At 40.2% G+C, this 144,179-nt stretch overlaps 2 protein-coding genes across 2 annotated transcripts in view; one reads left to right on the forward strand and one right to left on the reverse strand.

Moving 5' to 3' along the window:
* The window catches only part of BFSP1 (beaded filament structural protein 1), a 17,755-nt gene extending 11,734 nt beyond the window's left edge, over positions 1-6,021 (forward strand). The window contains exons 6-8 of the mRNA XM_053973861.1: positions 1,780-2,000; positions 3,295-3,380; positions 4,692-6,021. Coding sequence (XP_053829836.1) covers positions 1,780-2,000; positions 3,295-3,380; positions 4,692-5,638 — 1,254 coding nt within the window. The 3' untranslated portion in view covers positions 5,639-6,021. The remainder of the gene's footprint in view (positions 1-1,779; positions 2,001-3,294; positions 3,381-4,691) is intronic.
* Positions 6,022-10,169: 4,148 nt separating this feature from the next.
* PCSK2 (proprotein convertase subtilisin/kexin type 2) lies at positions 10,170-108,117 on the reverse strand. Its single transcript, XM_053974002.1, has 12 exons — positions 107,730-108,117; positions 89,424-89,528; positions 58,429-58,542; positions 56,974-57,082; positions 54,948-54,985; positions 38,573-38,649; positions 32,897-32,985; positions 30,195-30,370; positions 19,613-19,828; positions 18,293-18,393; positions 15,504-15,731; positions 10,170-11,858 (listed from the first exon to the last, which is right to left on the reverse strand). Exons 1-12 carry the CDS (start codon positions 107,913-107,915, stop codon positions 11,372-11,374), a joined length of 1,926 nt encoding a protein of 641 aa, XP_053829977.1. The 5' UTR covers positions 107,916-108,117; the 3' UTR covers positions 10,170-11,371.
* Between the last annotated feature and the right edge of the window lie 36,062 nt (positions 108,118-144,179).

The raw sequence follows: 144,179 nt of genomic DNA on the forward strand, positions 1-144,179 counted from the left end.
TGGAAATTTGCTCCATGAAAACTGATGGGGAACCCTCAGGGCTCTGCCCAATCCTTTCTATCACTGCCACAGCCAATGCTGAGCTTGCTGTGGGAAGAACTGGACAGGTTTGGGGAGCAAACCTGAGAGGTACATTTGGCTTTCTGCCTTCATCCATGTCACTACTAAGCATTAAGCCAGCATCTCTCCTGTGCTTGGACACTACCAGCAGGACAAACCATATGCTTTTTGCCAAGCCTTGATTTGCAGAAAATGTCTGGCCAAGACTTTGACTAGTTGTCCTTGCCCATCTCCCAGCCAAACCTGCCCTAAATCAACCTTCTGTCTCCAGCCAGTGCCTTAAACCTGAGTGCAGTGCAGGGCTGAGGGTAGCAGGAGGTGGAGGAGCAGCTGAAGGCTGCAGTGGATAGAAACAAGATCTGAATAGCTGCCAATGGCATCTCTACCTCCATGCAGCTGAATATTTTTTAGTCGATGGGATGGAGAATGACCCCAAGTGCAGCTTCCTTTGTGCCTCGAGTTGTCCATCTCCAACTCTCCAGGTGAGAGGAATGAAATATTGACAAAAACATCTTTTGGTGGGATTTTCGACTCCTTTGGAGAGCCATAGCAGCAGGTCATAACTTCCTGAGCATAACTTCTTTCATTAGGGCCAGGACAGTGTATTTTCCTTGGTCTCTTTCTCACGTCTGATGCTCTGGTGGAAAGGACACATGCACTCTGGGATGGACAGGAATCAATATAGAGATGAAATAGTAAATCAATATAGAGAAAAAGGGGAGGAAATCAGCCTTCTGCTGGCAGATGGAGAGAGGCAGTCTTTGGGGAATTAATAGTGCTGCTTTCAAAATCAAATCTTCCCATCCCATTTAGAAATAGATTATTCATTCATACATTCTTGTGCCTTGAGATTAAAAGAATGAGATAGCTTTATGAGTGGAAGTCAGTAACATAGTTGCTTGTGATGGTGAAGGCTGGATCTGATGACTGAGCTGTCATCAAGTTTCTTTGCTTTCCTGTTTCTGGACCTGACAGCCATGTGCCTGAGAGGTCATGGACACCACCCCATGAGCACTGAACAGAAAAGAGCCCCAGTCTACTCATACACTACAACACAACCAAACCAATGACAAGGGACATCACTTCTATATTTAGGCTCTTAAAAGTCCTTTTTTAATCTTGCCTGAAGCATATAGAAATAAATCAATTATTGAAGAATTCATTAGTCACTTATTGCCCCATTAACTTTTTGTGAGTTCATCTCTTTGAAATGTGGGGGGAAAAATGTGACAAAATAACTATAATAAATAGCTAAAAATAGCAGAAGAAAGTGAGAGCAGATTTACAGGGTGAAATATCCCACCTGAAACTCAACCTTTATTTTTGGAAGGCGACTTTTGCCACCTCCTGGTTGATGTGCTCATTGGTTTTATCGATGAAGAAAAAGGCCGAAGAATTAAATTCAGAAGGAGAGTTCTTTGTTTAAAATGAGATTTTTGGTCTTATTTGTCCTGTCTGCAGACCACAAAGAAGGAGGAGTGGGTATTTCTTGAGCTCGTCTTCCCAGTTAAGGACTTTTACTGTCCTTGTGAGGCCCTGCCCACTGTGATAAGTTACTGTTTTTTGAATAACTGAACAAAGGTAGTGAAATTGCTCCTGTGTTTCAGCAGTGCAGCATCACATTGTAAATAAAGCATGACTTGCCTTTCATTATGCTTAAAATATGGGGATGGTGAATTTTTCAAAGCTTCTTCTTTCACCACCAATTTTGTTTACCAGACAACCATGCTGGAGCAAGCAATTAAAAACACCCAGGAGAGTTATGACGATGAAATTCAGCTTTACAATGAGCAGATTGAAAACCTTAGGAAGGGGATAGAGGAGGCTGAGAGGATCTTGGAGAAGTACACCACTGACTGCCGCCAGCTGGTGATCTACCAGCAGTCCCTGGAGAATGAGCTGGAACGGTACAAACGGATCATCGAGAATGAGGACAGCCGGTAAGGCTGGATTTCTGGGCACTCACAAAGGAACCTGTGATCTCTTTTATCGCCTTTGAAAAACGTATGTTTAAGGACATTTGATTCACCCAAAGCTATAGCACTTTCACGCCTTTCATTGGTAGATATCTAGGGATAGAAATATAAATAGGTGCAAAATCTGGTCAAACTTCTGCCAAGGAAAGGGTCAGAGCCATTTTGGGCTTTTCTGTCCATGCAGTCTCCTTTCCATACGCTGTCCTGGCATCGGTGTACAGAGGTCAGGAGCACACAAAAGCAATCTGAACATCCTCTCCTCAGACTGGGTCTTGGTGACACTTACTCGACACTACCAGCAGGTTGATTTTTGGAGGGTGCAGACAAAGCAAATGCCCTGTAAAGCAAAGCATTCTTCACAGCAAAGCCATTCCTCAGGCGTGGGGAGAAAGAGGAAAAATACAAGAAATTGGCAGGGATTTGGGTTGTGCTTAAACCTACAGAGGAGCACTGTCTCCCTCTAATGTCAACCATCAGCCACAGTGGAGAAAAGGATCTTTCACAGCAGCAGAGCCAGACCCCTGAGCACCCAGACTACTGCGCTGGGCTGTGCAGAAGATGCAGGGGAAGAACACTCACTAAATAGTCCACCTTATGTGTGGGGAATGGGAATTTAATTAATTTTCAGGGTCTTATTTTGGACACTGAGGTCTAGTTAGAAGTCTAGTCTAACTAGACTTCACAGAGTAATTCTCAATGCCAAAAATCACATTGACACGGGGTCTCTGGCAGGACAAAATATCTCAAATTACAGCAGAGCAGACTGGGGAGGCCAAAGATACAGTAACTGTTTTACAATGGGCTTGCCTCTCAATTTTAATTTTTAACCCTTAATACTACTGACTCCTCGAATGTTTTCCAAGGAAGACTGCTCTAAATTTCCTATTTTGCCAGCCAGCATGGTAAAAATGGATTTACAGTTCTTGCTGACCTCTGGTAGGCTTGGATTGACTGTTTGCCAATCTAAAAACTTCCCATCTTTTCAAAGTGCCGTGCTAAATGCAAAGCTGTTGCTGCATGTTGTAATTACTGGTGTACTTTACCATGTGTCCTGCTGGCAGAAACCAGCCTCATTCCTGTGAAGGTGCTGTGGCTGTCTTGATTTTCCCCAGACAAGAAACAGGTTCCTGCCATTCTTTTTGACTTTTCACCACAGAGAAATACATTTCTTTAACCTCTGTGCTTAATTTTGCACAATTTCACTTGCTTTCACTGAAATGGTGGGGAGAGAACTGATGGATGTGCATATTCTCCACAGGTTAAACTCTGCTATAGCAGGAACCCCAGTCACACTCTTCACACAGATTTACCGACCCGCCCAGCCTCAGGCTTCGAGGGGAAGAGGTAAACCTGTGATGTGTCTTTTTGTGTCTGTCAGGAGAAGCATCATTGTATTTTAAGCTGTTTGTCCATCTGTCTTTAATATGGCCACCAGTCATGACAGCCTGACTACAGGCTTGTAAATGCATAAATTTCAGCTTAGCTCAGCTGGCCTTGAGACAAGCTGTCAAAGGCCAAAGCCATAAGCAAAAGAGTTTCTTTGCTAAGTTCTACAGTTTACGACTTAGGCCAATCAAGAGTAAAATCAAAAAGGCACCTGAAATGGTGGAAAGAGCTGCAGGTTTTGTGTTGACTCATTCTGAGTCTGTTTGCACTTTAGTGATGTGAGAAGAGCACCAAGGCGTGTTGAGCGCCACAGGCCATTTCTGAGGCCTGTTTTCCTATGAATGATGTTTTCTCCATGTTGTATGTTGGCTTGTTAGAATTAAGATGCTTGTAAACCTGCTGACAGGGAAATGGCCAGGGCTAAATGAGCAAGACTGCTCTTAACAAAGGAGTTGGTGTGATAGGTTCTAACATATGACTTAAATCTGAGGCTCACTGGAGTTTTAATAATGACAAACTGCCTTGAGAATGGAGACAAACCATCGTATGAGAGATGTTTTTGAAATGCAGCTGTAATTTTTCTAACTACCATGTGGACTGAAGCAGTTTTATATTAAATGGCCTGAGGCATTTATATAATGCCTTAGGCCAGACCCTCAGCAGCTGTAAATAACTGCTGTCATGCAAAGTGGTGTTTTATACCTGCTGAGGATTTGGCCTGTCTCTAGACACACCACTGATTCCTCCTGCATGACGAGCATGGTATTTCATGTGTGTTACTGTACTGTGGCAGGGGACAAAACAGCTGCCTTGGAGAAAATATGTTAATATCTGTCTGTCCCCGTGTTCTTGTAATTACCAGTACCAACCCCTGTCTCCTCTGCTCTAGTTTCTCATGCCATGGAAATCAGTACCTTGCCTATGCTCCTGCTGCTGCTAAGCTGTCATGGGATCTGTGGCTACTGATTGCCCAGGAGATCAGAATCAGGGGGTTCTAAGAGCTCAGTGACAGTGTCTGAGTGATGCCATTGTAGATGGGTGGCTTCTCAGGTCTGTGACCGCCATCCACTGCTGCTCCCTCCTGACATGCCTCTCAACATCTGTTCATACTCCAGATTTTCATGTGTGGAGATGCCTAGCTTGGCTTTAGACCCCTGGGATACAAAGGCTCTCCACCTGCAGTAGTGAGGGCAAGAGGCAGCACTAACATTTGCAGTGACTGCATTCAAGCACTGTTTTTTGTTCCCTTTGCTTTGATTTTTTCTTTAGATATCACCCAGGCCATGCAAGACATTGCCAGTGTAAAGCCCAGGCAAAAAGGCCTGACAAAGAAAATTGCCAGGAAAAAGGAGCTGATGTCAAAAGACATAACCGACAGTCACTCGCCTGAAAGAATGTACGAAAGAACTCTGGAAGGTTTTGACCAAGATCAGATGGAGTTTAGGCATGAAGGCTCAGTCAGGTGTGAACCTGAGCAAGAAGGATCAGAATTTGATGAAAAAGAAATGGGCCCAGAGGACGTACCTGATGGAGCCCGGATAAGTAAAGCCTTTGATAAATTGTGTAATATTGTGAGGGAGAAAATAAGAGTCCACAAGAAACCAGAGGCTAAGTCTGAGGCCCATCCCAAAGGGCGTTATGTACTGGTGACAGGGGAGGAAGGCTATGAAGAACCGTGCATCTTGGCCCCCTCTATCCCTGCTGGGGGAGGGATCACAGTTTCCACTGGCAATGGGAAGGTGATGAATGGTGGTGATGTGGAGCCCATACCAGAGCTGCCAGAACCTGCTGAACCACCAGAAAAAGAGAAAGGGGAAATCTGTGAAAGGAGGGAAGAATTTGAACTCCCAGAGAAACAGAGAGAGGAGGGGAAAGAAGATGTGCTTGAATGGGGGAAAAAAGCAAGAGGAAAAATTGAGCAAATCACAAAGTACCCGGACATCTCGGAGCCTGAGACAGTTCCTTCCTCTGGTCTGATAAGCCCAACTGAGCCAGGACTCCTCCGAGAGACAGAATATGAGCGAGAAGATAAGCAGGGTCTTTTGTTCAGGGAAGCAGCCTTACCTGGCTCCATGAGCTATGAGAAGGTGGAGGTGGTGGAGTCCATTGAGAAGTTTTCAGATGACAGAATTCAGACATATGAAGAGACAGCAATGATTGTTGAGACAATGATAGAGAAGACAAGCAAGAAGAAACCAGGTGACAAAGGCTCTTAAGAAACACATACCCACATACCCTCTGATAGTCGACTTGTCTGGCATAGTTATTAAATGACCGTGTTTTTTTCCTGACCGAATGATACAGTAGTGAGATTTTTGCTGTTTGGTATGGCACAGATTGAAACCTTGATGGCAATTCTGTCTGATGTAGGCTCACCTTTGGTGCAACAACCATTAGTGCTCTCCAGGGCACATCCTATGCAACTGATTTTCATGATTAGGACACATGGGAAGAAATTATTATGACAGAGCTGCCTGGCTTTCCACAGTATCCGGGACAAATTTGCATATTCCTCTACTGCTCCTTTAACTGCTCTACGACCCCCCATCTTTGAGACAGCTGCAAATGTTAACTTGTGACATCCTGGTTCATTTAATAAAAGTTTTGCCCTCTACCAAAGATACTCACTGTGGGTTTATTTTGCCTATAACATTGACTCACACACCGTACTTGTAAACATCACCTGACTGGTGTGCAGGAGTTTTTCCAGGGAAAGGGCTGGATACCTCTTAAATAACCTGTTCCAGAGCTCTCTCTTTCAGAGTCTTTAAATAGCAATGAGCTTGGCAGACCTTTCTTTTTGGAAATAAAGACAAACTTCCTGTACTCAAGATAAGCTCTTACTGCAGATCTTCTCAGAATAAAATTCCCTGAAGGGACATCTCCCTTACAAAAGCTACTATTTGTCCTTCACCAACACAACTAATGTACTTATGAATGCCAACGAGCTTTTGTAAAGACTGCAGCCAAAGGTTGAGTATTTAGATATTTTCTTTTTAAGTATTTCCTTGGACTGTAGAGTTTCATACTGCCACAGGATCCTGTCTCACTCCTGTCACCTGCAGTCACATGGGGCTCCACAGGATTGTTGGAATAAGCAGTACCTTTCCACCTCCCCATGCCTGGGGAAGGAAAAAGCAACACTTGCAGCAACAACAGACTCTTGCAGCTCTCAGAAACTTTCAGCTCAAGAAAACAAACAAACAAACAAACAAACAAAAAAAAAAAACAAAAAAAACCACAAAAAATCAGGGAAAGCAAATATTTTGCTTGTATGTGTGTAAATAGTGGGCTCTACTTAAAAGTGCTCATGCTTTAGGCCTCAGCTTGACTCCAGGCACACAAATGATCCCACTAAAGCCCAAGACTTACTGAAGGGCAGCACTAGATTAGTCTCTACACATTTCTTGTTCAATCCGATGCCAGTTCTCTAAGTTTTCATTTCAGCTTCCACCATTGTTGTGCCTTTTCTTTCTGCCTGTTAACTCCTGTCAGCTGCAGCAAAACAAGGCTAAAAGCCATTTGAGCTGACAAGTCTGAGCTTCAGGAACTCCTCACAGCACCCAAGACTTTCCTTCAATAATATGTTGGGTTTGGTTATTTCATTCATGAGGTCCAGCACAGGTGTAGCATCTGATCTACTGTGATTGTTATGTCTGCTAAAGTGGCACCTTATTCTTTGAAACAGGGACAGGTGACTCTCACAGTCACAATTTTAGTCAGGACTTCTTGTCGATGCTGATTTATTGGAATGCTGTGGGAGTTTATTCCAGACATGGCTTACTAGAGCATGTTGCTTTTCAGTTTAATATATTAACAGTGTAAATAACTACAGAGAAGGAATTTATCAATGTGTATGCAAGCTGGGCTCTGGTGACCTGGGAGAAACTGCCCAGAATAATTGCTGCTGAAAGAGTTTGACTGCTGCAAGGTAAACAAAAAAAAAAAAAACCCAAAAAACCCAAAACTTACCTTCACTGCAGCAATAGGCAGGCTGTTTAATAATTTTGTCACAAAGCAGAGTATAAACAGGTTCAGGCAGTACCTAGAGGGAACTGGGTATTCTTCCCCCTCTCCCAGTCCATCTGATTTCACTGCAATACAGTGAACCCAACGTTCAGAATACAAAAAGCCCCATTCAATGGCAAAGAGGCAATGTCAGGACAGCCTGGGTGAGGTGTCCAGCGTGTGAATACCTCCACAACCTTAATCCTTTTTGTGCTGTGGTGCCACCACTGGCTGCTGACCCAGACCTGGTTTATGATGCCTGTAACCCTTGCTCAGCATCTCAGTGTGATGTAAGAACTGCCCCTAAAGCTGGTTTGATAGCACTTACTGCTGAAGGAAATCACATACTGCACTGCCTGGGCAGCAACCAGCAGAAGTCAAGGACTAAGAAGAGGTGAGGGGCTAAATTCTGCTACAGTCTGTTAAATTTCTGTATATTTGCATGAAAGTGATATAGAAAACCACTAGTAGTATCTGGTTAATAGTGACCATGCTGAAGTGTATAGTAAATCTTGTAATTTTAGGGGCTAACCTCTACATTAAATGCAGATTCTCAATGAAGTGAGAATCTAAATGCTAAAGTTTAATGGTGAAATAGTTGCAAGCATCTATTCAACAAGAGACTGGAATGAGACTCAGGTTTCAACAGGCACATTCTCACTTCTGAGGCAACCAGAACTAGATCAGGAGGTTCCCTGCCAGATTGTACTGCTGCAGACATGGTAGAGTATTACAAAATGAAATGTACTTTCTGCTGTGGGAACACAGGAGCTAAAAAGTACCCAAATTTTATGGGGGGGAGAAAGTAGAGATGAAAAGGGAAATAGGGGGTTTAATGTGAATCAAAGTGCTCTAAACAGCAGAGGAAAAAAAATCTGCTGTAGCATTTCCTTGGGACCAGAGCTGCTTATGAGCTGTAGTGCAAAACTGCCACTGTCTCTGTTTCTGAATATCCTCCTCCCAGTGCAGCTCAGCACCTGCACTGCTGCTGCCTTTGCAGAGCTGACCTTGGAGCCAATGGGTTTGAACCATGAAAATAATGCCATGTAAATTTAAAAAAGCTCCTTGGGAGCCTGTGGCATGAATCTTGTATGTGGCAGTTTCACAGTTAACATAAAGCACTTCATTCGTAATCTGCTGCTATCAACTCTTTATCTTCTCCATATCCAGTACATGCAGGATAAATATTTCTTTACCAGTGTAAAAAGCAGAGAAGTAGGAAGTCATCATACTGAGAGCAGCATTTTACCTCCTGTGTACCTTCAGATAAGCAATGATGATAGGACCTGCCAGTTTATAACAGCTCTTTATTTTACTGATATTATAAAACATCATCACATGGCTCACCTGTTTTGCATCATGAGCTTAATTTTCCCTTTTATTATAAATACTAACAAATTAACTTTCTTTTGCATCAGCAGTACCATAAAAAACTCAGTCTAACTGGACATATTTTTCAGTGATCCCCTGAAGCAAAAATCCCCAAGAATCTGAAGTAGATCTCTGTACTGTATATAAATGTAGTTATATATATATATAATTGTATCAAAATTCACCATTTCTGTATATCACTCATTATTGTGATTTTTCAATTACTAAATTATGTCAGCATTACAAAAATATGGACATCCATCTAGTTATTTTGCTGCTTTATAAGATATTTAATAATTGAACAGACAACTGCAAAATTACATGAATGCAATGGAAAATCATGTACATGTTAATTTAAGAATTCCACATGGACTTTTCTTATTCCAAAACTTTTCCAAATTTTAGAAGTCCAGTAAAACTTTCAGTAACCTCTTTCTTTGATCACATACACACAAAAAGTTACGATGTATGTGTATTATACCTTACATACCATATGTAATTCTAGACATATTTATATGCAAATATACGTAACGTACTCTGAATATATATATATTGTATGTTTTATATATATATACATATAAAACACACAGAGAGTGATACCACAGATGTGTATGTATTTAGTCATACAAGTGTGTGCATAAATATATATATATGGTAAATTTTTCTGATGGGACTGCTGCACGCAGTGAGAAACCTGTGAGTAGTGTGAGGCTGCTTGGCTTGGCTTTAGAGTGCAATTCACATGGACTTTGAGTAGGTTGAGCTGTTTATTTTTCTTTTGGAAAAGGAAAGAACAAGCCTCTTATGGAAAAAGAAAAGATGGATAGTCTCTTGAACTAACATTATTCTCATACATTCTTAAGTGAAACATGTCCACCATAGAACCTTTGGGTTATGTTTTTAATTTGTTAGATAAATATTTACTTACTGAATGTGTTTCTACTGCTATGCACCGGATCAACCAGGACAACTCTTATTAAAACATCTTAGATTCATACTCTGCATATTAAAAATACATAGTAAAATTCTGAAACTAGTCACTGCTAAAATGTAGATCTTGGATCCTGCAAAGATCTGAAATACCTGCTTAAAATTACCATTTGAGTAGGTCTATTGATGGGCTTTAGTGCAAGTGCCTAAATATTTGCAGAATCAAGACCCTTTATTTATCAAAGATTAAATTTGGGAACTCACACCTGAGAACATATAGTGGTTGCTTCCATCAGTAATTCCCACCAGGGAGAATGTTATGTTTTGCAGTAATAGCCAGAGCATACTCTTGAGGGTGAGAGAAATGGACTTTAACTCATGTCCAAAAAGTCAAGGTGGGACTGACTTTAAACAGAAAAAACAATGACTGCCAACAAATCTTCCCAAATATACTACATTTTATTTCTCAAGAAGGCCAACATTGCATTACACTTTAATAACTTCAGCATATTTTTCTCCTTAAATATATTTGTATAACATAATACCAGCAAATATATAGCTTTAAAAAAAATTAAATTAAAAATTGCTTTGGGACTGAAACTGTGTGCTTCAAATTTTCCCCACAGCAGTTTACTGGCAGCTGGGTTGCAAACCCCAGAAAACAGGTGTCTGTGGTTCGTAATGCTGACACAGCCTCATTTTACAGTGCTGGAGAACATCTCAGTAGAGAAACCAGCAGGTGCACACAAGCTGCCAGAAATCCTACAGCTCATCCCATGTGCTTGTTCTGCTGTGAGATGGTAAATTGATTTAAATTGCCAAAATTACAAAACAAAAAAACAACAACAGGAAAAGAATCCCCAAAACAACCAAACTAAAAAAGAACTCCAGCAAAACTGGGACTTGTGCTTCTAGAAGGCCCTGACCTGGTTTGCAAATCACTTCTCCCTGCCACCCAGCTTTGGCATCGTTTTGCCTTCCTTATTGCATATCTGTTGATCCATCCTGTAGCTGAAGTGTGTATGTAGTGTAACTGTACGATGCAATAAAACTCTCAAAAGAATTGGATTTCTGCAAATCAGATTGGTGAATTTTCCTTATCTCTGGATTATTTCTTTTTGTGGGGTCTAGTTGTACTTTGGTTGAACCCAATGGAGGAAGTCCCACTGAAGTCAGTGATGCAGAAGGAGCATGTTCAAAGACCTCTCCAGACAACCTCTTTGTGATTCCCTCTCTTGCAGTCATTTTTTAAAATGTGCTCAATTATCACCAACTTCCAGTGTTAAAATTCACTCTTTTTTTAATACAAACATTTACCACAGAAATATGAAGGGAAAAGCCATTAACTTCTTTGCAGGTTATTACCTATTTGTATGACACAAAAGAAAAATCATCATTTACAGTCACAAACTGTACATAGTATTTGGTGGGAGTATATTTTGTGGTTTAGAGATAAAAAATGGACTGCTTCAGTGGCAATTAAAGTAATTACTGACGAGATATAAGACTTTAAAATCAAGAAAGGGTGATAATTTGTCTACAGAGACAATCATTGTAATACGTCTAACACAGAAGTTTGGATAGTAGAACGGTGAGTAGAGGGGTGTGGGGAAGGAAAGACACCGTCATGCAACACAGCACTACTTCTTGCTCAGTATACTCTTCAGGCTTCTCTCCACTGCTTCATCTAACTCTTCCTCCAGCTCTTCCTTCTTGGACATGGCCAGTTTGGACTGATAATCTTTTACGATTTGGTCTATATACGGGGCACTCTGAGTCCCATGCAGCATCAGTGTCCACTCCTTCAGCACACCCCGCTGGGGCTGGCTGCCAACAAAGCCAATCTCCAGAGCCCAGGTGCCTCGGGGGTCTTCTCCCCAGGTGTGAGTCGTCATGAAAGGCCATTTGTCAAAACCCACCTTGGAGTCATCATCCCTGGGGCGCCGGCTCAGCAAAATGGACTTTGTTCCCATTGGTGAGGTCATGTTGATGTTGAGGTCTCCTCGCCGAGTGGAATTCACGGTTATAACTGCCTGCACGTGTTCGAGGTACCGCACAAAGTTCTCCTTCCCCTCACACGCATCGGTTGTCAGCGTGAGGAACAGTTTGCCACTTGGTGGTATCTTTCTGTGGGTCAAAAGATAATTAAGCAAATTAAAGCAGTACAATGTGGCTTATGCTAAAACTACTGGGTTTTGGTGCCTCACAGAAAAACACTGTATGATTTTCCTTATTAATACATGAAGAAATAGTTGCAAACTTAGCCAGAAAGCAAATATTCCCCTTTTAGAAAATTATACCAAAACCTTAATTTGAAAATAATCATGAAATGTACATCTACACAAAGAGAGAAATAATGCAATTTTAGAAGCACATACTGCTCTTTAAGGACTAACGTTAATGGTTCTCTTTACTTATCACTCCTATATTGGGTAATTGCATAATAATGTGCATACTCAGTAAAAGAACCATGAGTCATGCCAGTTTCCTTAAATGACAGCAGTAAATGGCTCTCTGGTGTTGGAGGAACCAATGGCACAGAATTTCAGTGCAGTCACATTAAAGCCTATGTCCTTGTTCTGCTTTGGAAACCAGCACAAGCGTGGGATGCCGGAGTTGGCTCATTTGAAAAATAAGTTTTTCACAAAGATTTCCATCCTTGAACAGCTCCTGTACATGAGTACATACACCAAGGAAAGAAGCTGCACGTGTTACTGAGTTACCAAAGTGCTGTCTGGCCCGGGAGCTGAGGCTGTAAAGTGCCTCTAAACCTGTTGGGGTCAGGATGCAACTTCAATTACCCACTGCCTCAGAAACTGGCTGGCAGAATACACAGAAAGTGTAAAAATGCTCTACATCTTCACTATCAGCGTTCTTTGAGCAGTGTGACATTTTCCTCTGTCTAAAAGAAATAATTGAAAGACAAGAATTACAGCAGTCATTACAAAAGGAACCAAGTCACAAAAGACTCCAGTCACCTTGTCATTATCTTGTCTTCCAGTGGCTTCTCCCTGACCTTAGTTGTGCAAATTGAGAATCTTTTGAAGTTCATTGGCTACACTGTGGTAATGAATACCTTATTTTCAAAAGAAATCAGTACCAGCTTTTTCCCTCTGCTAATGAAATACCGTGTTCTTTAGAGACCAGTGAAAGCATTTCACTCAAGCCTAGCTTCCAGGAATTCTTTTCTTCTTGAGATGAGCTCCAGGTATTACACTTGGTGCATCACTAAGTGGTTCAGGCCAGTCTCTGTTCCCCTTCCATAGAGTATTACCTTCTTGGAAGTACTTGCAGAGCAAAACATCATTTAGATTAAGATCCTCAAAGCATTTAAACACTTACTTTAAACTGAAAAACCTGTGATGTTCTGAGTATTATGGGGCAGAAGTTGGTATAACATAAATATTGCATAGCTGAAATATTTGAGCATCTAATATAATCCTCTTGAGATACTTATTTTACGTGGCAAAGCACAAGAAAAATGCACTACGTGCAGACAGAGGTGAAGGATTGTAATTTCACAGTTGCCATGTGCTTGCAGTTTCTCTGCATGGGAAGCCTCAATATGAATTCATGTTGTCTCACGGCCTTTTCACACAGTGGGCAAAGCTTTGTCAAACACTGCTTCATTTCCAGAGATGTGAAAAGTGTTTTATCTCCTTCAGTTAATGAGGAGGGACATTGCAGTGTGAATCTTTTCCTCGTGTCCAGACTAAAGCTCAAAGAAACAAGAGCAATGTGTTCCCACTACATCTGCTCTGCAGAAGGCTTGACAACTGCAAAAAGCTTTTCTCTCCACCTTCTCAAGTACCGCAAAGCAAAAGTTCTCTCAGCTCTCTAAAAACATGAGAAAAGGCTTCCTCTATTTCCCCCTTTCCTATTAACTAGGATCTAATAGTCTCTGCTTCACTAGACTAATTACTGTAGTCTAGCTGAATTTTCCTAAAGAAACAAAAAGAACAAGGCTTAGTGGAAAAAGCCTGACACCAAGGTGAAGAAGAGAAAGTGGATTTTCTGCAGCCTTACCATGTGTCACTACCCAACTTGTGTATATATATATATATATATATATATATAGTATGTCCATGGCATAGTAGCCAGTGGGAGACTATATACAGTATATCCACTTTTGTGTGGGTGGGAGATGAGCAGAAGGAGCTCCTGTGTGCTCCTGTTCCTCAGTTAATGGACTACATTGTCTTAAAACTTAAACCAGCCAGAAACCTTGTCAGGTAAAGCTCCTGTTGCTAACAAAAGTTTCTATTTTAAATTCTGATTGCTTTCATCACACGGTATATTATGTCTGTTAATTATTTCCTGGCCTTTTGCTTAATTGACAATGCTGCTCTGAAACGTACATCCATATCAACTACTCACCTTCATAACTCTATACCAAATACATATGTTATGTATACAAATATCTATACTTAAATAAAAATATAGATAATATATATAAATAAAATGTTGCTTCAGCAAACCAAACTGAAAGAATAACCCACTTATCCACAGCAGAAATGCAGAGTTTTCATTTTCAAGGAATCTCTGGAGATGCTGGGACTTAGCTAGCTTTTTTTTTTACAGTGCAATTCAAAAAAATGTACATGTTGCACTTCATAATGCTTATCATCTCCTGTCAGTGACATTTTCATTGGGGAACACAAATATTACAGCAGTGCTGTTAATATATAGATGTGTCAGGCAATTGACAGGGGGGCACCCTTACAGCCTACAGAAAGAAATGTTCTCTCCTCTTCTAGGATGATCCCCATTTCAGTAAATGGAGCTGCCCCAAGATAAATGAGATTATTGTGCATTTATTTATTAATAAACTAAAGATATCCTAAAACTAGCTTTGGTATTCTCATTTGTTTTTTACCTGTGAGTATGCATAGGACAGATAAATTAAAACTCAGAGCTCAGCCATAGAACTTTGAATCATGCAAATTCAATTTGCAAGGCTGGGGGAAAACTCACTCTTTCCCTGGTTGAGCTATGTGCTAGGGTGGCATCGTGGTTTGTTTTCTTTTTCCAACAGAATAATGTTGCCTTCAAAAATGGCACTGAAAAGTCAAATTTCAAATGGTATAGATATAATTTAGGCCATTATTCAGTTAGTATTTCAATTACTTAAATTAAACTAAAGCTGTTGTAGTCAATTAGCATTCATTCATTCATTTGTTGACTCATTCACTTTAGCAGGTAAAGGTAAATCAGAAAACATCCTGACTACTTACCCTGAAATTACCCTGAGAATTGAAGAGCTTAAAGCAAGCACAATTAAATGCTGTAGTGCTCAGCGCTGGTACCTGTAGATGATTGTTTCAGTCTTCGGGAGATAAAATTGTCTGCTGAAGAATCTCATAGTGAGATATCACCTAGCTGATAGGTATTTCATGTGGCAGAAGCTTATGTAATTTGCAGTGCCAGTCTTACAGATTTTCATTTAGGGCTAGGCTCTTTATTCACAGAAACTTGAGCACAAAAATACCTGTGAATGCCCAGGAGAAATGGTTGTTGCTATTAACACTACTGGCACCAGCATATGGGATGGACTATAGAATGTACTGCTCCAGCAAGCCAGGAACTGAAAGTTTCATCAAGCACTGCTGATAAAAAATGTTTTATCAACTTATTATTAGTAATGCTACAGTTTCTTAGGAAACAAAAAACTTCAGTAAGTTTCTTTAACTGTCTTTGCCAACATAATTGTATGCTTGCAGTCTCCCAGATGCCTGGAAGAAGCCAAACACATCCACTGGACTATTCACTTACTCAGGTTCCTGTATTGACCCTCCAACACAATGGAATCTCTCAGGAACAGTCTTCCAGTCTTTTGCCATCTTAACCATGGCTCCTGCATCTAGGACACCATAGCCAAACAAATGGTTGAACTCCAGCCCAACGCCGTTCCTACGCCACCTGTGAACCTCGTCATGAAGCTGGTTCCTCTTGGAGGTGAGCACTGTCAGATGCTGCATGTCTCTCCATGTCAGATGCAAGCTGTGGAAGTGCAACATGAGAAACAAACATTGCAGTATTTCCAAGCAGATGTTAAAGAAAAACTGTGCTTGAGTAAGGCTCTGGGTAACGTTTGCTTCTATGAATAACACTGAAATTGTAACTACACACATATCGATAACAAAGCTTCTACTGATCTCAGTGGGAACAAGAATAAGTTTGAAGTACTTTTAATACTTTTCCAAATATGTTCTCCAAAATTGTAAAACCACTTCTGATTAAAAATAGCTTCTTTTAACTAGACATTATAGATCCAACATGCAATTTTTGAACTACTAAAATGAGTAAGATATTATACCAGATCCAGAGAGAAATGCAAAAAATTCAAAGTTTATAAAAAAATTTCACCTAGCTTCCCTCTTAGATCTTGTCCCCTTTTTCTTGCCTGCTCCTCCTGCTTTTCCCATGGACCTTCCAAGATCCACCCTCAGAAGCCCTAATCTGATGAAACTGATGAGCTCTAATGATCCAGGTGTTAGCAATGTCAGGATGCTTTGGCTATGGATATATGGGCCGTGGGTGGCTGCAGCTTTGCAGTATAAGGTATGGCAGAGGCTTTTCACCCATGTTATATTAGCATGGATGGATGCAGTCAAGTAACATTTGCCTAGCTGCAATGGTTATTTTTCATCATCTTCTCTTGTCTTCCTAGATGTACAGTGATTATGATAAGAGGAAGGGCACTTATTATTCTAAAAAGCTTTAGAACTGACATTCTAATTCTACATAACTAAAGCTATTCCAGTAGTTTTATGATGAACTCTTTCAACATCACAATATATCTGATTCAAACCATCAGCCTAAAAGGATCTGCTTTTCAGCTTTCTGTGCCCCAAGTAATAAGCATGTGTGCGTGCTGAATGTACACCAGAATAGCCAATTACTGTCATTCCCCCAAGGTGACAGAAGGCAGCTGAAAAGAAGATATCACTTGCATCATTCTTATTGTGATCTTTTAAGAGCTTGCTACATATCTTAAAGCTGTACTTTCTATTTCATAGATTGGTCTGGTTTGAGAGACATGTCAATCCTATACTGTGTATGAGCTGACAGACATAATGCAGGCAAGAACAGGCTCCATGGGAGATTGTCAGCGACTCCTGGCAAGGTTCATCCAGGACAGTTCTGCACAATACAATTTAAAACAGCCAGAAGGATATGGGAGACACTGACAGTTCCTTCTCTCTCCTGCTGCCTTCTCAGCAACGTCTAGAAATTCTAGTGCAAGCGAGGGGTATTAAATCTAATTCCTATTCATGATAATGGCAGAGTAATTCCAGTCTTTATGTGTACCTCAAATGAGGAAGAATTTATAATAATTAGGTTCCAGTCCAGTTTAAACATTCAGTGGTCAGAAAATTCATTAAACATTTACATTTTTATGGCCATATTAATATTTTATATAGTGGCTGTCCCACTGAAAGAATTTGATAGTAGAAGGAATGATCATCCAAAGCTAAACATTTGGCATGTGTTTTACATGTATAAAACCTGAAAAATGAGATTTGGACCAAGTAATGTTCTGAGCATGACAGTCATTGCTCTGCTAATGTAAACTTGGCCTCCTCTCACAAATCTTCATTACTCTGCACTGTTGAAGGAAACTATGCACATAGTACTCACTTCATGCCATGGTTACAGCAACTGAAGCTCTGTAACTAAGCAAATGTTGCCTCAGTTCATGAAAAAAAATAACATGAAGTAAAAAGGTGGTATAAGTTATTGAAAGGAAAACTTTTCCTAATCAATAAAGAAGAAGATAATGCTTCCAAGATATAAAAAAGGTTCCAGTGTCAGGAATACCATGGAGAATGGTAAACAGACAATGGATATTTATTCCTTCATGTAACAGAGCAATTACACAGCACAGAAACAAGCTACCAGCAATGGGTTAAGAAAACAAAGAAAACATTCCACACCACCATTGCAAAAAAAAAAATAAATATTGAGGAACTGATTGTTACTGGATGATCTAGGTGCCAAATACAGATAATATGAAAAAGAATAGACAACTTTAAGGAAGATCAATCTGCCGTTGGCTATTAAACGGAAGAAACCCACTGCTGTCTCTACAAATCGTGGATTGACAAAGCTCTTGTTGAAAGACCACTCTTAATCCCCATTTCTTGTCCTCTTCCTAAGCTTCTGTCATTGCAGACAGTATCCTGGCACAAGATGAATTCCTGTCTCATATTACAGGGTCATTCCTATGTTTTTGTGGGCTGGGCATTTCACAGAGGACATGTGGAGAAATTACATAATCTCTTCCTCCAAACAGTGCTAGAGAGGTCTAATCCCCAGATGCAGAGGATGGGGAGGACACAGAGAGAGCCAGACAGCCAAAATACATCTGCCAATGCAACTTTGGCAAAGCTGTTGCTCCATCTGCAAGTCACCATGCACGCCACTGCTGTACGAGGCGGCTTTTGAGTGGGTTATTGCAGCCTTGTGCCACAGCCAGCCAACTGAAATGATGAACACCATTCAACAAACCACAGGCCCTCTCCTCTCCAGAGCTCATGAGGAATTTCTCAACAGCATACTTAGCCTCCAGGGCCAGGGCGAACACTCCGGCTGCTTCAGGGGCAGCTGCAGACGTGCCTGAATGACGCAGGGTGCAGTTGCCATACAAATCTGTTGTAGCCTGCAATGATATTAGATGTAATTAATGAAACCAGCTATCCCATTTTTGTTGCAGCTACAGACGCAGAAAAATACAGAAAGTGGAGTTTGTGCCCTTGCTCTTTACTTGTGTTCATGCTCATGATCTGTTCTGTTTTTTGGAAGAGTGTATCAATTTAAAATCACAGTGAGACACATTTAGAGCACAAATGAAAGAACAAGTCATCAAGTAGTAAACCAGTGGTCTTTTTCACTTAGAACCCATCTATTTCTTACAAACACAGTTTAATCAAAGGCCTTAAATTCCTTTCTGATTATCAAAAAGATTTGAAACTAGAATTGTTAACACTATTGAGCTTTTTAACATTTGTCCAACTCTGAGACCAGCAGCAGCACCAGGCTGCTGTCTTCTGTGCAGATTAGTTACTAGCAGAGACCAGAAGAAAACCTCAGAAATGCATTTTATGGCAATAATTACAAAGATGCCACAGATAATCTTGGCTGGTATCATCACAGAGCTGATTGAAGACAGAAACCAGTGCTCTGTCTGCTACTGCATGTGGGCATTTAGGATTGCGCAGTGTGTCTTGAGGGTTTGAGACAGGGCCATGGAAAATGTACAACAGCTTTTTGCAAAAACTAACCTTGAGTCAGCACACCTGCATTTTCCACTCTGTAAACTGAACTGAGTCCTGGCTAGTCTGAAGGTGCTGAAGAGCAGTGATCACTACAGTGGAAGAGAATCCCAAATACAATTGAACAGAACCTGCCTCTTTTCCAGCTGTAGGTATGGCCCTGCAGCAACAGCAGGCTCTGGTAATCTGAACCCCCATATGTCCTCTGTGAGTGACTAAATGTCATTCTGCTCTGTGCTGCTTGTACAGCAGAAGTCTGCCAGTACAAGTAAGTATGATCTCAAATGTTAACTTAGATTTTTACCGAGACCTCTTGTCACACTGTCCTCCAGAAAGAGGGCAACTGAACTTTGTAATCTGGTCTCTGACAAAGGAAAGCACCAACTTTCCTTTGAAGCTCTAAAAGATCATTGCTGTTCTCAGTAAAAATCCCACATCTTCTCAGCTGACAGTTTTGGCACCATCACATACTGCAAATTAGAAAATATTCATCTCAACAATGAACCATTTGCTGCTCCAAAGTGCACAGAGCTGCAATAGGTCATGCAGATAGACATACATCATGCACAAAGACAGCAACAGCAGCACAAGAGTATCAGGACTCACCACACCAGCCTCTGGATTTCTCTTCCTCCCATTACTAAAGGTGGAAGCTAAGGTTGAAGAGCAGCTTTCATCATACAGAGCTGTCCGTCCATCGTTTATGGCAGAATTGATGGAGATTGTCCACATGCTCGATGCATAACCATCACAGTTACAGTCATCATAGCTGCCTCCATCTCCAGAGGCCCAGACATAGATGCTGCCTTTTCCACCCCGGCCCTGTGAGAGGAGAAAATCGACCCTCTGGAGTTAAACAGCAAACAGGAAATAGCAGCCACTTTAAACTTCTGAAGTGCTCAGGCCCGAACAACAGGCCCGAGCCAAAGCTGACTTAGATGAATCCTGAAAATCATGTAATAGATACTGTCTAAGTTAGCCATTTAACAAAAGAACCTTGCATACAGACTGACCAAGCCGCTTTAACGTGAAACTGGCTGCTTTAGGAACTTTCACATGACCTTGTGTAACTATCTGCAAGACATGTTAATAAATGTATCATTTTAAGAAACCTTCCCAACTGACATCACTAGATGTTTATTTGCAGGAAACCCCTATCCCCACCATGGCCTGGGCTCTGGCCAAGCCCTGGTCCCTGTTGGCTGGGAAGTGCGTTACAAAAGCTGGAACACCCCATTTGTAGCAACTTTGGAGACCTCACTTAGGAGTGAACGCAATTCTAAGACCTCCCAGTTCCCTGGAAAGTTCTCCAAATTGTCACTGGATAGTTCTCCAAATTGTCACTGCAACAGACCCAGCGACTGCGGGTTCTGGATGATGGTCAAGTATTTAGGTAATTGGTGATGTATCTTTCTCAATCACTATTCTCTCTCTCTCACACAGTACTGACTGGGTGCATTATCTTGCTTGTTTTGTTTGTTGCTGAAGCCAAGTGCATAGTAAGCTTATTGTTTTATTAAATGTATTATTTTGCCTCTGTGTTGCCTTAGTATTAGTAGTAAAATAAGACCATTCTTTATTGGTGTCCATGTCCTTTAAATTGCCCCAATCAATTGGCAAAACAACTGTACATCTAATTGTAAAGCTGAGCATTTATAAAGGAGATATATGGTACAAACAAAATATATATGAAGCTTCAGCTGTGATACACAGACCCATGCAGGTTATTAAATCCAGGTAAATGGCAGCCAAAGCCAGTTCTGCAACCTTGTGTACACAAACCACTTCTATTTATCACCTGGTTTGCTTCACACCCTAAAGGCTCCTGTGGCACATGCTAAGACATTTTATGGATTCATGAGCATTTATGTCATGGTCTAAGTGCCATGAGGAAATTTGTTCTTTTAAAAGGGATATAGATCATCTCACAGGCTGGGTTTGTAAGATCCAGTTAGGTTCAGACAATGGCTAAAAAGCTCTACCATCACCTTTTTCTCTCAATACATTTCTTTTTCCAAAGGTATGATTGGCTCAGAGCTGTCTTTCTGACAAACCAGCTTCTACTTCTAAGGAGAAAATAAAGTTATGAGGCCATACAAATAATCTACAGAAAAATGGCCCAGCAATTATGCTGAGATGGACAGGAGTGACCCAAGCTGAAGGGCCACTATAAAGGCTTGCCATTAATTAAACAAAAGAAATCCATACCCTCTCCCCAACTTCCAGATAGGCAGGTAGTGGGAAGGAATCAACTCAGCTCCTTCTAATTCCATAATCAGAAAGAGGTAGGAGCTGCCTGAAAGAGAGTCAGACATGAGAACTTCAACTCTCAGGGAAAGATCTGTGCTGTGGAACTCAAAGCTCAGATCTCCAACTGATTCCAGCACAGCCACCATTTCTCTCTATGTTTAGTTCAAGTAATCCAACATTTACTTCCAAGAGCACCAGAAGTCTGCAAGGCTGGAATTTAACACACTGTTTAGATGCACTGAGAAAAAGACTAAAAAATTTCTTCTGGTTTTCTCATTGCCCAGCATGAAATGGAAGTACATGAATATACAAACTTAGTAACCTGCAGTGGCATTTTAATAGGGAACCTTTTCAGTCAGGATTTTAAATCAAATCTGAGTTCCCAGCAGTAGCTTCTATTTTTCATTGCACCCCACTGAACAGAGCAACCTTATTATTTCAAGCATGTTAGTGAGTTGCATTATAATCCACTGAATTGCACAGCAGGATTGCTGACACTGGTATATGTAACATCTCAGGACACAGATTTTCATAATAAAGATAATGACTATGAAAAAGCTCACTGAAATCCATCTAAGAACTTCCACAAGGGCCTGGTATCACTCACGTTTTAAGGGAGGAGGATACTGTTGCAAAAATATATACTTTTAAGAAGAAAATCATGCTAGCAATTTATTTTAAAAATAAAAATCAGTAGAACAAGACCAGTTGTGCCTTTTTTCTCTTTGACTTTTCCCATATCCCACCTTTTGCTTCTGACTGCCATTAGTTTACAGGGCCCAAACTTGGTCTTTGGACTGCCTTCAGAGGCTGCATCCCAATCTTGCCACCACCATGCCCATGTACACCACCACACCACTTTGCAACCCTCTACCTGCTTTGGACAGCCTCAGTCCCAAAAAAGCAGGTGTCTGTCCAACACAGAAAGCAGGTGGCTGATGGTGGCAGGAATAGGATGCATGTCATATATGGACCTGTTCTTAAAACAATCTCCTTTCTTGTCATTTGAAAGGGAGAGGAAACACTTCAAATTCACGTGAGAAATTCACTAAAGTGCTAACAGGAAGTTAACCTCTGCAGTGGCCAGCACAGAGAAAAAACTTAGCCCTGCTCAGCAGGACTGTTCCATGCTGCCAAGCATTTTACCCCATGGATGGGATTTGTAGCAGAATGGCAGAAAATGCATGTAACAGATTGTTGGTGTGAAGCAAGGGGAATTCACAGAGGAACTGAAACTCTGGGATGGATTTTATGCATGCAATTATTGTAATTTGAGAATGGCTTCAGAATATCACTTTCACAGGAGTCACATCCCTAAGTGGGTCTTAGTGTTAAAACCTACAACTCATCTCTTAATACTCTAATTTCAATTGCCTTTCCTTCCTAGCCAGGGCTGGGAAGACGAGCAAACACTGCTGGAATAAACTGACAGCAGCCCAACTGCATTTTTTGTAATGATGCTCAGGACTTGTTGCTCACATGTCCCACAGTCAGACCCCACAGTGGGACTGCCTGCACAGGCAAACTGTCTGGTGGCTGTTCTCAGCCATCGTGTCCTTTACCAGGTAGAAATATACAGCTTCAGGAGAAGCGAATTTTCAATTCTCTGGATAGTAGTAGTAATAAAACTGATCTAGTCCTGATCATGGCATGGCAGGGGGGTCAAGAATTAGATGGCTTTTAAAGTCCCCTCCTACTCAAAACAGTCTATGATTCTATGATAAGCCAGAAAAAAAAAATCCAGTTGCATTAACTAAACATCGTATTTAAAGCGAACTGAAAGCTCCTATTTGCATCTCAACCTTATGTGAACCTAAAAAACGTTACTAGTGTGACTCAAGCTGCTGTACATGTGGACCAAAAACGGGACTGAAGAAGGCAGCAGTATCATACACTGTAACCACCAGAGGGAGCCTGAAGGAAGAGTCAGGATGAACACTACACCAGCAAGGTTGTAAGATACATTTTAAAGAGTATCTTTGCTCCAAAATCCTGTAGAAACCTGCTCGTTTCCTCCAAAAGTGATGCATGGCCTGGCACTCGCCCTTCTGAGCCATCTGAAGATATATCTCACTTAGAGATCATTTAATGGATTATTTAATACCAGCCCAAGAGAGGCCCAGTTCTCAATTCAGGTAGAACCAGAATTAAATTTTGGGCAAGGCTATATGTTTAATAATTCACAGACAGTTCCTGTGAAGCTCTCTTTAAGAAAAGAGCAAGTTTTCTATTTGCAGTGTCCTTAGTGGGATACTGCACTATGAGGAAAAAATCCCTGAGAAATATTCTTACCCCTTTTTCTCATCTTCCACAAGTGCATAATCCCAAAGAAATATCTTTTGTGAACTACCTTGCAAAAGTGAGCTGGCAGAAGACTTCAGCCTTTCTCACTTTATGTAACTTCTGGCATGTCTTAAACTATGTTTTTACCCCTTGTTGTTTTCTTCATTCATTATGCCTGCTGGGCTAGTACCTGAGCCAGTGTTTCCTGAAGCTTTGATTGTTTGGTTGTTGCATAGCCACCTACTGCACAGTTGGCTATGCAGTACAAGCCAGCTGGAGGCATCCCTGAACTGCTGCCCATTTGTTGTACTGCCAGGGTTTTCTGGAGCCTGCCTGCATGTTCCTGCATCCCTGACATCCCTCACTCCCCTGGCTCCTCCAGCTGCCAGGATGATTTGCCTAGAGCAATCTGGTAGCCTGTGACTTCTTGGATCCCTTTGCTCCTTTCCTATACTGATGACTTGGGCACTGTTAAAAACCTCAAGCAAAATCTAGGCAGAAACGCATTTCTGACAGCCAGCCTAGCAATCTTGATTTAACCTCAGAGATACTTCAGAGAAAGTTTTAGCAGGAAACATATTTGGACTGCCAAAGTTCGCCACCACACAGGTTCAGGGGCACAGCTACCCTGTTTGAGCTGAATGCCTTTGCACTTCTCCTATATCCAGGTCCTTCCGAAAGCCTGGAGATGCTGAACTGGAACCCTGGAAAAGCCCAGCACAGCCACAAGCCATGCAGTTCAGCTCAGAAGAAACAGCAACAGGGTTATCCTCTCAAATTCGCCACTGATGAAGGTCCTGTCCCTTCCCTGCTGGCCTAACCTTCTGGTATTCAACAGTGCAAGAGGAGAGGCTGTTTTGGCAGGAGCAAGAACTCAGTTCAACACTTGGCTACTGTGCAGAGGACAACTATCACTTGGAACCACACTTCCAACATGCTTCTCCTTTTTGTGTCCCTTTCACATTTTGTTGTCTTTAATAACTGTCTGTCCAGTTTGTCCTAGCAGATTTCTGAAACTATTTGGGTCAAGTAATAACCACCAAACTCCAAGACTGCTGCATACAATACTCTCAAAAAACCTAAGGCATATAATTCATAAACCCTAATAAAAGGCTTTCTGTAACTTATTCTAGAGTTGATCACAGAAGAGTACTGAACTCACATACATCAACCCACAATTAATTTCATAATTGTTAATACCTCCTTTGGCTAAAAATATAATGTTTGAGCCATTTTTCTACACCTAAATTGCTGTTGAAATTGGATGGGCTGCTCTTAGCCAAGAGAAACGTATGTAAAATTATACTTTTGGTGAAGAGAGGCAGCATTAGGTTTCAGTGAGGGTCCAGTCTAGCAGGGCAATGAGGAGGGACTTGGAAAATGCTAAGGCAAAACCTTTTAATTAGCCATTTCTTTTTTGCTGGATGCTGGGCTGTGTTCCACAAGTGATAATACAACAATTCCACAGGCCTAATTCTAGCATTGATAATATTTGCAAAAAAAAAAAAAAAGAAAAAAAGAAAAAAAAATCAATCTCATCCTCTTCTCATTATCTCTGAGCTAGATTATCACTGAGAAAGACTCTACACACCCAATTCACTCTTTAGCAGGGACAATGTTGCTTTCCCTTCCCAACATTCCCAAATGGTGTGACGAACTCTGGCCTCATAGGTTCGTCTGTGCCCCTGGAAGCACTGTGCAAAGGTTCCCAGCTTGCAGTATCAGCTTTGCTGGGAAGCTAAACCATGTATCTGCTGAGCTGTGGCACAGAGATTAGGCAAAAAACACTCCTGGGGGCAGAGTGAGACAACAAAACCAGCATTTTCAGGCTACATTGTTGTCTTGCCTCCTTAGAAAACATCCCTGTCAGATGACCAGGGTTCAGAATTCCAAGCAGATATGCAGATATAACATGTGTGGGGTTTTAATAAGGTTGATTTTATCTCAGATGAATAAGACAAGGCATGGAATTATAATGCATATTTCAGACACAATGACAATACAAAAATAAAGGGCTCCCAAGTTAAAAAGAAGCTTGCTGGGCTTCCTCAAAATTTGAGTAATCAGATGGTTGCCATATCATAAATTTTCCTGTCCTCTCTTAGCTGTTGGACAATAAAATGATGTTAGAGACATCTAAGTGCATATACTTCATTAACATATTTTCAAAGAATAATAACACAATTTCCGTGCACTTGGAGAGAGGCAAATGAGAAATATTTCCTTTCGTTTTTTTACATTGTCCTTTCTTCTTTCATTGGTGAGCCCAATTACAAAGCCATGATGTGACTATGAATTCTTAATACTGCTCCCCTGGTAATTTGTACTTGGGCATTGTTTTCTTAGGTAGAACTACATTAGGGAAGCAATAATGTTTTCACCAGCACAAGCACGAATGGCTCATGTCTTATATATTCTGGCTGCGAAGGTGAAGTCTCAAGAAATTAATTCAGTCCATGAGCAACCACTCACAAACTCCTAATATAAAAGCCTACAACATAAAAATGCAATAGGTAGGAGACCAGTTTATTTGATGACTTCTTTTTGTTGCCTTAAATTCCAATAACTGAGGCTGGAAAGAACTGGACTCACGAAATGGCAAATAAGAAATGCTTACTGGACACTACACTAAAAACAGGATGTACCACAAAATATAAGTGGAATTAGATCTTGACCTAAGTTGCCTTTTCCTGTTTAAGATGACGGCTGATACAATTCTGGATGCAAGATACTAGAGAACAGAAGGTCTCTATTTAAGAGAGATGTGTTGTCACAGGATTTCCATCTATCATCTCTACCTCCCTCTCCAAGCCTTCTAGCCCCAAAGTGGGTAAGCACAGCTCAGACAAGGGATATGTAAATCACACAGCATTGCTTTGTCCACTCATACTAAGCATACAATGAATGCAAGGCCCCCTCATTAGGCAAGTACTGTATACACACCACTTTCAGCCCAATCTTTAAAGACTAGAAGTTTTTAAAAGCCCTTTCCAGCTACATCCCAAATAAGTATTTTCTAGCAGCTGAAAGTTGCATTAGGTAAGAGTGTTCACCTGTCAGGTCAGTACTGGTAATTGCCAAATATTTGTGGACCTTTGTTTGTATGAAACTCTTTTCAATCCCTATTCCCAAATTCTTGCTAATTCAACGGTGAGCTCCTTTATCCTTGCAGTGCAGCCACCACTACTCAGTGACCCAGTCACGCTGCTGACCACTGTCCCTGAACTAAAGCCATGAGATACCACAGTGAAGCCAGATCACATTAAAAAAATGAGTGGGATTGTGCCTTAGTAACAAAAAGGAGCTTGAGTAGCTTTCCCAATAACCTGATTACATGGGTTATGCTGACACCCAGTTCATGCACACACCACCCATTTTGTGCCTAGTCTTAGATCTACTGTCAGGAAGAGAGCCCATAAAGGAGTTGCCAGTGTGATGGCAGATTGTGGTGTCCTTAATTATGCTATTCAGTTCTGCCTCTATTTGTGCTGTTTACCTTCCAAGAGAACAGCACACCAAAATGAAGGTATGATTAAGGCAAAGGCAAGAGTGAGTTCAACACATGCCAAGAATGGATAATGGAAGAGGAAAGGTAGGAAAATAGAATCAGAGACTAGTTTGGGTTGGAAGGGACTTTTTAAAGGCCATCTAGTCCAACTCCACTCTGCAATCAGCAGGGACATCGTTAGCTAGAAGAATACATATCAGAAATAGAAGACATGTTGGCCTTAGTCCACCTCCTTATAGCTGACATAAAAATAGACATATAAACATGAAGTTTCACAGTTTCTGCAGTTTTTATCATATTGTCATTATCAGGTGACTAATACCCCCACATCTCAGTAGCTCTGGAAGGAGAAATTCCAAAGGACATGACAGTGGAATGGAGATTGTGTCCTCTTTGAGCTGGGCTCCCAAGTGTGGCGGCAGCAAGGCAAACATTACCTGTGCTTGTCAACTCAATTAAATGCATATTCTGCACAAGAATTCTATATCACTCCTACTTACTGATTTTTATTTTATTGCATTAGAAGCAAGGATATTAATCTTGCTCCATGCAAGAGCTCTTATATTGCCTTCTAGGACATTTGGAAGTATTGCTTTTAGTTTAAGAACACATATTTATTCTCAGCATGTTTCTTCCTCCCTGCCAATATTTCAGCTTCATCATTAATTCGTGAACCATAACTCTGGTGAGAATCAGCTCTAGGCTGATAAAAAGCATTCCTACATTTTTTTGTCTCTCAGTTTACAAAAGATACTTTTTAATAAGCCAGGAGGGTTACACTGAAAAATAATAATAAACTAGATTTACATTTTTACAGTCAATAGAGAATGTGATGCATATATTATAGACCTAAACTAGGTAAAAGGGTATTATATCAAAGGTTTGTTAGTCTTCCTTTACATGCAGCCAACTCTGTAGTGGGTTTTTCAGAGCACCATGGAGAATAGCCAGTATCCAACTTACAGCTTGAAATATCTCTAGAAAATCTGGTTCTCCAAAAAAAAACAGATCAGAACAAACTATACCCAAAAAAACTGTTCTATTAGGAAATGTAACAAGCAAAAGAAGGGTAGATAAAGCTATGATCACAACACAAAGAGAGTTATTTGGGGCAGAACTGTCCCATCTTCTATGCACATACTGCCAGGAGGTAGCTGGGATACTGCCACTACAAGGTTAAGTGTAATTGCCCCTGGACAACAATATTTTTTTTTTTTAGGTACATCCAGTATAGTTCCTCCTAATTCTGCGATGGCTGACAGAACTGGTTTACTAATGCAGGCTCTCCCCTTAATTTTATGTCTCCTGATAAGAGAGACATATGTCTCCTGATGAGAGCAATCCTTGCCAGAGCACAGCTGTCACTGTGCTCTCTCTTTCCTGAGCCTTCAACTCGAGTGATCTCAGGGCCCCTTCTGATCTTAATACTGCAAATTATTTCTTGAAGAGAATCAGAAACATTCCTGAAGGCAAGGTATTAAAAAAGTAATATGCCCAATGCTCTGAGTATGGGACTCCAACCAAGCAACAAAAGAGAAAAGAAAAATCCCTACTCTGATATTTAACATTCAAAGATAAGGTTAATTCCAGTGTAAGTGCACAAATTAAAGCGTAGGGCAATATGACAGCAAGTTAATTCAAAGGTATTTTATATTCCAAATTACAAAAAATCCCCATGATTATGATTTAAAATCTGCTTCTCTTGAAGGGTAAAATAACTCTAGTTCAGTTTTCATTCTTCCACCTTTTTTGCTACTTTTACACAAGTTCTCCATTGGACAAGGACAACATAGAAATTACATGGAAATTTTTCTGTGTTCAAAGTTTATACCTGCTACAACCAACATTAGTGGAAGAGAGATGAGGCACCTATAACACATCAAGGTGCTGGTAGAACTGTCACAACACCTAAGAAAGATTCTCCTCAAGACCAAAGTGTTTAAGGGGATCTTTATGGAAACACTAGATAAATGAAAATCACAAGATTGCGCAAGATCACAGCCTGTGTAAGGTGACTTCAGAGGGACTCTGGATTCATCAGAGGTTTGTACATTTTACACTACAAAACTGAGCAGACTCAGAAGGAATTTTTGACAAGTCTTCCAGTGTTATTGCAGTACATTGCCAATTTTATGGGTGGAAGCATGCAGATGACTATAATCCCTCTGTTACAGGCAAAACATCTGAGGCTCAGCATTTGCGAAAGCTTTAGATGCTCCACTACTTGTCACAGCGCTAGATTTAATTATCATGTCACAAAACATGGTAAACTGAATGTGCTGCTTACAGTGAGCTGGTGATGAAGAGTGGGAGAATGTGGCACAAGTAAAAGGAAGAAATAATTTGGATGGAAAAGTGAGTAATTGTGGAGCTCCCACAGAAAACCGTCCCAGATGTTCTGGGTAATTTCAGATCTTGTCAATACAGAAACCCATCTATAATCAGCCAAGGGGAGGAGGCTCATTCCCTACAGCACCAGGGGGCAGCCATGGTCGTCTTGGCTGCATGACACTAAAGAGGTGGAGACAAAGCCATGCAAGGTTGGTTTGTTTGGGCTAATTTATTTTATTTTTGAGTTGTGGCACACACATTTCCCCCAAACATCTTATAGCGTACAGGTTAAACAGATTACAGGACTATATTGAGTCTTTTACAAAGACCACAGACTGCTCCTAGAAGGAGCTGGGAACGTGGGAATAAACAAGGAGGCTCCTGGATGATATTAGTCCAGGGACATCTGAACCACTGCTGTTCAATCACAGCTATAATAATGACCATACATGAGTGACCCAAAAGAAACTCCAAATCCAAAACGATAATTAAATTGGTAACACACCAAAACAGAAAATGCAGTGTCAGTAGCTCAGCTGGCATGTTTCAACCTGGGGAATATTTACCGGTTCAGGCTCTTCCATTTTGACTGCAATGGCCTATGAAAAGCATCTGTAAGCTGACTAGAGAGAAACACAGTATGCTGAGACTATACTATAAAATCAATACCAAAATATTGCAGAGTGAACCTCAAAGGAACCTTGAAATAGGGTGAAAGTTTGATAATTTGTGCAAATGCATTGTGTTCCCAAGTCACTGGTTTCAGCACAAGCATGTACACACCTGCCCCAGAACCCAGATTATTGAAACTGTTACCTTATTCACACCATCTGCCATTGCTTGCAGTGTTAACTCTCTAGGTCCATCCACAGTCTTCCCATTATCAGTTGGTCCCCAGCTGGCACTATATATATCTATGACCTGAGGCATGTGACTGATGGAGGAAGCCTCAATAATGTCTGTCATAAACGGCTGGTCGAGCATGCGAATACCTGTAGTTTTAATCAACATAAGCATGAAATATGCATTACCCAGCACAAAATGTAATCTCAGCACCTGCAGAAGGCCCCCAGTTACAGGTATTTTAAGTCACTGGCAGTTTTACCCATTCAGTAATTCTGCACTTGACATCCCCATGTCACTGGGGTGTGCTTACCCATCAGGATACCAGTATTAAACACCCAGCCACCAAGGCAGCATGGCCCAGAAAGACAAAAAACTTTATTGTTAGCTTTCTAATTGCACCATAATTTCCATCTACTCTTTGAGAACACTTTAAAAATAACAGAATTCAGCAGTCTCAGAATTTCAGTGCTTAAACAATATAAATGGCATTTAAAATAAGATTTTGTAAGCTAGCAAAAACGAGCAAGGCCCCCACCCTCATCTAACTTATATTCAGTTTTGTGTTCACATGTCATTAGTTTTTCAAGTAATTTTTCTATTTATTTTGGTGCATCTCCAGAATTTAATCAGAGAAGGGAAACATGCTACACAGCAATTTCCTGGAAAAATATCATTCTGTCAACATGCAGATGCAATAGCAAAATACAGCCAGCATGTAGAGGAAAAAAGCAAACTAAAACCCACTTCCTTTAACCCATACTACAGTAGAAGTTAAAGAGTTTAAATGATAAAATCTTAGGACATGTCAGCTTCGTAAAACCTCAGAGTGTTGACTCTAAGCAAGCCAGAGTGCAAAACACAGCAGTGCAAGCCCTTACATCCATCGTGCCTCACACACAGGACAATTTCACTGTCAGCCCACCTGTCACTTGGCCTCTGGATGAGACCTGAGTGACCAGGGATTCATTCCAAGCTTAATTTGTACCCCTGAGTTGAAATTCAGCTTTTCCCAATGGTTTAGGACACAGACTGGGCAGAAATCAGTGCCAAACAGTGTGAAGGGCAGTAAGGATCCTGATTTAGAAGCCAGTGGCTTTACTATATTCAATAGAAAACTAATGTGTCAAATATAAGGCTGGAAAAAACATGGGATAAATTTCAAATAGAAATCAGACCAAAGCTGGATGTTCTTGATGGACTAACTCGAGCTAGAAATGATGAAGTCAAACTCAATGGGTGAGAAATTGCTTCCCATTCTTATAAAATGCAGATCTGCAATCAACTCCCCATTCATTCTGCAAACATGGACATTCTGCAAACCATGACAGCAGCAGACCCTCAACTTTCATGGACTTCCAGTGCCATGGACCACACAGTGCACATTGTCCTCAGGCAGGGTAGACTGAGGAGATTCCCCAAAATCTTGAGGGGATTTTACTACAAAGTGGACAAACACAGAAGATTATTTGTAGGCTGTTGGTCACCAGAAATATTGTCACACCTCTTGATTTTTAAGCAACCAGCTTGAAGTTGTAGAGTTATATGAATAATGTGGACATGGTCCAGACAAAATCCCATGCCTCAATTCAGATTCCTTGAAGAGTAACTCGAAAGAATGCAAATTTTGTGGAATGTCCCATTCCTGATGGAGATGTTACCCTTGCTGAAGAAAGGAGACATTTATTAGACCTGCCCAGCCAGTTACTAACTCTCACTGATATTTCTTGGATAAGAGCTTGGCAAACATGCCTTGTGCCCTTCTCTGGTGGAGATTCAGCTTTCAGTCATGTAGGTGCCAGGTGAAATGTGGCCTTCCTCACATTCTGCTGACACTACAGTGAAACAGGGGCCGGCCAAGCAGAGCAGAGCTGTCCATGAACACACACTGTGGACCATCTCCAAGAAGCAATGGGTACATCTGGTGTGGAACAGGGAAAGTAAAGTGAAATTCATAAGCATCTATGTCTGCCTGCTGTGCCTCAGTTCTCATCATGGAACTGTCTTAAAAGTGGGAAAACTGGATTTCTTCAGATTCAGCTAAACTGACACATGGTGTGCAGAGCCTAACTCACTCCAAGAACTGTATTCAGTATATATGTGCAGAGAAGAGCTCGTTAGAAGTAAAAATACCCAACACACCCAAGGTGTGGATGCTGGGTGCTAGGTACCACCTGTTTCATTCTCTGCATCTGTTCCTATCACTCTGCATCACTGTTAAAACAGAGGAAACCTACAACGACAGAGATATACAGTACTGCAGGTCCTGCCCTGTGAGAGCCTAAAGAGTAAGAGCAGCATGAGATTTGCCTTTTCAAATGGTTTTTAAGTGCAGCAGGAATTTACACTTTGCCTCCTGCAAAATGAGATTTCCCACAAACAATTCTATAGCTACACAGGGAAGAAGCACTGAAAATGAGCATCCAAACAGGAGCTGGTATATGATGGAGCACAGCTGCTCTTTTGCACTGTTCTTAAAGAGCCTTTATTTATAAGGCCCTTGATTGAAAAGGCAAAGCCATGGAGAAATTTCTCTCTCCAGCTACTGTGAAAAGTAATAAATACATGGTCCGACACCAATCTGCAGCCCTGTCCTGGGCAGCACCCTCTGTCTCTGCAGGAGGAGCTCTGCCTGAAGCACAGTGAGCTACTTACACCTTGGATTGCTACCATACCTGCCACTTTGGAGTTGTACGCAACTCCCACGCCGCAGATGTTGTTGTTGGCAGCAGCAGACACCTCTCCTGCACACCTTGTCCCGTGGCTGTGAAAAGGAAGGCAGAGAGACCAGATGAACCCCAGCTAATGCACGTGCTGAGCTGAGCTGGATCACTGCGAGCTTGTTTTGCCTCAGTCAGCTCCCAGTGCTGCAGAGGAAAACCATTCCATGGAAAACTGTTGAGTGCTGAATAGTGGCATGAGTTCATCCCTTGCTGAAGCAGGCAATATCCAGTTTCCCCTCTGCAGGATGAGTGATGCTTGCTCTGAGGTTAACATGTATCCCTGCACTGCATTTAACTGTAAAGTTACTCAGGCCTTTTCGTTTTACCTTGTGAGACAGGTTCTGCCTCATTAACAACTCTTAGCAGAAACAGCCCCTGACAGAACAGCGTAAATATAAGATCAATATTAATTCCTTTATTTTTGCGTCTTGACAGCGTGACACCCATTACTTTGAACCTTATGGAACAAAGCCTGGCTGCCTTTTTGCTGTCTGAACACATACAAAGAGCATATCCCTGCCCACAGAAGAAATGCTACGGGAAGAGGTGGGTGCAATACCAAGCTGGAGTAGCAGAAGGGAGCCACAATGGTCACTGCACTCCTCAGCAGCAGAGCTGCACATGGCTGGCCAGGCCCAAAGCTGTGGGACCTAAGGCACGTGCATCCTTCTCATCCAGTGCTTAATTCCCAAAAGAGCTGACAAGGTGCTCCAGCTCACAGAGCTATTGCCTTGTGCTCAAGTGGGAAAAGCCTCTGCTCTGATACAGGGGTCCAGGTTTGGGCTGACACATGGTATTTCAATAATACCTGGTGTCTGTGAAGTGCTTTACAGCTCTTAACAGAGACTCTTTAGCTGTACTGGCAGTTACTGGCACCACTGGCAGTGGCTCCTGCAGGAAGGGAGATTGCATTTTCCTTTCTCCTAATTCATCCTAGAACTTAAACTCAAGAGAAGAGAAATACAGACAACATAACCTAGTTTTTAAAAAATAGCACAGCAGCAGAGAAACTACTGAAACCTGTGCTGCTGTCAGGGTTGTTTTCAGTCTAAGATGTTGAATATATGACTCCATCCTACTGCTCACATCAATCCTCTCTGAGCATTGAAACTGGCACTGATCCTACAGCATGCTAAGGATTCATGCAATTCAAAATGCTGGATTATAAAGGTTATACTGGGTATCAGATGGACCATCCTGGGAGGCAGCAAAACTGGTTTAATCACCTTTTTTCATTCTCTTTCCCTTTAGGGGTGTCTGGCAAAGGTAAGTGTAACATTAATAAAAAGATAAGAAGCAAGACACACTTTTTCCTGCTCTGCTTGGGAGAATATATTTTTAGAGGCAGTTCCATAAAGAAAGATGACAGAAGATCTCATCTGCTTCCTTTTACAAAGAAGGCAGAGAAGACAGAAATACAGATTTCTTATTCAGCTGCTACAGAAATTGCTATCAACAATCAAACAACAAGATTTTCCCTCATGTTCTTGCTCAAGGAAGTGTGACAGAAACATAACATTCATTGGTATGTGCTAGCAATGCTAGGCATTCATTATCCAGTCACCTATGGGCCAACTACAAGGCACAGAAAAGAATAAATGGCTTTGTTGAAAATTTACTTCACTAATGCTGAGGTGCAAAATATCATTGATGCTGCCAGATTACAGCGAGAAAAACTGTATTAGGACCTTCCTGACAAAAAAGTTTTACCAGAAGGTCCCCTTCCTGTCCTGGCCTCTCCAGAGTAGTGGCCCACACAATGGAGACTGTAATCAAGCCTATTACAGCAGCTCAGAGTTTCAGTATTGTGCTGCTGACTAGAGAGAAAAAAAAAATCACTTATGAGTTAGTGGAAATGCATTTGGTTGAATTATTAATGGCAAATAGCAGACTTTTCCAACTCAGCCCTATTTGCTGCTCATGTATCATTGATAAACCCTTTGTGGTTTCCATGAAGTGACTCATGTCAGAAGAACAAATCACAGCCTTTCTCTATAGTGTTCGCCTCTTCCCTATTTCAATATTTAAAGTAAGAAGATAGAACACAAAAATATTTTCATCTGTGAACAAGCTACTTCAAAGGTAAACCATATAATAGCAAGTAGAGCAAGTCTTATGTAAACTTTATGTAAGTGAACATATTTTATGTGAACGTACATAAAAAAGTAAGGGGGAGAAGTGGATTTAGTTGAAAAACAGTTTTGCATACTGTATTTTAAAAAATACCTATACCGTTTGCTTTTCCATTTAGAAAAGAAAATCCTTTTCTTCTAAAAGAAAAGCAACACTGCAAAGCTATGAAAACGTCACTCTGCTTTGTCTTTGAAAACAACTCTGTTTTAAAGTCCATTGCCAATGGTCCTGTGTGTACCTCCCTACTGATGTGTTTTTGAAAGTGTCAGAGGTGGCACAGATTTTTATTGAGGCTCCTTTTCATGTACTTTGAAATGCTTCTGCAGACAGCAAAGCACAGGACCCATCTATCCTGTCTTCAGCTGTTTGCAGGGGAGGGCTATGCAGAGCTGCAGTCTCAATAGCTGGGACCATCTGCCTTTCTTGACCAGTTCAGCTGCTTGCATTGGGCAGCAATTAAACATGCAGAGCTCAGATGGACACTTTGTGGGGCAAATGCAATCCCCTTTTATTCACATGACATTGTCAGCCTCTAAGCATTTGAGTGTTCACAGAAGGGAAAGCATTCTCCTACTTTGGTTTGGATCCACAGCTAGCAAAAGATTCTTACATCTGAAGAACATAGGTTTCCAAAAGAGCAAATAAATCTTTCCCTGCTAACTCATTAGCTGAGTGAGAGAGTATACAGAATTCAAAGGCCATGGGAGTGGAGATAATTACTGGTTATTTAGATCAGGGCAGAAATTTGTAATCTCATTGCTCTGAGGTGGAGAGCCCAAGCTGTGCCTTCTGCATGCTCACAACATGAAATCAGAGGGTAGTATGAGGCCAAACAATCACTGATTCCTATGGCTACCTCTTCACTGCAGAATGTGGTACATGCCAAGGTACTGAATGTGGCTCAGAAGGAGAGGGTGTTCAAAATCAGTCAGTTCCCAAAATGGTTCTTAAAAAACACTGAGTTCTGTGGGGCTGCCTCTCATTTTGGGAACAGGGCTTGATTCAAGTTCTTTCACTGCTTCCACTGCTCCTCAGGCTCAAACACAGCTCTGTTCCACGTTGAACGAAGTGTACACTCTCCTGCTGGGTCCCCAAGCTGTGGATCTGAACACAGTGAAACAGTGAGTAGAGCAAGCATGAGAATAAACCCCTTGGCTGTCAAGCCATCTATGGGCCCCTGCACACAGCAGCAGCTGAACTGCCTGAAAGCAATTTCCTATCTGAGGCACCACCCTTCCCTTCCAAAAACCACCCTGCATGGTTTCATAGGCCAGTGGCTGTTAGATGGAAAGGCCAAAGTGATTCCAGCAGTCTTACAAAGCCCCAAGTGGAAGGGGAATTTGTGCTTGCAAGCAGAGCAGCTGTGATTAATGAAATACTCCATGCAAAAACCTCTCCTATTTATTCTTAAAGTCTAATGAACACATTCCACATGCAGCTGGCAGCTCACAAAAGCCCCTTGGTGATCAGTTCTCTGCTTCTTGTTCCACAAATCACTTGAATTGCTCACATAGAAACTTATTCTTTATGGAAAAAGGAATATTATGCTATCCCATTTCGAGTCTGATCCTTCTGCATGCATAAAATTCGATGGGAGATGCATCACTGGCTGTGCAAAACGGAGCCTTTATTTCAGGTTTCTCTCAATACATCTTCCATGTAATCATGCCCTATCCAGATGCACCTGTGTAGCTATAGGTAGGGACAGACAGACTGTCAGAGGCAGACAGCTGTTACCTACCAGTAACACTAATTCAAGAGTCAGAAACCATGGCAAGAGCTTATAGAGGAATATGTCAGCTCAATTAACAGAATAGCAAAGAAATACACAGAGAAAAACAGTCACAGCTATTCCTGGACAGCTGGATATGGTGTGTTGGTTTGCATCTTAACCTGCAGAAAACTAAGAATCTTGCATCTTAAAGCCTTCCTTATACTGTGAAGGCAGAAAAGGGATGCTCCACTGAATGTGTTGCTCCCATGATTTACCTTGCAAGACAGAAAATTCCCTGTCTTGCAAAGGAAATCTCAAGGTTCATCGTATCATAGAGTGGTTTGGGTTGGAAGGAACCTTAAAGATCATCGAGCTCCAATCTCCCTGCCACGGGCAGGGATGCCACCCACGAGATAAGGCTGCTCAGGGCCCCATCCAGCCTGGCCCTGAACATTTCCAGGGATGGAACATCCCAGTATGACTAAGGTTCACCGACAAATAATGTTATACTTCCTAAGTATCAATTTTATTTTTTTCTGAAAAGAAAGAACAGTAAAGGATCTCTGCAAAGTAATTTCTCCATTGTTTTCCCCCTCCTGTTGCCAACCTGAACTCACCATTCCCCCAAGAAACAGAGGAAAGTATTGCAGTTCTCTGACAACCTGAATCATGTTGTGCTCAATTATTACAGATTGGGTCACAAACAATCATGCTGCTCACCCTCAATTCTTCAGTGAAGTGCTTGAGGTTAGCCAGGGGCACCTGGGACCAGAGACAACAACCTCTGCCACATCTGGAATGCTTGAGGTCTATCTATTCAAAGAGACTTTGGGATGTAACTCTCCCTCCAGGGAGAGTTTACTTTGCAGAACAGGTAAGGACAGCAAATCGGGCTCCCCTATAAAATACTTGCTAGCAGCACAATCAGTGTTAAAGGGACTTGGCAGAACATACTTAATTTTATGAAGTTCCACACTGAAAACAACAAAAGCTACCATTACAAACTAAAGCTAAATTTAATTTTCTTCCTGTCCAGAGCTAAGTGGCATCTGTCTCCTAAAAAGATCCTTTGCATAAATAAAGCAAGAAAGTCAGCAGACCTTCACAAATTAGAGCCCTAGTCTTTCTGTGACTTTCCATTCACTAACTGGATTCTCCTTTAAAAGTGTCTACTTTAAAAGTATACTACTTTAAAAGTGTCAGATGTCCTTTCCCAAAATGAAGCAGAAATCTCATTGAGATCTTGCTTTGTTTGAAAAATTGGAGGACTACAAAGAAGGACATCACAGCTCCTAACTCTGTTTAATCTATTCCAGGAGGCCCGTGTCTGAGGTGGAAGCACAGCTACTTCTTTGTTGTGTCAGTCTGACAGAACTACAATTGATTTCTTTCAAAATAAAAACAAAAACCCCCATCCAAAACTAGGAGACCATCCAGACATCCTAAGTTAGAGATGAAAACCACATCAAATAGGCCTGAAATATTTTTTGATAAGCACTCAGTCTGAGCTCTGAAATCTTTGAAAAGTTTTCAATGAAAAGGTATGCGGCCATCACTTATCCAAACAATCTAAAAATATACTTTTCTGGAGCAGCAATTTCATTTATAAACTATAAACCTAAAAAAATGACGTTGTAAGTAACTTCTAATTTTCAAGCAGCAGTGAGATTGCAGTGTCTGTTCTGTGATGATTGAATTTAGCAGAAAACAGACATTTCACAAAGATGTGGAATTTCTTACACAAACCAAAGTGAAGGGCAGGCTGCCCAAAATCCATTTACCTGTTAAACCAGTCATCCGTATAGCGGGGATAGGGGTAGGGATCATTGCTGCTGAAGTCGTAGCTGGCTTTGGCATTCTACAAAACACAAGGAACACAGAAAATCAGCTGAAGAACAGACATGAAGTGAAACACAAATTGAATGAGAAGCTGAGAATCAATAGCAAACTTTGCCCTCTTAATTCTGCGAGATGTATCTGGACAGAAACCACTCCCATAGTGCTGTGCCATTTCCCATTTTCCACACCAGCAAGCCTGAGGAACAATGCTTTCTGGCATGCAAAGCCTCCTGTAGACCAGTGTGGTCAATTGTGAGGTGGTGTGAGAGCTCAAGTTACTACTAGGCATCAACATCAACACTTATAAGAGTATTCAGCTCTTAAACTACTTGGCATGGCAAAGCAAAGCTTAAATCCCATTTTCCAAATGGTGGTGGAAGCGACAAGACACATGGGTCTTCCACCAAAGAAGTGTTTTTGAAAACCTCATATGTGATACTACAACAGTCAGATTTCTAAAAGCATTTCAATGCCCAAGAATGTAAATTTCTCAAAATACAACTGTGAAAACTGCATTAATGGCCAGCACATATGCCTGAAAATCTCTTTGCAAATTTTCACATTCCTTTAATTGTCTGAACAGCTTTGCAAATGTGGTTTTCAGTCTTTCCAAAATGTCATCCCATGTCTCTGCTTTCTATATAAATCTAATTCATTCCTGATTTGTCCTATCAGCAGTTAAGGACACTCAGCAACTTTCTGATCTGAAGCAAATAGAAAGTTTCAGAAAGTCAAGTGCCATCTTCTTTTTTCTCTCTTAATGAAAAAATAAAGGGTGACTCAAAATTAGGCTTTTAAAAATATTTAGCAGTTTCCTCTCAAGTGTATGTTCATTGAGTTTATGTTCTAATAATCATCATACTCAAGGAACAGAATTATGTTAATTCTTAATTAATGTGTACTTGTATTCCTTTTAAGATTTGGCTGAGCATGCTATTGAAGATAATTTGAGACTTGTGCATGAATAGCTATGCTCCTAAAAACATTCCCTTTCATCTGATTCTCAGTTCCTGAGATACAGGAATAGAAAGTCCATTGGTAGCACACAAGTTTTGGATTCAAACCCTTAAACTCCCAAAAAACTTGTTCCAGGATGAAATGAGGACAACACTGCCCTTGATACTTAGAGGGCAAAACTAAGTGTCTTTCAAGTTATTGTACAGTGGGGTTTTTTGGGTGGTCACTTCAAAGCCTGGTTGCTTATATTCAGAACAGACAGTAAATATTTTGCAGCATTTGAATGGAGCAGAGATTTTCAGAGTAGCTCTCAAATGGCTTGTTGCTGTCTTCCAGCTCAGAGATTAATTCCTTTTTGAGATCCTTACAGACCTCTCCATATCTCCATGCCCTGATTTTCAGCCTGAAGGTGCCTTCCAATCATGTCAGCTATAGCCACAAGTTCTCAGTGCTTCTAAGTCTTTGTGCCCAGGTGTCTGATTAATTTGCTTCATTCAATTACCCCAACTGCTTATACAGCACTTTGAATGGCATAGGTTTGCATGAGCTAAGAGTAAACAGAACATCACTTTCCAGGAAAAAAGGGGAATTTGACATTTGTCTATAATTCATGAGTAGTACAGAGAAGGTGGACAAGGAGTTATTTTTTACTACTTCTCATAATTCAAGCAATTGAAATTAATGAGGGGGAGACTTAAAAGTAGCAGAAAACAAGTACTTTTCCACAGAACATATAATGAGTTACAAAATTCACTGTCATGTAGATACCACACAGACATATTGCCAACTTCATATTCACTCAGAACTTCTGCTTCCACCCTAAAATTATTGCACAAATGAAAATTTAAACTCAGTCATGCGTCAACTGTGTTTTATTTTCCCATCTAGAAGAAATGCAGTCCCACTTACAGACCCTAAGCTCAAAGGAGGTCTGGTGAGGCTGACTTTTCAGGACATCATCAAATATGCAAGCACCTTGTACTTGCTATCAACCACTCTCGACTCCAGAATTCCCCTGTGCAAAAATTAAGGCTGGAAAGCCCCTCCAGCTGTGCTGCTGTACCACTCGTGTTCATAGCAGTGACAGACAAAGGGATTCCAGCCTGAATGATTCAGACACCCTACAGCAAAGTGCAGCCCTGCTGTAGGCCCCAGGTAAGGCAGCTTATGGAAAGATGCCTTTAGGCAGGCTATAAACCAACTTGTCCAGCCACATCCTTTAGCTCTCATTTGTTTCATTTCACATCATAGCACTCATAGGAAAAAGATAACTAATGGAGTGGGAACCATCCACAAAGGGCAAAATCAAGAAGTAGTCTTGGAAAGAAAACAACTGCTAACTGAGCAATTTATCTTCATTAGGGTCTTTTCTCAAAGACAGTGAGTTTCAACATTGTGAAGGAGTATTTCACCCACACTATGGAAGCAGTGAAATGGGTAATGGAACAGCAGAGAGAAGTACAAATGGACTGCTTCAAGTTCCTAATTTAAAGATTAAATCCACAAATACCTTAGCCTCAGTTTTTGTTAATTTTTTTTTAAGCTAAAGTAAGAAATTAAACAATTTCAGAATTGCACCACAAAGGGAACTGCTTGAGTGGACAGCTTAAATATTTCATTTTGTGTTTTGCGAAGTGAGTATTAAAATCTGTGTTTTGCCATTGTCCTCCATAGGCTGGAGTCCCCAGCAGGCAGCAAGAGGGAGTTTATTGGTAATATGGAGAATTAATCAGCATAGGAACCTGTGAGGCTGCAATCAAAACCAGTGCAGATGAGGGTCCACAATAGCACGCTGAAATGGAAACACTTTGCTTTTCCACTCAGGTGATTCAGTTTTCTTGCCAAACTAGTCTACTAGCCTTCTCTTAGACTTGAAGTATTTAACACTTGATTTTCAATATCTAAGGTAGTTGCCTGGTTTTTAACATCAGGGAGAACTTGAGCCTCCAACCTCAGGTCTGGCCTTAGACCAGCCATTGGCACTGGGTGTTACAATGAGGTGAATCTAATCCCTCATGTTCAATCAAAACCAGCTCATTGCTGCAGAGTGATGTGATGTTTATCAGTCACTATCTATATACAACTACTCACAAATAACATCCATTATGTAACAAAAATGCTACTACAGAGAGGAAGGGTATTGCTCTTTAAGGAATATCTCTGTTTTTGCTTTCTAGACTCTACACCAAATAAAATACTAACAGAAGAGTATCAGATCCCAGGATGAGACCCTTTCAATAATTTATTAAGTAATGGCTTGTATACCATGACACAAATAGATTACTTTTGCCTCTGTATAAAATTCTGCTTTCCATAAAAATAACCTTAGACTAGAATTTCCCAAAGAATTGCCTTGTACCTTTTAAAACACATGCAGTAAAATCGTCTGTAGAAAAAATTCATTATGCAAAATATGACACTAACAATAAATCAGTTGTCCCATGAATTGTTCAGCACTGTAATAAAATTATGTACCTTGAATAATGCAGTAAGCCCATAAATTTTTGTCTGACTTCACAAGCTTCTGCAGCGTAATTCACATACACTTCCCTTTTTCTCTGTAAGTCAAGAAATATGCCAATGCTCACATGCTAGTGCAGGAGACAATTAAAGCCACATCCCACTGGTCACAGGCTGATTCTATTCGTGACATTAAAGTCCTGTACTAGATCTGAGGCAGAAAGATACCTTTTTTTTTTTTTTTTTTTTTTTTTTTTTTTTGATTTCTTTACTGATCCAAAGAGCAAGCAAAGCCATGAATTCAACATAAAGCATCTCAGGAAAACTGCATTAAAATAATTCTGAACATCATGTGGTGGCAAAATGAAATTTAGTTTTGTACATATGGGCTTAAATAAATAGAATATGCCCACCAGAAGGTTAAAAAGGAGGCAACATGTTTAACCTAGGAGAGGTGCTGCAAGGCTTAAAGGTCATTAACAAAAAGCAGAGGCACTGCTGCTAAGTCAGCCATTGTACAATAAGCCCTCTCCTCTCTGCCATGGGAAGCACACTTTTATTTTGGTTTGGTTTGTGGGGATTTTAAAATGGAAATGAAAAAAACCCTGTAACTTTTTTAATACCTCTGCCTCTATATGAACTAATGTACATGTCCTATATTTCTATCCAGCAAATTCAGAGCTGGTTTGAAGCCTATGTAAACCAAGAATATATCCACAAAGTAATGGGTTTTGTTCAAAGATATTAACCTTAAAGAGCAAATTCACAAGTGGTGAAATCTGCCATGTCTCTCCAGAAACTGCAGCCTTTTACCCAGTTCTTACAGGTACATCACAAAAATAAAAATACTGAGCCAGACAACGCCAGCCAGATCTTGAATAATAAATAAGAAAGCAGCACACTTCTCTGCTTTTCTTCTTTTCAAAACAGCCACAGAATAATAAATCAGAACATCATTTGAAATTGATGGAGCTGTGTCCTTGGTCCAGAATAGAACCTGAGGTGCCTGTAAGCCCTCCTGGTATTCCAGTTCCAGGTATTCAGTACAGACTCTATTTGGCCACAGAATGAGCAAGTAAAGAGCTCACCACAGTAGTGATTTCATTTTGTAGTTATTACTGAAAAAATCCTCCCATTTCCTCAACAATCACCAAGGATTAGGCCAAAGGAATTACTGGGATTAGGCCAAAGGAAAAACTAGTGGAATTACAGTCAAAAGAAGATAAATTGACTGCAAACAACAAGTTCTTATTGCTTAATTTGCAAGAGTAAAAATTGTTGAGCTTACAAGATGTAAGAATTGTAATAATCCAGCTGCAGAGTTTATAGGAAGACAGGTGGGCTGTCCCCCACTTCTTATCTAACAATTTACTTAGCAAAGCTGAAAGTTTTTCACTTCTTAGGTTTAAAAGCAAACAAACAAAAAGGCAGTTGAAAAAAACAAGGAGTCTCATTTTAACATTTGCATTTATCTTCATTAAGGTAGCATTATTTTTAAAGTTACAATTATGAAGAAAAATACCTTTGCTGAGGTCATATTACATTGTATTCTTTTTCTATATTGAACAGATTTCTTTGTCAAGTAACTGATGATCCTCTCTACATATCACTTAGCACTACAATGTCACACAATCACTTATTTTACTTTTACCACAGTAATGGCTTTCCAATTTCCCCAGCAGACAAAATGAGAAAACCAGCATTAGTTACACTGCTGGCTGATGCTCTCCAGCATATGAGCATCTTAAAAAAAAAGGGGTGGAGTAAACACACTTTTAATTTCCCACAGGGTAAAGCACATGGGCAGCACAGCAGTGCTGTATATCACCCAGGTAGAGCTAAGCACAGATATTTCCCAGCTCCAAAGAACCCAGAGAAATCAGAAATTAATTCTTAGGTACCAAGATTGTCAGGTGTTTTCCCAGTGAACAAAATGAAAGTCCAAATGTATCCAGCTAAATGCCATCTAACCCCATGGCTGTTTGCTAATGCTTAGCTCAGAGGTATATAGTCAAACAGGACCAAAAAAATGGGAATCACAAACACTCAGAGAAAATGTTATGTTGGGCAGAATTTTTAAGAAGTAGGGAATTCTTTTTTGCAATCAGTTTTTAAAAATAAAACCAGCTTATTGAAATACCCCCAATTATTCTCCCCTGTATCTTTACCTGACATAGGAAAAAAAAAGAAATTGAGGCAGACAAGGGACTTTATTATAAAGAAGCAGCCAAATGAATTTCTGTTTATAATAAAGACACTGCTTCATGATTCACCTCTTGGCATTCTTAGCCTGCTCCACAATTTTCAAGCTGATGGGGAAAAAACCTGAAGTACATCACCAGTTGTTAATTGCTCAGAGGCAGAAATCTGAAGGCAAAAGCGAGTTAACCTACAAAACTGAAACCTATTTCTGCTCAGCCAAACATTCCTTAATTTTCAGAGGAGGTGCACAAGAACCTTTAGGCTGTACCTACAACACATCAAGGACTTATGTTCATAGGGAGGCATAAGGCTAAGGCAATAAAATCAGTAAAATAAAAATAAATTAGGCAACTGGTTGCTGTTAAAGATTTTCAGGGCAAGTAGCAAATTTAAAGCCTTGGGTTATAGCGTGAATTCCTTGATTTCTTTAATTCAGGGGGAAATGAAAAGGGGGGGAAGGGCATATAAGTTGTTAGAGACATATGAGTCCTTGGATTATTTTATTATAATAGGAAATACAGATTGTGCAATGACTTCTACAAAAAAAAAAAAAAACTCTGAACACACTTTTCATCTAGTTTTAGCATTCCATTTTATTAAAAACCTGGTCCACCTTCCCCTTCCAGTGGTAGTTTTCCCCTTCAGATACTTTGATTATGCATTACTTTGACCTAAACTAATGGTCAAGTTGAAAAAAGTTGAAGTTGAAAAACTAATAGAGGTATAAAGCTGGCAGCAGAGAAATGAGGTCCAAGTCCATTTTTCTTAGTTAGGTCCCTGTAAGAAACAGCTGACAGACCTGTCACTACATCAAATATGTGCTTGCTGGGCACTGAGCTGCAGTAAAGGTTGTGTTTGCAATGTTTTGATGGCAGCCAGCACTTAGAGCCTCCTGGAGGGATAAGCAGGAAGGGAAGGGGAGCTAAACCATCTCGCTCCTGCCAATGAGCCCAACATCTAGCAAAACCTGCCATGGGCTCTTCTCATCAAACATAGCAAGATCCAGATCACACCCAGCACCAAGGTCTCTTAAGCAGCATGTGGGGGATTAGGGAGATTTTTTTTTTTCCATCACTGTAGGAAAACCTATAGCTCAGAAGTCCTTCAAGAGCAGTCATTTAGCATGACATGGTCTCACTCATGCTGGGAGAGCCAACCCTTCCCTGCTGTGGCGTGTGATCGGCAGGCACCGGCACCCACACTGCAGAGTCCAGAAAAGCTGACAGTTATCAGCAATGCTCACACCAAAGGGCAGCAATACTGGACTTGTGGTTGCAATGGCACTCTGGCAGGTTTTTAAAGATGACCACTTCTAGAGGCTACACCAACCTCTTGTTACAGAACAGCCAAACTGGAGCTTTGCAAAGAGGGAAATCAAAGTGGCTTAGGTGGTTTGGGGGGTGACCTACAACAGAGAGACCTGGTCCATGTGGGTTATGGAGAGGGGAGGACAGGGAAAGCTAGTCTGGTGATGCAGAGGAACTGAAAGTGAAAGCAGACAAGACAGAAGACTGGTTGGGTATTTTCCTTCTCATGAAAGGCTTCTCAGCTGACAAGAGAACTGTTAACAACCACACAGCTGGTGTTTTACCTAAATTGCATGAATATGGAAGATGAATGAACACATAGGATGAAGCAAAAGGAGGTGAAAATTTCAGAGAAGAGACTCAAAAACATAATGCAAACCATTACCTGCATTTCTTCTGTCACACAAAGCAAACAAAGCTTGATTAACAATCTGTAGTGTTAAAAGGTCTTGGAGACGTATTGTGTGTTATTTCAGTTGTAAGCTGACCTCATTAACATCCCAGGAGAGAATTACAATGTGACTAACACTGTTAAGACATGCTGGGTTCTCAGGAATTTTAATGCACCAATTTAGATTTTCTGGCATTAATTAAAGTTTGCATTGCTTATTCCATATGGAATAATCTAAATCCAAAATTACAGAGAGAAAAGGTGGAATCTTCAGAATGTGCTCATGCAAATCCACACACACTAAACTTTTCAAGTATTTAAGATTTTAAATAGTACATGATAATTCCAAGTTCTTCTGTTAAAGATTAGTCTATTTGATCATAGCTAATATATTCACATTAATTTACTGGATGTTAAAATTTAAGAAGTGTCCTAGACATCATTAGATGACTGACAGAAAGATTCTCAACTACACCTGTCAGACATGGTATCATGGTTGACTAATCCTGCAAATGAGTTAAGTGCCACTGAATTAAAGTGATTTAGTTTCTCACAAGAAGAAATTCTAAAAAACATCTGCTAGCATTGAAATTATGAAGTCCTTGAACACAGCACAGTCTTCATCCTCACCTTTGTACATATTTAGAGATTCACCTCATTTAACAAAAGTCAGAACACGATTTGCCTGAAAAACATTTCCAACAATTCCCAATCTGCATCAGTGCTCACAGGTAAGGACAGCACAGGGAACGTGTGACTGAGGTATCCACTGCCATATACATTTAAGTTTCACCAAAAACCAGCTCTACAGTACTGGAAGTAGCCAAAGTTTCCTCAAATACAAGCTCCTGTTCCACAGGAAAACATGCTATCCCAGGCAGTCATGCTTCCACAGCCCTTGGTATCATTATTTGCTCTGCTGAACTCTATGCCTCTTACTGTTATGCTTAAAAAATAAAGGCAATGCACAGTAGAACAAACTGCTATTTATATGATCTGTCAAATTGCTGATTTTAGCACAAAAACTACCACTGACTTCAATGTGGCCAGCATTTTATTAGACATTGTGCACTGCTATTCTGTACCCTGGAAAGAGATGCTCATTATGCATATTGCTTCTATTGGGAAAGAAACAGAAATTATGAACATTATACTTCAATCAAAGCAATCTGAAATAAGGCAGGTGTCTAAAAACATCTTAACTACCGACATAGCTGCCAAGAAGTAAAATATTAACATGAAGAACATAAATGCATACAAATAAAATCAGACAATGCAAAGCAAACACCCGTGCCAAGATGAAGTGCCAGGATGGAAAAGATTGAATTAATTTCAAATTAACCAAATTAATTTACAGGTACAGTGAAGGAGAGGTATTTAAAGCATTGGCGAACATCTGTATCTTTATTTACTGTATCTAGGCCATTTTGATTTCAAAAAGAAAGGGCACTACTTGTGAATTCCAGGTCTCCTACACTCTTTTACTTTGCAAGACTACCTTATCCAGAGGGCTTGGCCAAAGCTCTCCTTTTAAAATCAGTTGAGAGCCCAGTAGTTTAAAGTGGATTTGTGACTTTCCTTGCCAGAATCACCACTGGGCCCAAAAAACTCTCCCTAAACCCCATCAAATTTTGATGAAGCTTTGTGAGGGAACAGTGTTCCACATGCACCATCTACTTCAGACTTCCCTGGTGATACCTTGGTAACCAAAAGTAACTACAGCATGAATTTTAATTACGTTGCATCTAAATGTTGGTGGATATTCAGGGATTTCCACACTGGTTAGGGTCTTAAAAAATATCAGCAGCTAAATAACTATTCTTTGAGAAACAGAAAATATTTTTCCTTTTAAAAAATTAAATTTTCCTTTTAAAAAATTAAATAAAAAATTAAAATTTTTCCTTTTAAATGGAAAAAATCTTTAAAAATTGATTAGGCCATTTTCAACGGAAAATGTATTACTTTCATTTTGAGGAGAGGAAACCTCTTTTTTTCAACTTGTTGAACTTGATTTTAAAATTACGTGGTGTTCACTGCCTCCAGGGGACCATGTCTCTGGCCCTCTTCCACCAAGTGCACCAAGCACCAGAGTGGGATTTTATTGCTGCTGTTTTAATTCAGCATATTCTGGATGTCAAATATTTAAAATTAGGTTGAACTGATCAAAAAAAAAAAAAAAATTTCACTTTCATTTCCCCATGGACACTTTAATTTTATAAAAAGGCTTACTTGGCGAAACCCTAGAGAGAGGCACAAGCCAATTCCAAAAGCATCAGCCAGAACTGATGCAGAAATGTCATCTGCTCTTTCATCCTTGTGCATTTCTCATTTCAACAATCTTAATTTACTTTCCACAGATGATGCCTTAAGTGAAAATTTATACTAGTGCTTTATGATTAAAGTGATTAGCCACCTTGCACTTTCTCAGTGTGCAACTGATTAAGTGCATTGATTATAGAGAAAAATAAACGCTGCAGACAATGAGTGCTTGTTAGCTTGCACAGTATCTTCAGCATCATCTCACATTGCTTGCACACCAGGCATGCATTTAACTTGAAAATTATCCCTTTCAGGTGGTTCTAATATAGAATAAAGCTGGAAACTTTTTGCAGCATATATTGGTCTGAAAATAACATTGGGCAAATGCAACTACAATATGCGAGTACCTTTTGATTCCTAAGGAACAGTGTTTTGAGGCTCTTTTATAGCCAGCATAAATCAGTGCATCCCCCTGGAGAGGCCAACATCAGTGGCATGGTGCCAACTCCAGCTGCATGGATGGTACTAATCACTAAGCCCCAGGTCTTGTCAAGCATTCAGGGTCCAGATCTCTTAAAATGGGCTCAGCAAAGCCATTCACATAACAATCTTCAGTGGAAGAAATCCAGCTTTCAGCTGTAAACATAGCTCTGTGACACAAATCATCCCTCGTTAAGGCAATCACACCTCCCTCACAAGTCACAGCCTCTTTTGCAGAAAAAGCCTCTTTCTGTGTCCTCTGGCCACATGAAATAATCCAGAGGAGAAAGAGCCTTTACATTCTTTCTGCTGTTCCATCTTTTTGATTGAGTTGAAAGCTAGAGATTATGATTACAGAAACTTTTTACCTTTCATTAAATAGGAAGACCCTGACATCTCCTTTGCACAGGCTTCTCTCCCCCATTGGCAGTGCTCGTGTTAAGCAGCAATAAGGTACAGAGCAGAGGAACTGTAAAGTCATCTTATTTAGACTTCAATACACGAGCAGCAGTGACATGTTCCTTTAATAGCAGTGACTGCTGGGAGCAGGGAAAGACTGTTTGTAGGAGCCCATTATGTTTTCCAAGATTTGAAGCATTTTCTGTATGTGACTAATTCAGGACACCCCTCCAGGTACACTGAGAACCTTGTATGCCTGGCTGATATGATCAGAGGAGGCATCATCTCTTTTTTAGCCTTTATTATGTTCTGAGGAATAAAACCAAAACAGATTGCACAGAACATAAAAATGAGCCCAGAAGCTGATCCTGCACAGAGTAACAGAAAAAATAGCCACATCTGAAAGAGAATTTAATTCTTTTCCCAGTAACTTCTAATTTTTTTCCAGTGAAACTTTATTGTCATGCATGTCCTGAGTAATCATATTCTAAATTCTAAAATAAGCCCCTGAGCTGCCAGAAGCCACCTGAGCAGCATGAACAGCCCAACAGAAAGCTACCAGTTTTGACTGCTAAGGCATCAGTCACCCTCACATTTTAACACTTGATCCATCCTGGCAAAAGAGAGGCTTCATTCTGTCGCAGCAATTTCTTGAAGCAGATTGTGGCAGAAATTTCATTAACAGCCTTCATCCATCAGTGTTCTAATTGAATTTTCAGTGCTAGCAGAAGGATGCATTGTGAATTTATCCCAGGGTTTGCTTGATAATTTTTAGGTTTTATGCTAGTGTTTATTTTAGAAAACCTATTAGCAAGAACCCAACTCCAAAGCAACACCAAAAAACCCAAAAGAAAACAACCAAGCCCAAATCTAATTAGTGATGTGCTGAAAGAAGTTTATTCTCTTCTTTATTTTTTATAATAAATGCTTTTTTAGCATTACTATTAAAAATAGATGCTAGCAATGACAGTCAGCACATAGAGTTTTCCCATAAAATACCTTTAATGTATCAGAAGCAAAGGTTTATTGAAATGAAGTGTCTAGTGCATATGCTGCATAACCCCTTGAAATACAGTAGGAAATGCAGTCTAACTATCTCAGAGTCTTTTGAAAATCATGCCATGGGAATCAGATCTCATAAAGCTGCCTGAATCATTCCCTGACACTGGGCCAGTAGGAACCTTACTGTCCTATGGTTTGTGTTTGCGACTCCTGAGGATTCCCTGGGTTCATATTAAGAGACACTGGGAGCTTTTCAATGTCTTCAGAGTGTTTCCAACAAATTTTGCCCTGAGAAGGGATAACATTTTTCTCCCCACCAGTAATATGTGGACTCTACTGGATTCATGAAAAAAATTAGCTGGGATTTCAGGGTGGGGGGGTGGTGGGTCACCAAGGCCAAAGCAGTGTGGATCAATAATTGTCAGTGGAGCTTTGTCAGCTCTACAAAATCCCACAACTAGGCCCCAGAGATTTTTAGTGGAGATACTGATGGTGTGTAATGGCAAATCATTGTAATCAGGCTCATGGCTGCCAGAACAGTTTGCTGGTCCTTTTTGTGGTGTGCAGGGAGGCCAAATCATACTCAGAAATTCATGGTAATGAAGGAAAAACAGACTTTTTAAAAATAAGAAGATCCTTCCTGTTGCTATGCTTTGCTGCACATATTGCAGTGTGAAATTTATTGCCTGTACTATTTCTTATTCCTTTTGTGGCTGTAAAGATTATTCAATGGTGTTTTTGTTCCTCTAGCAAACAATGGCAAATGCAGCTCAGAACAGAAGTGGAACATTTCCCTGCTTCGCTGCTTATGTGATAAGATAATTATTCCAAAAATATGCTCCCACTCTCAGCAAGGCAGGGGGAGCCATTATGGTATTGGCTGGAGACAAGTTATCAGAAGTGATGAGAGAGACTGCTTTGTGTTTGGAGGTGCTGACAAAGCGGGGAGAGAAGATAGGTAAGGCCATCTGCTGTTCACATCTGAATGAGAAATGGTAGATGACAGAAAACTTTGACTAACCCTGAGGTAAATCCAAAAAAATCTTCCCTCATTCCTTACATAGGGCCTTTCCTATGTACAGTTTGAGTGACAGCTGGCAAGGACCTTGGAAGACAAGGCTGCACCATAAGGACTCGTAATACAGAGAAGAAAAGAGAGGAGGTTTGGGGAAGGCCAGCAATGAACCACTGCTCAGGTTGATGCTTGTTTGTACATGTTATATCTGTGCAATTCTACAGAGTTCAACATCTTTTCAATTGCTGTCTGTTACTAAGAATTGCTGCTTGATTCTCATTCTACGTGTTTCAATACTTGGTGAAAATGTTACCTACTCACATAGTCACCTCCAGTTTTCCTACAGTGTTAGTCTTGTTCTCTTTCTCTCGCTGGGTTTTTTGAAACAAGCTTTCAGCTTCAGGCAGAATTCAGACACTGAAACCAGCAATTTTTCACTCCTGGCTCCAGTCTCTTGGTGGGATCCTGATTTTTCTAACCACTGCTAATCAGGGACAAACCCACTTCTAGGAGATGATCAGCTCCCCAGTGCTCTAAGTGGGATAATGCTGCTACACTGACTACACTGACCTTCACCAGCAGACAGTGGCCAAGGATAAAATACCACAATAAAAAACTGGTACCAGAGAGAGGTCAGCTTATGTTTCTGTTTGTGGCACAAGAAATCCCTATTTGCTTAGTTTTTTCTTTAAAATAGTTTGCTATGTCCATCCCCAACAGTTGCGTTTCCCCCCTTTTATTAGACATATCTCAGATGCAGCCCCTGTAACTTGACATTTCTTTCTCACTCAGATGCTGTATCTTGGAGAAATCAGTCCTGAAAATTGCTGGGTTTATATGTACATTATGATTTGAAAGCAAACCGTGGTGTAGATTAGGCCCCAGCTTTTTAATTATCAGTTTATAATGAAGGGCTCTCTTTGCACTGAAAAAAATAATTTCCTGAAGGTTTCCAAGGTTCCCTGCAGGGTTTCCAAGGCTTGGAAGAAAATGTAGATCATTTGACAATGAGTCTCTCTGCATTCACAGTGTAGAATGGAAAATTCCAGCTTTGCCATAACTCCCTGGTCCCAGAAAAGCAAGGAGCTCTACTGCAGCAAGCCAGGAGGCAATGCTGGGAGAGCAGTCCACCCACACCGTGAGCAGACACGTCTTTCCATGTATATAAAGAGCATTAAGACCAGAAATGGATGATTCAAGCAGTAAATCTTAAAAAACTACAAAGAAAAATATGGGTGGAAGTGCACTCCATGTGATAGGTAGAAGTTCAACAGTCTTAAGAGAAAATACAAAGTTTTCTTCTTCAGAAAGATCTTTCTCTTCTCTGACCCTGCATTTCATCTAAGTGCTAACCTCCATTAAACTATTCAAGCAAGAAGACCAGAAAGTCAAAATCATAAAAGCCAAATTAAAATGAGGAACCAAGGCCAAGGTTTTACACTTGAAAATGCTTCAACTGCCAAACCTACCACCTTTGAGAGACTTTCCAATTGCTCCCAATTTTCCAAGTAAGATGTACAGACACTGCCAGGGTATGCAGGCTTTAATACAATTGAGAAGCTTTTTATTTCCTAAAAATAAACAACAGAACTTCAGAGAAAGCTGCCCCAAAGTGCAGATATAGTGAAACACCAAGAATGTGGTACAGGAGTTATACAAAGATGACTATAATTGCTATGCCAGCTTAAGAAACTCATTTCATTGCATTTTTACATCTAAACTGATATTTTCTTCAGTGGAATTTAAGTCCCTCATCTTTAGTTCATGCCCAAATTACTACCTACTGGGAAAAAGGCCCCCATGGCCTCTGAGAGACAGCAGAGGCTGCCAGAGCAGGAACTCCTGGGACTCAAGGAAGCCCGTGCAGCCTTGCAGGGAGAGGCAAAGTACAGGTGAACCAAGCCCTGCACTCACTCTGCTGTGGCTGGGCAAGGGAGGTGATGGCAGGTTTTAGCAGCAGGAGAAGGAATCAAGCTTGTCTTTAACCAGCCACCTCTCAGACACAATGCTGTGACAGCCTAGGACCACAAACCTCATGTGAAAAGTCCTATTTTTGAATTTCAGTATTAAAGCCTGGAGATCTTATCTCCTTCAAGATCTTTCTGCTGCTCCTTTAATGACCGTCTTACCAACCAGCCATTTGCTTCTGCATTTTGTATTAGCCAGCTAATCTTCTCTTTTCCCTCCACAGCCTGATCACTGCTACGTTACAGAACCCCTCCTCACTTGGACAAAGTCACTCCTGCACAAATCTTTTCAGATTCCTGTTTCAAAGTCAGTCTCCTCACAAGTCTTCCGTGACTGCTATTAAATGTTTGATGACCCCCTGTCCAGACAGCTTTTCTTTCAAATTCTCATCCCAGTATCTCTTAACTCTCAGACTTCTCTCCAGCTCCATTATTTCAGGATTTCTACCATCATGTCTGTGCATTGCCCTTCTCTGCATCATTTTCCACAATATTCACTATTGCCACTCTAAACCAAATCTATTTCTGCTGAACCTGACAAATATTTATCCATCAAACACAAAATATTTTGGACTTAAAAGAGAAAACAGTGTATTACAGCATAATCTAGTTTTGATGGGGCATGGGCATGATCCTAAATTCACTGTTAACAACAGAACTATTATATGAGGTATATTGTACAGACTTTTTGCTTGTATATTTGAAACATGATTTTTAGAAACAGAATATTCCCACTTTGTCCACACTTGCTGCTGAAAAGTGAATGTAGAGCATGTGCTTTGCCCACATCACTTGCTAGAACATACACAGAGCACAATTTCTGCAAAGAAAAAGGGCTGCCTTTTAAAAAATTATTTATTTCTATCAATTTATGGGAACATCCTACTGAGTTATTTCTCTTGGGAGAGAATTCTGCAGTCAGGGCACAGGGTTTAATTAGCTGTATTAAGCCAGTTCATAAGGAGTGAAACTGGCTAATCTGCATTCTGTGGTCAGCTGTTTCCCAAATGCCTTCTCCAAAGCCTTCTATATCCACTTATTATCTACCAAATGTGCTTTGCTACTTGCAACACAAATAGGTTTTCATCCTGTGTGTGTTACTATGTTCCAAACTGCCTGTATGAAAAAATAACTGTCTTCCTCATTTTCAAGTTGTTCTATCCAAGTGGCTGACATTTTTTTTTTTTCCAAAATCTCCAACTGACCTCATTCCTCCTTTCATTTAATTGCAATTGCAAACTAAACCACATTGCTCAGCTGAAGCAGCCTGGGCTTCCCTCAGGAAGGGACCTGAAGATAGGAGTGGTAGTGCCAATGGAGGGTTGGAGGGAGACAAAGAGTTAAGAAATGCACTCTAGTCCAAAGGTCTGAATCCTGAGGTAGATTTGAGGAACAATCAATTTGCATAGCATGTGCTGAGAATACACAATCTGCCCTGCACATGCTGTGAAGCACTGGGTCAAAACACCTGTTATAAAGGAATTAAACTGTTCCTGGAGGTTTCAAAGGCTAATACATGCCCTGCCACAGCCCACAGCTCCATGGCCCTCCAAGTGATAGGGGCATTCTTCATCTTAATAGCAGGACTTAGAGAAAATTCACAGGTTACTTATTTCTGTCCTAAATCCAATATTGCAAGCTGCAGCTTATTTAACGTGACACAAGACTGTCTTTCCTCCACAAAGAGCCTTGTCACATTTCCACTCCTTGCACAGGCAGCCCCATTTTCAGTCTGCTTCATTCAATGGGAAATGCATGATCACTAGGATCAGGAGTCCAGCTGTACTGCTGTTCTACTCCCTGTTTAAAATTTTGTAGCAGAGGGACTATAGTAATAAGAAAATTCACATCTTACAGAAAAGGTCAGCATGAACTTACGTAGTTTGATGCAAGATCTGGATGCAGATAATCAATTCCTGCAATAAGACAATGACAGAACAGAAAAGTTAAGAGCTTCAAAAAAAGATTTTCTAATGATCACAGAACAAGATTACTTTACAACCACAGGAAAATAATCATGGTGAATAATGCAGCTGATTGAAGTCAGATTCCAGTTTTTAAACGTGGACTTTTCAATAACTTATGTCAAAATCCAGATGCCATTTGGAAAAGTGAGCTGAATGACAAAATTTATTGTCTTGTAGACTAGATCACATTTATTTATAAGGTTTAAATCACAATTTATCTTTGTATGAGTTTTGTCATCTCAAGGCATACCAAATCTAACAAGATTAGTAAGCACTGGACCAGTGCAGGACAGAAAACTGAGTATTTTTAACCACTGTAAACTAAGTAGGAAATTACCTAGAGTAGACTTGGGGTGATCACTAAGGCAAACATTTCAGATTATATGCATGAAAGAGAACTTTTAATATGGGATTAAACCATTTTAGCAAATATCTGTGTATAGGCTCCACATTTTGGTAGCATGCTAAAGATTCTAACAGCGTGTAATATACTCATTCTATTGCATGTCATCTTTCTATACATAGCAAATGTACAAATCCCAGTGGATGGTGTAACAGAGGTGGCAGATCTACACTCAGCTGGGAAAAGATGACCTATTGCATAGCCAGTTAAAACATACAAAGCAATGGCCACCAATCTCATGCTACATTTTCATCATCACCACTCTATCCTGTTTTTCCAACCACCTCCCCATCACATGCTCTATTTTATTTGCAAGAAGAATGCCATATCATCATAGTTTTTCTGATGGAAAGATTACTTCTCATTCTGTAGGGTCCTTAGCATTAGGTTTACCTTAGGAGACCCTTGTTACTCATCCAAATGGTAGATGGACAATAAAAATCTCTACGAAGAATCCTGTTATTCAGGGCATCTTTTTTAGAGTTACTAGAAAGGCAAATTGCTCCCTTCTCTGAAAGCTGTATCTGATGGACCATCAGTTTTATTGACGCAAAGCTCAAATAATTTGCCATCGTTCCCATCACAGTCATGCCTTGCTAATCTGAAAGCCAAGTCCTGCCTCTGTGAGATCAGTGAAATTATTACACAGGAGGTCATCTCTCAGATGAGACTGATCTTTCATCAATACATAAATCAGGTTGCTCAAGTCCTTATCCAACCTGGCCTTGAACACTGCCACAACCTCCCTAGGCAACCTGTTAGAGTATCTCACCACCCTCAGAGCAAGGAATTTCTTCCTAATATCCAGGTGTCTGAGTCTACTTTCTTACTCCATAGGAGTAAGCAGGTGAGCAACAGAAATAAATAAGGACAGATCCTGGCTGACTCTAGAAAACATATGTGGATACAGACATTTTATTTATTTTTTATTTTATTCATCCCCATTAAAGGAAAACATTCAAAAATTTTTCCAAAGAGTGTCGAGAGACTGCATGGAATTCCTGTACTTCAGCAAGAGCCCATACGTAGAAGAGCTGTAACTTCAACTGTACCTTTTATCTTCATCTTTCCTGAACTTAGTCTGAAACTAGCAATATATCTAATATGCAGATCTTCATTGACATTCAGCATGAAACTGTTTAATTATTTCAGCTATCAAGGATGACTTTGAAAATAATGTAATCCAAAAAACATTTTCTTAGGTTTTTTTTTTTGCACAGCAATTTCCTCCTCCAGTCAGTGCCTACAGAAGTCAAGGGGAGTTTCTCCTTAGGTTTAATGGCCATTACAGTGTGCCCTGGAAGACATCTGAGTGATAACTGCAAACTCTTTTTAATGCTTGGATATCCATTCTTCAGTAACCCTTTCTTTGTATCATATTTTCCCTGGAGATCTCAAAGTATTTATGGAGGCTGGTAGTCTCACCACTACAAGCAATTGATTGTTACTTTTTAATCTTTTTTTTTTTTAACTTCAATTACATGAAAAAAAAGTCTGCTTAAAAGTATTAAATTAGTACTCAGTCTTCACTTACCATCATCCATAATTCCTATGGTTACTCCCTTCCCTGTGTATCCCAGCTCCCATGCTTCAGCTACATTAAGGTCAAGTCCAGGAGTCCCATCTGCTTGACCAGTGTTAATCTAATACATCAGTGAAAAAAAAAAAATAGCTTTTTTAAACTTGACTGACATATTTCCACAGCCACTGTTTTTTCCTTTATGTGTCTGCATGCATCTTTGGCACAGAAAATATATTCCATATGTTTTTGGAGTATGCATCTGTCCATAATCATATCTACTTCAATAATGCAGCTGTAATAAGCAAGCAAACAAATAAACAAACAGAAAAAACTCAACACTGGCAAAATTCAATCTTTTGTGGTTTATAAGATTTGGTTAAACACCGAATCTTTTGGACCCCGAAAAAGGACTTTTCCACTTAACATGTCAGTCAGTGGGTTAATCCAGGAAAAAAGTTAGAATAACTGATTTTACAGAGGACTTTTTTATGGGCAGGAAATAGTTTTTCTTGAAAGCAGGGATCTATTGTATAGCTTCCAAAATTTTTGTTATTTTTATCACTGCAACATTTTGATTAACTACCAGAAAATAAGTTAATTAATCCTCATTTTAGTTTATTGATTCATCAAGGATAAAATCCATTCATGCTAATGTGCCTCCAATTCATTTGAAAACTTTTGCCTCAGCAGAAAAAAAAACTGCAGCCACATTGGATGGATTCATGAAACATAAGAAATGGATTAAGAGGAAGAAACATTACTCTTAAGCAAAAATACCCTTCTTAAGTTAACAAGGCAGTACTGCACTTACTGAGTATTTCATCATAAATATGTTGCAACAATAAAACTGACTAGAATTACTTTATAAATTTTTAAATTAAAAAATAATTTCACTTCAAAGTAAAAATATAACTTTTCTTTCATGACTAAAGACTTCTCACTCTAAAAATATGACACAGAAAAACTGAAACAATTAAGCAAAATATGAATTTCCTTTGACATTAGCTTAAGCCAAAATTCATCAGTTTTCAGCTGTTCTTTTTTTGACAAATTACATTCAAATTTCCATAAGAAAAGAAAAGCTTTAACTTTTGCTAGCAAATACATTATACTTTTTTTTATTATAATTCCATAACAATATTTTACCTGGCAACAGCTCAAAGACATGATTCATATGCAGTTCTAGGGGCCACATCAGCACATCAGCAATGCCCACAGGACATCAATACAGTTCACTTTCAAGCCTTCTAAGGATCTTTCCATTGACTGAAATGAAATTTATCTCTTGAAATGTGCTGGATCTTCCCAATATAAAAGGGGTACAATTAAAACCAACACAACAGAGCCTTGGATCCATTCCCAAGTCCTGCATTTGGAAAGAACTGTTGGAAAACACTGCAACTGCACAGAACGGCTTGAATGACAGTTATTTAGTTATGATTACTGTGATTTTCTCTCAGAACTTACCAGGTACCACTGCTTTGTAAATAAAGGATCATTCATGTTGATGTCAATGTCATTGATGTCTCTATAGCCTCTCTTCCTTCTGATGAAGCCCTCCTGTTGCACAGCTTTCCTCACCTGGAAGGGTTAATTTTTACATCTTTACCTCAGCATTCTTGACACACATAAAAAGCTTTTTTTAGATTTGTTTTCATGAGTGATAAGGGTTATGAAAACACACTTTTTGTGTTTGTGTCATTCATTTGCAATTTCTAAACCAGGGACTGATGCCAGTCAGAATTTACAAAGAGCTAGAAAGATCCAGGACTACTGCAACAGCTGTGAGGGGAAGAGACTCCCCCAGAGCATCATATCTGGAGAAAAAACTCAGCTTGAGCATGTTTTAGACACCAAACAATCAGCATAAGAGTGAGCCCCTCTCCAGGCATCATTATCATGAGTCCTCTTGCCACAGTTTTTGGGTTTTTTTGGGTTTTTTTTTTTTTTTTTTTTATTTTATTTTTCTTTTTTATTTTTTTGTTGCCACCAAAATAGAAGCTAAAATTATTTAACAAATCCCAAATATGACACAGCTTCAAGCTGTAGACATTTGACAAGATGAGGAAGCAGGTCTCAACCACACTTCTACCTTTTCAGATTTTTCTCCAGGGCATTATTAGATCATTAGATAACCTTTCCTGCCTGACAGGGAGGAACAATCTGATTATTTATGCCTCAACATTATACATGAGGTGAAGGATTCCTAGAGGGGCTGTACACGTGCTGGCAGCCTTGCCATTTTATTTTCGTCCAAGAAATCTATCAAAAATAATCCCTCCAACTCCCCTTTTTACAGCAGTACAGGACACTGCCAAAGAAATTTTCTGGGAGAAAAAAATATGGTGTTGTAAGCTTTCATCATACTTCTGAGGCTCTCAAAAATGTCTTGTAAAGTGATCTACTTTCATGGATTATCCTTGCAATAAATAAGTGACAAATAAATATACTGGCAAGAAAAAATATATGGCAAAAAAGCCACTAAACTGACCACACTGGCTGAAATATAGGATATGAAAATACAGGTTATAAAACACAAGTCATCACAGATTTTCAGAAATTCTTTTCTTTATGCACCGCAAATCCACAAGACATTTAAGGAAGCGCTGTAGAATATAAGAAAAGTTAAACATGCAAACATCTTTGGAGGCAGGAGCTCCAAAGGTCAGACCATAACCACCTTATTTGTACCCATGTAAAAGAGCCTTCCCAAAGGAGACCACCCAGTGGCTGTAACTGGAGTTGTAATATGTACTGACATATTCACAGACCTTGCAAAAGATGCTGTCAACTTTGGCATACTCACTTTGCACTCTTTAGCCTAACACATGGAAACAAGATAGCATGAACAGTACTAACATTTAATTGTTAAAAAAAAAAAAAGGGAAAAAAAAGAAAAAATCTAACCTTCCTGATCAAAGAGGAATGCGTAAAACCATTAAATACATGTTTAGGTGCAGCTAGAAGGCAGTAAGACCCCCTAACTTTTACTTAGGTGTGCTCTTGAAAAGAATCCATGGTTATTAAATAAATCTAATAACTCAGAGAACAACTTCTTCATGTGTGACTTTGGCATTTCAGATTAAAAATGCATACATATGAGTTACACTGCTGTGTCATAGCAACTTTATATATATAGTGTCAGTCAAAATCCACACAGGAGAAATTCATCCAAAGGTTCAATCAGACCTTAGGACAGCTGAATCATTCTTGGAGGCATCTTTCTGTCTCTGTTAATTAAAGCATGAGCATAAAAGACAGTGCTCAGTGAGGTGTCTGTGACAGAGATGAAACTGGGATCTAACTGATGGGGGCTAAAAGCTGCTTTCATCACAGCTCTACTGTTTCACTATAACCCCAAAACCCTAATACCAATTCACAGAGAGCAGGATGGGGCACAGCATGGCCTGAAAAGGCAGTGTCAAATGTTTCTAACAATATACTTGTATGAATTTTACCTCCTTAACTAAGGGCACCAAGTTGCAAAATAAATTGATGCTTCCATTTATATGTGTGCTCCCAATACTTGTGCAGGTTCATTAAAAGTGGAACAGATTGAAAGTAAAGAAAAAACCTAATACGAAATAACCTGGTAAGAGGACAGTGACTAAGCAGGAGCCATGCCAGGTGCACTTTGTGGCACCAGGTCGCTGTACACAGTAAAGAAAGGTATGAGCACAGTGTTTGACAGCTCTAAGACAAAGCTCAGTGATGCCATGGAGACAGAGCAACACCTGTCACTCTGCCTCCCCCCTCCCAGCCTCACCCCTGCCTCTCTGCTTGCCACTGCAAACCCCAAGCTGTCACCAGAGAACATAATTGGGAACAGAAGACAAGCTTCATGCAGAGGGATGCCAGAGAAAAAGATTTCTGTGCTCCCACATAAGCTTGCTGGCTCTGCAGGACCTGCCTGCATTAAGGCACAGAATTAGGATTAAGTAGAAAAGGATTTCTACTAATTAAAAAGCAATGCTGGGGAGCCCTGGCTTGTCTTTTAAGACAACGGAGAGGAAGAGAGGGAGCAATTTGCAGAAATAGCACAGGCTGTTTTCCCTCTTCAGTATCATCTGCTTTGTCTGATTTGTTCCATCTTCACAATACAACATAGTGTATTTTTTGGACACATAGTGTATTTTTTAGCTGTACACTAGAGGTACAGCCATTTAGGAAACCATCCCAGAAGCTCATCATCAGACAAGTAAAATATATAAATTATTATCTCCTGAGACAAGGAAATACACCCCTCAAAGAGGCATAATCTTCACTGAACTGAAACTACTCTGCAGGCTGTTTTCTGAATGTTTCACCTGGAGAAAGGGCATACAGGATGTCACCATCCACAGACAGAACAGTCTCAGAAATTCTGGGACCTCTTTTTCACCATAAAAATGAAGGGTGTTTCCTCATATGTGCAAATGACAGTAAGTCATACAATTGAATCAGGAAAAGATCAGGCATTTTTGTGAAAAAGAGTTGAAATTTTTGGAAAAGCTCTTGGTAGCTTTTTCCATGAGCTGCAAATTGCCTTAGTCAGCTGCCTTGCAGTGTGATCTTAACCAGCACAAGGTAAGAATTTGCCTTTTTCCTCACAAAGATGCGTTTAGAAAGCAATGAGCCCAAGAACAGGTAACATCCATACATTCCAGAAAAAAAGATCCCCAAAGAACAAACTTGGAAAATGATAATGCAAATCCAGTGATCTGGGTGAAAAACTGCTCATGTAGGGCTGCACACAGCTGACTCAGCAAAATCCTCATCTTCTTCTTCTTCTTCCCATGTACCAACTGGGTACCTACAGTAGAAAAATGCTTTTTTTTTTCCCCAAGAAGGAAATCTCTGCTTTCATATCTAGTCTAGATCAGGAGAAGAACTGCATCTGATTCTAATTCTGATAGAAGAGTAGGCCTCCCCAGCAATACAAAGGCATTAAGCACATCAAGGTTTCAAAAACACATGCAAGAGAGAACACGTCTGCGTGTCCAACAGTAGAAAAGTACTGGAAATATTCTCATCTCGTAACATCCATAATCCCATCTGCTTCTGTGACAATCAGTCCTGGAACCCAGCCCTCAATCCCACACACAATGCAACCTCACACCAGCTTTTAGATCCTTGTTTCTCTAACTGAAGCAGGAAAAGCAGCATTAATAGGATTCTGGTTTTTGATAACAGTCACTAAATTATTCAAGCCTGGGAAGTATGATATTTATTAGACCCTAGTGAAACAACAAGATTTTCTTACAAAAATAGCATGAATCTTACCATCTCAAAATTAGGCTTATTTCTCTACAATAACAGCCTTTTGCTTATTTATTTCTTAAGTAATTTCTTCCTTTCTCATTAGGATACAAATTTAAGTACAGATCAGAACCTGAGCATCTACTTTATTAGCATAGAGCTAAATTATGAAAAAGTTACTAGCTGTGTTGCAAGCAGAATGAAGGTCATGTATCAAAGGTAGCCCATGGATGGCTTTCTTTACAAGGAAAAAAAGGTTTCAACTATTGATTTTTACTGTACTTGTACTTCTGCATGGTGCACACAGTCACTTGGATGATAATAAGCCAGCAGGATACTGGATGCAAAACCAATTAACAAAATAATCAATTGACTGCAGTACTGCTCTGGAAGGGCCAGGAACTGCAGCACTTTACTGTGCTCTCTGCTCCCATGAATGCCAAGACAATCAGCTCCTCATTTTAAAGGAACAGGGTTAATTGCACCAATGAGATCCTGCAGTTAAATGACTCTGTTATATTGAGCATAAGTGACAGATTTGCTAAATTATACCAGTGGGTGTACGAAAGTGGAACAGTACCCACAACTTGAACCTCAAATACCAAGAACTTCAAAACAGGAGAATTTGAATAAAATTCCAGAAGAAGAAGGCAGTCCCAACTGATGACTTCAAATAGGCATGTTAGGGGATTTAAAAACCAACAAGCACACAGCAGCGAGTTGATCAATCAAAGGAAGTAATGGTTCTTTTTTTCTCTAAAGCCTCAAGGTTAATACAGATCCGTTCCTGAAGGTGAAGTAAGAAAAGGAAACTGATATCCTGTATTTTTGAAGAAGGCAGGCTGGTGGTTGGACTCAGGCCCTATAAACTGTACTCAAGATCAACATCCCTTGAAGGTGGTTTGGGACAGCGTGCCCAGATGTACAAAGACATCACCAAACAAACCACCTACAGATAGTGGAATGCTGCACTGACTGCTGGCAGCATTAATTTCTCATATCCAAAGAAACGTGGTGGCAACAAAAGAGAGAGACAGAAAAGTTCAATTGAGCCAGTGATCTGCTCACGCAACCTGGTGGAAAACATACCAGATTAAAAATTTTTGTTTAACTTTAGTCAAGAGGTTTTGTTTGCCTTTGCCTGAGGAAAAAGAATTTTAAGTTTCTTTCCAGGGCATTGTTCCTCTAGGTGAGGTCTGATGAACTTAACCTCTCAACAGACTGGGAATAGCCCAAAAGATAAAGGGCCACCAGTGGCCACCTATGAACATCTACCCCAGACTCTACCTCTGGCAGAGTTGGAGATATCTCCTCTAGAAAAGACTGGTAAGCAAATCAAGGAATGAAGATTTGTTTAACATCAAAGCAAAGAAATCCGGATCCAATAGGAGACCAAGTATTAAGAACTACTACACAACTTTAGACCAATGAACACTAACCCATTTTTTTTTCTATGAGTTTTGACTGTATAAAAGATCTGAAAAATCTAATAAATGCCATGTGTCATGGAATGATTCCCTCTGCACACCCAGGCTATGTGTGGATGAGATGATTTCTGTGATACATCTTAGCCAGATGATAAAGTAATGCCTTGACTCTCTAATATTAGAAATGTTGTTAGAGGGTTTTTGTTTTCCCCACAGTTTTGGTGACAAACCCTTTAGAAAGTTATGAGAATGGGACAGCATGTACATACAGGAGCTTTTAGGGGCATTATCCATAAATGACATCCTCCTGCTGCTAAAGCCAGTACAGAGTTATTGAGTGTATATTTTTCACCTCTGATTTCTAAGTTTACTTAGATAAAGACATTTAATTTTACTATCCACTCCATCTGTATAATGAGATATATATATATTAGAGAAATACAATGTCAGAGAGGACTACCCATCTCACATTCTACATTTTTGTTAAAGCCAGAAATTAACTCATTTTTGTGTGACTTTCCACTAAAATAAAAGTAATAGCATTGAGCTCCTCAATAGCAAAAAGAAAGTACAGATCTACTTGAACTGCAACAAGTCAGATGAATAAAGCAAAACTAAATCACTTTTAAATGGCGATGGGGACAACTCATTTCTATAAATGAAGTGAAAACCAGGGGTGGAGAGGCTGCTAAACACCTGTTCAGACAGTATATTGGGTATGAATGGTCTGGTTTTGGTAGCAGTGGGGCTGCAGGGGTGGCTTCTGTGAGAAGCTGCTAGAAGCTTCCACCATGGCTGGCAGAGATGAGCTCTGGCAGCTCCAAAGACAGACTTGCCACTGGCAAGCCTGGGACAATCAGAAATGGTGGTAAATGCATTTAAGAAGAAAGAAAAATAAAGTTATTGAGCAGTTGTAATTGCCAGAGAAGAGTGGGGTGAGAGCATGTGGGAGGAACAACTCTGCAAACACCAAGGTCAGTGCAGAAGGCAGGAGGTGCCCCAGGCACCAGAGCTGGAATTCCTCTGCAGCCTGTGGTGAGACCATGGTGAGGCAGCTGTGCCCTGCAGCCCATGGGATCCATGGGGGTGCAGAGATCCACCTGCAGCCCACGGAGGAGCTGTGGATACCTGAGAAGGGGCTGTGACCCTGTGGGAGGCCCATGGAGAGAGCAGCCCATGCTAGAGCAGCCTGTCCTTCAAGGGCTGCACCCCATGCAAGAGTGACCCCACGCTGCAGCGGTTTGGGGAGGACTCTTCCCATGGGATGCACTCAGGCTGGAGTTTGTGGAGAACTGTCTCCTGTGGGAAGATCCCCACAGTGGCACAGGGAAACAACTCCTCCCTGAGCAACCAAAGAAAGCACAGGTGAGAACTGACCATAACCCCATTGCCTGTCTCCTTGCACTCTGGAGTAGGAGGTGGAGCTGGGAAGGAGGGAGGGGTGGGGGGAAGGTGTTCTTAAGTGTTCATTTTACTTTTCATAATCCCACTCTGATTTTGTCAGTGTAATAAATTCAATTCATATCTCTCCCTACAGCCTGTATTGCTGTAATTGATGTTTGATGAGTGATCTCTCCCTGTCCATATCTCAACACATGAACTCTCCTTTGTTACATTTTCTCTTCCCTGTCTAGCTCTGGAGAGGAGTGAGAGGCTCTGGCGGGTGCCTGGCATCTGACCAGGGTCAACCCATTACACACAGCAATGCAGAAAATTGATGCCTTTTGTTGTGACAGAGTTGGATCCATCTGCTCGATTTCAAAGTTTCTGAGCCTGTTTTGTGGCCCAGAAAGCACAAGCAGGGATATCAGGGGGCTTGTGAGTGTCACTGACCATCCAATTCTTACAAATAAAATGAGAACTGCTCCTCTCAAGCAAACTAATGACTTTCAAAGGCTCTCGTGGATCTCTCCATACCTAGCAACAACACACTGTTGCTAAATGTAGGTGTTTCTGGATGATTATTCATAACAACTTCTCCAAGTGTCTCCCCAGCTGTATCCTGGGGAGTGTTTTGTACAGGGACTTATCCTATAGCACAGATGTAGCAACTGTTACAGCATAAATCCTGTGTTAGAGCACAAATCCTTAGAAATTTGGAAGTTTATCAACAGATCTTTCCCCACCACTTCTAAGCAAAGGACACATGAAGAAATTTTTTTTTTCAATTTCAAATACTTCATTAAAGGAAAATTGCATTTCATTCCATAAAATACTTGTATCACTCTTTATGCATTTTTAATTTTTTTTTCATAATGATAAGCACAGACAACATGAGAATTACTTTGATTTATAGGAAAAGTAATGTTCCCTGTAAAATAGTTATTTTTCATTGTTTTTAGCCATCCCTCTACCTTGCTTTTACTTTTTTGTTACTAGATGAAACAATGCCAGTGGATAACAAGGACCTCCTGGGTATTTTTATTATCACACTTGGATGTTCGGGGCCAGTTCTAGTTTTACCCTGCCTGTAACCAGCCCCATTTGCCATCCCAAGTATGTCTAAGCTTACACAAACCACCAGCAGATACTAAAATGTCTGGACACTCATGCTGTCCCCCCAGTCCCCCTTGGCATGTCTCCTCATTTTTATTTGACTCCAGCTTATATTCCTTGAATTTTTCCTCCATCCCTCTAAACGTGGTATTGCAATGTGTCACACTTGTGGGTGAACAAAATAGGAACAAAACACTGTACAATAAACTCTAACAAAAGACTTACAGATTGCATTCTGTATTAAAACCTGGCATAGCTGGGACTGCTCATTAACTTCTCTGTAAAAATCACAGAAAATCCTAACAGTAGAGGTACAGCAGTTTAGGAAAGCAACGCCACAAGTTCATCATCAATCAGACAATAGTAAAATATGAAGCTGAACAGCCTGAGTTCAAAGGTTTCACACAGGCAGATAACCTTTCCTGATGAAAACACAACTTAAAGGACTCCAGTTTCAACCAAGTTCATATGTTTTTTAAAAAATACACAAAAACTACCATCCTTCTGCCTTTTTTTGTTATCTTTTGTTTTCCTGATATTAGTTCAGCTCTTGGTAAATAAGGAGCTTTTGAAAATAAAAGAAGGGGAAAGGAAATCAATATTTTTGTCCATTTAGCAGGCCTCTCACAGTTCAGTGACATTCAGGATGCAGAGAGTAAAGAGACAAGGAATCAATGTGTAAGAGGAGACTGCAGATCATATTCAACCTGCTCAGCTAAGCAATCAATAGCTCCTCCAGCTTCTACTTTGAAATGCAAGTGAGCTGGTCAAGCTGCAATGTAAAATCAATGCTGAGTATGGATGGTCTACAATGGAAAATGCCAATTTGGTAAAACAGAAATTTTCATGGGATCATGCCCTCTTTGACAAGACTTTTTTTGCCCTGGAGTGGAATTTATTAAGGGAAAACACTGAGACAGAGGAAAAAGCCTTGCATATCTTGATATTCTGTGCCCTGCCTCAAGAACAAGCAAACTGGTTCACATCTCTACTTTCTCTTCAGTTGGGCAGGATTGGCATATCAAGATCTACACTATCACAGGTGCTGGCTATTCTCAGAAAGCTGTTTCCAATTTTTTTCCCACTGCTTAGATGAGCCAGCATGAGAGCAAGAGCATTTCTGAAATCTTAAGAAGTTTCCAAAGGAATGAAAAACTTCTTATTCTACATAATACCAAAAAAAGACAAAGTAAATTATACTTTTTTCCATGTCTTCTTGCAAGATAGCAGGATAGTCACTTCAGTTACAAAATCAAAGATCTCTAAAAGAAAGAAATTCCCTGGAGTTGGGCTATAACTATACATTAGTCTTTCCAGTAGATATGCAGAGACTGCAAACCACAGGGACACTTTATCAGCAGCTTATGGGTAAATTTTGCACTTTGCTATCTCACCAGAGTTACATGGGTCAAAGAAACAATCAGCCTTTCCGAATCTATCAGAATATTCACCCCTCAGCCTGGGTATAAACAGTATGCCTGGTGACAGAAAAGAAAATTGGGCCTTGTGTATATAGGTCATTATCAACTGCAGATCCTACCTAGCTGTAAAATTAGGAAAACTGTGACTTGCAGAAACTTTATCTTATATTCCTTTGCCAAGTACTGCAGATATGATTTTCTTAAACCATTATGCTTGGAAAAAACCAAACCTGCCTTCTTCTTCTTCTTCCTCAACAGCAAAAGCCTTTTCGTAGAGTGATTTTTACTTATTACAAAGAACATCATCAATCTTTGAGGTAATAACCAGAGTAGGTCTAAGTTATATTTGCACCCTCTCTTTGGTATAAAAAGGGTTTTAGTTTAAATGGGAATCAGGCCCAGATCACATTTAAGATTGCAAACCTTTTGGCTATGTCTGTGCAAAGAAGAGAGATGCTCATATGATGCTGAATCTTCAAATATAATTATTCTCTCTGTCATCTCTTGTAACTTTGGACCATTTCTTATACCCCAGCAATGGACTTCCCTCCTACTCCACAACTCACTGGTCCTATAAAGAGATATGTACTACACAATCCACCTTTATATAACCTCTTTTTTAGTGATTCCCTTAGTACAGTAGCTGCTTCCATACAAGCAATGAATATCTGATACATCCCAAGAAAACAGGAGTGCTCATAGGCTAAAGATTTCTCTAACTCTGCTGATTTTAAGTTAACTTATTTCACAAAACAAGTCTTCAGATATGTGGGGACTGTGAGAAAATAGCACTTGGAGAAAAATCTCCTGAATTTAGTTTTTATGGCAAGACTCAACTAAAAGGTAAAGTTATTTTTTTTGTTGAAATGTCACCTTGACTCACCCTAACACAGAAGAGACTTCTTGTAAATGTGTGAATATTTGTGCTAATGCCCAGACACATTTGGAGTCATGAAGCACCACTTGTAGCAGCTTCACCTCTAACTTCATGTATTTCCTTTGTGAAGATGCAAATTTGCTTTATAGGCATTGTTTCAAAGTATTCCATATGGACAGATTAGAAGGGCTTTGCAATACACCTCTGGAGGTAAAGTTTAGGGAAACTGAGTCAGCAGGATGAAGGCTTAAACTAAGTCTGCAGCATGTGCTGAAAATACACCCCCTGGTCTCCAGAGCGATTCTGCAATTAAAAGCCAGCTTCTGACCTTTGCTATAGCTCATCATACTTCCACTTCATTCTCCACAGTCTCCTTCCCACTCAAATTTCATCTAAATAGCTCATCACTCACCTTGGACCATCTGCTTGGAAAGTTATAATATGCATTTTCTCTCACAGAATTACTGGCATACATTACCCTTGCGTTACAGGAAATCCTCCCTAATGCCCCACTCATTGAAGAGCTGCCTGTTGCTCTGTCCTTTATGCCATTTGTTTTGCTCTTCATCTGTACTCCACTTCTAAACCGCTTCTGAGTCAAAAACCCAGTCATGGTAACCATAGCAGGACCTGTAGGGGACTTCCCTTGTGCCTGGAGCTTGGAGGAAAAGTTTACTTCAGCTTCCTCTGTTCCTTCTGGGCAGTTGGGCCCCACTGGATCCGAGGTAGCAAAATTGTTTCCAGAATCTCAGCTGAAGAGCTGCTTCCAGAATAAAAATGGGATCACAGTCCTGGGAGGGAAGGCAGGCAGACTAGTGTCAGTGATGCTGTCCTACATGCAGTGCATGAACTAAGCTGAAAATCAATCTGACCTGAATTAATTTAAGGAAGTCTGACTAAAAAGAATTATTTAAAACTAGCCTTGGGTCCTCAAACCTGGAGTCAGGAGGTAACTGAAGTAAAAGTTGGCTCCACCATGTAGAATCCAGGCTTCTCAAAACTGGTTTCAGAAAGCACACCAAGTACCTTCTAATTGTGTTTTCCTGGCTGGAACCCTCAGAGTTCCCTGAAGAATGTAATTATTCTCTTTTGTAACTTCTTCTGCACACTGTCACTGCTCAATACAAGTTTTCCTTTCCCTGCTTTTCCTGCTCTATGAGCAAACGATGCAGTTTGAAGCTGAGAAGAACTGTTTTGGCTACCATGAAAGGAAGCACCTCTGCACAGACAGAAGGGCACCACAGACAGCCACACACCCCTCCTCTAGCAGCTCCTGGGGTCCCTGCCCTGATTCAGGTCTTCACTGCACCATGCTGACAGGTTGCTAGGAGGGATTACAGCCCACTGCTGTCAACACCTCCCAGCCAGGTGGTAATGACAACTGCAGAAGATCCATTTAGCTTTAATAAAGAACAAAGGTTATTTTTACAAAGCTGCCTGCCTGGAGTGATACAGCAACAATTGCCAAAAAGCTTATTCTAGTATTTAAAACCTGTAAGCTTAAACTTCAATGTTCACATGAGTGGTAGTGATATACTGGTGAGCCTTTCCTGACCATCTGTAACACCTTCAGAGCTCTGCTGCTACTGCAGTGGAAACGAGATAAAAAACTGCAAACCACTGATTTTCCTAAAGTGCTGTCTAGTGGATAGTACATGGGCTGCACAATGTCTTCTCTGAGGAAATTTCATAACAAGAAGCCAGACACAAAACAGAAGCCAGTCAGTCTTTCGACAAAGGGAAAACTGCAATTAGGCTGCTGCTGACATTCACATATCTGCTCATGCAACCAAAAGCAGAGCAGTTGCTCACAGATACTTAATTACCATAATACACATGACAGAAAAGACATGGGAGCTTGCTCCCATCCCTGCCTTTCCCAGCCAAGTAGGAAGCTCCTGATGGTTTATATTGATTGAGCTGTGCAGGTTGCAATTGCACTGTTTCAGTGCCTAGATTCAGAGGTTTATGGATCCCCATCACCAACCACATTAATTAAATCAGCAGAGGTTTATGTATCACTGCTGTACAGCACTGGGTTAGTAGAGTACTGCTGCCAGGGACAGGCCATCAGCCACACAGAAACCATCAAAACAGAATCATTTCTAGAGAACAATTTCTGTAATAAGAGGAAAGGCGGGGGAAATGACAAGTAAGGGATTGGCTTGCAAAAAGGAAAGAAACAGCCAGAGACCTACTGTTCTGGCCTTTATCCAAACTACTTTTTGTTTTGATACTTTCAGAGGATCGTGCTTGACCCTTGCACATAAGAACCATGTCTTTTAATTGTCAAATGTTCTCTTTCAATTCCAGCTGATGCCTCAGATTTTAGCGTTTATATTGTTCAGATTCTGTACTGCTTTAGTGTGTGGATCTGGGTTTCATATTATGGGATGGTAAGCTCTCTTCACAGAGGAGGCAGACAAAACAATTCCTTCTCTAGCTGGGGACCAAGGACAACCAATCCAGATCTCAGGCCCAAGAGCATAAACAACGTGGACTGAAGAGAGAAAAACAAGAAGGATGGGACTTCATGGGCTAAAGCTGTAATTAGACAATTTGCTCCAATACGCAAATGGAGCAGAACTTATAAAAGTGTGAGACCCCATGACCAGTCATACATTTTGTGACCATTTTTGGGTTCATCTTGGGTGTAGCCCTGGCCAGGCTCTTGTACTGCCCAAGGTGCATCCATTGAGGCCTTTAATAAATACCTACTTTATTCTTCAGCTCCATCTAGTCTCTGTTCTAGGTCAGCCTTCACAAGGCATCACAGCCTTGCAGCCTGCAGAGCGCAGTTGCAGGGCTTGCTGGTGCCCAGCACCGAGGCAGGGATATCCACATCTGGGCACTTTTCCCACCTCATCCCAGAATCTGGCTGCCATCAACTGGCAGAACAGTGCTGTTCTGCACTTGAACTCCTGAACTGTCCAGTGCTCAGCTTGAGCAGCATATGGAACCCATATGCCCCCAGCAAAAGCCTACAGTTCTTTTCTTGACAAGAGAGGCATCAGATGATGAGTGACTTGGCAAAGGGATCACATCCCATAGGAAACTGTAGGCAGGAGAGCCAACACAGTGCAGTGGAGACACACACAACTGGCCCAAGCATAACAGAGCCCACAGAGAAGGAAAAAAACCTGTGAAACTGTGACAAGCATTAATATGCTCAGAGTTCATCCCAGAGGAAACTCTCCTCAGTGACAACACAGAGATAGGGCAGCACAAGGCATCCCCATCCCTGGAAGAGTTCAAGGCCAGGCTGGATGGGGCTTTGAGCAACTTGATCTTCTGGAAGGTGTTCCTGCCCGGCAAGGGGGTTGGAACTAGATGGTCTTTAAGGTCTCTTCCAACCCAAACCATTCTTTGATACTAGAACACAGAAACGTGGTCTGAATATTCTTCATGGGTCTTCTCAACACCCGCTTCAGCAGAGAAGCCTTCTACATCCTTGCCCATGTTTTCCAGCAGCCTGTCCCACAGACTGCTGGCCAAGCCTCTCTCTAAAGCACATCTGCAGAATTAATTTTTTTTTCAAAAATCTTAGAGGCAAAGGCGTTTCTGCCTTGATTTCAAGGGATCAGGTCATCCCTTGGCTTGGAGTTGTCACAAGCCCCTCTATTTATCCACTGCCTAAAGCAATGAAAAATGGTTCCTGAAGAATACAAAACTCATTATTAATTGCAGTTGCATGTGCACCAGCAGGGATTTTGCTACCAGAATATTTCCTAGTTCCCACTGGGTCAGAGCAGAGGCTGGTTTAAATGAAGTGATAAAATTATCATCCTGCTGAAAATTCTATAAACCATTGTTGCTTTTTTTGGCCAGGAATGAGGAAATATCTTTTCAGTTCAGTTATTAGCATAAAATAATTAGACTTTAGGGTATATTTTGCTCCCAGTGCACATACATAACTTGCATTAATATTAATAGGGAATTCTCTATTCACGCTCATTAAAAGGAGCCCATACCTCAAAGGACTGAGAAAAGCAAAAGCATATTTAGGGTTTAGTCTATCACCAAAGATTTCCACAGACTGCTGTAAACTGCTGTCTTCATTGTATACTTCTTTCTCTTCCTGGTCTATTTCCAATGAGACAAATGTTTAGCAGATCATGGAAGAAAATAATTTGCTCAGGATTCCCACTGCAGGCAATCAAAAATGTGTATGCAAATTCCATGGAAATTACTCTGTTCAGACTTTGAGACCAAATTCATGTTATGGCTTCCACAGAATAAAAATTTAACAGAAAAGCTTCCCTCATGAAAATGTATTTCTTTCATATGAGAAGGGATGAATCTCTGATTAATACTAACAGTGCCTGCTGCACACCCATTTAGGGGCTCTTCATACTTCCAAAAAGCCAGAATTAATTTGTGTTATGGCAAGCACTCAAGATATATCTTCCCAGAGCAACAAAAAAGAGATTTGGGAAAATAAACTACTGCAGCAAAAGGATTCACTTCATGGCAACTTGAAGAGATGCCTAGACTGGCACCAGGATAGAAAGTCCCACGTGTCTTGGGCCTGAAGAAGTATAAAACATCCAGTGCTAAATGACAGAATCATAGACATGGCAAGTTGTCACCAATGCAATGACATCAGAGATGACGTCCTTTGTTCTGGTCCTTTCCTTTAAGGGCAAGGTGAGCTGTACCTAAAAATGACCATCACCAAAGAAAAATGATAAACAACAAAGCAATGCCAACACTACAGCAGAATTATATAAGGGATGAAACTGCCAAGGTCTTGGTTCAAAATATCATTTTATGAGATTGAGGATAATAGTAGTGTTCTCCTAAACAGGGAAACCTGAAGAAAAGACCAGGAAAAAAAAACCTCTGCGGTCCATGAAAAGGCCTGAAAATTTCCTTTATCTCTTCTGGGTAGGGCCCCTCATCTTTCTTCACTTTTGTTTCAGGGAAGGTCAACCCAGTTATTATTGTTAGCCTCTCACCCCATTTCACCATGGACTGAAGTGCAAATAAAATCTGGGTAATGTTTTAGCTTAGAAATAACTTTTTTTTTTTTTTAATGCAATCATATTCCCTATCCCAACACCAGCTGCCACTGCAACAACAACAGCAACAAAATAGTGAGAATGGTGTCAGAGGAACAAAGAGTCAGGATGGAGGAGGCAGGAATACTTAAACTCTTAAACTCGGGAACACCACAGCAAAAAATAATCAGGTGAACCTCTACAGCGGAACAATAGTGTACATTAGGTATTAGCTTCTTGGCAAAGATTCAGTTCTCCAGCAGTGCAAAGACCCAGGTTCTATCTCCTCTTGTTCAAGGGTAAATACACTCTATTCATTTCTGTGAGATTACTTCAGATTTTCACTACTGCAAACCGGAGAAACGTCTGCCTCTTGTTTTGAACACCATTCCTCTAAGGAAAAACTGTTCAAAGCCTCCCTGCGCTTGAACTCAAACTTCACAGGTCCCAACAGGTGATGAAAACTGTCCAGGGCAATTTTTCTTCCTTTTCTATTAATTCCCAAAGCAGGCAACATTTAGAGAGGCTGAAAGCACAAGCTCATACCTTACATGAACATGTAACTGAGGTCATGCCTTGGCCAAGAATGAAGGAAGCAGATGGTTATTGTGTTTGGTTTTTTTCTTGAGATCTCATGAAAACACAGTCCTTGAAAGCTATTTTATTGCTCTCATCTGAAGTCCTTATATAAAATAGGACTGAAAAGGAAAAAAAAAAACCACCTTATCTGTTGTTAACCTTCACAAGAAAAAAAAAATAAAGGCAGAACTGAAAAAAGTTCTCTCCTATTCTCCCCTCATATGTTTCCTCTCAGTTTAACTCAGGACTTGGCAAAAAAAATCCCATATAAATCTCAAGCAAATTATTCATCATGTCTTTCATCAAAATCATTAGCTCCCCTAGTCAGTCTGGGCAGGCAGCTGCTGTTTTAATCAAGCAAAACATATTAAAAGAGGTTTCAAATCACCTCACAAAGGGAACAAAAACTATTTATCAGTTCATTTTCCATCTCCATCAGAGTGTAATGCACTCACAAACAACAGAACCTGTGCCTGGAGGCAGTGCTGCAGTGTGGGATCAGACCTAAGATTCCTGGTCCTGAAGATGCTCCTGGCAGTTGGGGCAGGAAGATTGCAAGGAGCTAAATAACACCTTCCTACCTGCTGAGATCCAGGAGACCTCCAACTTCCATAAGCAAATATTATAACAAAACCCTGTAACACCTATGTAACTCTAATTGCTGAGAAATCACTGATACATCTATCTGACAAACCATCTCCTCCCCAACCAATCATTACAAGTTTGGGGTCAGTAGTATAGTCTAATGCAGGTCTAAGGTAGCAAAAAGGCACACAGTTCCCCAAATTTCTGCTGCTTTTCACCTGAAAATACAAAGGCAAGGGGCTGTTGGATTTTACCTTCTGGGAAACACTGCACGTGTATATTTCAGATATATGAAGTAAAACACATTCAGTCAATTTGTGCATAGCTTATGCAAAAAGCAAGTTGTTCACTGGACAGCATAGAATGAAAATAGTAAATTAAAAAGTGCTATTTGGGTTAAAGTCTCCTGAGCATGAAGTCAGCTCTGATCTCTATTAACGCTGGAGAGGTTTTCTCCATCTGCTGCTGCTTTTACCCAGGATAAAAGGGAAAAGCTGGAATGAGCCATGGAGAAGCAAGGACAGGAACAGAGGCAGGACCACTAGTACTGGAATATAACTAGGGATAAATTACTCCAAACAACTGTGTTGTTATTTTATGCTTAGATAGCCCCTAGCACGGTAATTCCTTCTGCACCTCCACATCATGCATGTGGAAGCACTAGACAACTAATTACAGTTTAAGGTTACTTGTCATCTGTGTGAGTCTTTTGGGCTTCAGAGGATCTGCTCTAATCTCTTTGGTTTCATTTTTCTCCCACTGTTCTCATCTCAGTTTTCTTAGTGCCCAGGTGTTGTAAAGACTACAAATGGCTGTAATCCAACTCCTATTTTTTTTGTTGTTGTTGGTGGTGGTTTTTTTTCTTCCAGACAGTAGATTGGGCATCTCAGATCTACTCCTACTTTCCTCTGCTTTGCTGTATGACCTTTTGGAAAATTTAAGGTCCTCTTCCTCCTGCATTTATTTCCAGCATTTGTGAAATACACATAATCCATATTTGAAATGTGCTTTGAAACCTGTACTTAAATATTATTTCATTAAATACTATAAAAGACCACAAATTATTTCAGATGGACAGATCATTTCAGTGGGAGAACTGCAAGTATTAAATCACCAAAGCAGCTCTTTTCTCACTTTTGTCTATTTGTAGGCAGACAGAAAGTATTTGGGAAGATTCATTTGACTTTCTGGCTCCCACTGAATTATTCATTGTTTGCAAGTCAAGTAGGTAATTCACCTTGCATACACTTCTCAAGTGCAGTGCTAATATGAAAACCACACTGAGTTGATTTTTCTGACAAACATTTTCATGTAAACAGCTGTCCTTAAAGAAATACATCCTCTCTCTATGCAAAAATGTTCAGTATTCTACGATGAATGGCAGGATACCAATAGATGTTAGATGGATTCAGACTCCTAAAAGCAATGCTCTTTTTCATACCTTTCCATCTCAATCTGGAATTTGCATTTCTTTCATACATTTAAACTTTCTTCCAAACCTTGCTGGCACATGAAACTGAAAACACTTCATCATTAAAATCCAAATTCCACTGAGATAGCATATGGCAACTCTGAAATGAAACAAAAAAAAATTTCTCCCTATGGGAACTTGCTCGCTCCATACAAAGTCTTCATCCTTAGGGATAACAACCCAAACCAAATCATTTATATCCCCTTTTTCAGGTTTTTCACCAGCTTTCTTCCAGGAACTAAAAAAAAAAAAAAATACTAGTTGTATCTCATCTTCTCAAGGTAAGTGGTGGGCTTTTCAGTTTGCAGTGAATTACAGACCATGAGTAAAGTGCTTTCTCCTTTGAGGGACTGAACCACTCAGCTTGCATCATCTCCTCAGAACGGGAAAGTCTGCTCTGACTGAATGAAATCTCAGCTTCCTTAGATGTTTCCAGAAAAGGCAGAGTGAGCTGAGCTCCCCTGGATTTGTTTGTGAGAAGCTCTAGTCCCTCACAGTGGCACTGCTGCCTCTAAGTTTGTTCTTAGCCATCCAGAACCAATGAAGAAGACAAGTGAAGTAAGCAGCGAGCTACCCAGGAGAAGGCTGGCTGGAACAGTCCTGGCTGATCATCAGATGCTTCTTTTGGAGGTTGTCTTCCACTAGCTATTCTTCCTTGAAACATGCATGAAACATAATTTTCACATTCTAGAAACTGAACTCAGACCGACAGAAGTCTGGGATTAGGATGTTCATTTGGAAAGAATAATGGAACTGAAGAAAACAGTCAAAAATGACCATGAAACAAATTCTGGAAAGTTCCAACCAGAAACTCTGAGACAAAATGAAACTTTTTTTTTTTTTTTTTTTTGCTAAATAAAATAATTTGGTGTTATAAAATATTTTTTTTTCTTGATAAAGTATTTCAATTATGAAAATGTAGATTCTACTTCCTTGTGAGTCACTATCAACAATATGAGTTGAAGTCTTAAAGATATTTTTTTCTTTGGGAAAGAGTAATTATAGCTAGTTGACTGTCCAATGGAAAAATTTTCATAGGTCTTTCTTATAACATGCCCTGCACAAGTTGGGGAAGGGCCCTTGAAAATTATGAGATACATAAATGGTTAGAGCTGGAAACAGGGAAATAAGTTTAACATGGATACTTCCCTTCCTGTTTTCAGAAAATAAACAGTCCAATAGGAATCAAGGGAATTATTCCAAGAAAAGCTCATGTTCCAAAAGAAATAAAACAGATTCCAATGAATGTTTTCCCAGGAGAGCATTCCAGCTCAGAAGTGAAAATAGAACAAGCACTGCATAATTATATTAGTATAACCTGGCCTAAGATATCCAGCATTTTTGTCCAAATTCTGCCAGTGATACTTGCTGGCCCAAGGGAACAGGTCCAGGAGATAAGTGAAGGTTTTACAACACAAGTTCAGCTTGTTTTGAGTTGGAAACAAAGAGCAGCTAAAATGGTGCTTACAAGGTTTATAGAAGGTATCTCATTTTTTTAAGTCACTCTGCAGTCACTGACTACACTGTGGTTTTTCCAAAGCATGAAGTAGCTACAACCAACAGCTCCTCAAACTCCTTGTTTTGCTGGGAGAAAATGTCTCCAGACATAATAGCCCTGACTTTGGTGGAACCACAGGGAGGACAAAAGCAATCCACTCTGCAGGGCAAGGCTGGCTGAGTGCCAGGGAAAGCTACAGCCAAACACAGATGATGAGCTCTGCACTGAGTTTATCATATTTGCTGGATGACAAAGCCAAGTTAGATAGGAACAAATGTAATCAATCCCTCAGCCTCAGACTCCAAGACAAAACACAGGGCATCTCCTCACTCCAGTGGCTTATTTTATTTTTCAGGTGCTTGATAGGGACACATCCAATGTATTTGTGCCTCCTCCAAAGAAAAAGAATAGGGGTGTGAAGAGCTGGCAAGGAAGAAGAGAACCAGGTATTAATGCTGACCGTAGCACTGCAGTGTTACATAACCTAGAGCCTGGCAGTAATCAGCTCAGTGACATTGCTGTGAGACCAGGAGCATAATAATAATTAGATCTGGCTATTCTGGTTCTCCTGTGAAGACTTCATGTCTGCAAAGCTCATGGATCCCCTACCATATATTCCTCTGTATGGAAGTATAATGCTCAGAATCAAGTCAGATAAAGACCCTGAAGACAGATGATTTACATTGATGACACATTAAATCTTTACCCATAATAAGGGTGTATTTCTTTTCAGCACTCAGCTTGCAATGTAAAACACAAAGCTGTATTTTCACAGAAATGTCGTCATTCAGATATCACTCCTTATAAGCAAATATTGTAATATTTAACAGAGTACATTTATAATGGTATGGAATTGATATTTTACAAACAGCTAGGGAAAATATGTACCATAGGGATGTTTAATATTTCTTAGTCTTTCCATGGTGTTTTGTTCTACCCAGGCATGTTCTCTCCCTCAGTATGGAAGTTCCCAAGGCCAAGAAGCATTTATTCAACTTCACCAACCCATAACATACGTATTAGCATTTTAATTATTATTGGCTATTTTGAGCTCTTAGAGGCTGAAAAAGCAGTAGTCCAATGCAGCATCAAATAACTACTGCAGCAGACGACTCAGAAATAATTTAGATCTAAACCTTTCATTTATTTCCATTGTATCTCCAAATACTGCAATCAACTTTCAGTGACCTTTGTAAAACCCCTTTTTGTATTCATGGAGCACGTCATGCATAGAGCAATAAAGGAGGTTAAATAGCATGAGTGGATGCACTACATAATACATTTATTGTGTGATACAGTAGCATATGCCATTAAAGATATTCTTTTAACTTAAGTCTCTTAGGAGAAAGGGGGTAGAGTTTTCAAAGTCACAGCCCTGTGACACAAGCCCTGGTACACCATGCTTAGATAAAACCCAAAAAGCAACACCAAAAAATATTCCAGTCTTATGTTGTTATTGATTTAACTGCACACCCTCAGCTGCACCATCTTTTATTTACTGCCAATGTCATATACATTAAATGGTTCTGGTCACATAAGTGTACACACAAGAAACCCCATCAACTGTTTTAACATTTGATTTTGACATTGATTTTCTGACATAAATAAAGAAAATAAATAAACTTACAATTCTACTTCATTCTAGACCTATCATCTCACAGTCTGAGTACCATATACTATCAGATACAATATTTTAATAATTCTATAATCTTCCCAAGTTGTATGTTAAACAATATAATGAAAATCTTTTGAAAGGCAGTTTTCCAGCCTCTGTATTTTGTATTAGGCTTAGAGATTTGCCCAAAAGAAAATAGAACCCAAAATGTTTGGTTGCATTGTTCCTGAGGAAGATTTCTTAGCATACAATTTACATTGTACAGGAGAAAAGAAAGTAGAGCTGAATAGACACACTTCCTAAACTGGAAGTGAAGCCAACCTTGAAGACAGAGTTGCACATGGCAGTCTGAATTCTGTCACAGCTCTAATGTTGGTAACGTGGTCATTTTTGAACCCCCACATATTTTGCACTCATCAAGTACCAACAGTATGCCTATGGATTCCTGGATCCATTGAATGCTGAGATACTCACAACCTTCAGTGACTGCTAGCTCAGCATATCAATGCACTGCATTCCTTTTTCAAAACCAAACCAAACTTGTCCTAAACCAAAGCAAAATTCTGCATCACAGTGGGTTCCATGTTAATGCAAAGCCACTGGCTCACTCTGTCCATTCTTCTCTATGTCCTACTAAGAAGACCCTAAGCCATACAGCCTCACCACTGCCACTGCTTGCACTGTAATATTTAACAGACCTCTCTGAAGATCCTAGGCTGGAAATTGCACAGACAAACAACAAAAGCAACGCCTGCTCTACGAAACAGAGACTCTGCATCAGGCAGGAAACAAGAGGGAAACAGGAAAAGGCAGAGGGAGACAGGGGAGCGACACTGCAGTCAGGAGAAAAGACAACAACAATAAAGCAGAAACTTAACTAATGCAAATTCAGCAATTTACAGGCAGCAGAACAGAGGCTGAATGTGGCCAGCTATCACAACAAGTTTTTGTAAAAGTACTGAACTTCCTCATGGTTATAAGTGGTTTTGAGAAATAAAGCTCATTCTATTGCCTCACACCAAGTATCCTGTTCAGCAATACGAAAATGATGCAATACGTGACATGAAGCAGCTTCAAGGGGTCACCTGAACCATCCCAGAGCCCAGAGAGAAATTAGCCACATCCAGCTCAGCCATGGTCACTGTCTAACCTTGTCTTAAAACCACCAACCATGCAGACTCCTCAGATCCTGGTAGCACCAGGACTACAGTACATCACTGCTTTTATTTTTGGAAAATTCTACATTAATCTGCACAGTGCTGCCTTTGCCCATCAGTCTATTACCCTACATTACATTCATTTATATTTTTTTCTAATAGAAACACTTCTGGCTTACCCTGTAACCTCAGTGATACAGTATTTTCATAAAAGATACTCTATGTTTGAGTTTGATATCATTTTGATAGTCTGTTATTTTATTGTGTGCAGCTAATGGTGCTTTTTCACATAACATAGATATAAAAGGTTTTCAACATTCTTTAATGTTGATGTTGATCAATTGGTTTCTTTTCTCTCTGTCCTTCTAGTTACAAATAGAAATAATAGATCAGTTAAGGTTAGCTTTTACATTGTGCTGGACATAATTTTCTCCAGTAGCAAACCATTTGAAATATTCCATACTCAATGGCATTGTAATATTTTACTTTAGAATTGTATTGCACATCACAAATACAATATATATATGCAGTCCAAAGATGAGCCAGTGATGCCACACAAAATCTGAGGAATTTAAACTTAGAAACTGCAAAATTCTTCAGCACCTGCTCAACACCCTCACACTGCAGTGAAGAGGACTTCCCTATTATTCTGAGTGACAGCTTAAGTATCTGAATAACTCTAAGCCTCATCTTTTTTTATTATCAGAGAGTCCTTTTTCTGAAGACAGAAACTCATCATATAATAATTGTGATACCTGAATTAAAGAGCAGATAGGTGCTTTACAGCTGGAGCCCTCACTGGTCACCTACACAAAACAGAGCTGGACAGGGCTTTCCATGAGCAGTTAAATCCAGCAACCCTCGCTGGGCAGGAAGAGAGTCTACAAAGGCCAGGGACAACAAAAATAGATTTCAGATTCAGTTTTCAACAGGCAGTCCCAGGGAATTCAGCAATCACTGTCTGCAGTGACAACAACCACGCTATGTACGTAGTACAGTCACAAACCAAACTTGATGCCTCACTGAATTTCTGATACATTTCTTATGACATTATCACAGAAACAATTTAATGACCTAAAGACTAGCTTATCCCCTGCATTCTGGAGGCAGAGGAGTACCCCCTTACTTATATAAGCATTGCAAGAAGGGCAGAGTAATGGGAAAACCTTTTTCTTCACTTAACAGACACTTAAATCTCCTCTTTGCAGCCCTGATGATTTCTTGTTTGGAATGACACACTTCATACACCATATTTCCTGCAATTACTTATCTGTACTCTGCTGCCTGTATGACCCTTTCTCTTTCCATGTCTGAAGTGCAGGTTGAATTCTACCTTCCCAGAAACTGACTCTGAGCATTTTTTTATAACACTGTGTTGTAATCTCTGCTGCTTCTTTTTCCTTGTGTTCTCAGATAATAAACCCGTATATTTCAATAACCACCCACCAACATCTGCAAAGGGTCCAATTACCATAAAAGAAAAATGCCCATTTAAGCATTAAATTTTCTCAGCAATAAGACATACACAAGATCAATTACCAGATGACATACAGGTGACTCAAATTCCCTCAAAAAAATTGTCTTATTTTCTTACAATGCTGGCCAGCTGGCTTAATTATGAATTAGAAACACACAATCTTCAAAAACAGCCCTGAGCTGTGTGGGAAAGCAAAATAAATGCAGTGCAAGATGGTCTCAACCTAAAAAAAAGGTAACAGTACCAGAAGAGGCCTCCCTCTGTGAAGTGGTACAAATTCTTGGAAACCCTTCCTCAAACACACTGGATAAAGCATAACACAACTTACAGCAGAAATGATAACCCAGGGATCCATTCATGGAAGTCACTGCCTGTTTTCTGCACAACATGCTTCATTTCATCAGGATGGCAGAGACAAAACTTTCTTCAGTACTTGTGTGCAGTGCAGCTTCAATGAATACTGTGTAGGTTTGAGGGTGGTTTGGGGGCTTTTCAGCATTGGAAAGAAGACATTTCCTCCCATGAGTCTTTCTTGGCTGTTCAATATTTATTACAGATACTTAAGCAGAGCTTTTACTACCTAACATTCCATGTCATATCAAAAAGATAACAATAATGCAGGTGTAATGCTACCCTGTAGTCTCATAAAATTATGGCAGCTCCAAACTTCTCCTGAACATAATCCTACCAGAATGCCAGCCCCACAACAACAGATATCACAGCAAAATGCTAAATAGATTTTACTGGGAAGTCTGTCAACCTCTACCATCTGCAGCATGTATTTACATAAAAGAGACAAAAACAGGAAGGGCTTTTTGTCCTGCCATTCTCCCATCCCTCTGTCCTAACACACACACACTCCTCCCTGCAGGGCAGAGAACTGGATGATGAACCTGAAGCCTCCATCTAAGATTTGAGAGGGCATGGCAAGTCTTGGGCATTACATTAATTTATATCATGTTTAGCTCCACAGAAATCAAAAGTTTTGTATGAATCTGGGATCGCTGCTGTGGTGAAGTGCACAAAAACAGTTTTTTCCCTCTATCCAGAGTGTCAACAGCAGGATTACAACAGGGAACTGGTCAAGTGATGGCTCTTTCTTCTCCTGCTGCCCTGTTGCTTTCAGGAGCAAAGCAGCTTTCTTCTCAGATGAAGGAAGTATCTTGGGATGCCTTCCAAGCTTTTTTTTTTTTTTTTTTAACCAGGGAATCAAACTGGTCAGGAATCTGAGAGATCCAGATGTGGGGCACAGAGCAGGAGGAAAAATGCCAAGAATTGCCATTTAAAAAAAAAACCCAATTGTTAATTGCTCTTGTTGCTTTGCTCCAGGGACAGAATGTTATTTGCCTCCAGTAACAGAAGGCTGGAGAAACAAGTTACATCTCCACAGCAAATACAAAGGTCTGAACAAAGGAAAGCTCTAATGGCTCCTAGTCCTTGTGTCCCCAGATCACTGCACTCCACACTGGCTGGAGAACTACAGAGAACTGAGGAAAACTGGGTTTTTCCTGATCTTATCAGGAAGATTTTAATTTCTGCAAAGGGGAAGATCTGTGCTGACACCTGAGAGAGTAAGACAAAATGTTCCACCTTTAGCCCAGCTCAAACCTGCCACTAATGTGCTGGAAAAGGCCCTGATGATTGACTTACACTGCACTGCCATTGCTAAGGGCTGCTGTGCTGCTTCTTCCCAAGCTGCCATCCATCCCCTCTTTCTCCCTGTCAAAGAGGAGCCATGGATGAAATATTAAGCTCTGGCAGCACTGCACAACCCCTGCCTGGGTGGGGCAGAGGGCACTTCTGCATTCACAGATTGCAAGGGTCCAATCACAAATAAGCCAGACACATTAAGGGGGTATGTAAAGGATCTCAGGTGAGGAAAGAGAGGAAAGATTTTGATTTATTCAATTAAAAGCTTAAATCCTCTGCATTTACAACCCCCTTCTTCTTCTTGTCCCATGAGACAAGCAGTTTGGGAGTACTGCTAACCATGGGCACCTGGTTAACTACTCCTGGAAGAAGCTCTGCATCCACCCTCCTCAGATTCCTGGATCAGCACAGCCAAGTCTCCCATTCTAATCCCTTTCTGAAATGTAACAGCTGCCATCACTGGGATGTTTCTTTCCAAAGAAATCATTATCTAAGTGCCAAACTCACTCTCAGTGGAAGGTTTTCATCTAACCTTTCCTCCCTCCATACATACATATTTATTCCACCAACAGCAACACAGATCCACTAGCATAGAGATATCAGTAATAGGACTCAGCTCTTCTCTGTATATTATAGCTTCTTTCCTGAGCAGGATTAATCTTGGCAGCTGTCTGACAAAAGAGACTGTGTGGGAGGAAAATGGTTTTATCTAAAACTTGGAAAAAAACAAAATAATCTTCGAGAGAAAAAATTATGTTTCAATCTTTCTCCCTCAGTGCAAGATTATTTACAAGCAGAAAATAACCACCACCAGCAAAAAATACAGAAGTATTGATCAAAAGGTAACAAAATAAATAAAAGGAAAGAAAAAAATTCCATGGTAATGTGGCCACATTTAAAAATGTTTACATAATAATACAGCTGAGACAACAGCTGTATTTATAATATAGGAGAGCAGAAGGTAAGTCAGCTTTGAAGATAACATTGAAACTGTATTGGGTGTGAATGGTCTGGTTTTGGTAGCAGTGGGGCTGCAGGGGTGGCTTCTGTGAGAAGCTGCTAGAAGCTTCCACCATGGCTGGCAGAGATGAGCTCTGGCAGCTCCAAAGACAGACTTGCCACTGGCAAGCCTGGGACAATCAGAAATGGTGGTGATGCATTTAAGAAGAAAGAAAAAAGAAAGTTATTGAGCAGTTGTAATTGCCAGAGAAGAGTGGGGTGAGAGCATGTGGGAGGAACAACTCTGCAAACACCAAGGTCAGTGCAGAAGGCAAGAGGTGCCCCAGGCACCAGAGCTGGGATTCCTCTGCAGCCTGTGGTGAGACCATGGTGAGGCAGCTGTGCCCTGCAGCCCATGGGATCCATGGGGATGCAGAGATCCACCTGCAGCCCACGGAGGAGCTGTGGCTGCCTGAGAAGGGGCTGTGACCCTGTGGGAGGCCCATGGAGAGAGGAGCCCAGGCTAGAGCAGCCTGTCCTTCAAGGGCTGCACCCCAGGCAAGAGTGACCCCACGCTGCAGCGGTTTGGGGAGGACTCTTCCCATGGGATGCACTCAGGCTGGAGTTTGTGGAGAACTGTCTCCTGTGGGAAGGTCCCCACAGTGGCACAGGGAAACAACTCCTCCCTGAGCAACCAAAGAAAGCACAGGTGAGAACTGACCATAACCCCATTGCCTGTCTCCTCGCACTGCTGGAGTAGGAGGTGGAGCTGGGAAGGAGGGAGGGGTGGGGGGAAGGTGTTCTTAAGGGTTCATTTTACTTTTCATAATCCCACTCTGATTTTGTCAGTGTAATAAATTCAATTCATATCTCTCCCTACAGCCTGTATTGCTGTAATTGATGTTTGATGGGTGATCTCTCCCAGTCCATATCTCAACACATGAACTCTCTTTTGTTATATTTTCTATTCCCTGTCCCACTGGGAAGGAGAGTGACAGAGTGAATTAGCACACACCTGGCATCCAGCCAGCATCAGCCCACTACAGAAATAAATCCCATGGTGTTTTTTTTTTTTTTTTTTTTCCCTTTAGCTATGGTGGAGCAGGAGAGGACTCCATTTCCCATCCTGCCTCTTCTGTACTAACAAACAAGGCAATATGAGTATCTCTGTATTTCTGACTCACTTTTCCAGGGCAATCCACACTTATAAAACATACCACTGGCCCTCACTATTAAAAGCAAAGTTTGCTCTTAGAGAAGCTGTATTTCCCCTTACTCACAGAGAAGACTCTCTAAAGCTCCCCTTGCTCTGAGGCTGTGTTGTGACCCACACTTAGATGTTGATGTCAGTGTGGGTACCTTGTTTCCAGTCTCTCTGGCCAGCACATGCTCCTCCACGTCCCACTCAGCTCATGGACTCCTCCACACCCAATTCACTCAACCTTCTCACTGACCCTGGGCTTTTGTTCCAGCCTGTCCCACTTATTCTCTCTTCACATTCACACTGATGCCTGGTCCCATACTACTCTGGCTCCTCACAGCTTTATTCCACCCAGGGCCCTTATCCTTGCTGTCACCTCCTCCCAGCTGTCTGCACCCATGGGTCAGGGCAAGGGCTACCTTCCTGTCTGCAGCTCCAGGGAAAATCCAGCAGCCCCTTAAATGAAGTCTTCCAAGGACAAAAAAGCCTAATGGCTGACCTTTTGGTCTGAGATATTTCTGCTAAAGGAATAAACAGATAAAGGCACAAGAAAATGCAATTTCCCATGGAGGTGGCTGCTATGTCTTAGTTCATTTAGAATTCCAGCTTAAAGATGTAAAAATTGTGAAGGGAATCCCCTCCCTGCAATTCATTTGGCATCAAAGGTATATAAGCTAAAATAACAAAGTAGAAATGCACCTGGAAACCACAGAAATTTGCAACTGATGCTAAAGAGTCAAAGCAAACCTCTCCTGGAAGGTTCTCCATACCTCAGATAATGTAATTTAAATAACAAAACAGCCTCCATTTGAAGCAGTTCAGTTCACTGTGGAATTTGCCCCCTTGACAATAAGGATCCCTGACAGGACAGTACTGACAGCAAAAGCCACATGCACCTGCACTTTTTTCTTGAACAGTTCAATAGGACAACACACTATGTGACAACACTACATGTACCTTCATCCACTGCCAGGACTGCTCCAGGCTTCAGCAATATGAATCTATTAAATAATGTTAAAACCATTGTATTTGAGATGGTTCTTCAAAACAAAAGACTAATTCTTGCTGGATTTCTAGAAATTTAATAACATTCCATTCCCATCCCCTTGACTGCAGTGATGTTTATCACATAACTGCTGTAATGTTTTTAGCATAGCTCCAAATTATTTTGGTTCAAACATACAGTAAACTTTACAAAAGAAAGCATTTTTGAGCATTTTAAAAGACATGCAGACCATGGAAATGATGCAGTAACCTGTTTGCACAGTGCTGTGACATCTGTCTTAGACTCCTGAAAAGCTGACATGGGATCCTCAAGGGACTCCCTTGATTAAAAAACACTAATTAATTGAGTGAACATCTGTGCTGTTTTTCAGCTAGTAACTAAAATTAGCTGGGCATTGTAACATCCTTAAAAGTGAAAAGTATACACAATAAGTGCAACCCACTTTCTCACATTTAGGTAGGGCCAAGCAACTTTTGCAGCAGCATCTACCGTAACAGTCCCTGAGAGATTTTTATAGCCTTGTGGTGGAAGTTTTCTTCCTGGCTAGCCTGAAGGCAGGAACATTTTATTCTTGGCTTCACACATTAACATATTAACCATGACAGTGCTGACATTTGTTGCTAAATAAAATTGATTGTAAATGGTCTAGAAACCTGCCATTACATTTAGAAATTACTTTTAGAGTTTGAAATGAAGTACTGTCAACTCATGTTTATACACAAATTTGACAGGAATTTTTATGGCTTCACATAGAAAAGAAACTTCACATAGAAAAGAAGAAAGGAAATAAGACTAATTATTTTAATTGCTCTCAAACTGTATTACATAAAGCAACTGACCTATATAGTATCATAAGAGCTCAAGGACTATTCAACAGGACAGGCTAGATGAGAAAATGTCATGTTACACATGGAAATGAAACATTGCTTCATCCCCCTTCCATTTTCCAGTGCAAACCACGAAGTCAGAGTTCACCCAGGCTCATCCCTTCCCTCACATGAGAGATATTCTTAGTTATTTAAACACGGGTTTATTCCCTGAAATCAAAGGAGGGAGCCACTGGTACGCAGTAGCATGATGAGGTGGAGATTATCAGGAAAAATGAGACTTCACTGCATGTGGCAGAAGCCAGCTGGGAGTATAGAAACTGCAAGTATCAGATGCCTACAAAAGGGACCATCTCTAAACAAGAAGGGAGATTCACTTAAGCTGTTCTTAATAGCAGTGCAGACACTTAGTCTAGAGATATCAGTGCAAGAGCCAGCCTGGAATTAGTACAGGAGTGCTCAGACATGTAATGTTAGGCTGCAGTGAGAATTGGTGGTTTCATACAAATACTACAGGTATTTGTAAAATATTCAGAGACTTACAGAAATATTTCTTTCCAAAGAGCATATGGAATGACTCTGCACAGTGATTGTACCCAGCCACTACTTTTCAATGTTCTGACTTAATTGCGTGCTTTTTCTCTTAAATTTTCTCTTAAGCGACTTTACAAGATTGGGTGGTTCAGAGACAGGAAACATCTCAGGACATTTGCTTTAGTATCCACTAATTGTAGTATTTCCCCAGTGATTTACTCTCTGATCCCTGCTTAGTAAACAAAACAATGGAAACCTGTGAATTTCTGTTCAAGGCAGGTTGGACATGTCTCTGCCTCGTAACCCCTCACCTGTATCTGGTTTCTCTTTAGAGAAGGGGACAGGAAGAGGTACCCTAGAGCACCCAACTATCAGCATCTTAGGACAGAGCACTGGGGCAGGCAGCACCTGGAACCTCTGTGGTTCCCTCACATGGCTCTCAACTACAGAAGTGACCAGCCATGGGCATCCTAGTTGGACCTGGGCCTGGAATCATTTGAAATTTCTGCAGAAGGAGGAAAATTAAGCTGAGAATTCATCAGACCTTGCTTGCTCTTGTGTCACAACAACAATTATGATCTTATTTAACCTATTTTCCTCTTCTTCCTACTCAAGTGTTTCATTGTCACAGGCGTTCCAATAACACAAATCTGGCAATCACATTCTGTCTCAAATAAAATTGTTTCCCCCTCCTCACAGTGCAGTGAATTGAAACCTTAATGAAGGATTAAAAAATAATCTATTTGCTGTCATGATATCATTCCTTAGGCTGACCTACTTTCTTTGGGCAGTAAATATACTTTTTGTGCTACCTGGTCCAACTTCAGCCCAGTATTAAACTGGAGCAAAAACTCTGCATATAAGTTAAAAGAATTTGTCAGTGCCAGTGCCAGCTCATAGCTTTCCACAAAAGGGGCCTTTTTCTCCTGTCTGAGAGGTTTATGCTTCTGAAAACTGAGCACACCATTTGTAGACTGCAATCAAGAGCCCCTAAAAGAACTACTCAAGTTTGACAGCTCACACTCCCCTAGTAACTGGTGGTTATACTATTCCGTGAGAAGGAATCTCTGGTGATTGCTGAGAAAGTGCCACTATTCATACCACAGTGTATTCAGAGCTGAGTAACCCATGGGTAGCAGGATTCATGGAGGGGACAACCAGGAGAGGTACCTCAGACAGCTTCTCTCCACATTGCAGAGTGCACAGAGATGTCCCGGAGACTACGGCATCACTGAGTCTTACAGGAGAGAGGACACATCTCAGAGAATGTATGACTACTTCTAACAGTGAAATAAAGCTAAGAGCTGAGGCTATTTGGGAAGTGTGTGCTTACAGAAGCCACCAAGCTTGAAACAAGCACTGGGGAAAAAAACCCCATAATCATAGCCACAGATTTGATCATCATAAAAAATGGTCTGTGTCTCAAAGGAAACATGACAGTGCACATAACGATGGAACACTTACCCTGGAGTCCTTTTCCAGACGAAGCTTGTGTTGAAGGCTGCGTCTTCTCCTGGCTTTAGCAAGGCCATTGTGATAAAAAAAGTATCCAGATTCTAAAAAAGGGAGCTGAGGAAGAAGAGAGGGAAAAAAAAAAAAAAAACCATCATGGAACTATTGGCTGTTAATAAGGATGAGAAGAAAAGTTTTACCTGTGAAGTGATTCAGGAATCTACAAGACTTGTGAAGAGTTATACCAAAGAGCCCAAATCACTCTTGAGAATGCCACTCCTAAGTTATTTTTGAGAAGGGCACCCAGCAGCATTAAAGTTGTTTGCTACAGGTTTATAGTGCATAACTTCACTTGGATGCACTTGGTACTCTTTCCACCATACATTTAAGGTCAACAGTGCCAATATTTCTGACAGGCACCCCAAATCACAAGAGGAAGCATTCCCTATTTCCTGAAAAAGCCAGAATAAAAGACCAAAATTAATTGCAAAAGATTTGAAACTCCAGAGGTCATCCCATAAATGCTTTGCTGAGCTGTTGTAACATACCCAAACAGACACCATAAGATGGAAGGCAGAAAGCAAAGAGATTTCCACTTTCAGAAAAATACAACACTTGGAGTTCCTTCTGAGCACCCCGAAATGCAACATACAAAGCATATTAAGAAAACAGACAGCTCAGTGTTCAGATGGGAACAGCTTTCTGCACCTTTAATGTCCAAGACATTTAAGGAGCAAGCAAACACCTCTGGAGGGTTTTCCATTGCATTTCCATTGCATTTCCATGCATTTCTCTCCTCAGGACTGGCAGAGAGCAACTGGAAGGCTCGTATACATTTAGCTTTTAGAAGGCTAAGAGACATAGTGTTAGGAGAGCATCATCCCACTTCCAGCACTTGATTAGGAAGCTCCACTTGAATCTCAAATGATCAGTTCTTTCCCTGTTTGAACTTAATAGGGACATTCCAGTTGAAGATTTAAATCTAAGCAAGTAACTGCACATTTTTAAACTAAGCTAGTCCTTGTAAAAGTTGTAAAAAATGGTTGGGAAGTTACACATTAATGCTATGAATACTTCAACTTCAAAGGTTTGACTACCCTGCATGTAAAATACCTTTTTAAAAGAGATATTCTAGAACAGCTATGACAGCCTGTTCCTCTCCTTTTTATTATCTATACTGCATGATAACATAAACATCTTAGCAGGAGTTCAAAGTTCTTTACTGAAATACCAAGGCTGATGTCTAGATAGGAAAAATGTTGAGAAGACCTGGGCTGAATGCAGGTAGCAGCATCATGAATAAAATAAAACAGATTCTGTTCCTTTATACACATATATACAGTGCGTAAATATAAATTACCTTCTACGAAATTACCTCCTGTTTCAGTCAATCTGTCACTATATCTGGTACATTTCCACAAACATAATTTACTATACATAGAAAGCAGTGTGGGAATAGAAGATTGTGAATTCTGAAGGTTTAAAATCTGGTAATTCCAAAAATGAGTATGCAAGTTTGGGTTTTCTTTTTCTTCAAACTTCTTTATGTTAATCGAAACATCTACTATCAATGAAATTAAAGCATTTCGTTTTCATGTTAAAATTCCATTCTGTATGACATATAAATGTGAAGTAACTTAAAAAAAAAAAACAAACAAAAAAACCCCAAAGCATTCTGTTCAGATAAAAAGACCTCTTTTAAAGTGTTTATAAAAGGTTAAGGAGATTTCATCAAAATCATTATGGTTCCCTGGAGCTGATCTGCATGGCTGACTGGAAAGCTTTTCTGGGCGAATAATCAGAATATTTAGCTTCAGCTCCATACACCTGTGAAAAATACAACAGCTGAGGTAGAAGGAGCAAGACTATGAAAGCTCACAGTAAAAGCCAACAAAGTCCCCTGCACTTTGTATATATCCTCAGAGTCAGAACTCTGAAAGTTCAAATTCTGTCTGGGTTTAGGTAATAGTTTTAAAAAGCAAATTTACATTTAAACTTGTATCTGACATCTTTACCAACTGGGTGATCAGGTATTTACATAATCCAGAGTTTGGCAATAGATCTGGCTCTCCAGGAAAGGGCCCTTCCCCCACACTGAATATATTACTCTATGCCTCAAAAACATGCAGGGGAAAAACACCTAAATAGGCAGATTAGTTACAGCTTGAAATCCACCCTGGTGTGATATCCATTACCATCCTTTGCTGTCTGTGGCCCAATTAGCCTTCTAACTCTCTCCATGAAATCAAGCTACTTTTCTTCCTTTTATTTCAGTATCAACCATTAAAATCAAATCCAGTCAAATATTGATCTTAATGTTCTTCCATTAAGGATTAGTCTAAGCAATTTTGAAGATATCTGGAAATATGTAAAAGATATTTGCTGTTTGTCTCCATATAAGGTTAGTTTCTAATACCTCTTAGCATCAAGCAATATTGCATATAGTAATCTTTTAAAGCTGGTATTCAAGTTTGACCATAAGCCATTACAATTAGTACAACAGTGACCAGATTTATGGACAAAGTCGTAAGATTGACTAAGATTATTCCACTCTTTCCACAGTTATCCCAGTAATCTTTGAGGAACTCGGATATTTTATGATTCACATGGCTTTTCACACCAGATCAATTAAACCCAGAGGGGGACACCTAGGAAGGCAGCTCAGTGAGGCAAGATTATGTGATCCAGCACTGTGAATTGTGAATAATTAATAGCAGAAACCAAGTAATTTTCAGGAAGAATCTAAACCCTGCAGTAAATCCTTGAAATCAATGAACATACATTTGGGAGAAATCAGACACCATGGAAAGGGCCTAAAATGTCAAGATTTGAAGAGGATTTTGCACTGAGATCTGTGAATACCACAAGAAATGACTGAAACTTCCAATTGTGAGGGACTTCTGCTACCAGCCAGTAACTTCTTGGCCACAACCAATGGAGGACACAGGTAGCTCACAGCAGGATTTACATTCCCACTATCAGCTACTCTTTTGATGTGGAACTACAGCTCCAGCTACAGCAAAAGAGCAAATAGTGAAATGAATAGTGCAAATAATGAAGTGAAATGAAAACAGATCTCTTGTACATAAAGACTCCGAAGTGTCATCAGCAGTATCTGCTCTGTAATGTTGTAGCTGTAAAGCTGGAATTGTTAGGGAGTAAAATTCCTCTTCTGGCAGCAGCAGGCTCAGCATGTACCATGGAACAATAATGCACTCAGCCTGGTGTCTCAGGTTTTTTTTGTAAGACAAAAGAAAAGCTTCCTGACCTAAAAAAAAATTAGCAATTAAGTAAGATAACTAATTACTGGAAAGCACTTTAACATTCAAGTGAGGAGGATTATTTAGAATTAGAAATAGGCCTAGTTATTGCCTTGATGTATAAATATTGTCCATTACAAGGCACGACTGCCAGAATCTCAGGAATTACAAGCACTTCATTACTTGCAATATTTGTGTAAAAGCACTGGTGGAAAATGCATACAAGCAAAACCAGAATCACAAATACAAAACAGCAAGTAGAGCAAAACATTTTATATCCACCTGCCTCCTTCTTTTCTTCATATTTGCAGCCTCCTTGTGGTTATTAATAACACTTTCTGAAGCAAAAATGAAATGTGTTTAACCATCTTCCTGAAGGACATGGAGCAGAAAATAACTTTCAAAACTTCTGTGATCAACTAAATGCAGGAAAGAAAACCTCTTTCAGTGGAAGAGGCTTAACTGAAGGCAAAAGAGACTTGATGATCTTAGGGTCTTTTCCAACCTTAACAATCCATGATTCTATGACAATGGCTAAGATGTACCATTTGGCATAGAAAGAAGCAGGAAAAGTTTCATATTGTCCACAGTTTTAGCACCAATATTCTGAGATACCTTAGCTGTTCTCATGTTACTGCTGAACCACAGAGGTTGAGGTGCAATTATTACTGAAATAAAAATTAGTAAGTTAAATTCATGGTTCTCAACCTTCCTGCACTCTCCTCCTTACAGTCCTTCCCCAGAAAGAAAAGGGAGTGACTCCGTGCTGCCCTAGATGCCACTGCTGGAAGAAGGGCTGTAAACACACAGCTACACTTCTCCCCTGCCAGGCCCAAGCATTGCTCCTGAGAGATGCCATTCCCTGGTACTAAAAGGGAGAAAAAGACAGTCCACTGCTGAGCCCTCAACTGCTCTGAGAAGGAAAAATCAGGTATAAAGTAGCCTGTTCCTCAGAGACACCTGATCTAGGATGGGGCAGCACACAGAGATAGCTCCCCAGAGTCCACGGCTCCCATCCCATCTTGTCTACTTGACAGAGAAAATCAAACTGCCCTTCTTCCTTGGTCTTGCCTTGAACAATAAGCACAGTGACACCAGTTGCAGTTTTGCCTGTCACAAAGCAAAGGAAATCAATATCAGCTGCAAAGCAGGGCAGAAGTTTAAAGAAAAGCCACAGGAAGACTAAAATCAGATACTGTTCCTCATTCTAAAACTGCAGGAAGTGAGACCACCTTGGGCAGAGCTAATACAGCAAACAAGCATCAGCATCTCCTGACCAGAAAAACCCATCTAGCAAAGGTATTATGAAGCAGCAATAAATTCTTAAGAAAATTCCCAAGTTGAATTAAGCTGCCAGTGGCATCAATACTTTATCTGGCTCTCAGGGAGAGGTCCAGCATTCACACCCTGTCACTAGTTTTAAGAGGTAATATAGAATACAAAAATAAAGATGAACATTGGTTCCAGGGCTTATCTTTAATACCAAATTTTACTGGCTCCTTGTCTTTAACATTGCATTTTACTGGCTCACTACATACATTATGGTGCCCACAAAAAGCTTAAGAACAACCTGGATTGCCCCATCTTGTTTTAATGGGAACTATCTCTGCCCAGCCTTCCCATACTGCCTGTCACACTGTTTCACACAATGCAGAATCCCTGCAGCACTCTGCTGACTTATGTGCATCATTTCCAATGATTTCTCCCCAGTACTGTAATATTCTAAAACCAGTTTACTTTAATCTTTTGTTAGGATTCCTCTCCCAAGTTACTAATGGGGACAACAGTCTGCAACAGCTTTATTTTGAGCAAAATCATTTGTAAATACAAGAAGGGCAATTTATAGCAAGTTACCACCTTCTTTGGTCACCAAAATCAGTATAAATTAATCTGTCAGTGAATGGGATTCACAGAAAGCACTCATTCAGCCAGGCTGACAAAGACCCTCCCCAGAGCTCCTTGCCTGCCTTAGTATGACTATGTGCCCATGGATGTGAGAGTTCAAACAAACACTGGTTCTAAAGGGGAAAAAAATATACCCATCCCCCAAATAATATTTTTTTTTCCCTTTTTTAAAAGAAGTATAACACAACACATCTCTCCCCACAGAGTCCAAGCACTGCCCAAGCATCATTTCTGACTTTGAAAGGAACCATAAATTGGCACAGATGAGCTCTTTCATCCCATTACTGCTCAGTAATTACACCAACAGAAAATATGACCTAAATCCAGTATAAATAAATTGATTTGGAGCCTTCACGGGCCCCACAGGCCTCACACCTTCAGTTACCATTGTAAGTGAAGCACAACAAAGTACCTCACAGCAGAAATTGGAAACAATTTTGAAACCTTTTCATCTCGTTTTCACCAAATGCACTGAGGACACTTATAAATATTCAATATTAATTCTTAAACTCTCTTGCTCTGATTTTCCCCCACCCCAATTAGCATTAGAAATCATTTTACCTTTAAATACACAGATAGGAGCCAAGTCTGAAGTCAAAAGCACTCACTCACTTTAGGGATGAGGGCCATGTAAGAGAGGAGCCAGCCAGAAACACAGGCGGCCTCAGGCACCGAAATGACACAGAACAAAGCACGAACACCAAAGGATGAATTCAAACATTGGTAGAGAAATGTGAAATAGCACAGAGGAGTAAAGCTGCACCAGAGATCACCCAACACGAAATCCAGTCTACTGTGTCCCCACGGCCTCAGGCAAGGATTTCACACTTGCTCATTAGAGTGCTATAATTACGCTGAAGGCTCAAAATAAGGATCTCAAGTGGAGCCAGGGTTCTGCACAAGCTCCAAACAGCCCCAAGGACTGGCACAGTCAGGCCCAGGTCTGAGTGCTATGATTCAGTCTTCCTGGCTCAGTTCTCTTTGTACCTGTGTCCTGTAGCCAGCTGCCTCCACCACAGTCTAATCTGCTTCTCTTGGCAAATCTGGCAGGTGGAGGTGTTATAGCCACAGCTTCAACACTCCCAAAAGGCACATTTTGTATGAAAACACCATCAGATCATCCTTGCAAAATAATTCAGTAACACAAAGTGAAAATTTCTCTTACAAATTAATTCATAAATTAGACATTTTCATGTGTTTTCAGCTCTGTTTCTTATAAATATCCAACTGTCTCTTAAAGGATTCAGCAACTGGTGGTGGGAGTAAGAAGGGACCAAGTCGAAGTAGAGAGATACAAAGGCCAATGGAAATATTGTAACACACATGACAAGGCCATCTGTTATTTAGAATAGTGGGTATCCTGTAAGAACACAGCAACCCTGCTCAAAAAGTTATATTACATCTTCTCAAGCCAGCAGAAGTCATTTCCAATGGCTTCTCAAAGATTTCCTCACCTCCACAGCAAAACATCTTCTCTAGAAACAGTGTAAAGTCAAAAGTGATGTCCAAAACCTTTGTAGAATATATCCCTTTGGATTTCATTTTATCCAAAAGGATAAAACAAAGCTTTTTCCCTAGTCCCTCTTGCATGCAGCAAGAACAAGGTTAAACAGTCTCCTCAATGGCTGGACATGAGGTGTTTAATAAAAACCTGGAAGTAAATGAAAGAAACTTAACCGGTTGTGGACTGAGATTACCCTTACATGTCCAATCTGTCCATGTGCAATTCAACTGAATGCCCTGCACAATTCATAGCAAAAGAGGCCCTTTCAAAGCATGATTCATCTCACTTATCTGAGGTGGCCATGTTAAAATACAAGCAGAGCTGAGCCCCAGGTGCTCTTTCACTCTGAAGTCTGTAAGAGAGGCACTGCTGCTCAGGTAGATCAATTCTGATCTTAAATGGCTCCTCTCATTTTCTCATCAGTTTTGTTGTTAGACTACCCCACCCAGAGCTTCCAAGCACTTACAAAACACTGTTCCATTGGTTTGGTTACAAGTTTGTGATATTTGGAATTTGACCTGCAATTGAATGAATCACACAGGTGTAAGGTTTTACTGTATCTGTATCACTGTTAGGTTTGGCACTGAAGAGCTCCATCCTGCAAGCACATAAAGTCATACAAGTCATCAGCGACAATACTCTGGATTTGCTGATAGTTTTATCACTGAATTGGAGAAGTCATTTGATGCTTTAAAAATGGTTATTCTAGTTTATGGCAATGGATCTGTGCAGTTTAGAGAGTTTTATCTGTTACTCCCCAGTAACTGTAAACATCATTATCAATTCTACCACATGCCCTGTGGAAAGCAGAATACTTCCCAGATTTCAAGGAGAATGTTGCTTATACACTAGCCCTCAAATTGGACTGAGTTAATCCAGATTGTCATTACCTGGAGTAGGTGATTATTATTGTTTGGCTGACAGGCTGAAGTGAAGGCTGAGCAATCATCATTATGTCCTCTTACATAAATGGGGTGGCTGTGGATGTGTGTGCAAGAAGTGCACCTCAGTCAAGCCCTGGGCACCAGAAAAAATTCTGAAGTTCAGCACTAAAAAAGTCACTGGGAGCATCTACCAACTGTGTTGTCATTTTTAGCAGCAACAAACGACCACTGGGAAAAGGAGACAACCTCTCCAATCATTCAGCTACACAACTCCATAACAACCACACAAACAACAGATAAACATGCACATCATTTAGAATAATTAAGTAAATATGATTTCATGAGAAGGTGAATCAATTACATTTTCTTAAAGCAGGTATGTGTAACACATTTTTTTTTTTTTTACACAAACTGGGAGAATTTTACCATTCCATTAAAACAAAACAAAAATGCCTCCATCCCCTAAAACCAAAACAATAACAAAGAAACACAACAAAATAAAATAAATAAACACACACACCCAAACCTAAACAAACAAAACTGAGAAAAGACCACAAACAGAAATCAGACTCCAGACATTCTTTAGAGACAACTGGTCAGTACTTGACCCAGTTAATTAACCATAACTCATTTAGTCTGAGTCAGTCATGCTGCAAGAATAAAGGGAGGAAAGGGATGGTAATCCAGAAGTGGCTTTGTCAGTTTTACATTTTATTAACAAAGGTGAATAAAATTTTGGCTGCAAGTCTCCTGCTTGCAGCCTTGGAGCTCCTCAGGGTATCCTGTCACTTTCTTGATGTTCTGCTGTGTTTTCAAAGCCTCTCTCAAGATGTTAATATTCTGTATAAGTTTTCACACCTCAAACGACCTTCTCTCCAAGATCATTCAACCCATGACCATTTCTTTTCCTATTTCCCTCTCTGCTCTTGCTTCACATGATAGCAACTCTGCTCTAGAACAGAGCCAGAACTAAATTTCCAAAGACATGAGTTTCAGTATCTTCTTACATTAGGAGAATCTTGAGCAATTAGAGCTGTATCATTCTTGTTTCAGTTGCCTCCCATGTAAAATGCCATACTCCTATGAGTACTAGTTTAGTTATTTTATTTATTGATAGGATTTATTTAATTAATGTTTGCACAGCATTATAGACTTTGATATGAAACTCTTAACTGTAAAATGCCAAGTGCCATTGCAAACATATATTAATGGGTATATCTACACATGTAATAAATATTACATATGTAGTGAGAAATTACATGTGAGAAATCAGGCACCTCTTTAACAACAAATATTTGTTAAATGTTGTAATATATTTAAGCAATATAAGATGGAAATCTCTTCTTCCTATCAGTATATCTTCCTTAGAGAAAACTCATAAGAAACACATTGATTCAGTTAGAGTCTGCAAATTTAAATGGCCATGGTATGCTTCTGAGCTAGATCAATATTGCTGACAGCAATTAGCACTGCTTACAAAAGGCCACTTTGCCTCACTACTGATTTACAGCCCATCTCTCCTTTTAAGCACGCAGCCAAACAGGTTGACTGCTATTGTCACACAGGAGCCTGGTGTCACATCAGCTTCAGGAACACAGAACATAAAAGCCATGAGCTAAAGTTTGCTGTTTAAAAAGCAACATTCAGATGCAGCGTGCCCCAGACACAAAATACCAGTTCTTAAACCTCACCGACAGGGAGATCCTGGTTTTCAGTAAGGCACTTGGGCATTCTTTTTAAGTCTAGGTTAACATAAGAAAGTGGCTATATAAAAATGTCTGCAAGTGCTTAGCTCATGCAGCATCTAAAAGCCGAGTCAGGATCTCAAGCTTGAATGAGGTAGAGTGATAAGAGCAACTCAGAGCGAAATTAGTTGGCTACTGACAAGAGTTACTCAAGAAGGCACAGAAGATGTGAATTACTCTAATGCAAAGATGGTAGCTCTTACTGACACTTTAAGATCTGACCTCTCTTGCAATTCTAAACCTTTACTCTTTCCTTTTTACTCCGTGTCTGTTTAATGCTAGGCTGCCAAGCAAGAGCTGATAGACAGAAAGTGCTTCACAGAGAGGTTTCGGATATTATACCAACCACACTGAAAAAGTCTTCCAGTTGCCAGAGAAGCAGTCAGTTCCTGCAGAAAAATATGTGCTTTATGGGAGAGAAGCCCATGGGTAACAATTAGAAACAAAACTGCAACGTTAAAGGACAGAAGGACAGAAGGGTCACATTGTTTCTCTTTTTTTTTTTTTTTTTTTAAACATAAGGTAGTATGCTTGAGAAAAGCAGGGGAAGGAAGCTTCAAGAAAAACATTTTCAGCAGAGCCAAGGAAAATAAAACATTTTGGAACACTGCTGTTTTCCTTATTTTTGTAACATTTCTTGATTCTGCTAGGAGGAAGTCACAAACACTACCCTCACTACCACAAGATCAGGTCAGAGGCAAATCCTTGACTCGTGCCACCACAACCTGGAGAGAGCTCCTGTTGACTCTTGACAAAACAGCATAATGGTCACTTCACAACAAGGAGCAGCTGCTCTGAGTGGGGTCAAGAGCTCTGTGGTAGACAGAAGAAAAAGGATGACTTAAACCTAGCAATAATGATGAGGAAGGAAAGCAAAAACGAACACCCAACACCACCTCTTACCCTTCCTCCCACAGTCTCCCCCACTGACCTTTCAGGCATCTGTGAAATAAGTCTTCTATTGCTAATTAATAAATGATGGAAGTCTATTGCTGGCAGAATTTGTTTTCAGTCCAGCACGTGCTTATATGTTATCTTGCTCCAATGAGATTAGTCAAGCAAGGAAAATGTAGGAAAGGAAAATTTTAATTAATCACTCAGCATTTCAGCCTTCAGAGCCTGAAAAACTGGTTTCTCTAGCAAGATATAGTATATTTAACATGAATAATATATGTTCAGTTAGAAGGGGGGAAAAGGGATTTTACAGAATCACACTGAGTGTTTTAATCTTCATCAAAAGAAAGAAAAATATCCACTTGCTTTTCTGTTGTGGTTCTATTCTGAACTATATCTTAATCGCAGGAGAAATTGAGTGGTTTTACAGTAAAGAGATGAAAAGTACATTTGCCTATGAAGTTTGGGGGTTTAAATGGCAATATAAAAAATTAAAGATGGAAATGCTGTCAAAATGATGATGCCATAACCCACAACCATCATTCCATCAATGTTAGCAGCCAATTCTTCCAAATCTGCAAATGTGTTCCAGTTCTGATTTTTGATACTTCACCCAAACTCTGAACTGAGAGTTCCACTTTATAACTGGCTCTAAGTAACTTCTAAACAGCTAAGTTCAGTTGAAACACTGTTCTAAAATTAATCAATACAGGGAGGCATAAAGTCCCCATGGGACTGATGGGAATCCAACAGTCATGGTTATAGCTAATTCACCATATTTGGCTGCAGCTAAAAGCCTTAAAAAGAAGCTTTTGCTGCCTTTGGTGTTGCACAGTAGGTGACAGAGACAGTACTCACCCACAGAGCAGATTTCAGAATCACACTCCTCCGTTTCACTGGCTTTTCATAAAGAATGAGTAGGTAGAAAGAAGGATCCTTTGTCATCAGGAAAGGGAAGGCTGTATTCCACCTCTTTTACTACCCATACATGGAAGAGATTTACCTCTTTGGCTCTAGTTTTGTATCCAAAAATCATCTGAAACAGCAAATTTCTCTACTTAATAATAATAATAATAATAATATTTAAATATATATTTGCTGGGTTTCAGGCTTTCACAGATTGGTTCTTTGGAGAAAGCTGCTCTGACATATTATCATCTTATTCATCTGGTAAGCAAATAATCTAGTTCAGTCATGAGTATCTGGGATACATGTGCCAACTGGTTTGATGTAAACACTGAGGTCACTATTACTATTTGCTTTCTGTGGACAAAGTAGTTAAGAATGTAACATTTCCACAGAAGTTTTGTTTGAGAAGGTAGGTAATACAGGACAATGTCCCAGTTCACTCCTTGTGAAAGAGCTATTACTACCCAATTTATTTATTTATAATCACAGTGTATAAATGGAGAGAGTGGCCAAGCTCATAATTTCTTTTTTAAGTCCAAGCTCCTGCTACTTGCTGAACACAGCCAGCACAGCTGAGTTTCACTGCTGAGCTACTGTCATAAATCTATGACCAAATTGTATTTCACACTGCATGATAAACTGTGTGTCATGGCCACTCAGAATTTCACACAGTACACACCGAATTCAGCTCTCTCTGGGATGCTGCTTTCTGTCACAAAACATGGCCTGAGCCTGCTGAGCTGAAATTAAATCTCCATTTCAGTAGCATAGGGTTTGCTTTTTCAATGAACTTATGAGAGTTAAATGCAGAGTTTGATTTACAAGAGCAACACACTAGACTTTGACAAATACTTCAGCAGTTCAGCTTCCTCCTGCCAGAGGCCATGGATGGATGAAGTGTTGGGCTGCTCACTGCAATATTTATAGCCACCATGCAGCAGCATCCTGTAGAGACCTGACCCATTTAATTATCTAAAAAAGTTGAAAGGAAAAAAAAAAAAAAGAAGAACAAGGTTTCTGGCAGGACAAAGGTAAATTTTACATCTATTAACAGCACTGAATTTGCTACTACGGCTCACACAGAAACTACCCATCCATTCTGTGGACTGGAACGGCACAAAAGGGTTTCCCAGCTATAATATTTTAATAAGAACTGGCAGAATTTATCATTCATTTTCACAACTTGGCTTGATTTCCAGCTCACAGAATATTGTGTGAGCATGGACATTTCTCAGAACTTACTAATGGAAACTACCTACCAGATAAATTCTACCTATGTTTTGGCAACTACTTTTCAACTGCTTTATTACAAGCATTTGAAACTTGAGTTGTATGTGTCAATTTTAATCAAACAGCTCCATCGATGGATGAGGTTAAGGGTCATATGCAAACTTTATTTAGCTACACTAAGCAGTAACTATTACCAGCATAACAATTCCAGGGAGTCTAGAAGCTCTTATGTTGTTGTTGGTTTTGCTTGGTTTTGTTTGTTTGTTTGTTTTTTGAAATCAACATGGTCTTACTGTTAAAAGTTTCAGTGGAAATTAAATGTCTGCTAGTATTGTTCTGACTTGGAATGAGTTAAACATGTCGGTTCTCCTACACTGACAGTAACAGCACTGCAATTGGGTTTGTTTCCCCACTTTAACCACATCAGTATAGTTACAGCAGTAAGAGTTTTCCTAAGAATTGGTAGGGTCTTAAATCTTGTCACCTGGCATGTTTTGTGAAGAGGATAGAAGGCTAGCTTTCACCTTCACACAACAGTTGGATTTTCAAAAAGATAAAAAAAATTCAAACACCTCTGTCATTTTCTGAAGAAGACAAGCAGCAAACTCAGTCTCTGAGGCCATTTGCCTTCTAATAAACAAATGCCAAGGATGCCACAGAATCTCAGAAGGAAAAAGCATTTCAAGCTGGGAGTGAATTGATCATTTCTTTTGGTCTAGGACTTCAATCTGGATTTGAGCTCCCAAACTACAAACAAATTGCCCTCCCTCATTTGCAGTACCCTAAACCATCTGGGTCTGGTTAGGCATGACAACGGGATCTGTCCATCTGGCCTGATGCAAAAAAAAAAACCCCCCCAAAAAAAAAGAACAGTTATCCCCTTGCTGCACAGCTCTGCAGAGGGAGGTCAGGGGACAGATTCAATTCTGGGTGTGTTTACAGCTGCAGATGTCCATATTGCCTCTCAGTAATGGCCCTCAGGCTGCTAGCAGCATCTGAAAAGCCTACCTAGAGGAATGAGAGTTTCAAGCAGGACCACAGACAGAGCTACAGCATGTGGGATCCCAAAGGTCAAAAACACAGAGGCAATTCGTGTATCTGTATGTTGTAGAGCCCAGGAATAGTCTGAAAGTGTCATCTTCAAGAAAGCTACCTGGGCAGAAGGAAGGAGACCCCAGACTGACAGGCACTCTGGGCTAGACGGCAGGAGATAGACCAGTACACAGCTTGTTCTGGTGTGCTGGCATCACAGCATTCAGAGAATGCTGTCAGCATTCAGAGAATGCTGTCCACTTCTTACACGTTTTCTCCTTGACACTGGCAAAACTAAATATAATGTAAATGAAAACCAATAATTGCACGTTCCGCATTGGGCTGCAGCATCCAAAATAAAAAGTGAAAAAAACTGCACTTGTGATGCAGTTCCTGGGTCTATACTACATGTTCTGTTTTGCAAATGGGTCCAAACAATATAGCATAAATAAAATTATAAATGCAGGCAGCTTTATAAACAGCCAGAATTCCATAAATCTCTGTTTACTGAGCTGTAGTTCAGGAAACAAAACAAAAATCTGTAAAGGTTAGGTTTAATATGCACGTTTTGCCAAGAAATAACTACACCACATATTCAAAACAGAAATGAAGCAATTACAGTGGGGATCTACAGTAGGGGAGACTAACCTTATTGTTTTACACTCAAACAAGTGTAAAATTTGACAAGGTAATTATTTTATAGCTCAAACAGAACACTCACCACCAGCAAACAGACTCAGACTATTAAGGATGTGGGACTGTTAGAGTTAGGAATGTGCTTGAGCCTGTGGTTTACAGACCTTCTTGATAATTTACATCTTTCATGTGCATAATTGATTACATTTAAGTAACAGGAATTTTTTTGTTTGTTAGTTTGTTCCAGGTTAGCTAGTATTTGCTCCTAGAGCTGTTTATGCATCCAAAGCAAAACACAAAGTATTAAAAAAAAAAAAAAAAAGCAAACAAACACCTATTTTCCAGATTTAGAGGTTGATCTGCAAAGGAGGGCATTTTAAGGTTTTAGTATGTGCATCCCAGGATGAAATGTTCAGGATCCCTGACAGAAGCCCCAGCTCTTGAGGCTGTGAATTCTTATTCTGCCTCTTGGTCTGCCTTCTACACCACATCAACTCCCACCTCACAGGCTCCTTACCTAAATGCAGGCAAGTGGGTTGCTGCAGTAAGAAATATAGCTTCTTTATCTTTTAAGTTTTGCTTTTGATAAGTCTGTATTGATGCAATGTAAAGAAAAAAAAAAAAAAAAACAAAAAACAAGAAAACCTGAATGCTTGCAGTGTTTCATCAAATTACTGGTTGGTTCCACAAAGCCTGGTCCTCAACCAGCAGCCTCCTAAGCAAAAAAACAGGAAGCAAGGAAGTCACAGCTGTGAGAGGTAAGACTGAGTTTTGCAAGATTTAGAGGGATAAGGGATCAGGTGATACAAGGCAAAAATAGACCAGCTTTAGACAACATAGACATAAAATTCTCCATGTTTTCAAATCCATGTTTGGTTCTTATTTTAAAATCTGGGGCCACTGAATGCTAACTGATTAAAACCCTTCACCTCATTGCTACTAGAAGCAAAATATTTAGCCTTTTAGTTATGGTGGCATTTTGTGGACTGTCTCAGTCTCACTGTTGTTGATGAAATGGAAAGAGATGCCTAAACTCTGCTCTCCAAATAGAAGACCTTTCCAAATGCATCTTCCAACTCTCCTTGTTAGAAATTAATTGAAAATTGCAAGGCAAGGTCAGAAAGCAGCTTCTTTTCAGCCTGCATTAAGAAATGTATTCTGGTGACAACCGTGCCAAGAGGCAAATAAATCAAATGGGGGGAAAAAACCCAATCACAACCAAAAACTTATTCTTTTTGCAGTGCTTACAATATTAGGGGGACATTCTCACAACTCCTGAATGCTCAAAGATGGTAAGACTAACCAGTTTAAGAAAAAAGTATGTTTTATCACAGCATCTGTTTCACCAGGAATACATAGAATCAATTTTAGCAGGTAAAAATGGACTGAAAAATTGCAAATATTAAAAATAAAAATCAAAGAGCACAATCAGCATTACAAAGATGTCTGTATTCAGGATTAATTCAGGGAAGATTAAAGAAAAACTGACTACTCTTTTTGACACGTTAGGATCCTAGACCTAAACAAAAGCACCTGTTTATGTAAGCACCAAGCCCTTCTTAATCAATTCATCAAGCACTGAATTTAAAGTACACATTTAGCCTACCTGACATCTGGTAGTGGTTTCAGAATGATGGTGGGAAGCATGGCCAAAGAATCAATTAGAAAGTGCATCATGCAGTCCATAACATTAATCTCGAAGGCAATGCTTTCTCATGCATTTCTACAGAAATCTGCTGTTAAGTAAACGTAATATGCACTTGCTCAGAGATTGCTTGTTATTGGGAAAAAAAAAATAAATGTGCACTAAAAATACATAATTTAAAAAAACAGCTCCCATAAAGTCATGTTAAAAGAGATCTGTGATACCCTAAAGGCATAAAAGGAATCTTTCTCATATGCATCTTAAATTCACACACAATAAAAAAGGAGGAATCTGCTCTTGTGTTCCTACGCTGCACTGAAATAAAGGTGATTATTTTCAGACCATGGCTCTTCTCCAATATGGGCAAAGTTAACTGGATTTGTTTTAAGTGAATAACTCAATTTATCACCCAAACAGCATGTGTCATTGAAGTAGCTAAAAGACCTCTTCTCTTTGTGATGTAATTTGGGAGTGGGGGATGTGCTGATATTTTTTGAATATTTCATTAGACAGCATATCTACACATAGTAGTTTCCCTCGAGAGCTTCCCACTAACAGCTCTGTGCTTCTCTACACGGCCACATTCAACTTCCTGCACTGTCGATATCGCCATGAAAGCTGAGTCTGCAGACTGTAGGCTGCTAGACAAGCCTGACGATAGCAAAACAGAGAGGAGACTCTTCAGCAGTACTGAAGAGCCACTGGCACAAATGGCACATGCTTCTATTGGCGGCCAATTATCACCACCCAAACCCCGTTAAGAATAGAGATTGCTATCAACCTCTCGCTGATTATCCAACACACCCAGTAAAGCGTCAAACCCTACCAACTTTTCCTCTTCCCTAAAATTACTGCCTTGCAGAAAGCAAAGTGCTATTTCCTATTACAGCTGGGGAGGAGGAGGGGGGGCAAGCGTACTGGCTTTTCAGGGATTGGGATAGTATAACCCAGAAAAGTTCAGGCAGTGCGTGCTGAGTACAGGACCCACTGCCCCACGCCATGAGCGCACACACATCACACCATGGCTCTGCTGGGCTTCATTCCTAGAGACACCCGTGTCCACAGCCTCCCCCATAGCCTGGAAAGCAGGTACTCTCTCTCCTCTTGCACACCTGAGGGACTTCCCTCCAGCTCTCTCCTCAGGTGAACTACAAGGCTGATTTCCATGAAGAAGCTGTATGTCTCCTAATGGGGCCGAGGCATCCTGGGGAGAAGCTTGGTAGAGGGGAGAGGATTTGAACAGTCCAGAAGCTGCATTTCTCCATCCTACAAAATCCTCTCACAGGATCATTTGAAAGCATCTAGCAAAAGTCATGAGAAATTGATCTATGCAGGAACGTCCCCTTCTATCCTCATAAGGCCTTATCAGTCAGATAACCCCAGGAGAGGAGGAAGGGAGCACAATCAGGAGGAGACTAGAAGAGGAAAACTGTTGACCAAAACGCTGTATCTAAGTCTCATATAACAAAACCTAATGCACACAATGAATCCTTTCCCAAATGTATCAGCAGCTATCTGTCACTATCACGACAAGGCTGTGTGCCTAAAACAAAAGCATCTTATCAGAGCAGGAATTAGCTGTGGTCACAGCAACAATGATCTTGTCCTCATTTCTCTAACAAGCTCCCACTGGAGTTGAAATGAGGCAACCTGAGGGAGGGAGTCTCACTTGATATGCTTTTTTTAATTTTTTATTTTTAAATCGAGGTTTAAAGCCATTTCACGCATTCAAGTTCAGGGTGCTATTATCATTAATTTCCTTGGATATGGGACCAGGCTATCATTGCATAACTGCCAGGAAAAGAAAAAAATAATCAAACAAGCAGCAGCAACACTCACAGCCTGCTTTCCTTTCGCACCCCTCTAAGCAAGTGTGCCAGGAACTGTATTGACCAGGGCACTCTATTAACCTCTCCCTGTTTTCACCCCAGGTCTTACTGTACTCTAAAATATTTAGAGGTCTAATTATTACTTGAATGGGAGAGATTTCTAGCAGAGGGGGACACTCTAGGAGCCAGGAGGGGACCCACTACTCTGGCTACGCTTGATTTCCTAGGACCCCAGGAGCGAAAACAGCCTCCAATGGCATTTGAAGTTTCCCAACTTACATTTATTAGTGAAAAGCATTCATTGCTTATCATGGGGTCATCTATTTCTCTAGGAGAATAATAGGGGTATTAAGAAGCCCACCAAAATAAAAAATTGAGTGTCAAAACCCCGATGAAATCTTCTATTCAAATTGTGTGCAGGCTTCTCCATGGAGATGAGTCTCTCCTTTTCCCGTAGGTGCTCCGAGCCGTTCCAGGTGCGCTCGGGAAGCCCTAGGCGGCAGCCCCAGCCCCGCAGGGTGGGAGCTCCTCCACGGCAGGATGTTTACATAGTAAGTCAAAAGGCACCGAGTTACCATGTGGGAAACTCCGCTCTCCCTCCAAGACAACCACCCTGCCGGGCCAATGCCGAGGAGCACTTGCAATTGCTCTTGGCACCGCTATTCCTCAGAGCCCCCGGAGAAGCGGGGATTAACGCGGGCACAGCGGGACGCGCTCCGCCCCGTCCCTTCCCGCAGGTGAGCGGCGGCCAGAACCGCGCCGGGGCCACCCCCGCGCCGCCGGCACGACACCTGAGCCCAACGCCAAGGGCACCGCGGAGCTCCGACCCCGCGCGGGGGGCTTACCTTCCGCACGCCACCGAAGCCGTGCTCCGCCGCTACCCGCTCGGCCTCCGCCTGGCCCCCGTCGTGCAGCTCCACCAAGAAATGGTTGGTGTAGACGGCTCCGCGGGCCGGGGCTCCGAGGAAGTGCAGGAGAAAGAGGAGGAGGAGGAGGAGGGAGCCCCGAAGCAGCGGCGGCCCCGGCGGCATGGCCCCGCGCTGCGCGCCCGCGGAGGCAGCCCGCCGGGCGGGCGGGCGAGAGGGGAAGCGCCCAAAAGATGGGAGGGGAGGAGGGCGAAAAAAAAAATTAAAACAAATGAGAGCGGCAGAGGCAAGAGGAGAGCAGCGCGGAGAGCACCGGCCGGGCGGTGCGGATGCGTGTTCCACGGCGGCCGAGGGGCAGCACCAGCCGAGCGGGGAGGGGGGGGACGAGCCGCGCTGCCAATCATGGGGGGGGGAGGATCGCCTCGGCCCCCCTTCCCTCCCTCCTTCCCTCCCAGCTCGCGGCTCCCGGAACGCTCCGCACGCCTCCCCAGCACCCCACCCACGCTTCACTCCCACCTTCCACAGTCCTGCCCCTGCAAAGCCGCACCCCCCGATTGCACCCGCGCAGCGCGCAGCAGCCCCCTCCCAGCGCCAGCCGAGCCGAGCCCAGAGCCCTCCGGCTGTCCCTGCTCAGGGGGAAGGTCGCCGAGGGGAGGCAGACACTCCGATGCTGGAGCCTATACGCGGGTGCCTGTAGGGACTGGAGAACGAAAGACTTTGGCAAGACCCTCACCACCGGGACTGGCACCCAGCTTCTCTCTTCGACCCGGCGAACACAAAATATCTGGAGTTCCCCCCAAACCTCCCGTTCTAGCCAGGACCCTGCACCAGCTGCTCACGGGGCCGTCAGCAACCTGTCCTTTATCCCTCTTTTTACAAAAGCAAAGGGACAGGGAGGTGGTCAAGCAGCGATAGCGCAGAGCCAGAGGAAAACCTCAGGCCCAGGGCTCCTCACTGACTCCCAGTCTATACTGCCAGGGTGCTCAGGAACACAAAGGTGTCCAGGCTCCCTGAGCAATCCCCAAACAGTTTGCAGGGGATGACTGGCAGGAAAGTACCTGGGCCTTCCCTGTGCTGAGAGAGCCAAGGATGGAGAATGTTTCGTGCACAGGTGGGATTGCAGAGGTAGCAGCACATAAAAAGAATGGGAGCTCACTTCTGTAAGTAATCTGCCATCTGCTACGATTGGAAAGGAACAGTACAGATTATGCAAGTTTATGGCAAAGTATAGTTTAGCTTTTTTCTCGCAGATACATCTGTGAATTTGTCATACCAAAGGTTAATCCTTTGATGGATCCCTGAATGATCTCCTGGGAAAGACTTGGGACACAGAAAGCACAATCTTCTTTAAAACAAACAAAATTATAGATTTACTGTAATCTGCCCTGCAAATGGTCAAATGGAGTACAGATGTTAAATAAATCAGGGAAAACAAAGGAAAACATCAAAAATCACAAACAAGGCTCTTCTTCCATTATCCTAAAGTGCTTTAGAATACAACAGAAGAGCTGACTGCATCATTGTGAATCCAAATGAGCATTGGTTTGTCATGACAAATTATTGATTTCCTTCCTCTGGATAAAAGAAATCCCTATTCAAACAGAAAGGAAATGGCAACTTGAAGCCTAATCCAAAGCCCAGTTACACCAACAGAAGTGTTGTAAATGAATGACTGATGTTGGAAAAAAATCAAGCATGAAGGAAAGGTAAACCATGAGAAATGGCACAGTAGAGAAGGAAAACAACTTTGCAGTCTCATTAAGAGATTAGTATTAGTGTTGGTAGAATTCATCTTTTTGATGCTTGTTCTAAGAAGAGGCAGTTATTAAGAACAACTTTATGTATTATTTCTTTAAACCAAGTTGATTGTTTTCATCAATAGTCAGCAACACCTCTCCTTGCAAAATCTTTCCAGTATTAAAGCATTTCCAGGTAACTTGGGGCCTGTGAGCTCCTGGATCTGTTACACCTACTGATGACTGCTTGACAGCTAGTGGAGGCCCTGCTGGTTTCCATCCACAGCTGTTCCTTGGTATCAGAAACAAAAGGAAGATAAAAGTAGGGGAAAGGCATTTTCTCTAATTTAAATTCCTGTATATAGTTTTTTCTTTTCCCAGAGGTCTTCCCTGGGTTGACACACCTCTTTTTATTTTGGTGCCAGTCCATAGAAAGAGGAGCACCAATACCAAAGGCGATGGAGCAGCCCTCCTGGCTCCCTCTAACCAGCAAGGCAAGACCCTGCACGCATTCAGAAATGAGGATCATAGCACAGGTCTGGGTGAGGGGTGTGACTGGATCATTCTCTGTGCATAATCTGACAGCCCCAACTGCCACCTCCCAGTACTGCTCTGCAAGCTGGTGCCATTAAAGGGACATTGCCAACAAGGGAGCATCCACTGTCTACACCTTGTAGACCTTATAATAACAAGCTTTGATGACTTTGTCTGTGTGATGTTAAAAAATAATTTAAAAAATTTAAAGGATTAATTTAGGAAAGGCTGGTTTAAAAAGTAAAATCTAAACACCAAGAAGAGAAAACTCCACCAAAAGCAGCAATTTAAAGAAAAATAATCGTGTTGATGACTACAGAAGTTTAAGACTAGACAGGACCACTGGGATTTCTAACCTAGTACTTTATGTTAACTGTAGGGCTTACTGGCATTAATTTTTGCATCTGGTCTGTAGTCCTTTTTTTCCTTAACATACAAACATTGAATTAATAATCAAGACTGATCTATTACAGCCACTGGGGAAATGTCTCAATGACTGCTTACAGTCATTTCTAAAAAGTTATATCTCTGCCTCTCTTTAAAATGCTGATCAGTCCTACACTGACTTCTAGGTTTTGTTCTTATTATGAATTTTTTCATGGAACTGCTGAACTATTATTTTCTCCAGATGAGTTTTAAGACTGTGATGATAAAGACATAGAGTTAACACTTCCTTGAATGTCTTCCTTGAATATTTTCCATCCCTTCAACTATTCCCATAAATCTTTTTACTCCTTGAATTATGAACTGTAGCTGCATTAGATATTTTTTTTCAGCAGAGGTCAGGTCAGTGTTAAATGGATGTTACATCACAATTCTATTCTTACTGGGTACCCAGTCTTTCACCAGCTGAGGATTTCATTCAGCCTCCATGCTGCCGAGTCTCCCTGATGTGCAGCAATGCTGATGCTGACTCTCAGTTCTCTCATCTCCCAGAGCCTTCTTCAGGACAGGTTATTGTATCCTGCATGGCCAACAATCTTTGTACCTAGATATTTATGACTCTACTTGGTCAAAATAGACATAATTTACCTGCCTGGAGCTTTCCAAACAATCACTCAGCACTAATCTCTTTTATACTTTATGGCTTTCTTCTTTAACCTACTCACTTTATTAGTAACGAGTTTATATTGATATGCTGGATTAGCAAGATTTTACAGAGATAATTTCTTGGCCCCAGTCCTTTGGAACATCTGCAGAATCAAATCAACTCCAGCAATGATTCCCAGTTTGTAATTATACTTAAGAACCTAGCATTTAATCAGTTTTTAGTCTGTGTCATAAAGGCCATTTTGATTTTTGTATCCTATTTATTTACTGACATGTCACACAATATTAAGGGTTTCCCATACACAAGCAATGTCACAGATACAATGGATCAAAAAAAACCTACAATTTTTTTCAATTTCATCAGGTAGTCCAGTATAAGAGACTAAGTTTCCCCCATAAATTCTGGCTAGTCTAACAGAAGGCAAATAAACAACAATACTAGCTTTACCAGTGAAAACTACAACAGTGCTTAAAAAAAAGATATAAAATTAGTTTAAAAATCCCAGTTCCAAATGGATTTCTGACTACATTTTTAAACAACCATTAAATGACTACAATTATTTTACAACATGTAATTGGCTTTCACTGTGAGGTCAATGAAGTACTAACTTTAAAGGAGATATTTCTTTCCCTGGGGGCTGCACAGGATGGTGCCATGCCAAGAGACCAGTATGTCAGAGGAAGTTGCAAGAACTCATTTCCTTGCTGTGGAAGTAAACAGAATCCTGAGTCCAAGATTTACATTGCTTTCATCTTTAATCATTCATCCCAGCAGATGCATGAGCAGTAGTGTGCTGAAGAGCTGGAAGCAGAACATTGCAATAATTAAATTTCATGTTACAAGAGAACAAAACACACAAGCACCCTTTGGCACAACTCCGAGTCTCCCTTAAACCTATCTTTCTGAAGCTGTGAAGTGAGCATATATGCTTTAAGTGGGCTCTGGAGCAGGCTCAAAGACAGTACCTACATTTAGAGGAACAGAAATGGGATTAAAAAGGCTTGAGAAGAAATTTCCAAGGAAAGAAATTGGATGCATAATTTAAAAGGCCACAGTTGAAAGAAAGTGAAGCAGTGTCATTTGACAATTTTATTTAGGACAAGGAATAAACAGACCTATATGAATAAAAGCAAGAACTAGAAAATATAGAATAATATAAAGCTTATATTGTTTGTGTACCAAGAATACAGGACAGCATGCATAATGAATGTACAGAATGGAAAGAATAGAGTGAAATGCTATGAGGAAATGCCATAGAAATTGAGATGAAAAATCCCCTGCTGAGTTGGCCCACTACAGCTACAGGATCAAAGTCACTCCAGGATTCTAGAAGCTCTCTAACAGTGTGTCTGTCCATTAGCATTGCTGTTGATCATCTTATGACAGCTCATAAAAGCAAATTTTGATTGGTTTGTTTTGATAATGAGCAGCATAGGTATGAGCAAAGCAGAAACCATGGTAAATGAGTTCAGAGAGCACAGCTATGATCCACTTTGGGCTGATCTGGTAATCAGCCATGACTGTCTCAAAGAGGATTTTCATAAAACACATCTAGGCCATTTTAGTACAGTGATGGAAAGATGGATGGATGAGTTACCACAGCAAAGCCAAGCATGATGAAGCCAAGCAGCAGCAGTGTTTCTGTGTGGGGGTTCTAGATTAAAGAGCTTGGCATACATTTATCTTAGATGACTTCAAGATCATTTTCCCTACTTAAAAATACTTCCCTGACCATTTTCATTGTTTTATACTGTCGGTGTTGAGGTCACATCAACATTATACTATAAAAATATTTTATTACAATGGCAGAATTATTTATAGGCAGATGATCTGATGCATGTTAAGTTGGATGTTGTTATTGAAGAGAGAGGGCTACAGCAGGGACTCCTTCTATATCTAAGATATGTGAGCACAGGAAGCTTAGCAGTTACCAGGCACAGGAATTATGACCAAGGATAAAATATTTTGTGCCATCACCATGTGAAACTGCATGGACCTTTCAAAGTTAAAAGACATTTGGAAACTGGGAGCCTATTCCACAGCTTCTAGCTATATAAACTTCAAGTTGAAGGAAGAATCTTTCCAATACACTTTTATCCATGCAAGCGTTATACTGCCAAGTGTCAGGGTGAACGTGTGCTAATTTAGTGACATGAAAATGCAGATAGTAAAGAGTGTAGTTTTCAGCATCCACTGCCTGCAGGCCAGCAGGGCTGCAGGCAATGAGCACAGGAGAAGGAAAGGTGTAATTACTTCTTCAAGCAGTTTGGGTTTTCTTTGATTTATGCTCCCAAACATAAGGACCAGAGGAGCTGTTAAGCAAGATGGTACCTGACAGGGAAGTGAAAACTATTGAGATGACCAGTGATCGTAGTCTCCTACACTTACTTAATGAGGGCACAATCCAAAATAGACCAAGAGAAATAGCTTACAGGTAAAATATACATTTAAGAAAAGAAAAATTAAGCCTTTTAAAGAAGGGTTTGAGGTTAGGCCTGTGCTGAAAGCCTCAAGAGAGTATGGCATGTACATGTCTGTTCTCTAAATAGGAATATGATTATCCATGCAACAGAAGTTGGTCCCTGAATCCGACTCTTAGCCACTGCTTAATATCCACGTAGACGAATGTTCAGCTTGGGCAGCTATGACAAAGACGTACTAAAATTCATGAAAATATGTGGTTCATTTATTTTAAAAGGATTTAATTGCCACTTTTGCCAGACTTTTATGCTTTTTCTGCTACTGAGTCTTTGCTGAAGACAATCTGTCTGGAAAAATAATGTCTGTGCAAATGATCTTAGAGAACTAGAATTGCTCAGCAGAGTCAGTTTGGAGCAGATGGTCTCAGTGACATTTTAGAAGATAACAATGGGTGAGAGAAAGCTTCTAAGCAATACCTGGAAATACTAGTATTAAAAAAGCCAAAACAAAACCAAAAGCCAACAACAGGGAAAAGGGTACAAGAAATCCAAGGTAAAAAGATGTCTGTTGACCATAGGAATGAGTGGGCGAAGGAAAATGACTGGATGTGTGGAGTTAGGGACAGAGATCATGCATCACAAAAAATAGATTGAAAGTGAAATTCAAAACAAAACATCAAAAGATCCAGAAAGCTGGTCTCCAAGAAGTCCACCCACATAGATGATGAAAGTTTCATCAATTACTAACTAATCTAGCTTTGCTTCAGGAAGCTCCAAACTATGGCTCAAATTAATTACAGAAAGGCTGAGAAATAGAATGCAGTAATTACAGTTTGTTCAACTTTCTGAGCCCTTGCAACTGTTCATCTCCTTGACAGAGAGGAATGGGTGACAACATACAGGTGAAGCATAAATAATAATGAGCTCTTCAACTTTGGTAGAACACTAATAGTGAACATTTAACTCAAGCAACAAAACAAAACAGCTGTCCCCAAAAATACAATTTATTCAAATCATAACTCACATGTGGTGTTGACAGTTCCATGACAATTTTTGGGGTGTTTATTCCTAATAAAAAATGTTGAAAAATCTTGTGTTTACTTTACTTGTGTTTCCTTTTCATTTTAGACTTCATTCATTTGAACATGTTATGCTTCCCACAGAAGATTTGATAATTTTTATCTTAGCAGTTAACGATCATCTATATGAAACATTATATGTTTATAGATTTTTTTTTATTTCCATGCATTAAAATCTCAGGCTTTGCTTCCAACCAAAAATAACAACTCAGAAGAAAATCCATAATCTGTTCTTTAGCACTTGATTTTAAAGAAAAAGCAAGAGGAATAATCACAAAAAAGTAACTTCTAAAGGCAAGAATGAAAATAAAACAAGAAGTTGTCCCCATCTGAGCTAAAAGCTCTCTATGAATAGACTTAATTTTGCATTCATAAATCAGAGATGTGGCATCATATATCCAGATGAATATAGGTTTCATTCTCAAAGTTTTTCTTTGAGATTTCAAGTTTCTAAAGGGCAATTTAAACTCTTCCACTACTAACTTTGTTCTACTTGTTGACAGGAAAATAAACATATTACAACTTCTTTGTATAAATATCCTTTTTCTGGAACTTACAAAGTTATCTGTGTTTTCTATTGTAAATTAAAGCCTTGCAGCCCATCGAAAAGTACAGACAGATACAAGTAAATTATCTCCACCATCTGTGCTGGGCAGCTTTGATCAAATTTCTCACAATTCAGCTGCCAAGTACAACCAGAGTTAAGGTGCTTGGTTAATGACTGAGGTGAATTAGTCTGTGATCTTCCTAGTACAAATTTCACACACCTGCAGTATACCCCCCATCCTGGAAAAGCCTACAGACCAACAGCTTTTCCTTCATGTCAAGAGGAATTAAAAGAAAATCCACAAAATGGCTTAAAGCATCGCACCAAAATATCAGTTTTAAGTTAACAGATGTTCACCCCTGATGAAATTCATTTCCTTCAGGATCTCTGCATAGCCACCTCTTGTTTTGTCATATTTGGGTGCCTCATTTCCAGCCTCTGCCTAAAAACCTTTTCCTAGAAACCAGTGGTGTTTTTACACTCCTGGTAGGCACGCACTGAAGCTGGAATGCAGGCACAACCTAAAAATGGTGAAACAAAGTGCAGAGGATGCTGCAGACAGTCTACTAGAGATACTGGCTTGGGAATTAGGAAAGTCAGTGTGCCATGTCCCAACATGGTAAGATTGAGGTTAGGCTGCCACCAGCCACCACCCCAGCCCTCTGTCACCAGCTGTGCCACAGAAAGCTGCTTGCTAGAGGTTAGCGATGGGAAAGGCAAAGGGAGAAATGAAAACTCTGCTGTTTTCCTTCATCCCACATCTGGTGTAATGATTACTGAGACTGTTTGGACAAAGAAACTTCATTCCACTCAGAGGTTCCAAAGTGCTTGTGCTGTAGACAATGGCAATAAACAACCTTTTGTAAAGAAAAATGGAGGATTTTCTAAAAGCCAGGCCATACAAAGCCCACTGAAATTCAGTGGGAGATGGATAATAAAGCTGTCTATTTTTTGAATACTCCTCTGGCAGAAATAATTTTGTCTGTGTTTTTAGCACGAAAACAAATAACCTCTATTCCTGTACCTTTGTTTCTGTAGTGTTGTCCTTTTCCAAATCATTAAGTGTATCCATATTGTCACGCTAAGCAGTATCATGGCTTCCTAAACAATTCACCAAATAGCTACTACACATTCTGAATTTTAAAAGCAAATTTTCAGTAAGGAAAAAACAAAAAAAAATATGAGCAAGTAAATCACTAGGAAAAAAACATGACTTGGGCTTCTCCTATCATCATTCTGTTCAGAAAGAAATGCATTACCTGCTACTATTTCTTCTGTGAGATAACTGTAATGAACACAACAAAAGCAACAAAAGCATGTGCAGGCTGTGCTCAAGAGTTCATTTCAAAACTACTACAAGAAGCTGGTGTTTGGCTAAATCTTTATTTCACTTGTAGAAAATAAAGAAACCTTAAGGAACAGATGAGAATGCAAGTCTTCAATAAACACCTTAGTGTGGGAAAACTGAAATTTATTTTGCTGTATGGTTTGGTTGTCATTTTTACTTTGCTACATGATAAAATTTCAAAAAGTGAGAACTTATTTTCCATCACCACAAATTTCAAAAAGTGAAAACCAATCTTCCATTACCACAACCATACTGGCTTCAAGGTAGGGGGGCCTTTCAAGAGACTTCTCAATAATTTTTAGTTCTTTGCAATCCTTATCTCTCGATGGGAGCAGAGCTGCATCAGTGATTAAAAGGAAATAAAAGGTCTGGTTTTTGAGACAGGTTTGCCTTTGTATGCACAACTTACCCACTATGTATGATAATACACTGGCAGAGCCATGGATCACTATTTTTAAAAAATGAAAGAGAGAGAGCATCTGGCTCTCCAAATATGCATTGCTGTTTTGCCCAAAGGCTTGTTTTGGCAGGTTCTTTTAGTCATATCCCGCTCAGGTTAGTCTCAGGAGCCATCTCTTTGAAAAATGGTGATACCCTCCATGAAGAAATTAGGCAGAAGGATCATGAGACAAAAATAGTCTCAGTGGGAAAGATATCAATTCTGTTTTCTTATGGAAGTGCGTAATGTAGAACAGTCCTAATAATTTTTTAAATTGTTAAAGGACCACAGTAATGCATTGCAGATATTGAATACCTGTTTGTATAGGAAATACAAACAGAAAATACAAAAATGAAAAGAAATTTGGGGAAAAAAAAAGGAAACAACCAGAAAAATGAGCATTGGTAGAGGAAAAGGAAAGCCTGCAATGTTCTGTGTTCTGTTTCCTATGCGACAGTCATGGATCTTGTGAAATCACTGTATCTTTTATAGACTCCTCTGTGTGATCACTGCCAAAATGCAGGACAAAGTACGTCCTTATATTAAACTGATATAGGCTGAACAACACTGAAAAAAAGAATTTTTTCATTTTTTTTTTAATAAGGAACAGATGGTCACCTTATTCAAGCAGCTGTTGTGGGGGAAAAATGATTCACAATCAGGCATCAAAGGCTAAAAATGGTCAAATTCAGATGCACACCCTCCTGCTAAGTAGTGGTGTCAGCATCCAGCCACTAACTGGCATAAGACAGGAGAAGAGAAGTGAGGCAAGAAGGCTCCTCCTGGTCAGCTCTCCCTGCTGCTCTCGGTAAGATACGAGCCATAATTGCAACTCCAAGCTGGTGCTGAGCAAATCCTCTTACTATGCCTCAAGGTGGTTTTTTGATGTCCAAGTTTAATGCTAACAAGCGGAATTGCCAAAAAAGTAAAGAAATAAAAAACCTACAGCCTGCAAAAATTAAAATGTATTTGTTTCAGGAGATTTCATTTTAGCACTAGGTGGCATTGCTCTAAATCTTTCAGTGCCTCTCTCCTGAGCTCTTCACTACATGGGTAATACTCTAACAGCTGGTGAGATACACAGGCTTCACTGAGGTGGCTCCTCAATCTATGCTGCTCAAAATATGCTGCTCAAAATATGCACAACGTGTCAGGCAATCTATACAATAAGAGATTTTGTTCTGACTTTGGTCTCAACTCTTCTCTTTACCACTGTAGGAATAGACACAGTCAATAACCAGATGTTCAGTTTCTCCAGCTGAAAGACTCAGCTTACCTCAAAGTTTCTATGAAACAATGCAAGCACACTCTGGTGTTCCTCCCCTTCACAGTCACCCTCAAAAATCTTTCTACCAGGGACAACACAGTGGGTTATAGCTCATCTTCATGTGTTACATGACAGCTGTAAGACCAGGGCTTTTTATCAATTCATTGCACTACTGGGTTGACTCATTGGCCTCTGGAATTTGAAAGATACTTTTTAAAGTTGTTTTTTTGTTTGTTTTTTTTGGGGTGTTTTTTTTTGTTTGTTTGTTTGTTTGTTTTTGTTTTTGTTTTTTTTACTAGAACTATTGGATTGTACGTGAAAGTTATTAATGAAAAGTCTAGCAGCATGAGAAGAGTAAAAAGCATGGATCTCTAAATATGAAGAAAGTTTTCAAGAACATGGAACTTATACAAGCCCTCAAACCTCCACTTCCAAACAGCCTTAGCAAAATGTGTCCCAAATTCAATTTTGAAAACTCCTGAAATCTCATTCTAACTTCACCAACCAAATCTTAGGTACTGTGTCTGAGGATTATGACCCAATGTATGGCAGTACCATATCCCAAGGAGGGTTTAAAGCTTCAAGGAGATAAAATTTAACCAAGTCCAGAAACACAATGCTGAAATGCCATAGGCTGTAACCACCTAAAGCTTAGACAGGGTAAAAAGACTGTTTATGAACTTCATATTTAGGAGTCACTGGATAAAAAATAAAGTAGGGTCTTGGAAATGTGGTTAGAGCCTAGAACTCCTCACTCTCAGCTGAAAACCTCAGGCACCAGATAAATCATTATGTGTCCAGTTTTACCTTTTCAAGGGGAGAAGTGAGGACATTCAACCCCTCAAACTAGAAATTCATGCATGTTTTCTATCTTAACTGCCTCATTTTCAGTTCTATTGCTAGATTTTATCTTCCTTTCCAAGACAAACCCTTTAATAAAATGTACACCAAGGCCCAGGTGACACTGTCTGCTTTACTGATTTGACAGGGTGATTTGTATTTGCCTCTGTTTCAACAAATCAGCTCAATTAAATCAGCAGCAATGACCCTTCCCATTTTCCTGAGCTACACCAAGAAGTCAGAACAGCACTGTGACCAGTGATGCTTCTGTTCAACAGATTTTATCCTGGGAATGAGGTGATTTGCAACATTGAGCATCACTGAGTTTTAGCAGAAATACATTCTAGCTTCTTTTAAACCATTTCAGGGCAAAGACAGAGTGCTGTTCAGTAGAGACAGTCAAACAAAAAGTAGCTATTTCCACTTTCAATACTCCACAGAGCTAACTTCCAAAAGTGAAAGAATTTATATTAAACAACCTTTATCTCCTTTACAGTCTACCTTATGTGCCTCCTCACACCAACAAGCATGCACACAAACAACTCCAGCTCTGAGGAGCAAGATACAGCCCCACAGAAGGGGGTCAAGGAGTCGGTCCCCACTATCCAATCCCATACAGCCTGAGCTTCATTCACCAGGTTCTCCAACAGTTGCCTCAAGTCTTTGTAACTGGGCAGGCTGAACCATTCAATCAGATTGATAACACTCATCCTTCCAAAGCACTTGAGCTCTAGGGATAAAAACAGCTTAGCAGTAATGTTAATTATTGTCTTTATTCCACAGAGGCCCTGAATACGGGGATTAAAAAAAAAAAAAAAAAGAATAAATGTTTCAGCTCTATAACTGAATCAGTTTAGCTAAAGGTCAGTGAGCTTCCCTTATTCTGGCTTTCATGAAAATCAGTTTCTGAACCCTTTAGAAGGAGCAGGAAGAACTGTGTGCTGTGCTCTCAGCTCAAGGTGCTTGGCACACGCCAGTGTGCTCCTTGCCTAAGAGACACCACTGATGTCCTGATACAACAATCCTCCCGTCTTTACTGAAACAAATCCCTTGATAGGTACAGCTGGGAAACATCCCCTCCTTCATGAAGGATAAAAGTGTTTTATTTGTTTGGGGATGATTTTTTTGTTTTTCAATTTTCACTTCCGTCCAATCACATAAATGACATCTCATTTCCATTCCTGTTAACTTGAAAGTACCATTTCTTTCTGAACTGGCCCAGCACAGATGGACCAGTATCATTCATTTGTTCATACTTTGAAAATCACACATTTAATCACCCTGTTTAAGAGGTGACTGTCACAGCTTGGCACTGCTGTACAGACATGGGTTAATGTACCCATTATGCCATTGGGGGACAATTCAGCAGTCTGTTAATAATCTTAAAACTGAACAGTGATTGCTAGTAATATATTAGTCATCTTAATAGAAGTACCCACATATCCATGATAAATGATGGTCCTGACAAAAGGATTTAAAAAAGAAAACCTATGTGGGGTTTTGCATACCCTCAAAGGGGAATGGTTAAACACATGAATTCAGAGACTGAATTCCCTCAATTCCAGTGTGACATTCACCTACATAATGGGAACATATATATAAATTAGGGATATCTAATTTAATCAGGCACCCAGTATTGAAACACTTGCATTAAATTTTATGAGGAGCAAAAAGTGCAACATTGGTTCTCTCCAGAAGCAACTGACTGGCGTCTACAAGGATTCTCATTTTTTGGCAGAGAAACAATCTTTTCCTTCTCAAGAACAGAGTATTCGTATTTATCCTTGGCTTCTTCAGCTGCCTGTTTAATGTCTGGCATTTCTCTTCTCAGGAAGTGATTCTGTTCGTTTCTGTAGCATCCCTCATGAGAGTCTCAACAGGGCTGAGCACTGAAAGGTCACCAGCAAATCAAAGCAGGAGTGGGCTGTGAGCTGGCACTCACAACAGCAGGAGAAGGATATCTTCGTGGCTACAGGCACATGGGCTTATTGCAGCTTTCTTGACCTCCGAGGATTTGGCTAAGATGTCAGATCTGAATTCCTTTTATTGAATGCATGAAGAGAAGTCAAACAAATGCAAGGAGCGAGACTGACTTCTGGAAAGAAGGCATAAAAATTATACGAACTACTCACATATGTCTAAAGGAAATTACATCTTAAAATCAGTGTTTGTTGCAAGGTTAAAGAGCATCAGAAATTGAAGTCCTTATTAGCTATTTTTCTGCTGATAGTAATTAATAATTGTTAGTTACCTAACATTTCTGACAAAAGCAGGCTTTCTCTGTAGTCAAGAATTTAAGTAGTTGCACTGGGAATGTTTGGAATAACATAAATAATTCTGGCCACTCAGATTCAAGAAAGATTGAGATTGCTGCAGGTATTAAAAAAAAAAAACACTTAAGACAGTCATGGAAAACAAGAGTCAGCCCAAACATTGCAAAGTCCAGCTAGGTTTTTTTCAATCAACCAAAACAGAAGAGAAGGGATAGGGCTGCTGTTAAAAACACGATCACAAAATCACACATCTAAGGGAAAGCACTGACAAAGAAGGGGCATTTAAGACCAGGCACATTATTGTCATAAAAACACATCCTTCTGGCAGGATAACACCTGTACCTTTTGTACTTTACCACTTCTGACTACATTAAACCAAGGACAACTGAGGGCAAAAATCCCAAAATATATGGCAAGAATATCTTGACCTGACCTTCTCTACAAAACAGTAGAGGAGACCTTGATCCACACATAACAACTCAGGTTCTAGTTGTACCTTGGGGGTCTCTTTAGGAAAGGCTGGAGGTCCCAGAGCCTCCCTAAAGAAGAAACTGAGCTGCAGCTCCCCTTCTGAACTGCCTGTCATCAGTCAGGATCCATGTGTCTTCCTTTTCAAAGCCCTGGGATGTCTGGAAGATGCAATGGCTTTAAGGGCTCAAGAAGCTTCAGCCTTGCTCCCATTTGGGTGTGGCAAGGGTAATTACACCCTACCAGTTGGCCCCTGCATACTGCCCAGGAAAATGTAGACATGGAATTAATTAGGAAAAAGTGGCAAAGGTGCCTGAAGAAAGAATGTATGAGACTGAGGGAAAGGAAAAGCCAGGAGAGAAGGCAATGAGAATGCAGAAGCAAATGAAGGAGGCAAAAAAGTGAAAGATTGATAAACCAATGAAAATTTGGAAAAGAAAAACGTTTGGAAAGAGACACATAGGGAAGAGATGGGGCCAAAATATGTGCAAAGCCCGTGTGAGAAAGCCACTGCGAGAAACTGCTACGGGAGATTTAAAAACTGAGCAAACGTGTGAGCAAGATGCATATTTCTGCCATGGCAAACAAGAAGCCTCCTGTTTGCCTCCTTCCAGGCAGTTTCCCTGCACCAGTTTCCAGTTCTGGTACAGCTGTCCAGTGTTCATCTCCATATGTATTGATTTTAATATGTGACATAGTATCTTGCAAAGTAACTAACACCAGCTCTAAATAATCAGCTAATGCAGTCTCTGTACATCTATAAGGGCTGTAATGCAGCACCTTTTCAGCACAGCATCACACAGTGTGCCCTTAAGACTCTGCAAACAAATCCAACTGGTGAGCAGTTATTAATTTATCACACAGTTCCCTGGAGCCACAGTAAGGTTCAATCCACCTACTAGATTCACCACACAAATTCCTGAGAGGTCGCTTGAATTACATTTAGTCTTTGCTGGAATATGAAAATATTGAGGTGTGAAATGCCTCCATCCCTTAAAATAAAACTAAATTACTTCATTCCCGGAAAAGTAAAGGTGCTGCTTCAGCTCCATCAGACAACACAACTTCTGCTGATGTCAACAGAAATGTCACTGATGCAATAGGGGCAGAACAGATTGCAAGTCTGCGCTGTTTTTATTTGGTAGTAGTCATCTCAGACACGCAGACTGTGCCCCAGAGTGTGCTTGCACACAGTCCTGCTGGTTCTACAGCTGGACTGCTTATGTGAACAGAATCTGGCAGTAGCTGTCTTAGATATAAAGCTGCAAGTTTACTATTCATAAGCTTTCAACACTTATTTGCTTCTGGCTTCCAAAAGTTGCCAAAAACCAGAGAGAAACTATACCTTCTTTTGTGAAACAATAGAATAGTGCTGGTCCTTCCAGCTGCAGAGCTGTAAAAAGAGGATTGCTCTTTGACATATTCTTTCTGACAGTATTTTTACAGGAGGAAATCAGTGTGAGTATGTGTAATTCAAGGTCACTTCCTTAAAGATGGTAGCTGAAAACAGGTTGGGTTTTTTCTTAAACACACAAAAATCCTTAGGAGAGCAGAGCTTTTTTTATAAGAGAAGCTGTCCCTATCTCAAAAAAAAAAACTTCTTAAGGGTCTATTCAGACCAAATCATCCCTGGGGTGTCTGCAGCCATCCGTTTGCACACACTATGACTCTCCTCTAGCAGTCATCCCTCTCTCATGCTATTCCAAGGCTAAGAGAACACCACCCAAACTTGGTCTCTTCCTTGTAAACCTTTAATCTAGTGCAGTTTTAGTCACTAATCTGTTAATACTTTGTTAATTTGTTACTCAGGATTACAGGGACCTCCAAACCCCAGCTACCTCTGCCTGATTCAGGCTCTGCTGCTTGTATTTGAAGAGCTGCTAGAAAATGTTTCAGAAACAGCTGTCTGAAAGAAAGAGAGCATTGAAAAATATCTGCAGACACTACTGGCACAGTATTCCTTGGCTCTTCCTGGGGCTGAGATGGAATCAGTGATGTCTTTATCCATGGACATAATGAAAGAAAATTAAAGATTTTTTGAAATTTGGCTTCTATTTTTGCAGCAGAACTAACACAATGACAAAATTCATAAATGTACCTTATAAAAACAAACATGTGCCTTATAAGTTACATATATGTAGTTTATAAAAATTATTTATAAAAATAAAATTTCTAAAAGTTTTAAAACTTATGTAGATAATTTCTGTCCTTCTCAGTTTGTTAATCTCAATCATGAAAAATCTACAAAAAGTGCTTTACAGAATTAGGTTCCCCTATGCACTATGGTGCTCAAGCAGCTTGTCTTTGCAGAGGACCAAGGATATCAGTGACAGCAAAAATACTCTCTAAGTTCTGAAATACTTTTATGAGAACAATTTTAATTTAGAAACCAGAGCACATACTTCTGCAGAGTTGGAACAGAAACAGTGGGCAGGTAAAGTCATTTTACCTTGAAACACACTATGTCCTCATTTCTAAGTGATCTTTCAGTCTTACAGTTCACCTACTCGCCTTTTCCCCTCTGGCACTGCAGAGCAAAGAGCAGGGTTTTAAAAACACTGTGTGTCCCAGTGTTAATAGCAAGAAAAACATCATGGGGATGGGATAGCATACTGACAGTAAGTATTCAAATCTGGGTTTAAGGTCCTGAAACAGATTAAATTTACCACTCATATTGGCTGCAGCATTCCTTGCACTGATCATTTAAGTGCTACACTGCACTTAGAGATGCAGCTAACACTTAGGGCTTGCAGAAACCTTTCTCAGAAGAGATCCCATGAATAAGGAAGGAAGCTGACTCCAGAACTCAAGGCACAGTCAAAGATAACACCTGGGGGAGAGCTGGGACCAGCAGTGGCTCCTCCAGAGGGTGAACAATGACCATGTGTCACTGTCAGACATGTCATGCACCCACCACCATTAAGGCACTGCTTACATAAGAAAGGCTGATGACATCTAGAAATGCTAGAAAAGGAAGTGCAAAACCTTGTGTAAAGGAAAAAAAAAAAAGCTGAATCATTTCAGTAGCCTTTAATGTTTATGCCATAGAATTTGAGACTTTGCACACAGCAGGAGGTATTTGACATTTTCCTCTTCAGAGATTAGCACTTCCAGGTATTGATTTAAACTAGGATTTATACCATGACTACCATTTTTATGAAGGGCATAATAAGAGAGATTAGCAAGAAATTGCCAGGCACACCATCCTTAATCAGTTGCAAACTGTTTTCATCCTAAACCCGCAGGTTTGTCAATAAAAGCAAAATGTTCATAACTAAGTGAGGTAGCAGGAAAAGAGCATTCAGCCCAATTTTGAATACAAATAGCCACTGAGAAAAGGTACCATAAGAGAGCTTTTTATCTTTTCTTTTTAACCTGGAATAGATTCATAATTCATACTCTTCTTAAATCTTATTATCTAGTTTGGATTAAAGTTCCTTCTCAAGCACAAAGTTCTCCCCACATGCCCTTTAAAGGACATGGGGTCTGTCTGACCCTGTCAGAAGGCTGCCAGGAAAACTTCTCATACCCAAGTCCCTTGCTGGACACAATCTCAAGTAATGTGCATCCCTTTTTTAGCCCATGAGTCTTCCTTTTGAAAAAAAAAAATTAGATTTAAAACCACAATATATAAGGAGAAACCCCACCCAGATCTGTGTCAATACAACCTGAGGACTGAATACATTATTAAGAAAGATTTTCTTTTGCACAAGTTGAGAAATAAAAACCTTGCTTCTTTTGATTTTCAGAAAGAGTTCAGCACATACTTTGCTCTCAATAAAATTTTCCCAGGTGCCTTTCAACATGACGTGTCCATCTAATCAGTTCTGAAAATCCTAATTTTGCCTACTTGGCAGTTGTGGAAACATCTGCTACAGCCAGGTGTATTTTAATAACAAAGAATAAAAATTGAAGGCATTTTTTGCCTCTCTTCTAGTTACCCAACCCCTAAATTAAAAGCAGGAAAATAGGTGCCTCATTCACTGCTCAGGTCTGCTTGGAAATTGGTTACCTGTTTAGCCTGCACCATAAGATTTAAATTATTATTAGTTAGAAAGCACCAAAGGTTCTTGCCACTGAATAAAATTGATTAATATTTACAAGAATTCTAATTTTCTTGATAAAGTTTAATTGGCATAACCCTATATCAATGGTACCATGACATAGAGCTATTTCTGTTAAGGTTAGGTTCAGGCAACAAGTAGAGCAGGTTTTGTTCACTTTCTGCCTTCTTGGGTAAAGCACAGTGCTAGTCCCTGTGAGGCACAATTGATGGCCTGAATGCTAAAACCTTTGATATCTCTTCTGCTCTGTCCACAACCAATGAAAATTTCAGGCAAAAATATTTTGAAGCAGCTGTCTCTCATTCATACTATCTTTTGAGTTCATGTTATTGATACATGAGATAATTGAAAATTCATCTGTTGTAAAAGGAAAGCCACGGAGCCAAGAAAGTGGGGGAGCTGTCCATGGTGCTGGGGGCTCATCATGGCTGTAGACACTTCTCAGCTGGGCCTGCTGCACTTCTGCAGTGTCTCCAAAGCTGCTCCTCCTGTAAGCAGCCAACTTTGGAGCCCGATTTCCTCTCATCCTGTGGTGAGAGGTCACAGAGGCCAGACTATGCTGGGCTATTTTTGTCACAGAAATTGAAGAGCAAGAGAAAAGAGGAAGGGCTGGGACAGAGCCCTGGAGCCTTAGTGGGCTGCTTCAAAGGGAATCACAAAGGTGAGACACAGTCACACTTGTCTTCTACCCCAAACAGCAGTTTTGCACCTTGGGACAGCAGCAACTGGCTTAACTTCAGTCATGGTTTCACCTCAGCCAGCAGTTAAGCAGCTCACTGCCCCCCCAGCAAGATGAGGGAGAGAAGGGAAAGGTAAAAGCTGGAAAACTAATGAGGTGAGATAAAGACAGGGGAAAGCAAAAGCTGCATATGCAGGCAAAGTACAACAAGGAATTAATTCAATGTTTCCTATAGACAGGCAGGTGTTCAGCTATCTCCATCACATGTAACAGCTCTTTGGGCAGACAAATATCATCACTCCAAAATTCCACTTTTCCTCCTTCCTTCCTCCACTTTATATACTGAGCATGATGCCATTCAGCATGGAAAATCCCTTTTGGCTCTGTGTAAGCCCTACTCAGCAATAACTAAACTATTTCTATATTTTCAGCCCCATGTTCAGCAAAAATCCAAGACAGAGCTCTACACCAACCACTGTGACAAAACTTAACTCTACCCCAGTCAAATCCAGGATGACTTCCCAAGCCTCTGGCCTAAAAGTAAATAGAGGGAACACTTTGCTCTATGGAGGTTTTTAAATTTTATCTATAGTCTATAGTTTGAGAAAATTAGGGAAGTTTTCTCCAGTGGGAAGTACTCAAAGGAACAATGTCAAAATGCAGTGCACCTCCTTTGCCCACTGGGACAAATTTATGATGTCTGAAGATCTGACCCTAATTGCTTCTCTTATTTCTCTGCTGCTCAATCTATATTCAAAATGTTACCAGAGGCTTATCTTATGAATATTAATACTATTCTCATTCAGTGCTAAGGCTGGGCTAAGGGATGGCAATACAGGAAATCAGCAAATTAACTGTCACCCATAGCTCTCTGAAACTATCCTGGTAATAATAAATGTTGTCAGGGATGCTCATGGCTGATGCATTTAAAAGAGCATCCAGCAAACATGAGACTTACCTCTCTGTACACAATGGGTCTAACAAAATTGCAATGAACCAATCAACCAGCCAGAAAAGAATTTTAGTTCTTTTATAAACATCTATTTTTAAGCAGGGATACATAGGCATCTCAGAGAGAACTCTATAAACATTATTAACATTAAATAAAGCATAACTCATCATAATTATCAAAGTAAAAAAATAAGACTATTTGTGCTTAAAGAAAACCAAATGCTTCTGGAAGAGGATGAACAAAAAAAAAAAAAAAGAAAAGAAAAGAACACCCATATTCTTTGTTTATTGTACAGGGCTGTACCATTAGTTAGGCCAGATTTTAAAATACTAGATAATACTTTGAAAACAAGTATATATAGCAAACCAGCCAGACCATATGCCCCCTATAGACTTAATCAAGTGAGGTAGAATGTGAACATGCTTGCACTCCTGATTTCTTATGTTTTTTATCAGACAGTATTAAGAGACAGAATGCAACACTTTTTCAAGGGCCAAACGGTAGCAAAATTGTCAGCCCTCAGTGATTGACAGCATGTTAGAAATCATCCTTGCTTTTGCCTAACCCACTCACAAAACAGTTGCCTGGTTCCTGTGATCAACTACATGTTTTTACTTGCTTGACAGAAGCATTGATTTAAAATTAAAAATCTAAACCCCGTCATGAAAATAGAGAGTCTAATAAGGGAGAAGTTGAACTGTAGTTTTGATTACAGCTGGCCAGAAATATTTCAATTTTAAAAATTCCTCACAAAATTGAAAGATAAAAGTAGTTTGGGGTTAGGAGGTGGAAATGTTCCACCTCTGCATAGCTACATGCTATGAAACAGAAAGGAAAACTGGAAAGCATACTGAGGAACTACAGGAAACACCCAGAAGGATCCCAAGAAGTACTGCTCCTTGAGTCCTCACTCTCTAATAGCCAGTTATCACTACTGACACCAATGAATTCTCCACAACCAGAAGCCATCCAAACATTATGAAACTCAAACTTGGCTCAAATCTCTTCCAGAAGTGTCAGGTTTTTTCCCTGAAATATTAGAGGTTGAAAGGGCTATTCTGTCTTGGATATCTAGAAAGCATCTGACCACCCTCTTCTAACCCCACAGCACTGCAGTTACTGAGCCATCCCAAGAGGGAGAATTCACACATGTCAACACTTGTCAGTTGTATATTTACCAAATCTTGTCAAATACAGGTGTATATCACCCTTTACTTGGGAACAATATAACACCAATATTTTTCTTGTGCCCTGCTCCTGCCCCAGGGAGGGTGCTGAGCAGTACCATTTCCACATCCTTCCTGCAGCATTCTACTGGGCAATCTCATCTAAAACGTCCTTAGGTTAAAGTTTCTTGAGTTTCCCTTTTCACATACACTTCTCCCAGGAATGGATGACTGTACTTCAGTGTTTATGTTTCAGTTTCTGGCCTCCATCATCAACTCTGCATGCTCTCTGCTGTTTGATGAAAATGCACTTGTTTTCCTGTTGTGCACAACAACTTTTAGTTAATATACCCCCAGACCAGAGAAGCCATCAATGAGATATTAATTTGTTCTGCTGCTTGAGTTTAGCTCCTAGCTGGGCAAACTAAAAGGTCGTCTACCACAGGAACGGGTTTGTTACACTTAATTGCATGTCTTACTCTGAGTCATCAAAACATTTGATGTCTCTGAACAACATCAAAATATCCAAGCCAAGCAGGAAAGGCTAACAAAAAAATCAAAAAGCTGAATGCTGGCTCACACTGCCTCATATGATTAAAGAGAATTAGAGATTGAGCAAAAAAAGCCCTAGAGTCCATGACATTGATGTTGTGCAGAAAGACATCTGGGGAGCAGCTTAGACTGCTTCCACTTGGGGTTCTTGTGTCTTTTTCACTATGGGAGATAAAGCAAATAACCTGCAGCCTGTGTGCCTTGGTCAGCCCAAGAAAGGAAGGAGGAGATAAGTAGAAAGTTTATCATACCTAAAATTTATGGCATCTGAGGTTTGTCAAGGGAGCCAATTTGAGCAGAGCAAGTTTTGAGGCAAAACACAAGGCTCAGAATCATGACAATGGGATTTTATTCCTATCCTGGTCCATGGAGGAAAAAAAAAGACATTTTATTTTCCTGTTTCCTTGCTTATCTCGTCTGCTCTATCCATTTAAACAAAAATGCTTTGTGTGCTTGCAAATTAGCACCCTGATCATGAATAAGACTAGACTAAAGTGCAGCATACTATAAATAAGAGTGTTATCAAAATTGTATTTGTTTGGGATGGCACTTCACATTGGCTCAGAGAAGTCATTCCTGCCATACTTCACAATAAAAGCCATTCCAAAGGATGCTCCCTTTCTTGCTGTGTTGGCCAGAGCAGACCTGACAGAGAGGAAATCAGGGGTAGCACAGGACACAGCCTCATCCACAATCTGAATCCTTCCTTTGTTTAAACAGAGAACCCAATCACCTATAAAATATCTCATTAAAACAATTTAAATTAAAGATTCTATTCCTATATAAACTATCCAATCCTAATATCAGATTTGGTCTATTCCAAATAAAAAGGAATTTTCTTCAAACAATATTGAGAAATTTTTAAAGGAGAAGGGCTGGGTATATCTCCAAGTAGGTTTTCCACTTACTAAGTTCTTCCCCAGATAAGCCTGCGCAAGAACAAAATCTTACTTAAACTAGCATTTTTCATTTCTTCCTCAATATAGGCAGAAATGATTCACTAAAGTGAAGGAAAATAAGTAGCTAAGGAGTAGCTGTCATTTGAGGCATGGCCAATGCAGCCAGGCATTAATCTGTAGTGAGCACAAAACACATTTAGAAACACTTTGACTCTCTCCTGCAGTCTCTCAAAGGGAAATAGAGCTCAGAAAACCCCTTTATTTAATAAAAACCTTTATCCAGGAAATAGTACAGGAACCAAGCCCAAACATAACATTATCTCCTAGTACTGACAAGCTAAGATGAGCACTTTGCTCAGTTTGTGTTAAGTAGCCTTATAAATCTCTTAGAATTTGATAATCTCTTAGAATTTGATAAATCATTAATAAAGTCCAGTAAAGATGGGTTATTGCATGCATGTCTATCAATATCTGTTTAAAAATACACACCACTGTTAATTCTTACCAGTTTTTTGAGAATGCCAAAGCAAAGAGAACGTGGGACATCTCTGTTTAATATGTTAATCATGGTGGGGGGGGGGGGGGGGGTTATCCATGTTATACCATGAAAGAAACTGCACTTTTTATACACACGTCTTTTTTTAGATCTGGCTCATTTCTTGACATGCCACAAAATGGTAAGTCAATACATTTTAGATTAAATTTAGCGCCCACATTACTGAAGTAAATTAATCTATAAAGAAAAATAAGATCTACTAAAAAATATGGGTTGAAAAATATGAAAAAGTACATTAAACAATTTATCCAGATCATTAACAATCTTGCAAGATTGTTAGTAGAAAACTGAATTAGACTCAAAATACATTCTCTCTCTCAACTCTAACCCTGGATATATCACCAGAGCAGAACATAGTGAATTTAAAGCTAATCTGATATAAGCTTTGCTGTCCCTCTCTAAGGACAAAGAATTCTATGACATTTGGAAATGGCTGCTAGTCACACACCATGCATATTTCAGTAGCATCTATTTGAAATTGGTATCATTACATGTACTTGAGGAGATCTTTGCCTGGTCTGATTTGTTTTTTTGTTGGTTTTTTTTTTTTTTTTTACAGCTGATTCTATAGCATAAAGCTCTGACTAGCATACATTTATGAATCTGTGTGTCAGTGTGCTGCTATTTTCACAGGAAAACAGCCATTAAAAAAAAAAATAAACAACAAAACAGCACATGTCCTTATGTCATTTACCTTCACAAGACACCTTTCATGGAGCAAACATCAGCAGCTGCATTATTAAATTATGTGAAGACACTGATGGATAAATAATAAAAAATTGATCTGTTTGTGAGAAGAAAGAGATGAAAAGAAATTAATCTTTGCAGCTCCTCTTCAGAACATCAAATCTGACTAATGAAAGATCTCACAGATGCACACACAGACAGCATTTGTTTTAATGAGACTATGTAAATGCACCCAGAAGCTTTGGAAGAAGGAGTTCACCTTGTAGATTTGGGAATTTGGTATTTAGCCCAAAATTCTTTTAAAATGCTACAAATTTTTATTTTACACATTTCTTTTATTCAAACATCATACATAGTGTAACCTGCAGAGAGAAGAAGAAAGTTAATTACTCTAAATGCACTAAAACCCAATAAAAATGCAGTATTACCTAATCTATACATATTTCATAGGTAACAAAAAAAGTCTTTTCAATGCATCCTGTAGAAAAAGATGTTTCAGTTCCTTGCCCTTACTATGAGAGTTCAGCCTAAATTGCTGGCCTCTTTAAAAGCTGTCAGCTCTAAAAAGCAGAATACTTCAGAAGGTGAACACCTGGATCTCTTGAGATATCCTGAGATAATCAAGATACTTAACAATGACCCCTCTCCTTTTTTCATTGTGAACATCTTTTTTGCCAAGGATTCATTTCAGTCTATTGATAACTTGTTAGCCATCAATCCTGCTTAAGTATTTCTAGCTAAAAACAACCATAATATTGATTTGACACTGAACAAATCCATCTAACAAAGATTGCATGAAATGAACTTATTTATGCTTTTGCTCACTGAACCACAAGTGATTTTTTTCTCTGACCACATAAAATTTTTGCTATTATTCTAAACAAATGAAATCAAAATAGAAGCAGCCATTAAAAGACTCTGCTACTGTATAATTCTTGTTTCCAGTTCTTCCTACATATATGTGTAAATTGTGTAAATTCTTCATGATACTCCAATCAAGCTGAATTAAAATGCTTTTCAAATATAATTTTGTGCTATATAAGCTTGTCTCATTAAAATTTAGAAGAGGGGAAACAACCTTGTGACTATGAGCTAAAATAGTACTGATACTGCTTTTTGAGAGCCAGGCAGACTGTTTGCACTCTCACATTCCTTATTTTTACAAATGAAAGAAAATGGTGATCAGAATTCAATACACATATCTAGAACCTCCAAAGCAGAACTTACAAAAAATAATAAGGTGTCAAGCTGGCCTTACAAAAGTCTCTGATGCCCCAAACACAGCAGCACTGCATGCAGTTGAAGTTGTCAAAATAGCAGAAAATGATCCTTTTGTACAATAGCTGATTAATGGGACTGTTTTGACAACAGAACAAAGGGAATTTAAAATAATTATCACCTCCAGGAAGATGTTTCTTATATATCACCACTTAACCTGATTATTAGGATGTGCAGTGGGTATGCAAACCCTGGTGATCTGAAGCACTGTTCTGTACCATTTCGTTTCATCTAGCTTTTTTATTTCCTAGCTAAGAGAGCCTAGTAATTGAACCAGGGCTCCTTTTCATTCCTTTGTTGGCACTATGAGATTACTAAAATTAATATCCAGCATAGGAGTTTTCACACTGCTACAGCTGGTCCCATGTCTATTCAAACTCAGCAAGTTCCTCAAAGCTATGTGTGGTCCATATCAGGAGGGGTTTGGGGTGCAGGATTTATGAGAGAGATTACTCAGTGGCTGTAGAGGAAAAGAATAAACTACTCTGACAGGCAGGATTGTCCTGCAAAGACAATCAGGAATGATATGGATTTGCACAGAACAACTTGAAACTATGTGTGAGAGAATGAACCACAGAAGTCTATTTTGTGTCCAGATACAGAACCACTGAGAGTCAGCAGAACTTCCCCTGATCCTCATGACCACAGCAGACAATTGCATACACACTTCGCAGGGGAAATTTGCTGCTTCGATCATGGTTATATGGAGAAGGGAAGGAGGCAGAGTATCTGGCAGGGAAGTAAACTGAGGCTCTGAGTGAGCAGGAACACTTGATCCTCTCTTCTTTTAATTAACTCCCACACAAGAATAACACAACATACTGACTTTTTTCAATCTTCTTGGTACCATATCTGAAGTAATTATGCCATACTGCCATTCTGTCCTAGGATTTTCCAGTTCTCTATTTTAAATGTCACAGATGAGTCAAGAACCATCATCAGAAGAACCAGAAACAGGAGAATGAATATGCAGTCATCTGTAGAAGAGTTTGCATTAAGAGATCCTCTGTGCCCATTCTCTGATCGAAATTATTTCCCATCTCACCATTTAGCCCTCAGGGATACCATGACCCAGAAAACTGTCAGTTTCATAACAAAGTATTTTTTAATAAAATTCTCTTCCCAGATTCAACAATCTCCATCAACCCATGATGTAATGGTGACAGAGTTGGTAGGTGACCAACAAACTATTTGTTGAGGAATTTTTTAAGCACAAATTTTTATCCGTAGCTTAACTGGCTGCTCTTAAGGTAGTCCCAAGTATTTTTGCCTTTTTCAACATCTGTGTTTATACAGAAAATTGTAGTGAAAAAAAATGTCTCAACAGAAATTATGTCAGATGAAAATTTGCAGCTTAAATGGCAGCAATATCACTTTTGTTTGTCAAGCAGGACAACAGACATGGCAAGGAATTGGAGCTAAAGGGCTGAGAGCTCTGTCATCAAGCGGATTGCCAAACACGACATACCGATACACCGATGGCTCCAAGTCAGTCTGCCCATTCCTCTGTTTCTCTCAATTTCTCTGGTATGGGCATTTCTATGGTATGTTTAATTGAGCAGGACTTAAAAATCTCACTTGCCCTCAGATACACAAAGTCACTAGAAGGTAGGAAAACAGCTTATGGAAGGGAGGTTACACTTTTCCATGCTGAACTGTTGGTACGTTGAGCACATTTTGTGGAGCAGCAGTGCCAAGGATCTGGTCCAATTTTTGTAATAGTTCTTTGGTCTCAATATAATTCTCCAGCACTTCACTGGGCTGGTGATATCCAAGGCTGTGTTCCTCTTACATGTGCTGTTGAGAACACCAGACCACACTGATGACCAGTGATAATAGCATGATTCAACAGGTGCAGAGAGGGGAGTTTTCTGGCAAACTGACTCCTTTCATGAAAACAAGTAGCTCTTGGATGTGGCTGCACCAGAGGTCCCAGTAGGAGAGGAGGTTTATTGGACATAATTCCAGAGGGCAATGAGCATGTTTGTGAGACCATCTTCTAACTTCCAATGGAGGAAAACCAAGTGAGCAAGGTTTTTTTTATTCGAGTGAACATGAATAAATCACACTGACATGACTGCGAGTGCCAAAGTGCTCAGGATTTGACATAGGAAAATTGACTGTCGGAAAGAGAAAATCCAAATTAAAGCTCACATTGAACAATGCTGAAAACTCCAGGGCCTGGTAAAGAGAATGAGCCTCTCTGGAAGGAGTCAGAAAGCAGCTACCTCAAACACTTATGCAGATAACAGAAGTCATGAAAAGGAGAAAAGCGTAAGATCACCATTTCTGGTGTGTTAGTCCTTGCATGGATTCTACGGGCATAATTCATGAAACAAGCAAGATTTTTCTGTCACTGTAAAAAGAGGTTATTGCCTGTTTGCTCTTTCATCCCATTACTGTTATTCTTACAAGGAACAATTCACAATCGAGTATGTAGTTACTGCAACTGCAATTCACCATCATTTCCTATTATAAGATGCTATTTTCAGTTACTTACAATATGGTCAAACCATCAAAATTGCAAAAGCAATGACATTTCAAAATTTACACTTTCAACATAGAAAAATGCAGGTTTTAAGGCACTAAGACAGGGCTGAGTTTGGGTTTATCAGAGAACAATGGCACAAAGTGTAAAACTAGCAAACTGTCGATGCAAGGGGGAGAATAAGTTTCTACTTCATTCAAGGTTTTAATTCCCAGCAGGATTTCTGTGCAGTTCTGTGTCAAGGAGAAGTCCGGGCTTGTGTGTGTTCCCAAAGTGAAATGGGGCAACAATGCCAGCATTGTGTCTTGTCTGTATCTAAATTAAGTATGTTGGTCTTTTCCTTTTGTGAAGGTGTGAGCCCCTACAGCTAACATGGATGAAATAGGCAGTGGTTTGAGAAATGACATGTCAGACAGAGATGTATTTCCATGGGGAACACCGAGGTCCTGCTCAAGACAGCAAAATGATCTGTTCCATGTTGAACAGCTCATCCTATAGTGAAATAAATTAAAAAACAAACAAACAAACAAAAAAACCTCCAAAAAACCCCACAAACAAATGAAACAAAAAAACTCAAAAAACCAAAACAATCCCCTCAAAAAAAAAACCATAACAACAACCAAAAAAAAAACCAAAACCAAAAACCAACCAACAAAGAAAGAAAATCAACTTGTGATTTATATACTTGACAATGCTGCAACCAGCAGGAAAGTCAGACAAACTCAATGAAATCTGTTAGTGGGAAGGTCAGAAGCTACCAAAACCAGTCTGAGTGCCAAAACTAACTGTTGTTACACCTAATTCTGATAGACATAAAATGGCACATCTCTGACAGGTAACAACCAGCAGAGAGAGACTCAGAAGATACACACCTTCCTGCTGCTTTTTCACTAACAAGACACACTGTCCTTTTTGAAATACAGAGTTGCATGACTTTCTTTAAAAATCACCATTATGACTCTCCAAACATACAGCTCTACTCCTATGCTGATCACTACTTTAATCATACCGAGACTTGCCCTTCTCTCTTGACATAAAATAAGTTGAGGAACACAGTGCTCTGAATAAATTCTTGCTTAGCAAATACAATCTTGATTAAGAAAAAAAAATCTGTAGAAAAGAACATAAACATTGGAAATATCTGCATCTGTGTGAGCTAACTATATAAAGACTTTAATTCAGGTAAGTGTATAAATATATCTTTATAGAAAATACTATGTCGTTCTTACTGGAGCATTCTGACTGGAAAGGCATCTAGAATGAGGAGAACTGAATCATCCCAAGTTGCTAAGAAGTCTTTTGTTTCTTTTTTCCTGGGTTTTTTTTGGTGGTTTTTTTTTTTTTTTTTTTTTTTTTTTTTTTGTTTTTGTTTTTTTTATATAGTCATTCAAGGTTTAGGAAAAAAAAATCTATGATTATTAAGTAAATTGTCAAGCAAAAATAAAATTAATTGTGCCTATCCATCCTGCTGTTTAGCAAACTTCAGTCATGCTTTCTTTTGGTTTTAATATTGCTTCTCTTCCTTCAAAGAACAAAACAAACATCTCTGGCCACCAAGGGAAAATATTCAGTAAACATGGTAGCCTGCAATTTAACTAAATCCAGATAAAAGTTCACTCTAAGAGTACAAAAAGCTCAACATCACTACTCCAGGTGGACTGTTAATTAGACTGTCCTATTATGCTGAACTACAGCAACATCTGTACTCCAATGGTTGTTGTCTTGGGTTACAACAGAAGGTGTAACCAAAAGTATTCTATTACCATCCACATGAGCTGGTAAAAATGATGGGGCAGCGTTCTTTATCTTCTCCATGACTCAGCCCTAGCAGCTCCCTCCAGGGAAGCAGCAGCCACCCTGAGGAGCCCAAATCCTCTAATGGGCCATCACGGTCTCACAGAGTGATTCACAGAATTACATCATCCCATGGTGAGATGCCCCACCCTGGGGGAGGAGCCGAACATGCCTACCTGTATATAGTCTGAAGCTTGGGACACCAGAGCAGCACTACCACTGGATTCCTGGAGCACAAGAGCTCGATAACCACTACTGAACCTGCACAGAAGGACCAGACCTTTTTCTACAGGATCACCACTTAGACAGAGCCACATCCATCACACCAGCGGGACTGTAGCTACCATTTAATTGGACTGCTACCATCACCCTGACCAACAGGGTGTCAGGTCATATTCTGACTCTGTCACTTTAAACCAGTGTTTCTGTGCTAGTGCCTTTATTGTAATCATCCTATGAAATTGCTGATCTGACTTGGAATGTCTTGGAAGATATTTGTGTGGAGTTAATTCCTCCCAATGGTTTGCCTTCAAACCAGAACAGAAAGGCACAGAACAGATCAATGGTCAGAAGTCTAGAAGACAAGACCTGGGAGAGTTTACAATGATTGTGCTGTCTAAAGAGGAATCATCTGAAAAAAAAATAAGATGGAAAAGCATTCAAAACAAAGCAAAAACAAATTGTCACAAGGAAAGGAAGAATCAAATGGAGAACTTAGAAACTCATGCTCAGGCCTCTGGCTGTGATTGTGCTGGAGGCAGACTGCAGTGTTAGACAAAACCAGAGCATTTCTTGCAGTCCTGTATGTTCTCTACATCCATAGTAAGCAAAGACAACATGGTGAGGCTTAAATCTACACCAATGAAAAATCAGGTTACCTCTAAAGAAAGCAGAACCAAAGGTCTCTCTATCAAAAAGGACAAGGATTCTTCTAACTGAATAGCCAAAGGAAAGGCAGGATTTGCACCAAGGGAATTTTTTTCAAAAAAAAAACCTGTTGTCAAGACATGTCACAAATGCTGCCTTTAGAGAGAAAAATGGACTGGATGACTATCAGGCCTTCTCTCATCTTATGATATGAGGATTTAATCTTGGAAGGTTGTTCACCCACCACTCTCCCTGCATAAAAGGTCTCTGGATTGGTTTGAGAGATCTGAGCTAACTAGAAAACATCTGATTGGAGCATACCTATCATGCTAAGTATTATTTTCCTAACGTAATAACTAAAAAAAAATAGGTAAGGAACAGCCTATCTACCCATGGCTGCTGCAGAGTCAGTTACTGATCACTAACAAACATACATCTGCCAACACATTCTATGAACCTTCTTTTCAGGTTGAAAATATCTTTGCAAACTGGTTGCTAGGAGCTCTACTCCTTGACATTTACATGCTTGAGCGAAAACATACTGTTTAGCAAAACGTCATGATAAATGTGTCAGGGGGTTGACATTGGCTAGAAGCCAGGTACCCATGAGAAAAAATATTCACTCATTCTTCTTTGCTATAGTTGAGCAGAGGAGGGGGAAAGAACAATTCAAAAGCTTATGGGGTGAGATAAGGATTAGGAGAAAACACTCTAAAGGCAAAACAGGATCAAAACTTAAAATATATAAAGAAAAATGTATAGACAGAATTAAAAAGAAGATAATGAGAACTAAAATAAACCTTTAGAATATCTTTCCCCTCCCTCAGCTGTTCTTTCCTTCCCACTGACAGCACAGGGAGATAAAACATGGAGTTTTTAGACAGTTTGTCACTTCTAAAATTTTTTCTTTGGTTTGCTTAGGGAGAGGAGTCTCTTTTTGCTTTGCCATGGGGTCCTTCTCACGGGAGACAGTTCTCTGTGCACTTTTCTAATGTGGTTAAATTTTCACGAGTAGCAGTTCCACCCAACCTGCTGCAACATGAGCCCCTCCCATGGGCAAAGCAGTCTTCTCACAACTGTTTTTTTGTGGGCCATTTGGTTCATGGAGTGTAGTTTTTAAGGATTAGCTGGTCTAGTATAAAAGCAAGGGTCCTCTTCCTCTGCGCTAGAAGCAAGGGTCCTCTCTCTCTCTGTTCAAGTCTCTCACAGATCACAGCTTCTCAGCATCCACACATTCCAGCACAACCACCTTTTTCTCACGGGCTGCAGGTGAATTCTGCGCCCCCCCCATGCACTTCATGAATTATAGGGAAATAACTTGTTGTATTATAGCCCTTGCAGGGCAGGAAGAAAGAGGATTCCTGCATTTTTTTCCTTTCTATGTTATTATAGAGATGTTATATGGATGGGCTCAGTAGCTGGCCTGCAGGCCAAACGACTGAGTTAGCAGAAGAAATTGATAAAATATGAGTTTATCCATAGCAAGGAAGAAAGCAAAGCTGTTAGCATAGAAACTGATAAAATAGACACATAAGGGATACTTGCGGTTAGAGGATCTGTGCCTTAGTGAGCAGTGTACATGCCTTAATAATAATTTGTTCTAAACTCTTGCCAATTAATTACTGGTGTTAATTGCTTTGTACCAATAAAATGCAATAAGCTATTGCTTTGTCCAATGAATATAATGAGCTGTTTTGATGTAACTAATGACTTAAGATCACGCTTTGTTAGTGGTATAAACCTTGAGAACAACTTGTAATAAAGAAGAAGCCATTGTTGTCACTGCACAAGTGTGTGTGTATGTCGTGTGTCCATCTCTACAGCGACAATGTTACCAGCTTTTCACACTGGCTTAGCAGTGTGCCTATTCTCAGAGCAAGCCAGCAATTGGTTTTGCCAGGCATGGAGGAAGCTTTTAGTAGCTCCTCACAGAAAATCACTTTTGTGGCTGGCTTCTTCACTCCTCACCAAAAATTAAGCCATGCAAAACCAACTTTTGTGGCTTTTTGTGGCTGGTTTCTTTGCTCCTCACCAAAAATTAAGTAAAGCAAAACCAACACAAAATGTCATTTTTAAGCATTGTCTGCGGCAGTTCTGATTAGCTTATAAGCAAAGTGTGAGCATCATATTAGATCTCAGATGGAAGTCCTGTTTTGCAACAGCCAAATACAGGTTGTCTCAAAATTGTGGGGTCTGGTGAAGCCACTTGAAGGCAAGTTTAAAAAATTAATTTAAAAATATGTATTTTACTGACAGCGATGTCTCTATTTAAAATCTCAACAAAAGGAAATGGCTTTGTAGGAATATTCCTATTAATTCATTACCTCTCAATAATACAAGCTAAAAAGAATATGAACGGGTTCATGCAATCCATTACTAGACATTAGCCTGACCTCAAAAAAAGAAGAAATCTATGCTTGACCTCCAAGTCTAGCAGATTGGTAGCTTTTACTCCATGTGTTGATTTTTTTTTAGGTGTTAGAGGAGAAAAATGCTACTTCTGTCTACTTGAGTTGTTGCAGGGACTGTTCCTTGCCTTTGGAAATTTTGGGGGGAGTGCTGTGTCAGCACAGAAGCAAGTGAGTAAGCAACTACTAGCAAGTGGCTTTCAGAGACAGAGTCCTATGGGTTTGCTGGACCAAGAAAATTTTTTCCTCAACAGCTCTTTAGATCAGCTTTGACTGTATAAAATCGTCATTTGCAGAGTATGTCTGGGACTTGCTGCCATCAGGGCTGGCTGCAGCTTGGACACTGCGAAGAGCATTCCCTACAACAAGAGGAACTGGATGGAGAGCAGGTAGTCCACATCCCATGAAGTCCAGATGAGCTGCAAGAAGCTGTGAGAAAGGAATATTGAAAAGCTAGTCCTTGTTTAATCCCTGCTGCTATTATACAAACCAATCAATAGAGAACAGAGCCTTTCAACCTTTAAACAAAGTCAAAGTGACAGTGATCAAAAGCCTTTACTGGCCTGGCTGCTCAGTGAGAAGGGAAAGGTTTTGAGCAGTGCATCTCACAGGAGCTGTACATCATCTTCACAAGACAGCCTCCTAGTGACAGGAAAAGAATGACTAGCAATAGTGTGTTACACGAGTTTTGGGCACTTCACACATCCATGGCTTCTGCACTAGGAGTGTGAGAACAGCACATTTGGGCAGAGCTTGCAACCTTCAGCATTACTTCAGATAGAGAATAAGAGAGAGGAAAAGCTCTTAGATGATCTGTCTCCTGGGACAGTGAAGTGACTCCAGGCCATCCATTTGAAGACTGATGACCTACCAAAATATGTTAAATACTGCAAGCCATTCTAGTTTGGCTTGACTTCAATAACCAAAAATCTTCTGCACCACTGACTGTATGAAACTACCCATTAGCTGATCAGATCTGAATTTAGCAACATTGAAGAAACTCATCATGTGGGCCAGATTTTTCATGGTACATCGGTTAAGGAAGCTGGAAAACCGTACTTACTAAAACGTATGAATCTATGTCTAGCCCCAGTATTGAATAGAGTTTAAGCATAGAAAACTGGCTTTGTGTAACCTCTGAGCTTGTGTTAAAATGGAAGGAAAAAAAATATATTATGTCAATTAGGGATTATGATGGTTATAATTGACATAAAGCTGATCTAAATATGAAAGCACATATAAAAAGCTGCTCACTTGCCACTGCAGGTTCTGAGGGGACCACTGGGGATATCTTGCAATACTTGCTGCTCAATTTCAAGATCAAGATTCTAGAGAACAGGAAACATTGTAAGAATTTCAAACAGTTAAAATGTGGGCAAACCCCAAGTGGAACAAAAAGAGCCCCCTGTGAACTGAAGGACATAAAAAGGAACCATAACAATCACTATGGTGACAGAGTGCCAGTGCTGGAATCAGAGATGCTTTTGCCCCTGATACGATGGGTCTCGCTCAGAACATCCTCCAGAAGCAGAGTCACTGTCACCAGTATAACACAGGGAAACCAGCTCTGTCTGGCTAAGCTCCTGGAAGGGAGACTCAGGCATCACTCATACATTCTTTAGATACCATGCATGGACTCCATCCACACTTACAGACTTGCCAGGGTAGGCTCTCTCTGATGTTGTTTGAAATATGTACTTCTGAAAGACAGAAAAGGAATGACAAAGACCGTCACTCTGCATGTTCAGTGGATTGCATCTGTGAAAAAGATACTGAATTTGATGAAGGATTCCCTGTCATCCTGAGACAAGCTCCTTTTTGGTGTTTGTAAGGTGACACCATCAATTACTCTTAAAATTATGTATTTGCCCTGAAATCGTATGGCTTAGGCTATAAAATAAGAAACTCAGTTAATAATCTAAGAAATTAACAGTCCTAGTAATGAAAACTTCCACATCAGTCGTAATATCAACATTTTTCCTTTTTCATCTGCAATGAGAGGTTTGTCAATACACATCTGACAACATGCATTTATAGGCAAGACAGATAATGCTAGCAGGCCTTCAAATTCCTCATGTAAATTTATGTTAACCAGAGCCACAAACACTTAGCAGGGGAGGTCTGTTTCACAGCATCTGATGTTTATCCATGTTTGGGGATCTATTTTAAGAAAGCTGCAGTCAGAGTAAGGTTATTTCACAAACATTTCAGTGCGCTGTTTCTCACAAAGCCCGAGTGATTAGTGCTGAAAATTGAGCTAAAAATACAAAATATAAGTTAAATTTCTACAAGTTATTCAAGACCGTGTATTTAATAACTGAGTCTGAGAGGAATGACAAAAAGAGATTTAGGATCCAACCTTGTGCTATATTTTCTCCTTATAGCTTTCAAAAGTAATAAGCAAAATTTAGTTAATTATATAATTGAAGATTGATAGTTTTCTCTATACAGTAATAAGAATGTAGTTAATGTTACATTAAGCAATGTGCGTTGTGTTTGGAAGGAGGAGAACCCTCTGTAAATTTTTGCTGGAGTGATCTTAAAAATTTCCTTATTTACAAGGAAAGGATACTAGATCATATGACATACACAACTTCATGAAAATTAGCACTCAAACATGAGGGAAATAAATAGGTTCCAAACTGTGTGATAACCTTCCATGAATGAAGCCATGGTCCAAGAGCCATTTTAAGAACTCCTCAGAGTTAATGGCAACCCAATTAATAAACATGTGTTAATTCACTGTCTTGGGGTGATTTGATGATGATACTCTGCTCCTGATCATCTGCTTTATGCCCAGAATGGCTTTGTAGCTTTAAGGTGGATCTGGGAGAGGGGCAGGAGCCTGGGAAGCCCAGCACAGGCTTTGTTCAAAGACTCTCTCTGGGGTGTGCTTGTTGCAGCATGGACCAGACATTATGTTGTAGCCTAGCTAGGTTAGTTTTATGCTAGCTTAAGCAAGAAGGTTTTTTCCCCTTCCCCTGGCCTGGAGGCTGCACTGGCAAGCCTTTCAGTGGCTTCTGTTTTGTTTTTTCTTGAGTTATTTGGCTGAGTTTCGGTCCAAAATCAAGACAATCGCCAAGGCAGTTCACCAGGACCTGCAGGGAGAACGGCAGGGGATGCCAACAGATGTTCCCCCATCTGCCCCATCCATTTGCCTGAGCTGCTGCATGAACTCCTTTTTCCCTTTCCTGAGACAAAGGGAAGGCCACTGTTTTGTCTTCCCTGCCAGCAGCCAGCCAGTGTGTTTTCTTCCCCAAGCATTTTGGGGTGTTTTGGGTTTCTTTTTGTTCTGCTGGAAGGGAGGGTGGAGTGGGAGGGGATAGGGGAGGGGGATAAGGTTCTGAAAGTTCAATATCTGGCATTTATTCAATTTTTTCCCGTGCTGTGCGGGCACTTTGGTCTGTCAATAAACAGGATTTTTTCACTTTCGCCCACTGGCATTCATTTTCTTCATTGGCAAAAGGGATTACTGAAGCCCTTTGCTTTAGAAGAAACACTGAGTTTTTTCTCCTAAATTTGTCTCTGAACCGAGATATTCACTGTAAAGATGAGTACAATAAACCTTTCAGAGACATGCCAAAACACACTTAAGATGAAGCCCTTAAGGAGCTGAACTTCATAAGGGAAATAAACATTTAGATTGTTACCAGATGATAAATTGTCTACACCTGGTGAGCTAACACAGTGCTTGTTCCACCAAAACCACAGACTTATGGAACTGCACAATGCCCATTGTGTAAGGAGGACAACTGGAAGTTCACCAGCCCCAGTGCCCTGCCAGCTCGAGAAGGTCAGCTGGAGCACTGGGGTCTACCACCTTTCAGGACCACCAGAGAGACCTCCAGGACAAAAACAATCATGTGTACAGGGGAGGCAAAATATATTAATGATTTCAGGAAAATGTTTATCATATGCTGGGGCAATCAATGAATATGTATGTAAAATACAGTATATAAACAGAAACTTTCCTGTTCTCAGCATGCATGGATTTGGGAGGAGCCAAAGAAAGAATGTCTGCTTCTTAACACTACATT

Source organism: Vidua macroura, chromosome 3 (genome assembly GCF_024509145.1).
Source record: "Vidua macroura isolate BioBank_ID:100142 chromosome 3, ASM2450914v1, whole genome shotgun sequence".
NCBI lineage: Eukaryota > Metazoa > Chordata > Aves > Passeriformes > Viduidae > Vidua > Vidua macroura.

Excerpts from the sequence above, each read along its gene's own strand:
- PCSK2 (XM_053974002.1), bottom strand. The coding sequence starts at position 107,915 with ATGCCGCCGGGGCCGCCGCTGCTTCGGGGCTCCCTCCTCCTCCTCCTC. Across the intron at positions 18,394-19,612 it reads GAAATCCAGAGGCTGGTGTG|GCTACAACAGATTTGTATGG; the intron begins GTGAGTCCTGAT and ends ATATCATTGCAG. Across the intron at positions 15,732-18,292 it reads GCCCTGGCCCTGGAGGCTAA|CTTGCATCTGACATGGAGAG; the intron begins GTATGCTGTTGA and ends GCACTTCCACAG.